The sequence below is a fragment of the Martes martes genome, assembly GCF_963455335.1.
Source record: "Martes martes genome assembly, chromosome: 14".
Classification (NCBI taxonomy): Eukaryota; Metazoa; Chordata; class Mammalia; order Carnivora; family Mustelidae; genus Martes; species Martes martes.
In genome coordinates this window covers 25,386,390-25,507,522 of record NC_137902.1, presented here as the reverse complement: position 1 = coordinate 25,507,522, position 121,133 = coordinate 25,386,390, and the positions used below count along the sequence as shown (strand labels likewise).

Sequence of the window (121,133 nt, the reverse complement as noted above, 5' to 3'; positions counted from 1 at the left end):
TAGAAACAGATCCATCCAAGTTAAAAGGTCTCAGCTTCTAAGACGCATCTAGCTGAGCACAGCCCCCGTGCGGCGTGGGAACTGGGACTATCCCCAGGGCATGTAGAAACGAGCGTTCCCACTAAGGAAGTAAACCCTGGGTCTCGCAAGAGGAGTGATCCCCAACAACCACACTCCTACTCTGGGCGTGGATGGCACTGGCCTTCCTGGTGGTTTGGTGGAGCCTGACCTGCCACACCGTGGTTCCTCTGACTTGCAGGATCTCCGCACCCCCCGCCCCCAGCCTCTCCCCGCTAATCTGCTTTTCCATACATGGCCATCTCACGGTGCCTTGCTCCTGGAAGGAGCTTCTGGAATCAGAGTTAATGTGTTGGGTCTTTTTCAGAGCCCCTCCCCCTTTCCTTTGTGAATCCTAAAGCTCTGTGAGAGGCCAGGGATTCCAGCTGCTGGCTCCTTGACTTGAGCGCGAAGCCGAGAACTTGTCCCCATGCTCGTACCCACTCAGTGTGGCGGCTTTTTGAGACGACTGCTGAGAAGTGCTGGCAGGGGGACTCCTAGAGGACGAAATTTTAGCCTCCCAAGATGGTATTTATTTTCTCCATACCACTCTTTACCTTGGATTATTCATATTTTATAACAACAGGGAACTGAAAACAATTCCTGGCTGTAATTCCATCCGCTTTGGGGGAAGCTCAAGACCCTTCAGATCAAACTCACTGTCTTGAATGAACAGATTGATTAGATCCTTCTCCCAGGCCCTACTTTCCCTCTGAACTACCTTCAGGCTGTCGAAGGAGAAATGCTGGCTCGTGGCTTCACCGGGCAGCACGATGACTTTGGCTTAGAAGTTCTGTGCAGCCCTATGTCTATGAAGGGGGCGGGGTCCGGCAGAGAAAGACCATCAGATATTGAGATCTCCATGTGCAGTGGCCAGTTCTTAGAATTGCACCATGACTCCATCATCCTGTCCTGGAGCTGCTGGCTCTGTAAGTGTGGAGAGGGCTGGGCTGTGGAGCAGAGGCAGGTGCTGGGGTCTTGAATTCTGCTGGAGCCCCCCGTTGTCACAGCCAGCGCCTGTCTGCAGTGGCTTCCGTGGCCCCTGCTTTGAGCCCTGGCTCTGTGGGACCAGACAGGGCCTCCTCCTGCTTCCAGCCACTGTAGCATCCCAAAGGTTCCACCGGAAACTGGATCCCTAGTATCCAGACGTTCTGAGGACAGTGGGCTCTGTCTTTGTAAGTGAGGGGATTTTTTTCCCCCCTACTCCCTACAGGTTCTCTCTATTCCATATTCATCAGGCAAATCAAAAATCATATATTTAAACTTTTAGGAAAACAACATTAAGATTTGTATGTACATGGATATTGGGGTGCTAGTCAACTAGTTTAAGTCTTTGTTCTCACATGATTTGCATTTCAAAGGGCATACCACTTTACTCTGTTCTTCCCTCCCTCCCTCACCTCACCTCACCTAATGGAAGAGAGCTTGGTGCCCATGCTGATGTGATTGGGTTCCCCACGTGGGAGGAAGTAGGGCACCATGCCATTTTCTAATGTTATTTTAAGAAACTTCTGTGCAAAGGCTAAATGCAGAACTCCACATGAATATGGAACATGAACTGTGAATAGACTACTTACCTGTGCTATCCCCAGTACCATCTGACTGAAGGACCAGCTTTTCCAAGTCTAGGAAGATACTGGTAGAAACAAGTAGAACTACATTTTCACTAGGAATGGAAGTAATAGGAATTTGGCCTAAGCAGGGACCACAGACTTCTGCTCTCAAACTCTCTCAGGTTGAGGAGCAGACTGAAGGAGGCCCTGGCCGCTGGAGCCTTTGTCCTAGGTGGTCAGAAATCAGAACAAATCCCAATGCCCGCATCTTCTGAAAACCAGCCAGCGATCTGTGGCCCTCTTTGCCTGTCCTGGGCCAGGCTCCCAAGATTCCTCCAGGGTTTGCCAGGGGGGAGCCCCAGCAAAAGACTTAACCTGGGCTGGGACAAGAAGGGGGCTTAACAAAGCAGTAGCTGCCAGGGTTGGCTGGCTTAGCACACATTGCATGACCCAGGTTCTCTGATGGCAGGAGCAACAGGAACAACTCCCCTGTCGGTTTTGACCCCCGAGACGGGTTTTTCTTGCAGGGGGTTGATGGAGCTGGCAAGTCAGGGTGCGGAGGCTTCTGGGGCGCCGATGCGGTTTCTGAGGACACAGTTTCTGGGTTGGGTTTGGTTCCACTGTAGGCTCTGGGCTAGTGGCACTTCTGCCCAGCGAGGAAGGACCACAGTGTGAGTTGTAGATTAATCCAGAATTAGGAGGGATTTAGAGAATTAAGTATGAAAGTGGTTTGGGGTGAGTCAGAAACTTTCCGATGTAAATTTATCAATGAGCAACCTACTCAGTGGATTTTTATATCTCAGGGCCATTTACAGATGTTTATCTTTTCGTATTTCTTTTGTATTCAAGTGGGCTGAAGAGAGATGAGTTCAGAGAACTCTAAGATGAGGTTCATTTGCCTCCATCTGAGGGTGAGTGGTGTACTCTTGCCAAGTTTGCTGATGTCACTGTCCCTCAAGGATTTTTCCTGCAGTGAATGCTTACTTGCTGGTTGTCCTGCCCTGTCTGAAGGTTCCAGAGTCCCTGGTCAGCCCAAGGGATAGAAGGAGGTGATGGCAGTTCTTAGCAACTGCAGGGCTTGGAACAGCTTTCCTCCCGCCATCTTGGACTGGGGACTTTCTTGGCTTCTTAGACCTTTGCGGTTGGCTCAGCACAAGTAAGCTTTCTGTCTCTGTGTGCTAGAGCCACTGATCTCCTTTCATTAGAATTGTTGTAAATATCTTTTGATGGGAAATACCAGACTGTACTTGAAGCAACAGAGACACAAAGGTTCTAGTAGCAAGAGAGTAAAGTTCTAGGACTTTGTATACCAAGATTTTTATGTACACAGCTCCAACATGTACTATAAGGAAGACTTGAGTTAGTACATGTCTTTGAGTTTGAATACCCACTTAGGTAGAGTTTAAACATGAACTGGAAGAACGGCTTGCCTTGCCTGGCAGGGTATCTTCTGGCGTTTGCCCACATCTGACCAACATGGATTCCCTTGGGAAGTGATGCTTTTGGGGCCAGATTCTTCTTCAGGGTCACCTTGGAGAGAATTCTTATATAGACCTAGTGGGGTTTGGATGCCTTCCCTTTTTGTCGAAGGTCCAGGCCCCTTGGTATCCAGAGCTGGTCTCAGGCTCCCAGAGCAGAAGGGAGTGAGAAGGAATAAGGTCTCAGGACTCTCATTCCCCCGAGAGCCCCAGCCTAGCTTCTGATTCGTTATTCTGCGTGTCCATGTCTGAAGTCTACTGTGAAGGTGGAGTGTATCAGTCCATTGACTTCTCTTATTTCTGGAGTCTTTTAAATCTACAAATGTATATGCTTTATTTTATATTATTATTTATTATGTACATATGCCTCTACTGTTAGTACATTGTGACGAAGGTATTTTCTAGAGCCCCTCATCCATGGAGCCTAGAGTTCTCTTGTCCCTTAAAGTGTGGGGGAGAAGGCAGTGGTTTTCTTTCTGTTTTTGTCATAAAGAGGTTGCTGCTCTTACATCAATCCTAGCATCCCTGGCCCCTTTTTATTGGGCGCGCCACTCTTCCCGACAGACTAGTGTTTGGGATGAGGATGGAGGCAGGTCTCCTACATTATGGCAGGGCTCTCAAGTACCTCCGTGAAATACTTTAGAGGTTGCTTCCTGGTGACAGGGTCTATTCTCTGTAACGGTACAGCATGGCTGTGAGACCAGAACCTTCTTCCTCACTCCCAGCCTCCCAAGCCAGGTTGGCAAACTGGCCCCACAACAATGATGGCCTCTAAATTCCCACCTTGGATTACAGAATCCATCTCTCGGGACCATGGAAGCTGCCTCCCCATCAGGGCTTCTAAGAGGCCTTTTCATGGTTTTGAGGCCCAGTGCCAGCATTGCGGCCCCCAGATAAGACCCTGCTCTGTGTCTGATTTTCTTCCTCCTCGGCCTTTACTGTGTCATAGCGTACATTTCATGCCTTTCAGCAGTGAAGTTTTCCGAACACAGTATTCAGAGCTGTGTGCGTAAACCTAAAGAAGCACAAATGACATGTATAGGTTTCATGAGCTGATTGTCATAATGAATGCGTTTTATAATTCAAATGATGTTGTAGATTTACAATCTCTCCTATTTATTTTGTACCAATTTATTTGTAAATTTTGTGATTGTTTTAAAAGGTTTTTTGTTCATTTCTATTATTCTATTTAGATAAAGGATGATTTTCTGTTCACCCTGCCAGCGGATGTGTGTTCCCTTCCCCCTTCCATCTATACACCACCCCACCGACCTCAGTCCCCTGCCCAATAGCATGGCTGTCCTGGTGAGAAGGCTGGGATTGGTTGTTGGCATGGCAACACAGCAGGGTGTCTCTTCGGACACACACCACAGATTCTTCTGTTGCAAGAGAGGGAAGCTAGCACTGTGCCTCCACCTCTGCCTTGGAGTCTGGTACCACCAGTTCCCCGGGGGGTGTTCTCCTTTGCAAGGATGAGAGTCCTGCCAAAGCATTTTAGTTAAGGACCCTGAGGGCATCCCCTCAAATTGTCCCACATTTGCCGCTCAGTCACTAACAGCACACAGATCAGCTGGGCAAACGGCCAAGCTGGTTTTTTCCTAGGCAAGACCAGAGACCTCCTTCCAGGCTCTCCACTGGCTCCTGAAGAGTTCGGCTCTGTAGGTCCCCTGCTCTGCGAAGCCTAGGAGATGGGTGTGGTAGCCAGCACAGCGGGTTCACTCGCAAGTTAAACACGTCAGCCCAAGTGTGGTGAGTCGTGTTGAGATGCTCTTGAGGACGCGGTGGGCATCCACCTTCCCCGATGACCCAGTGTCGGGGTCCCCTTCCTCTTCCATCAGCACTGCTTTTCAAGTCTTCTCGGTTCCTTCTTACCTGCATCACTCAGGTGCTACCAGACCCTGCAAATCTTCTGGTGTAGCTTCCCAGCCCCTTTGTGATGTAGCCCTAGATCGTGTCTTTCTGGAATCCTTTTTCCCCTCCACTCTTTGTCTCTATTTTACATTCTGCAGAGGATTGCGCTCTTGGTGACTGGTCCCTTATTTCCCCTGCTGTGTGGATTAACCACGATGTCTGCAGTCTGGTTGACTTACACTTGTCCTGTGGATGGAGACAGTTCAGTGAAGAACTGTGGGCAGGACTGGCTTTGAGACATGCCTGACCTAATCACCACGCCCCCCTCTCCCATCATTACCCCCCGTTTCTTGAAAGTAGAATGAGGTAGATCTGTATTCCAGTCAAGTGTTACCTTCTTAGGAGCCTTTTTGCTTTCCTCAGAAGCAGAGAAGAAAGCAACAAGTAGGGCCAGGGAAGGAATTCTCTGTCCAACACATCAAGTCCTAGCTGTGCCTTTTTTTGTTGTTTTTCCTGCTTTATTCACTTTGTCCAGATGAGTCCTGAGTTCAAATCAGGAAATTCCCCAAGACAAGTAGAGGTGATTTTTCCTGCTGTTTAAGATGAGATTTTCCTAAGTTTTCCATCTGTATCGTGGGGTGCCCATGTGTCTGTTCTTCACTAACCTTTATCAGGAAAAAAGCTCTGGGGTTCCTATTTCACACAACCAGTTGTGTTCCCGGCACTTCTTGTCAACTCCGCACTTCTGAGGATGCAGAGCATGACTGACCAGAGTCTTGTAGAGAAAATGACTGGTACCTGGAGTTGAATTCTGAAAACTTTTTATATTTTTTTAAAGTAATGCAATTTACTTAATAGGGACAGTTCTTTAGTAGAAACAAAAAAACTCAATTAGATTAGATGGCTAATGAACTCGTTTTGTTTTTGTTTTTTTTTTGGTAAGGCTGTTTCACCATTTTCCCTTCAAGATCCTCACATCTGTGCTCCTATATCCCAAAACAAAGGAATGGTTTATGGGGCCCTTCCTCTGACATTCTGGTGGCATGGCGCCCCCCGGTGGATGGCTCTAAGGCCTAAGGATACAAGGGGGACGTTGCAGGACTTGTTTGTCAAAATGCTTTTCCTGCGAGGAGATTTGGGATTATGAAGTGCTCAAACAGTAGGCCAACACAGGATGGGAATGTTTAGACTAGGTGAGCTTCCTTACTACAGTTCTGCTGCATCATGGACTTGAGGGCAGTGAGTCCAAAAATGAAGTCACTTGCTTCAAAATACCATACCCACAAGTCCGATTACCTCTGGTGAGAACCCTCCCTCAAAGAAAGACTAGATATTTGATAAACTTTTTTTTCTTTTTTGGTGTTGGAAAGGTTTGCTGGGCAAATACTTCCAAGTATCTCAGGAACTTGTGAGACTCAGAAAGACTATTGCTGTTTTTCAGGGGAAGAACGTGCACTCAGCCACTTGGGCTCCAGTGCCTGTGGTGAAATTTATCTTGGCCCAGACTCTTCAGGCCTGTTTATAGCCCCCGCCAGGCATGGATTTGGGAAGAGCTTAACGGGAGAGCAGACCATTTGGGGACCTATTTGTGCTAATATGATTCATGAAACAATGGCTTTTTTTTTTTTTTAGTAACAAAATGAGGCAAAGGGACCTTGCTTTGTAGGAAGAAACATAGACCAGACCAAAAACTGGTGTAAATTAGAAAATATAAAGTACTTAGACTTACAGTGACAGAGTCAGCAAGCTTGAGATAAAATGCTGTGTTCCACTGGGAGGACTTTTTTGTGCAAGAGGTCTTCAGAGGAACTTTAAAAGACTGCATATATTTTATTTTTGAAATGGCATATCTTTGTTGGAACAAGTCAGACTGCTGTGGCTTTGGAATGAAGCTACTGTGTCTGATGACAAGAAAAAATGGGTGAGACTGCCAGGTTACAGAAAAAAGATGCGTTGTTCACTCTGTAAACGAATGCTTTCTTTTTTTTTAGAGGACTTGTTCTTTTCCTACATACTCAGCAGTGAGAGGACAGTGTGAAATGCTGGGTGATGTTAGTGGAGGTGGAGGATGGGATGCTGTGGGTTTTACTGGAAGTCACCTGGCTCTGCTTCCTGGCTGCTGTGCGTGTCCCCCCTGCTGTTTGGTGGTAGTGTTGTCATTTTTCTTCTGTTTTTAAGGCTGCTTGGTAGCTCCATGGTAGAGATTTCTTTCTAAGGGCCTCCCAAAGTTATGTATCATTCGAAGTTGTTCCATTTGAGAAAAAACGCTGAGAAGTGCCCTCATCTCCAGTCACCAAGATAAAAACGTCATGAGAAACCTAAGTACTGAGACAGAAACTTCTAAACCAAGTGAGGAATTGGGCCATTGATGGTAAGGCAATAGCTGGACCATAGTTAACATTTTTCCCACCATCAAAGAAAGGTTAAATATTTTCCATAACACGGAATGTGTACAAGGCTCCCACCCTTTGTGCAGACTTAGATATGCCCTTACTTGTCTCAGGCTATTTGTGGTGAATACGAGTATTTTTAAATGCTCTGGCAGCCTTGGAAAAACTTCAGGGCTTTAAAGTTGTTGACAAAATATTTCTTGAATAAATAAATCTGATTTAGAAATATCTAAACATGAACAAAGTACTTTTAAGTCTGACATGTCACTGCAAGTGGCTTTTTAAAGTAACTGCTTGGAACCAGTAACAGGACTAAGGGATTTATAGCTCTAAGTTATTCTAGTTCTATTAAGAAGCACTTCTAAAAGCACCTTAGAAAGGGTAGCTCAAAGGGCTTGCTTTCTTATTTTAGGTCTCAGCAGAGCTATGCTTATAGTCGGTGAAAATTTAAGGTCTAACAGAATACTAAACTTTCTTGGCTTTAATTTTTCTAAATATACTTACATCTTTGTAGAGATGACTGGCATTAAGTCCTCTTACAAGGGGAACCCAACAGGGCTGTGGCCACCTGCTGGGTATGGCAGGGTCCCTGTCAACCCTATACCTGCCTAAGATTGAGAGTTGAGTCTAGCACCCCAGAAGGGGTGTCTGGTGCTTTTCAAATACCCAGGGAAGAGATTATGAAGAGTTGGGAAATCCATGTTCTCATGGTCTAACATGCCTCAGTTTGAAACAAACATTTAGTTCAGCTTCCATAACTGTTGGCAACAGAGAAACTCCCTTTCATATTTTAGCAAACCTGACTACCACTGCCCTGAGTGCCTGCCCTTGGACCACCTAATTCCCTAGCACGCTCTTCTAACAGGAATAATATGCAGAGAAGCAACACCCTGCTCTGATTCTTAGATGCTTATGGAATCCTAGCTCTTGAAAATAGATTTAGGTGGTCCTGAAGAAAGCTCTGACCAGCAGTAGAATTCTTCCAATTTTGTGCTTTTTACTCGATCTTTGGACCCACTGTCAGACATGTGGCTAAAAAGAAACTCTTAAAAGATCTTGTGCGGATAACACAATACGAAAAGTGGTAAATTAAAAGCGAAGTGCTCATGATGGTCCTTGCTCTAAAAGGGAAAATATGTAAATGTACTATGAGAAGTTAGGCCCTGAGCAACATCTCCATCTTGAGTAATAGCTGGGGCAACCACAAACATAATCTCTAAAATGGGGACAGTATTTAAGTGCTAGTTGTAATAGCATTTGTAACCTGATTATTTTTATTTTTAGGATTTATTTGAGGGCACACAATGCAAGTGGTGGGGAGGGGCAGGAGAGAATCTCAAGCAGATTCCCCACTGAGTGTGCAGCCCAGTATCAGGATCTGAGCTGAAATCAAGAGGCAGCCACTCAACCGACTGAGCCGCCCAGGTGCCCCAGTAACCGAATTTACTTTTAAAGTAGTATATATTCCTAAGGGCTAGTAGTTAGAATGCTTCTTGACATAACTTAATGTAAAGCCCATATGCTGAAAGTGGTAAGGTAATACGGTCATGGCTATGTTACTGAACTGTGTTCCCTTCCTATAAAATCATTTTTAATAAGCCTTACCTCACAGTCCTATACCAAAAAACTTCCCACAGAAAAGCTGAGACCTCTTTAGGTACTGTAACCATTACGAGGCATGCCAGACTATTTCCTTTACGAGAATGTCAAACCTGATGTCACTAGCCAAACCTAAACCCGCCTGAAGACCAACAGTTACGATAGTTCTGCTACAGGAAGGGGTCAAAGTCAGTATTAGAAATATTATACTTTATTGAATTCTAGAGCAGCTAATCTACCCTCTGTGTTCACCAGTAAGAACGGAAGGAAGATCTGAAGGGTCAAGGACAAGTCTACACTACTGCTGGAACGGCTGTAGGCCACTCTGCACCTGTGGGGCTAACACCCTAACGTACACAGTAATGATCCATTCTGGTTCAAAACAAGAAGTGATTTCTCCTGGGATTCGGAATTTACTCACACTGATTGTGCCCTGTGCTCTAGTAAGGTTCTGACCTTATAGAGCCCTCTTCCCATCCTCTCAAGCTAGACTTTTAGCTCAGCAGTCCACCCTCGAGGATAGAGAAGGCTGGAGCTCTGGGGAGCAGGAGCCACCCTGGCCCAAACTATGGAATTCACTCATAATGGAAGGAGGTTCCTCCTTTTCTTTTCACAGGGCTTGTTCCTTTGCCCTCTTGCAGCTAAATTCTTTCTATAGATTGATCCCAGATGAGAAAAAGACAGTTTCTGATAATAAGCATTTCTGCTATCAAAAAAAATGTTAAGAGATGAAGACTTGTACCTCAATAGAGAATCACTCACTGCAGTGACTTCCAGAACAGCCCTACAGCAAACCAAATACTTACACAAGGCCGCTAAAGCCCCCAGTCTGCCCAGAGGCACAGAGGACACTTCAAAGCTTATGAAAGGAACCTTGGCCTTAACAGAAGACTACATTTGATAATGGAAACAATATATTTCTCCACTGATATACAATACTATGTGATGCACTGAAAATTTCAGGATGGATTTTGGAGTAAGAACACAATTTATAACACAATATCATTTATCACCTCTTCCCATCACCCTTGCTCCACTCTGAGACTCTCCACCACCCCAGGTGTATCCAATGCACACTGAGGAAACAAGACAAGGAAACGGTGTCACAAGCCACGATGGAGCCGTCCGCATGCAGTTCTGCCCGGCTTTACCCTTGCTTTCTTTCAATACAGACTCCATTACAATTTGAACCATCTGCAAAGAGTGCAAACAAAACTAAAAAGTATCTCTCTATGATTAGAATGTTTTAAAGTCTTCAGAAACTTTCCAGATGTACCTTTGACAGAGCTCCCCCACCCACCGCTAGAACCCATCCTTTGCTCCTGTGAGTCCTGCCAGGCTTGTTTACTGGGTGCTCAGTTTGGGTTCTTATTCCTCCTTATTCTTCTTCCTCTTCCTCCTCCTCATCATCATCTTCATCATGGCAGTGTGTAATTTCCTGGGGGGCCAGTGGGAAGAGGTTGGGGGGTTTAATCTCACTAATCGACCGCGTCAACTGGTGCCGCTTGTAGTCAGTATCTTTGAAATCAACCGATGTGCGGTTCCGAGTGGCAAGAGGGGACTCCATCTCATTGATGTCTACATGTGTGTGTTCCACCGTTGACTCATGAGGCATCTAGAACAAAGTCAGAGGTTCAGAAAGCCGGTGGAGTAAGTTTCCTAAATCCTCACCCCACCTTCTCCTTCTCCTCACCCCTCCTCCTGCACAGGTGGCTGTGCAGAGGCGTGTCTGCTGATCAGAGGCCCAGCCCATTCAGATACTGAAGCGTCTTCCTAGAACTACCTCAAGCTGCTTTTTTCTTCTCCTCTTCCACCCTTAAAACTGTCCAGATCATTACAGCCGGAAACAAGAAAAGATGGGGTAGAAGATTCATAATTCACAGCAAACAAAAGTCCTAAACTACAGATCAGTGTATATATATATATATATATATATAGCCACTTAATAAGAGAAACACGGTTTTTATATAAATGCTAACGAAAGAGGAACATCTTCATTACTCAAACTTTTAATGCAGTACGTGCAGAGTAAAGTTATATCCTGTAACATTCGATCTTGATCCTACTTTCTCAGAGATGCCTTTTGTGCAACGATGTAACCTATTCATGGGCTTTTGTGCAGTAGAAAGGACGGACCCAGGAACACCTGGGTGGCTCAGTCGGTTAAGCATCTGCCTTCAGCTCAGGTCATGATCCCAAGGTCCTGCTTCTCCCTCTGCCTGCCACTCCCCCTGCTTGTGCTCTGACAAATAAAACCTGAAGACATTTAAAAAAAAAAAGACCCAAACTCTCCTGTGCCACCCCACAAACCTGGTTGCAGATCTCAGTCTTAAGAGTGTATCTTAATTATAACTGGCCCAAGACTGTATTAACTCACCAAGACGTGGGCAGCTCTGAAGAGGTAGCTGAATGGATAATACAGCAGGTTGATGAAAGATGCTGCATAGAGATCAGCATATCGCATCACCTGACTGGCAAAGAGGGTCTGCCGGGAGCCACTGCGAAACAGGCTTCCCATCATCCCATAGCACATGTCCATGTCATGAGTTACTTTCTAAAACAGAGAAAGGATTGAATTCAAATATTTACTGAGTGCCAGCTATGTGCCAACCCCTATATAACAGAAGAACTATAAGAAGAAAAACTTGATCTTCCAAGTTTTCTCCCAAATCCCATTTGGATACCTTAATACGTCTCTGGATGGAACTAATGTCTGGGCGCTCGTTGCTGCTGCTGTCAAGATGCCTGGAGATGAAAAGAAAACTCCACTAAAAATCTCTAGAAAAGAGGTCTCTTACACCTAGGTAACTCCCAAAGAGGTAGAGGGGTTTTAGGGAAGAAATATTTGTCTTAAAAATGCAGAACTTACTTGTAGAGTTCAGCCAAGAAAATATCCAAGCTCTGAAGCTCTTCAAAAAGTGCTAAAGTTTGGAAGGAAAAGAAAAATGTTTTAAGTAAAAAAGCATTCAGTTTATAACTGCTGCTAGAACTAAATTAAAAGGCTGCAGATAGGATGGAAGAGTAAAGCTACAGGTGAATGTACAAAATGACTTCCTTCTCCTGCTTCAGGAAAACCCACTCCTGCCCTGTTATGGGATCTGGCAGCAGATGAAAGCCATGATTTCTTCTTTAACTGCCTTTCCTCCTATTTCAACACTGCTGGCTACAACTCTCCAAGTGAACACAGACTCTGAGCTTACAAAGTGCTAATTCACATGCCATCCCTGGTGTGTAGCAAACATCTGTTAGCCGTTCCATTTTCAGATCAAAGAATGAGGAGTAAATGAAGTGTCCGGAGTCACAAGTCTAGGAAATAGAACCAAATCAACTAGATCTACAGAATTTCCTAGGTGGAAAGTTGAAAATGGGGATGAAAAGCTAGCCAGAGAATGCCACTAAGGACAAGCAACAGCCAGTATCTGTTGCATGCTTTCGAGGTGTTCCAGTCTTTCTCAACCTGGCTTCTCCAAAGAGAATTAAGCCCTAATGGATTTACTGTATAAATTTTATCATTTTTGGGAGAAATGAAAATCATGCAAATCAATTTCTCAGTTCTGTGGCTCAGATGAGGAACCATGGCTGTTACTTGTATTTTCTTTATACACACATTATACCCCAGTTAAGTCTCAACAAAGTAGGTATTATCCTCATTTTCACATCTGAGGAAACTAAAGCACAGGGTGTTCCAGAAACTTCTAAGGGCGTGAAGATATTAAGTAGTAAAGCTGGGGTCAGTACCTGAGGCAGTACCTTTCCACATGCTGTGGGTGATGCTAGCAAGGACTAGCTGGAGAGCTTACATGTCAAACACCTTTACATAACTAGACCTATACCTCAATTCAGCATACAGTTCAGAGAATACAATTTGGCCTCATTCTCAGAAGAGCAGGAAAAAAAAAAAAAAAAAAAAAGACATATTACCACTCAGAGCCATCAATGCCCCCAAATCACTGATACAGGCTTGTGACAGAGACTGGAACTAGAAGGTGTGGTTGGAAAATATGGGACCACAGAGGAAAGTGGAATTCACAGTTTAGTTGCTACAGTAATATAACTCAGGATAGCAACATTCTGTGCTTAACTAGGAAGGAATTCAAGAAGGCGGAACAAGAAAACCTCCCCTATTTCCTCAAATTCTGGAGTTCTATACCACACCTGGCTAGAGGGAAGTATTCAAATATCTTGGGACTACCTCTGCCCCTTTCTCCCCACATAAAAAGTAATGAGTTCTTTAAAGAGGCCTGATACACAGCTGGTCCTTAGGATATAAAAGTAAGAGTAATGGCTCCTTACCACTCTTATCAGTCCAGACATGGAGCTCCTGTGCAAGTTCAGGAATCACCAAGAAAGTTCGCCACCCTTGCCGTTTCTTTGATTTTAAAATGTCTCCAAAAATGTGATCTCCAATATATAAAATGTCTTTGCCCTTGGCTCCCAACAGATCACAGACTGTATCCGATGAACCTGAAACGATGGAACGAACAATGGGAAAACAAAAATGTCTCCACGTTAAAAACCAGCATTTTAGGTACCATAACCATTAAATACTGTACAAATTTTATTCTTATGCAAGGAACAGACTAGAAAAAGGGCTCACTTTTCTTAAAGACCCATCACTATTTTTCTTTCATCATTCCTTTTATTGCCTCTAAGGCAAGGCCTTCAGTTCCACTATGTGAACCAGGGCTCTCAGTTACCAAATCCAAAAGCAACAAAACTACGTCTCATTTTTAGTGACTATAACCTTCCAAAAGTACCACCGCCATTTTCTCATCACAGATCTGACAATGTGGCTTTGTTCAACTATTTCTCACTGCAACAAAATCTGCATATCTGTGTCCATAGGGCTCCCTGAGGATCCCTTTGAGAAGCCTCAAATAGGGAAAAGGCTGAAGAAAAATTGATCTTTTTAGGAAAAATCAAAGACTCATTAAGTTGGGGCGCCTGGGTGGCTCAGTTGGTTAAGTGTATGCCTTTGGCTCAGGTCATGATCTCAGGGCTCTGGGATCAAGCCCTGCTCAGCTGGGAGTCTGCTGCTCCCTCAGCCCCTGCTCATGCGCACACACACTCTTCTTTCTCAAAGAAATCTTAAAACCAAACAAAAAACCCCACAAAACTCATTAGGTCATACTAACAGCTTCTCAAACCCATTCTCCCTGACTCCTTTTGCGTGAGTAGGTGACCGAAGCATTTACCTCCAGCAGACAATATCTTAAGGATGCTAAAGAGTAAGGGTCACACTATGCCAGGAGGACACCAAAGCTTCCACAAAGGAGTCTGAACAAGGACTTAAACTAAATAAAGGGAAATCTGTGACTCACCTCCTGAGTAGACGATGCCATGCTGTAAGGGGCCTGTGTAGGTACCAATTTTCAGCTTGCCAGTCTTCTGTGAGGAGAGAAGATGGGACTTTGTAATAATTCATTGTTCAGTCACAACTGCCACCCAAAATGTGATTTGGATAGGCAGCTAAATGAACAGCACTTTTGAATTATATTCTTTGGGGTTTATTTGGCTCTCTCAATTAAGATGTTTAAAACTTATTTTTAATTAAAAATAAAGATATGGCTAATCAGTTAAACATACCTGTTTCCTTAGGAAGAATAAGAGTAGGGAAAGGAGAAATACGAAGGACAGGGGCTAGCAGACAGATCACCCTCTCGACTTACAGTATCCACCTGGCGTAGTACTGTGCCTTCTCCAAAAAAGAGTGGCTTCCGTGCATCTACCAAGATCAGGTCAAAGTAGGACTGCCATGGTCGATGGGAACTCCCAGGCTGATGAAGATGAGAAAGAGCAGAAGCCAAAATATCACTCCTAACCTTGAGGCACTAGTATTTAATCTCACTCAGATGTAAGGAATGTAGACATATTAAGTATACCCAGAAAATCCCACTCTTCTGTTAAAAACATTGTGTTCTATTATAAGCCACATTCTTTTGGAAGCAAGCAAGGTAAAAACATAAATTAACACATTTTAAATCATTTTATCTACTGATTTTTTCACAGCAACTTAACATATGAAGGAAAGTGCTCACACTCTGAAATGGGCTAACAGAGGCACAAAGGGGCCAAGGACAGATGCAAATTAATACTCAAGAGAGATTAAGAAAGAGGCAGATCAGCATTAGAACTGAAGTATACAAACTAACATGGAACTACTACTAGCAAATTTTACTGGTTATGTTCTCAAAATAATGGCTCATATTGCAGGCTTATCACATCACTAACCTAGGAGTTATGCCCATTAACATTATTTCCATCCTGAAACAGAACCATGCTATTAAACTTTTAAGGTCAAACTGAAGAGCAAGGCATACTGTGCTTTTGGGCGATCTCAAAACAGATTTACTGATATTTACTCAGGCCTAGTAGTAAAATCCCTCAAGTATGTGACTCAGTTGCAATGAGTTTTCCTTAAATCTAAGTGTAGTCCTACTGCAGGAATAAAGACTTCTCTGCTAAATATCAAAGCTAACTGTTCTCTTGGCACAGAACTCAGCAATAACTATGACCAGTATCCAGAAGTTGTCAAGAATATATATATTTTGTTTCTTTTAATCAGATATCTTCCTCAACCTGAAAATTCCTATCTTTGCCACACAAACTTAACAATGCTACATAATGTTAGTCTGATCCCATCCCACTAAATAACACAAATATCTCTCCCTTTTATTTCTGTCTACCTGGTTTTCAAAACTCTAGCAATGTTATACTATACTAGCTCCTGCATTATTTCTAACATTAATGAAGATTTCTAGATGAGTTCTGACAATTCCCTTACTCTCAATATTCCAAGATGACTAAATGTATTATTACTATAAGCAATGGTCTATTAAGTTATATATAGTACCTTGGGGCCATGTGGGAAATCAAACAGGTAAGTCATAATTTTCTGGAAAAAAAGAAATCCAACATAAGGTCCATATACTACTTTTGCAAAAGATAAAAAGCACCTTAAAAAAAAAAAACCCCAAGTTTTTCATGAGACATGTCTTTTTCAATAAAGGACTCATCACATTCTTGTTTTCCTCTAAGTTTATGAAACCGTAACAGCTGAAGCCAGAAATTAATGCTTCATCAAAAAACAAAAACGGACATTGTCGGTAAGACGTAGGCTTCTTCTGGGATGTATTTTTGTATACTTCGTCCACATACCCTTACCCAATTCTCCTGGAAGGCTGGAACATACATTTGGAATGGTATCTGAGGTAAGGGCACTGAGAAAACTACTGACTCATATGGTTATAATATACCTTGGCCTCCTAACTATTGTTCCTAGATTAACCAAGCCAATGAGCCATTGGATTTGTTGGCTTTCTAAGACTGCTTACTCCAGATCACGTTTCTAAATCAAGATTTTATATAAAGTGAATCGGGCAGCACGGAGCTGTCTGCTAGCACTATAAACTTGTAACTGTCTTAGCAAAAATAAGATGAAGGCAAGGAGTTAAATCAGCTTTTCTACATGCTTTAATCATGGTTAAAAAAAAAATTAAGTTATACGGTAGTAAATTTTGATGACTAAGAGTCAAAACATCTTTGCACCATCTACTGCTGTCTGGCTCCCAACAGCAGGGAGGGCATTTACACAGGTACAATAAATAAATGTGTGACTTCTCAAATTTATATAAATGCTGCACCACGGAGACACAGAAGCCATTTTAATCAGCACAAATGTTTTAAATAACCTCCAAATTAAAACCTTCAAGTTAGCCAACTGTAATCAGGGAAAATAGTCAAATGAAATACTGAGAAAAATCTGAGAACCACTGTGATGTAGCCCTTATACTGTAGAAATTTTTTCACTCTGCTCTCAAAATGAAATGGCAAAAAACTACCCTCACTTAACAAACTACTGTCCTCAGTATCTTCACAGTTCTTTAGGCCAAAATAATTCTTCTGTATAGACAAATAGGAATATTAAGCACTTACATCTGTATACTTATAGTCACTGTTGGTGGCAAGAAACACTTTCCCTACTTCCTTCATTCGGCTCAGAAGCAAAGGCAGTTTTCCCTGCAATGTAATATGATTATGAGTGAAACACTACAACACAAATACATACTCATTTACACTTGGACTTTTGTCCACTGGAATAAGAACAGAAGATGCCCTTCAAGGGTTGGTTGGTTTCAGAATTTTATATTTAAAAGACCACATTAGGGGCGGCTGGGTGGCTCAGTGGGTTAAGCCTCTGCCTTCGGCTCAGGTCATGATCTCAGGGTCCTGGGATCGAGTCCTGAATCAGGCTCTCTGCCCAGCAGGGAGCCTGCTTCTCCCCCCTCTCTCTGCCTGCCTCTCTGCCTACCTGTGATCTCTCTCTCTCTCTGTCAAATAAATAAATAAAATCTTAAAAGACCACATTATCACTATGCATGAATTAAGTATTAATATATACAGTATACATGGTATATATAATGTGTAGGTTTATTTATAAAATTATACAGATGATATGCTTATTAAAAACACCTTGGAGCACCTGGCTGGCTCAGTCAGTGGAGCACACAACTCGAGCTCAGGGATGTGAGTCTGAGTCCCCCACTGGGTGTAGAGATTACCAAAAAACAAAAAAAATTTTTTTAATTTCTTTAAAAATAAAAACAAAAACATCTCTACCTTCCTTGTGTCTGCCTCAGGAAAGAGTTTAAATTACCTTGTAATCTCAAACTACATGAATGAAGTATGTAAAGGGTCAGGAAAAGCTGATTTTAAATATTCATGTTAGAGAATGCATGCACAATCGCATGTACGAGCAGCAGAGGGAGAGGGACAAGCAGACTCCTCCAAGCTCCATCCCACGACCCTGAGATCATGACCTAAGCCAAAATCAAGAGTAAGCCGCTTAACCAACTGAGCCACCCAGGTGCCCCAGGAGGAGCTGATTTTAAACATCACCAGCAAAATATATGGAGAGTGTAAGATATAGCTTCACCAAGTATACTTTTCTTTTCTAAGACACCTTGCAGAATGAAATGCCATATGCAGGATGCAACCTAGAAATGCCCAGACCCATCTGCAGATACATGAGGAAATTCTAACTCCTGGCCTGACCAGAAAGAAAAGCATCTTTTCTATCTCTCACAGTAAATAGGTTCCTTCACTCAGATTCTCCTGGACCTCTCCTGAACCCCTCAATGTTCCCTCTTGAAACAACAGAGTGGAAGTGGGAGTAGAGGGTAAATAGGAAGTACAGACTGAAAACAATAAGAAATTGTTTACCAAAGTACCTCAAAGAAATATTGCATTCTGTTACTCTTACTCTGTGAGAAAAGGAAGAAGTATCTCATCTTGGAGCTATGTATGTTTCCTTTTTATTTTAAAATAATTTCCTGAGCCTCGTTGGCTCAGTTGGTTGGTTAAGCATCTGCCTTCAGCCCAGGTCACGATCCCAGGGTGCTGGGATCGAGTCCCACACATCAGGCTCCTTGCTCAGCAGGGAGCCTGCTTCTCCACCTGCCTGCCACTCCCCCTGCTTATGCTCTCTCTCTGACAAATATTTTTAAAACTATAAAATAAAAATAAGATAAAATAATTTCAGACATAGAGTGCCCGGGTGGCTGAGTTGGGTTATGTGGCTGACTTTTGGTTTTGGCTCAGGTCATGATCTCAGGGTTGTGGGATAGAGCCCCAGAGAGGGCTCCATGATCAGAACAGAGTCTGCTTGGGACCCTCTCTCCCTCTCCCACCACCTCTGCTCCTCCCCCCAGCTTGTGGGCACAAACTCTCACTCACTACCACAAACAAACAAAATCTTCAAAAATAATTCCAGACTTAAAGAAAAGTCAGGAAAATAATATATTCAGTATATTCTTCATCTAGCTTCCCTTAATATTCAGATCTTACATAAACAAAGCACAATGATCAAAACTAAGAAATTAACATTGGTACAATTCGATTAACTAAATTACAGATTTTAAAAGTCTTTCAAGAAATCTTAAAGCTTTCCTCATTATTCCCTATTGATTTAATTTAAATAATGGTCACATATATGTACATTTTTTAGGTTATCTAATGCTCTGATTTTGATTTGGATCACATTCAGGTGTGACCTGTGGCCTTACCCCTTACTAACTGTATAAACTTGGGCAAGTTATACAACCTCTGTTCCTCAGTTTCTTTAACTATACAGCAGAGGTAACAATACCTAATCTCAGGGTTTTATGGAAGATTAAATGGCATATAATCACTTAGTACAGTGATGCGCACACAGTAACTCCTCTAGCTGCTATTATCATTAGAGCTAAAAGGACAAAAGAAATATTAGGTCTTCTTGCCTATGAACAAATAAGAAAAACTGTATTAGGACCTATGTTCTGGCTGAAAATTCCTGGTGATTATACTTGACACATATTATATCCAGACAAAGAAGTATCTTCCCTTGTCCATTTCATTATAAATAGGCTTGTTATTCATTTCCATGATTTGCATATCTATTTTCCCCTTTATTACTTACATCTTTGACTACATACTTCTCAAGATTTTCAACTGTCTTTTCCTTAAGGGAGCCCTAGGGGAAGGAAAGAAAAAAAAACCTCAGTTATTAACAGTTTATAAGAAAGATTATGTCTACTATCAACCCAAATGCATTTCATAAGTATTTACCAAAATGGAAAAGTAGATAAACTGGACAGTGCCATGATAAAGCAGCAGATGTGATTTGCTGGACTCTGCCTCCAAAACGTATTTAAAATCTAAAACTATTTTTATTTTGAACTAGAAATCTAAAGGAATTTCATTTTTTATTCAGTACAATTTATAGTAAATGTAATATTAGTGTTACTAGTCAAGCAGGAGGTATCTGGAAAAAAAGCCCTTAATCATCCTCAAAGAGTAGGGTTAAGTATAATCTTAACACTAAAATCTCTTCTAAGTTGGGGCGCCTGAGTGGCTCAGTGGGTTAAAGCCTCTGTCTTTGGCTCAGGTCATGATCCCAGGGTCCTTGGATCAAGCCCCACATCGGGCTCTCTGCTCGGCGGTTAGCCTGCTTCCCCCTCTCTCTCTGCCTACTTGTGATCTCTGTCAAATAAATAAATAAAATCTTTTAAAAATTTTTAAAAAAATAAAAATAAAAAAATTAAATCTCCTCTAAGTTTGGGAAATGGAAATGGAAATAAAAACTAGAAGGCAAGCACCATCACTAAGGAAAGATCAGCATTACTTCTGAAAGCAGGACAGCCAAAGACAAGAACAAAAATATTCTAGAGAGCTGTCACTAGGGGGCAAATCCAATTTTTTTTTAATGGAGGAAAAATTCTGCTGTATTTGCACTTGAAAATGTAACATCACACCATAAAACCCACACCATTGAGTGAACAGGTGAAACAGTAGCTCCTAGGTACCTTGTAATGAACCCAGTCGACAGCATCTCTTACATCCTGGAACATACTTCGGTAAGACATGAAGAGGTCCCCATCTTTAAATCCTGTTTCACAGCTATACAAAGATGAAAAGAACATGACAGGGAATCCAAAAGAGAGTAAATAAGATGAACATCAAACAATGCCCCGGGGACCCAAAGGTTCCATTATCACATGGATAAAGGCTGTGGCTAATTAGGAAAATAATTACTCCCTAATGAAAATCCATTTTGACCACCAGAGAGGAGGACAGTATTCAATGGAATACAATAATTGTGAACAAATATAATGTGATAGAATAATATACTTAAGTGGAAGCTAAAAGGTCAGTTCCAAAAATATCATGTTCTTTCATTCATCACTTTCAAGAAACAGGTTCCCATCAAAGAAACATTTGAAACTTAAAATCGGTAATTTAGGTTCTCTTCATCCTGACTTGTCTGACGTTGTCTCTAGGTAAAGGTATGGCCCATTTTCTATTTAACTTTGTGACTTAGTGCTCCACCAGATTTAGTGCCTTGAAGTAGGTAAGGCCTGGACAGGATAAGAAGTTAGCAAACTCTGACACACATGGCTGAACTTTTAGCAGTAGTTATACAATTCCCCCTAAAAAAGGAGAGGAAAACTTGTTCCAGACTTAAATACAATTTTACTTCAGGGAGGATAAACCATATTCACTCCTCAATCAAATCTCACTGGGCCTGGAAATAAAACTAAATTACCACCCCTGAATGGCTCCTGGGCTGCTGCTGTGAAATGAGTTGGGGGTTTCAGTGTAATTCTGCTTGGACAGATAATCATCACACAAACCTCCCACTCAGTTGTCACAATTAGCACCTCTGCTGGCCGTCTTCATTCCCAGGAGAAGCCAATCAGAAGTGGTCCCTTCCAAACATGGCTGCAGCACACTGGCAAGGAGAGGGGCCGTGTGGGAGCTGAGAGCCTGCATGGAGCTGCTGCCGCTGTCCCATCTCTCGGGCTGGCAATGTGGCATCTCTCACTAGCACTAAATTCACTTCAGAAAAGCAGAAAAGACCTACAATGGCCAGTTCTCTAAAACCCTGTACATTAATTTCAAAAAATCAATCGGAAAAATAAAGTTACACCATATACATACCTGGTATATCTAGGACAATTAGTAAAAAAATCTACAAGGCAGGCCAACAGGTAGGTCTCTGAAAAATGAAGAATAGATATTCATAAGCTATAAGTGAGATAATTTGAAGTGATCTCATTGTCTCCCTTGGACAAAAATAAATGATCACGAAAAGAAGGGAAAGCATCTGTAATACATAGGCACGGGGAATGAGTCTACCTGGTAGATTGAAAAGTGTGTTCAGAATGTAAAATCTTTCAGTGTCATCTCGTTGGATAAATTTGTTTGGATACTGCTCTCTAGTTTCTGGTCTGAAAGAAAAAAACTTTAAATTAATTGACATTCAAGAAATGAACATTGTTAATAACTATGAGAAATATGCAACATTCAAAACTTCATTCAAATATGTTGGTAGCTATATTCAAGGAAGGGTTCTAAATACTATATATGAGTAGCTCGGGTTCCAGCCCTTTAAATTCTCAGTCTGGTAAGGGAGGTGAGTCACATACACAGTTATCACCAGGTAAAAAAATCACAACTCCCACAAGAAAGGTGCAGAGAGCCATGAGAAAATGGAGGAAGAGGTGACCATTTCAACTAATGGGGTAGGAAAGAAGTGAATGCGGGAATGAGGAGAGGAAAGTCTAGGAAGGATTCATGAAAAGGTGGCAACAGGAGCTGGTCCTTAAAGGCTCGGTAGACCAATTCAAAAACTAGTCCAACTGGAGAAGAAAGAGGGGAGCAGAGGAAAATAAAACTAGAAAGATAAATTGAGGCAGATCATGCTATTGTTATTTTTCATTCAGGGGCCAACAGAGTGCCACTGATAGGCTTTGGGGTTTTTTTGGGTTTTTTGGTCTGTTTGGTTGGTTTTTGCCATGGACGGTTTTTAAGCAGAGGGATAAAACTATTAGAGCAGAATTATAAAAATATTCAACTATTAATGGTTTTAGGATAAAAAGTAGAAAGAAATGTGATTACACTGCAAAAGTGGCTACAACTTCTTCCTATGCATTGTAATGTCTCACTTTGCAGTTACTCTGATTAAGGGGCTCAGTCTGTTTCTCCATCCTCAAATACAGGCTTGAGTAGTAGCAACAGGGATCCAAGCAGAGGCTTGGAAAACACCTGCATATTCGGGTTTGCCTCCTCTTGCTGCCCTTGCACCTCTGAGACTACTGAGTGAATGAGTAGTGAATGAGGTTTAACCTGCTGGAAGATAAAACACTACACATAGAAATGAGGCACTCCAGCCCCAGGCTGCCAAATCCAGACATGTGAGTGAGGCTGTGTCAGACCAGCAGAGCAGCTCCAGAACTGCTGACTCTCAGAATTTTGAGCTAAATAAAATGGGCACTGTTTTAAGCCACTAAGTTTTGAAGTAATTTACTATGCACCAAAAGCTAACTGACACAAACGACTGGGAAATCAGTTAAGTGGTTATTGCAATTGTCCAGATGAGAGCAGTGGGTTCTGTCCTAGAGTGGTAGCACACTAATGCTTAAAGGGAAGCATTAATCATGAGAGACTGCCAAGGTAAATCAATGAGACCAGGCAACTGGCCGTGGCAGATGAGCGACACGGAGTCAAAGATGATGATGCTCATAGGAAGGTGCCTCTGAGAGGGTGGTGGTACCCTTAAGAGAAATATGAAAACTGGGTAAAAAGTAGATGTAAGAGGAATTCTACTTTGGATACATTAAGTTCAAAGTAAACAGATTTTTGTAGGCAATTAGTAATAAAGGTCAAGAACTTAAAACAGAGATTCAGACTTCAGAGAGAACTGGGGTCACCTACACACAGGTAACAGATGAAGTCATGAAAACTGTTACAGTAGATGAGGCCACTTGCAGTGCAGAGGGGGGAAAAAAAAAGACAAAACAGACCCATGGAGAACATTAAGGAGCAAAACAGAAAAAAGTTGTTAGAGATGCCCAAGAACCTTGGAGAGTAAAATGAAACACTCTAAGAAGAGGAAGGGGATAGAATTAATAAACAAAAACAGTACAAAGAAACCTAAAAACAGAAAAACTAAAATTTAAAAAGGCACAATTCTCAGGGCGCCTGGCTGGTTCAGTGTGTGTACGACTCTGGATCTTGGGGTTTTGAGTTCGAGTCCCATGTTGGGTGTAGAGTATGCTTAAAAATAAAATATTTTAAAAATGCACATTTCTCACAATGAATATATAGAGATAACTAATCTAAATAAAGGTCATCAACTTTAAAGTTCCTATCAATTTGGGTAAATTCCTACTTGGGTCTGTTAACTACCAGTGGCATAAACTCTAGTTACGAAAATAAAATCATATTAGCTCCCTGGCTTAGTCACCCTTCTGAAATAAGAGTTCCCAATAAGGAATAACTTAGTAGAGTATCTCATTTTCTAGCCTTCTAAGATTTTCTATAATGAAAATTAAGTTGGAAGGGAATAGTAATGATATGCTTTCTTCAGTCAGGTTTAGTAAGATGACACTGTCTCCTTGGATATACATACTTTACTATTCCCTCCACTGTTACAGCAATTCCTTTACATAAGGATAGTTAACAGTTATTTATTAGGCAATTAGAACCCAAACTGACTTATAAATATAGCTAGCAATTACATTTTGTTTCAATTAAGTGTCAAATCAGGGTAGCATATATTTAAAATAAAAAAGGAAGGAATGCTAGATTTGGAAGATGGAAGGAAAATAGTGACAATATAGAGTACTGCTAACTTTCTATGATTTGCAGAATAAAGATTTGATCTCAGTATTATCCTACTCTAAAACTTGAAAGGCCTTTGCCTTGTCCAAAAAAGAGGCCCCAACTCATTGGCAAAGCAGGTAAGATTATGCCTCACGCAGCCCTAACCTTCCTTCCAGCCTCGTCTACCAGTACGCCTCATAGCTCACTTTCCTTCTCCGTCCCTCCTCAACCTCTCCTTTTCCACAGGCTTTTCCTTTTGACTCTGAAGACAGTACAGTGCGTGTTGTTTGAATGATTCTACATTACCCATAAATGACTTATTTTTGAAACACTACTAAATGTACTTCCAAAGGAACTATTTGGAAACTTTATCGGTTTATTTGAGGAAAGAAAGAAAGGTCTGTGGATCCTGAGTTAGTAAATCTAACTGCAATACAAATTGATAGAAATTCCCTTCCTTTTCTTCTCAAACTACCCCTCCCCACAACACAAAAACCCCTTTTCAGACATTAATAAATACAACCTCGGTTTATCTTCATTGGGATTTTGAATTATGGTACAATATCCACATATAAAATAGCTTAGCTTGCTAGCATTATTTGCAATAGCTTCACATTCTAAATCCTGTCTCCTGATATTCGTGAATCTTGAACAAACTCCTCATAAGAGGAACAGTGAAAAAAAGGCAGAGGGGTGCCTGGGTGGCTCAGTGGGTTAAGGCTCTGCCTTCAGCTAGGTCATGGTCTCAGAGTCCTGGGATCGAGCCCCACATTGGGCTCTGCTCAGCAGGGAGCCTGCTTCCCCCACTCTCTCTGCCTCTCTGCCTACTTGTGATCTCTCTCTCTGTCAAATAAATAAATAAAATCTTTAAAAAAAAAAAAAGAAAAAACAAAGGCAGATATAATCACTGGCGTGCCAATGTGTCAAGGTGGGGGGTTTACTTCACACTGTTCTTATTACGTATACTTGGAAATCTTCAAGCTGGAAAGTCTTATATCAGATGCTTCACTTCCAAATAGGGCATTGCTGTGACCTCAGATTTAAAGGATACTCTGATAGAGTCACAAAAAGTATTTACCAAAAAGATATTGTCTCTTTAAAAATTTCAATGCAGACCCTGTGGTTTTTACTACTTTACCTTTGAGAATAACATATAGAAGAATTATGAGAGACTGACACATAATCTGTTACGGTTTGTTTTTTTTAAGATTTTATTTACTTATTTGTCAGAGAGATAGAGTACAGGCAGGCAGAGGCAGAGGGAGAAGCAGGCCCCCTGCGGAACAAGAAGCCCCATGTGGGACTCGATCCCAGGATGCTGGGATCATGACCTGAGCCGAAGGCAGCCGCCCAACCGACTGAGCCACCCAGGCGCCCAATCTGTTACGGTTTTAAGAGTTGCTCTGTCCCTATTACAGTGTCAGTAGTAAATTAGGTAGGATAATAGTAGAGAAAATGTACAATTGTCAAGCCACAGTGACAAAGAGTGAGAAACTGTGGTATTGTGATTTTTAAAGAAAACATTGGGATGTTTCACCAGAATAGTAGACACTAAATTTTATCTGTTTACTAGGGTGGGAAGTCCAAATTAGTGAGAATAGTGGAAATATACTGGTTATTAAAATAAAGCTTACTCTTACTTGTTTAAATTTTATCACCCTTATTCATTTTTAACCCATGCTTTCAAAAATTTTAATCATATGACCAAATATCTGAAGCTACTCATTAGATTAAAAAATAATACATTAGCTATTAAAAATCTTAGTCATTTATGCTGTTGTAGTTTTAAATTTTTCAAAGCACTTTTATATACATACCTCTTCTGAGCAGCTACCTGAGAACTGTATTAAAAAGGAGAAAATAAAAATCTTAGAATTTCAAATAAGTCAAAGCCACTACAGTTCTTTTTGGGCAAGTTTCAAGATTAGCTTTGTTGGATGCTGTATATTTAGAAACCACTTAATTTACATAAAATGCAACACTAACTATATTTATAAGTCAGTTTGGGTCCTAACTGCCTGACAAATAATTGTTAAGTATCCTTATGCAAAGAATTGTTCTTTAATGATGAGGGAACAGGAAAGTATATTACATATAGGGAGACAAGGTGATCTTCATATTGTTTCACTATAAAAACACTAGAAAGAGGCTAAAGGTTCTCTATACTCACCCTCTTATGAAGTTAAATCCATGTGCACAGACCAAAAGGTTTCCATAGGCATCAACTTTCAAAAGATTTCCATATAGTGTGTCAAAAACAAGTCCCCTATGTGAAAATGAAGATGTCATCAGTAATCCAAAAATAATACAGGCAACAATCTTATGTAGTGTTATTACTCAATCATTATAAACCAATGTCATCTTATTCAAGCTTTATGACAACTCAACCATGTCCCCAAAACAATACATTCCCGGAGGCTGAAGTGAATAAATAAATTCTTATAAACTAAACCAAGAGCAACTAAAAAATATTTACTCTGTCCAAATAATCACAAGTGTCTTCTGTAAGGAATAAGAGCTTAAACAAGGTTGAACTGTTCCTCTTAATACAGTGGTTCCATTCTAAAAGAGTCTTTTAATTTGCTTGGACAAATGAGCTGGCTTATATTTCCCTCTCATAGCTGCTATATGTGGGACATACATGATGGGATCTCAAACACCATCTTTCTTAATCTTAAATCTTCCCTATCAAATCCAAAAACACAAACTGCCAAGAAGGCTCCTGATGACCAAGTGAAGTGTATTATAGTAAAGCATATAACTGCTCTCCAAGAGCAAAAGGCAGGAGTATCTGTGATGAATGCCTATAAGTTTTAATCATCTTTCTCCTTTCCCATAAATAGATCTTCAGTAACAATAAACTAAGCTCAATTCAAGAACACAAAAGATACAATGCACAAGAAAAGTCCATGGTAATTTTAGAATCAACATCAACCAAAAAAAAAACACACTAGAAACAAACCAAAGAATCTTTTTTGGTTCTTTTCTTTGAAGGTGGGCATGGTCAGAGATGCATTTGGAATTATTAATCTGGGGGATAGAAGGAAGGATTTTAATCCAAAAAAACCTTGAAAAATTACCTGGTAGGGAATGTAGAATCATAAGCAAAGCTGAGCAGTTCCTGAGGGTAGCCAATAGAAACTAATCGCTCCACAGTAAGCTCAAAGCCAAGGGACTCATACTCCGGGGACTTGTACACTGTACAAAGAAGAGGTTCTCATTATAATAATAGTCAATGAAAACAAAGGGCAAATGAGTGAATTTCTACTCTTTCCCAGCTCCTCCCTCTTCCTAAATATGCCATTTTCTTCTCCCTCAAACTCCATGTTTTGTACTGCCCCAAAAAGCCACAGAACTCAACTGCTGGTCTGTGAAAACAGATTATTATTTTCGTAGGAGTAAGAGCAACAAGACGAATTACCAGACATTTCAGAATAATTCTTTCATTTCTTAGGAAACTTAACGTTTTTCCCTTTATCTGTTCTTTCATGCCCACAATCTAAAGAAGAAAAAGGAACTAATATGCACAGCTGTGATATTAACCAGGTAGAGAGGTCTATATACGTTGAAGGTTTCACTGATGTGTACAATTGGTGTAGGAATTCTTCAAAAAAGCTTAAAAAAAAAACAGTCTATTTTTGCAATCCCTATTTGGCTTGGTAGTTGCTTTAAACTCCTTCTCTAATCAGCATATAATTCTATTTATTAGAATTAACTTCTTTTCTTATCAGCGCTAATAATAACATAAAGCCATCAAAATTGAATTTTAAGTTATTGTTGCAATACCAACCATAAAACGACACGTCTGGGACAATTAGGAAAATCTGGATGTGGACTGGGAATTAGATATTAAAAAATTATGACTGGGCATAGAGGGAGGGAGAACTGGAGGAAGGTGATCAAAAGGTACAAACTTCCAGTTATAAGAAGTAAGTACTAGGGATGAAATGGACATGAGGACTTCAGCTAACACCACTCACTGTATGATATACAGGAATGTGGTTAAGAGAGTAAATCCTAAGAGTTCTCATCACAAGGAGAAAAAAAAATTTTCCCTTTATTCTTTCTTTTCATTTTATCTATATCATAAGATGGATGTTAGCTAAAGCTAGTACGGTAATTATTTCCCAATATAGGTAAATCAAACCATCATGTTGTATGCCTTATTTTTTTTTGTATGACTTATACAGTGATACATATAAATTATTTCTCAATAAAACTGGAAATACACATTAAAAAAGAATTAGGACTCATTTTATGAGATGTGATTATGGGAGGATGGGTATATGCAAGTGTATGTGTGTGTGTATGTGTGTGTGTGTGTGTGTGTGTGTGTGTGTGTGTATAGTTATCTGCCAAAGAAGCCTACTGAGTTTGTTACAGGTGAAATAAAATGGATTTTTGAATATGGGGGTTTCTCTCTACTATATTTTAATCTCTGAAATCTCCTACAATGAGAAAACTTTTTAGAAATCATTGCAGTTCAGCATAAAGGAAATGTTGCTCCTTTAAATAGGTCTCCTCCAAATGCAATATTTAGGTATCTTCCCATCAGTCTCTAGGAGTGAGTAAGCTGTATTAAAAAGAAAAATAAAAAGACCTTCAATCTCGCTAAATGCCAAATGAGGAAAAAAAAAATCCATTCATTTTTATCTCACAATAATGCACTTGTTGTTGTTATATTATTATTGTTCTTCCATCCACAATTAATAAACACGCTATGGCTCAAACTGATTTTTCACTGCAATTAGTCTGTTGACCCAAATTAGTGCTAATATCTTAATGAGTACTATTCAACTTTTCCTTGCCAAAAGCAATCTTTTAGAATATTTCCAGAATACATAAATAGAAATACATAAAAGAAACCAGTAATACTGGTCACCTCCACAGAAGGGACCTGAGTAGCTAAGAGATAGGGAAGGAAGTACACTTCCGTTTACCTTCTGTACTTCTGTAACTTGTAACATATTACTGTATATATCTGTTATTATTAAATAAAGTTGAAATGTTAAAAAAAATAAAAAGCAGGATGGGCTTTCAAAATCTTTTAATAAACATGTGTCATATTTAAAAAGCCTAAAGTTTTTAAGGCCCTTTAGGAGAAGGAGGGCCCCTGAGTCTCATTTCCTCAGAACAATGTCAGAAACAACTGTCATTTCTTTTATCATCTCAGGGGTAAAAATAATTTAATGCTAATGCTAATACTAATATTCTCAAAACTGGCTATTTATTTTCTCTGTTCAATTCCATCCCCATTATTACCCTCTCCCACAAAAAAACAAAACAAAACAACAACCAAAAAAAAAAACAAAAACAAAAACAAACCCCTTTTGGAATCAATGAGTGTGGAATTCCTAAATCTAAATGATATATGCTGTGGTAAAGGAAGTGCTTGTATATTCATACATACTAAAAGAGTAAGAGCTGGTGTATTATAATAAAACCAGGAAAGCAGTACTGACTGATGTCAATCTGAGTTATCCTGAGAATATGAAATAATCTCTCTCACCCAACACTGTGCTTTCTCTCCAACTGAGAGTAAATCTCTTTTAACAAATTCCCATTAAACAAAAACTTTCTCAATCCTAACTAACAAAGCCCCACTTACTTCAAACAATATTTAATGAAACAAAATCCCAGTACTGTTAAGCAATTTGCTAATCCACTGACATTCATTCTTATAGGATTTGGCCCATATAAAATGTTTTCAATTATTAATTTTTTCAGAATAATAATTTGCTGTTTACACCTTAAAAATGGGAGTCAAAAATAAACAAACAAACCTTAATCACCCTCCCCACCCAAGCTCACCCCGAAAAGAGCCATTTTCCCTGGTTAGAGATCAGGTCATTATAATGATGGAGTAATGGTGATTAAAAACCTGTGTTTAGGAGACACTCTGGATTGAAACCCAAATCTATTTTTTCAGAATTTTTAGTGAAGAAAAAAAAAAAAAATAGGAGGGGGGTAGATATCTCAAATCCCATTTTGCCAGCACAAACCCTAAAACAGCAGAAAATGAAGCACTACACACTTGCCACATTTATCTTTATTCCAGGACAGAACTTCCCAAGCATTCAACTGAGGTGACTTTCTGGTCATTCTACTACAGAAATAAATACTTTAAACTTCCTTTTACCCAATGAATTCAGGGTACTTTCCAGAAATACAATGTATTTTCCCCATTTGCTGACCTGAAGTTACATAGCAAGTACAAATATAAACTTAAACCAGAATTTAGGTCTCCCTGAGTCTCACCCAAAACTCTGCGGAGGGATATACTCCCACTGTTAAAAATCAATTTCTAGATTACATCGGCCATCAGAACTTATGCCTAGGTGTTGAAATACACTACCCTCCCTCCAATTTCTTTCACCTAGTCCAAAATAAACTGCTCTAGTCACAGGTGGGAATGGATTTAGCAAAGAGAGTTCAAGTTCCACTTTGACAACACTATCTATTTCACTAAACTCTCTATTAATCAGTAAGACCTACAAGCTATTGACATTTTCTCATAGCTTCCCGGATAATCATTTCAGTAACACGAATTCCCAGGTCATTACATCATCCGCTAGTACAGTACAACCAGGCTGGAGAAGCGCAACTGTAGCTGCTCAGATCACAAGTTTAGATGTTTTGTTCGAGTGCCCCTTGGGAATGAACTGAATAATCACACTTCGTTCTGACCTGGTAGCAAAAATGACTAGTCCCAAAGCCTAAAAAGTATCGCCATTCCTTGGAAAATAAATAAATAAAAGTAAAATTCCTTTTTTTAAATTACCAAGCCCTTCAAAGTCAGCCTTGATACCTCTGGGGAACCATATGCATCACCTCTAACTGTAGAGCTCTACACCTCTCCACAGCTGCAAAGGCTCTAATTCCAATTTCTCTTGCAAAACTGGTGAGTAAATGATGCGTAACTTAAAGCTCAATTCTTACAACTGACTTCCCAAAACGCAACCAAAAAATTCAGAGTAAACATAACCTCACACATTCTGCTTATTTCTTCTTCAAGAAAGTCCTCAGGCCTAACCTAATTTACCCAATGTTCAAAGACAAAGGAAGAAGTTATTTCAAGGGCCAGAGTCCAAAAAAGAGGCGTACTTCAGCCATCAGAGCAGCACACGGTGTTCTCAGGTTACATAACTAGACTATAAAGAGAACAACCAAAGCTTTGAAAGCTGAAGCTACTGAGAGCATTTAAAGATACTCTTTACTCCATAATCTGTAAGGAAAAAACAGTTCTCCAAAAAATATCAACTATGTGTTGTGGGGATGACAGTTACAGGCTCTGTTTTGAGAAATGCTGTTCACACAAGATAGAAGCTAAGTTAGAGGAGACCGTCTCTTTGAAATGAGCCAAAATCATTCTGCAGGGAAGTCTAAAATTCTCATGCACTTGTTACCTTTGCCACCAAGACACACTGTGTAGAGTAGTTTATAGATTTTAGAAAAAGGAAGGGCAAACCTCTACAGAGGTTCCAGCCTAGCAGAGTGCTGCTGCCAAAATGAGAACTCACATGAGGCAGATGCAGATGTAGAGTGTCACTCCAGTCTTGAAGGAGTTACACTGGCTCTCCTGTTAAAAAAACAAAACAAAGCAACAAAACAAAACAAAAACAAAAACAAAAACTGGTTTTAAAACTGTTGCGATGGGCTGGAACAGAGAGACACCATTTGGATATTGGTATTTACAGGAGTTACTGCCCTCCTATTTAGAAGCCTCTGACCATCACTAAAATTAGTCTAAACGGCCGTAACAAAACAAGGGTATTGAAGATTAGCCTAAGTACTGTGCATTATTTAAATTTTCTGACACTCAGCCTGGAATACAAGCCAAGTCTAATCCTGAACTCTTAAGTTAAAAGATAAACAGAAAAATAAATCCATCTTTTTTTAGTGTATTTTCTCTAGCACATTTCAGGTTTATATGACAGAAACTGAATGCAGCTGGTAAACAATATTTAAAATTGAACTACAGTAAGGGAACAGGCTACAGATACGAGAATAAACCAGAGCAGTCTAAATCTTGCTGTTAAGCACCCATTTAAAGTAAGTCTACTTATACCTAACTACCTACTTTTCTACCCTTCCAACACCTAAATTTGTCATCTTGATACAGACAAGAACCAACTTCACACTGCTAAAAATCTAACCAGATGTCTAAATGTGGAATAGAAGGAAAACTTATTTTGATTCTATCAGTGGTATTTGCCCTCAGTAAGCAGGGTCTTACTATTCTACTTTCATAAAGCTAGAGAAACTATCTAGTCTAGTAAAATAACAGACTTGAAGATACACAGAAGATATTGACACTTTTAAGATATGCATTATGTTTAATTTTATAGGGAGTCACTTTCCCTAGACACATTTAGGTTTTTAAAAACACATGGTTTGACTCCTCCAACTTTTTTGTGAAAGGAAGGTGGTACTAAATAAAAGAGCAAGAATGACCAAATATAATGTCTAAAAGTCCTAAAACATTACAACTAGGAAAAACCACCACCACCAATCACTATGAAAAACAAATATCCAAACCAACCACTCAAGAATAGTTACTTGCTTTTATGCTGTGCATGTGATTAACATCAATGTTCTCTATTTAAGGTTATGCAATGTTGGTTCTCTGAGACTGTAACCAGAAAAGGCAAACTGATTCACATTTTCATTAAGATTTTAAAATAAAACCTTTTCAATTCTCATATTAACAGAGGGCTTTTCTCACTTTTCAAAACTATTTGAAAACCCTAACACAATAATACAGACATAGTGAAAACTTCTATCTCTAATCCAAGAGATCACTAATGATCCTAAAAAGATTCTGAAAATTTCTAAAAATGATCTTAATTTTAATTTACTTAAAATACAAAAGCTAGATGCCATGCAACACTTTGAGTAATATAAAATAAAACCAATTCCCAAATGGTTAAAGAATGTAAATAAATAAGTGGAATTTGGAAGACTGCTAACTTCAATTCACTGCAAAAGTAAAATTAAATGGTAAGCAAGGGATTTGTTCAAAAATTACTATTTTAAAATAAAACGAAAAAACATACAATGTTATATTAGTGTCAGGTGCACAACAGATACATTACGCAGTGCTCACCACAATAAATGTAGTTTTCATTCAGAAAGTATGGTTTTCAATTTAAAATAGAAAAACTGAAAAATTGAGACAGTAACTTTAAAAATCCTCTTTAACCAAAGGAGGTGCTTGTAATTTTAAAATTGAAAGAGTTATTATGTAATTTCTTTCACCAAAATAAGAGCAGATCATCACACTCAAATGCTTTTACTAAAACAAAACAAAAACGCCTCCTTCAGTAACATACTGAAGTTACAGTAATGGAACAAACATTTGGATGCCTACCGTGTACCAGGTACTAGATGCTAAGAACAAAAAACACGCATGGTCAGTGGCTTGACAGAGCTAAAAGGTTACTACAGGGATATACGATTGGGTATTTATAATAAATTTTAGAAGATCAACTCCATAATGTGACTAGGGAGATACAGAGGGACCAAAAAAGGGCCAATTAACCCAGCCCAGGAAGTTTTCTTACTATGTATGATTGGGCGCCTGGGTGACTCAGTGGGTTAAGCCTCTGCCTTCGGCTCAGGTCATGATCTCAGGGTCCTGGGATTGAGTCCCACATCGGGCTCTCTGCATGGCAAGGGAGCCTGCTTCCTCCTCTCTGCCTGCCTCTGCCTACTTGTGATCTCTGTCAAATAAATAAATAAAATCTTAAAAAAAAACTATGTATGATTTATTCAACCTTAAACAGATTGTTCCTTTTTATAGCCAATATCTCAAGGTACTTTAAAGTTCACCTGACAGACTCTCTGAGACTCAGATTCAGTAATATGTTCCAAACATCTCCATCAGTGTTCAATTATCATGCAAAATGGGCTAATCATTGGCACGTCTTACCTAAAGGGGAAAGTAGCTATTTTGCTACTCATACTCAGCTACCCTATGGGAACTAGAGCCAAATGTTGGCAATTGTGTGATAACGGGCAGCCTAAATTTTTACTTCTAGCTCTCAATTTTTAACTACTGACTCAATTTAAAAAACCAACAAACTCTATTTGAGCCAACTATAGTCTGTGGTCTGAAATGGGTCCATGAGCCACCAATGGGCAAAGTCTAGCATAGACCTTACTTAGGTCATATACTTCCATATAGGTTTTCCCACCTAACTGAAATGTTTTGACTAGCCTCCTCAGCATTTTGAAGTAAACAGAATTTAGGTACTTACTGAATTATAAATCCAGATGGAAGTAAATTCATTCTTCAATAACCACAGAGTATCCTAGATAATCCTGTTATTCTATTCATCTCAAAGAAAAATTGAGAGGGCAGATAAAAAAAACTTGGGAAAATAAAAGAATCTTTATGTAGTCACTTAATGTGGTCCCCTACCACAGTGCCATAACAATTAGAACAGAACAACTGTAATTACCTGAATTTGATTCCTTTGTATGACTGTCAAACCAAACAAATGTTCCCAAAGATTGAAAGAATCAGAATCACCTCATGATCTGCCTAGATAACACTCACCGTTATCTCAGTGTTAACTCACTGTTAAGAGTTCCCTGACCCAGAAGGTTTTTATCCACAAGATTTAACCTTAAATCTTCATTACACAGCTTGACTCCATTATCATTTTGTCCTTTTCTCAGTGACCATTAACCCCAGGACAAAGCAAACAGTCGGAGAACGTATACACAGAAAAGAGATGATGGATCAAAAATAACTATTATGCATTTGACTGCAAAAATAACTATTATGTTAAGACTCTTTTTAAATTTAAAAAAAATTTTTTTTTAGGATTTATTATTTGAGAGAGAGAGAACGCACAGGGGGAGGGGCAGAGGGAGAGAATCTCCAGGAGACTCCACGCTGAGCCCACCAAGGGACTCAATCTCATGACTCTGAGATCATGACCTGAGCCATAATCAAGAGTTGGATGCTCAACCAACTGAGCCACCCAGGGACCCTTTAAATTTTTTAATTTAAAAAAATTTTTAATTCCATTGTAGTTGACATTAAGACTCTTTTTTTAAAAAAAGATTTTATTTATTTATTTGACAGAGATCACAAGTAGGCAGAGAGGCAGGCAGAGAGAGAGAGAAAGAGGAGGAAGCAGGCTCCCTGCTGAGCAGAGAGCCCAATGTGGGGCTCAATCCCAGGACCCTGAGATCATGACCTGAGCCGAAGGCAGAGGCTTTAACCCACTGAGCCACCCAGGCGCCCCCAACGTTAAGACTCTTAAAACAACTTCATCCTTGTTGAAAATAGCAGGCAATATTTTTTTTAAAAATAAGATTTCAGTAATTTTCCTGATATAACTAATATATGACAATTACTCCAAAAAACAATCTGGTTTACATTTGAATGCTCTTATGACTGGTAATGAAAAGATCAGAAACACTGACAAATGATTATTTCTATCACCTTATAATGGAGAAGATGGAAATGGAATCTATTAAGCAACCTTTTAAATTTTCTAATGATCGAAGAAACAACTATGTATTATTGCAATTCAGAGAGATGAATTTAAAATCAGTGAAAACCCTAAATGGGAGACTGAAATGACATAAATGGAATCAGAGTTTGGAAATTAAGTGTAGATCCATATATGTATAATAGGGATGCCTAAAAGTAATATATATCTTAATATAAATAATATATATAAAATATAAATATATATCTAAAAACGATAGTCTTGAGTATATTTATCTCAGCTAATATAAAAAGCTTTTATCCACAAGTAATATAATGCAGTGGAGTACTATTTCTTTTAAAATTCTTTCCTAACACAGACCACTTCAAAAGCATACTTGGTTTGTAGAAACAGTCCTTCATTTTCTGAGCTTGTTAGTGTATGAAATCCTTAAGTTTAAGAAAAAGCAGTTAAGAATACATAAAAATAAAGATTATAAGTCGAATAAAAAATCTTTAGATTTAAATGCCTTTTTAAAAAAAAAAAAATCACTTCAGAGGCGCCTGGGTGGCTCAGTCGTTAAGCCTCTGCCTTCGGCTCAGGTCATGATCCCAGGGTCCTGGGATGGAGCCCCGCATCCGGCTCTCTGCTCAGCGGGAAGCCTGCTTCTCCCTCTTCCACTCCCCTTGCTTGCGTTCCCTCTCTCACTGTCTCTCTCTCTGTCAAATAAATAAAATCTTTAAAAAATAAAAATAAATAAAAATAAATCACTTCATTGGCGTTTTGTCAGTTTCCTCTATGGAACTGTGTTGTTTTCAAAGGAGGCTCCACTTCCAACATGGGGCTCGAACTCACAACCCTAAGATCAAAACTTGCAGACTCTACCAGCTGAGCCAGTCAGGAAACCCCTCTATCTAGTTTTTAATTTAACTTTAAGAATATTTTTTAATCATATACAAAAATACAGAGAATATTAAATCAGTTGCTTTAAAACTATCACCCAAGCTTTAACAATTATCAGTATTCTGGACTTTTTTTTAAAGATTTTATTTATCTGATAGAGACGGAAAGAGAGCACAAGCAGGGGGAGCGACAGGCAGGGGGAGCAGCAAGCTGAGGGAGAAGGAGAAGCAGGATCTCTGCTGAGCAAGGAGCCCCATGCAGGGCTTGATCTCAGACCTCCTAGGATCATGATCTGAGCTGAAGGCACACACTTAACTGAGCCACCAGTATGACTGAGCCACCAACTGACAGGTGCGTCAGTATTCTTGTTTCATTTAACACTCCTAATCGTTTCTCTTCCAATTTAATAATTTTTATCAGATAATTTTTAAATTGATCTTTCATAGAATACTGAAATAGTACAATTATACACAAGTTATCATATACATGCACATGCAAAGTTATTAACTAGTTTGATTGATCTTTTAATTACTGCTTAAATATCCTTCCCACTTAGAGGTCAGTGCCATACTAAAACAGTCTTTTATCGCCAGTAGTTATAAGAACCTTTCAAATTAAGGAGTGATCAGAAATCTTTTAACTACGCTAAGTCTGTCAATTTTACAGTCCTTTTTTTTTTTTTTAAAGATTTTATTTATTTGAGAGAGAGAGAGAGAGAGACAGCAATAGAGAACACAAGCAGGGGGTTGTGGAGAGGGAGAAGCAGGCTCCTCAATGAGCAGGGAGCTAGATGTGGGGCTCAAACCCAGGACCCCGGGATCATGACCTGAGCTGAAGGCAGGAGCCACCCAGGCACCCCAATCTTAGAATCTTGATGAGAAAACCAGTTCTACCAAAAGCACTGCTCTTTTGGTATGAAAGTACTGATTAGTATCATCATATATTAATACTCTGAGGAAATCAAAGTTAATATATAAGGTGATATGTTGGGCCAAAGAAAATAGAAGTGTAAACATAGAAGAAAAATTTTTAAATGGGGATGCCATCAACAATAGCTTAAAAAAAAAAAAGCTTAGTTTAAGTTAAAGTTCAAAAGTTAAAGTTAAAAAGTTCAGTTAAAGAAAACAAAGAAGGCAAGCATTTTTACCTAAGGATCAGTAGATTTATTCCAAAATAAGTTCTAAGTTCTCTCTTTCTCTAAAAGACGACTATATCAAAACAGAACAGCCCAAGGCCAGATGGCTTCCCAGGGGAATTCTACCAAACATTTAAAGAATTATTAATTTCTATTCTCCTGAAACTGTTCCAAAAAATAGAAATGGAATGAAAGCTTCCAAACTCATTTTATGAGGCCAGCATTACCTTGATCCCAAAACCAAAGATCCCATCAAAAAAGAGAATTACAGACCAATATCCTTGATGAACACAGATGCAAAAATTCTCACCAAAATACCAGCCAATAGGATCCAACAGTACATTAAAAGGATTATTCAACATGACCAAGTGGGATTTATTCCAGGGCTGCAAGGTTGGTTCAATATCCGCAAATCAATCAATGTGATACAATACATTAATAAAAGAAAGGACAAAAACCACATGATACTCTCAATAGATGCTGAAAAAGCATTTGACAAAGTACAGCATCATTTCTTGACCAAAACTCTTCAAAGTGTAGGGACAGAGGGTTCATATCTCAATATAATCAAAGTCATCTATGAAAAACCCACTGCGAGTATCATTCTCAATGGGGAAAAACTGAGAGCTTTTCTGCTAATATCAGGAACACTGCAAGGATGTCCACTATCACCACTGCTATTCAACATAGTACTAGAAGTCCTAGCCTCGGCAATCAGTCAACAAAAAGAAATTCAAGGTATCCAAATCGGCAAAGAAGAAGTTAAACTATCACTCTTTGCAGATGATACGATACTTTATGTGGAAACCCAAAAGACTCCACACTCCAAATCTGCTAGAACTTGTACAGGAATTCAGTAAAGTGTCAGGATACAAAATCAACACAAAGAAATCAGTTGCATTTCTATACACCAACAGCAAGACAGAAGAAAGAGAAATTAAGGAGTCGATCCCATTTACAACTGCACCCAAAACCATAAGATACCTAGGAATAAACCTAACCAAAGAGGCAAAGAATCTGTACTCAGAAAACTATAAAGTACTCATGAAAGAAATTGAGGAAGACACAAAGTAAGGGAAAAACGTTCCATGCTCATGGATTGGAAGAACAAATATTATGAAAACGTCTATGCTACCTAAAGCAATCTACATGTTTAAAACAATCCCTATCAAAATACCATCCATTTTTTCCAAAGAAATGGAACAAATAATCCTAAAATTTATATGGAACCAGAAAAGACCCTGAATAGCCAAAGGAATGTTGAAAAAGAAAGCCAAAGTTGGCGGCATCACAATTCCAGACTTCAAGCTCTATTACAAAGCTGTCATCATCAAGACAGTATGGTACTGGCACAAAAACAGACACAAAGACCAATGGAACAGAACAGAGAACCCAGAAATAGACCCTCAACTCTATGGTCAACCAATCTTCAACAAAGCAGGAAAGAATGTCCAATGGAAAAAAGACAAGTCTCTTCAACAAATGGTGTTGGGAAAACTGGACAGCCACATGCAGAAAAATGAAACTGGACCATTTCCTTACACCACACACAAAAATAGACTCAAAATGGATGAAAGACCTCAATTTGAGAATCCATCAAAATCCCTGAGGAGAGTACAGGCAGCAACCTCTTCGACCTCAGGTGCAACAACTTCTTCCTAGAAACATCACCAAAGGCAAGGGAAGACAGGCAAAAATGAACTACTGGGACTTCATCAAGATCAAAAGCTTTTGCACAGCAAAGGAAACAGTCAACAAAACCAAAAGACAACTGACAGAATGGGAGAAGATATTTGCAAATGGCATATCAGATAAAGGGCTAGTATCCAAAATCTATAAAGAACTTATCAAACTCAACACCCAAAGAACAAATAATCCAATCAAGAAATGGGCAGAGGACATGAACAGGCATTTCTGCAAAGAAGACATCCAGATGCCAACAGACACATGAAAAAGTGCTCCACATCACTCAGCATCAGGGAAATACAAATCAAAACCACAATGAGATACCACCTCATACCAGTTAGAATGGCTAAAATTAATATGTCAGGAAATGACAGATGTTGGAGAAGATGAAGAGAAAGGGGAACCCTCCTACACTGTTGGTGGAATGCAAGCAGGTGCAACCACTCTGGAAAACAGCATGGAGGTTCCTCAAAAAGTTGAAAATAGAGCTACCCTATGACCCAGCAATCGCACTACTGGGTATTTACCCTAAAGATACAAATGTAGTGATCCTAAGGGACATGTGCACCCAAATGTTTATAGCAGCAATGTCCACAATAGCCAAACTATGGAAAGAACCTAGATGTCCATCAACAGATAAATGGATAAAGATGATGTGGTATATATATATATGCAATGGAATACTATGCAGCCATCAAAAGAAATGAAATCTTGCCATTTGCAACGACGTGGATGGAACTAGAGGGTATTATGCTGAGCAAAATAAGTCAATCAGAGAAAGACAATTATCGTATGATCTCTCTGATATGAGGAATTTGAGAGGCAGAGTAGAGGTTCTGAGGGGGTAGGGAAGGAAAAAATGAAACAAGATGGGATCAGGAGGGAGACAAACCATAAGAGACTCTTAATCTCACAAAACAAACTGAGGGTTGCGGGGGGGTGGGGTATGGAGAGGGTGGTTTGGTTATGGACATTGGGGAGGGTAAGTGAAATGGTGAGTGCTGTGAAGTGTGTAAGCCTGACAATTCACAGACCTGTATCCCTGGGGCAAATAATACATTATATGTTAATAAAAATAATTTTAAAAAGGGGAGAGGAAAAGGTGCTCTATCTGGTGTGACAGATCTTCCGTGACAGCATAACAATAATATATAATATATAATATATAATACTTACTTTAGATTGTGTTTTCTCCTTTAAATGCTGTTAATGCCGATAAATTCTGCGAGCATGTACAATGGCTGAGAAACACCATCTGAGTGCCTTGGACTTTTGTTCAAGTAAATACACCATGCAAAAAAGTGTTCATTTAAATATCAAGTAGACTCAATTCCAAAAACAATAAAACAAGATCATCCAATGCATTTACTATGCATGACAGGATCCTGCAAGGAGGAGTATAATCCTCTAATTTAGCAAGAACTAGTTTCTCTTAATTTCTTCCCTGGTACTATTTTAATAGCTTTATTCTAGCTTCTCGTGCCACTTTAGGCTTATTAATGCAAAATGCTTAGGTTTGAGATAATTGGATTTCATCCCTGGTGGCTAGTGGTATGGCTTGGAAAGGAGAGGAGGGCAGAAAAATTCAAAAGGGGAGTCTAACATATATTTTCAATTCCTCCCAAGATTTAAAAAAAAAAGTACAATTTTAGAATTTTAACAACATCTGGAATAGAGTATTGAATCTTGAGGCTTCATTCCCTTACGATTACATCTAAAAATTAAACAAAAGAAAAACTGTGCAAAACTTTCTATATTCTAAGGATAAGGATCATATTCAAACTCAAGACAAAGATGCATCTGGCCTACAGAGGATTTCAGTATTTTTGAAACAAAAAAACAACAAAGGATGATTTTCTTTACGTCTTTCTCTGATTTCTCATTGAGAGGTTAATAAATAATTTCTGATCCTGTAACAGCTAGAAGCAGCATAAGAAATGGAACTGATCTGGGTTTACATTCCAGCTATGAATCTTAAGTCAACTGCTAGCTATGTACAGATTTTTTTACCTCTTGATTTCATGAACTGTTTGTAAAGTGAAGGTAGTAATCTCCACCTCAGAGGGCTGTTGCGAGGATTAAAAGGTGGTACACTGTACATAAAATACATTTCTAGCACATGCTTAATAAATGTTCTTTTCCTCTCAACAATTTCTCAGAAAAACGGGAAAGACTGGACACTGACCATGACACCCACCAGTATTAAGTGGTAACAGAAATAAGGAATTTATTGTTGGACTTACCAAAATGGCTCAGAACCTTAAACGTGTTAGAGCCAGAAAAAAATCAGAATGTGTCTTTCTAGATCTTTGAGCTTAAGAGGGGCAACAAAAAGAAAGAAAAAGGCAGACTTCTTGATTGAAAAAAAAAAAAAAGTCAAGGTGATTTATTTATTTATTTATTTATTTATTAAAGATTTTATTTATTTGACAGACAGAGATCACAAGTAGGCAGAGAGACAGGCAGAGAGTGAGGAAGGAGCAGGCTCCCCGCTGAGCAGCGATCCCAGGACCCTGAGATCACCACCTGAGCCGAAGGCAGAGGCTTTAACCCACTGAGCCACCCAGTCGCCCCAGTCAAGGTGATTTAAACGAACCAATTCATAAGGGCACCTGGCTGGCTCAGTCAGTAAAACATGTGATCTCAGGATTATGAGGTTCAAGCCCCACACTGGGTGTGGAGCTTACAAAACAAAACAATAAATGAACCAATTTAGAAATAATACATTTTCATAATCCTAAACCAAGAGTCACCCTATATCTGTGAAGGGCATTAAGTAATATTAACAAACCCTCTTTCCACCCTACTGTCCCCCTTGGGATAAAGACTTCTGAAAATTTAACAATCATATGTATAAAATTTTGATGTTAATTCCATGGAACTTACTGCATGTTTATGTCTTTCATGCAACCACAAAGGTCAACTACTTCTTTTCATGTAAAAGAGTTCTTTATTGTTTCAAAAATTGTTCCCCTTGCAGTTATTAGAAGCCTATCAGTGATACCTTCGTCATAAAGAAAAAAATTTAAATTTAAATAAGGACCCTTTCTCAGAAATCCATTCCTTCACCATGATCCTGCTAATAAATAACTCTTCACTAAAAACAGTAATTTCTGTGGAAACATAATCTGAAGCCAAATTACTTGACATTAAAAATCTATTCAGAAAAGAAGTTCAACTTTCTATTAAGTTCATGATCATCTGCAGGGCTTAAAAAGAAAATTCAAAAATAAAACAGTGATGAAAGAGTCTACTGTCTAGCATTCCAGGTTTTTCTACAGCATATAGGAATGTAAATGAGTTTAAGGTAGATATTTTTTTCCTTATTCCTTAGATTTTTCCCTTACGACTCTAGTTCAGTGTATCAATACTTCTTCTACCACCAGTTAGAGCAAGAGAACTACTTTCATTGCATTCATCATTTTATATACATTATTTCATTTAAACCTTACACCAATAGTTTATTGCCTACCCTACCCTCCCACCCCCAACATACACACCTTTTTTTTTTTTTAAATTAAGTGAAGAAACTGAAAGTAAGATGCTGGTAGCCAAGAGCTAGTACAAGATAGAGCTGGGATCCAAACCAGGGTCAATCACACGCAGAGGGTTCTGCTTTTTCTACAACCTCAGAGCCTCTAAGGTAAAGATAAAAATAAGACTGGGCCTAAACTCAGAGTGTATGGGACTTAAACTTCAAAACAGAAATAGATTATTCTGGGTTTTTCCTCTTAAGTCACTTTTTACATCCGGATTACTCTCAGTAGCTGTTGACTAACATTTGCTTGTTAAAGAAACCACATTTTGCAGATCACCAGTCTGTCAGATTGTGAACTACAATAATGAGGAGGTGATTTAAGTACTTTATGCCACTCACTGAATCAGAAAAGAATTTCTCGTTTGAAACCTCAGCAATAAATTTCTGGATATAATATTATAAAACTAAGTAACATAATAAGAAGAGTGATGGAAACAACAGGTCTCTTTACACCTATTTGCCACTTAAAAAATGAACTAGCACTAAACAATGGAAAAAACATCAATTCTCTGTTTTCCATTTTCACTCTACTGTCCACTGTAACAATAAATTCAGCAATGTAACATTTTTAACAGTCCTCTAATACAAACAAAAGGCAAGAAATTAACAAATGGTACAGATTATTCTCTTCAGTCTGAGGAGAGGAAGTAGCTGGGTTAAAAACAACTTTCTTGCTCTTTCACAAGTCCAAAGACCTAATCTTAGGTGGACTGTCAAGATTTTTTGGCTTGATTTGTCCTGGGAAATGCACTTACCAGTCTGATCCATCTGCCTGTCCCATGTAAGCAGAAAAAGGCTAAAGAGTGCTCTCAAATAGAGACTCACAAACTCAAAATTCATTGTTTAGAAAGCACCTACATTAGAGCAACTTAATAAAATAGAAAACCAGAGCACCTAACAGGTCTAATAAAGGAAAAAGGGGTCTCAGGAGAAGGGAAAAGAAAAACACCTATCTGCAGAGGAAGATAAAAGTGCAAAGGATCTCTTTCTGATATGTATCATGTGCATGTTTTTTCATGTGTATTTTTTATAATAAAACAGTCCACTGCTGGTCAGTGGCTCAGTATTACCCAGAATCTAAACACTGACTTTCATGTATATAACTAATCTATACTTGGTAGACAAACTGGTTAAGGAATAATTAATGTACATACTTTCATTAGAGAAATAAAATGTTAATCTATAGTATTACAAAAAAAACCGACATTAGTTTTATGGGCAGATTTGAGGATTAAAATTGATTTAGGTCAAGACAATCAGGAAAAATTAGTTTATGTCAACAGGCAAGTTCTTTATTTTGAAATTTTTTAAATTTTATATAAAAATGTCAATCTTACATAGAAACCCAGCAAATAAACTAATAAAAACAAAAAATACATAGCTTGCTTTAATTATAGTGATAGCTGATGTTAAAGAAGATATTTTCTGAAAAACTATTAGAGGTGTGAGGCTGGCATTCAGAGGAGATGAAGATAATGAGGTTCCCAAGAGAATGGATTATGTTACTGAACACTGTGGCACACTTCAGAGGAATGAATGTACCAAACTGTAAGCAAAATCATAAAATTCTTTATACAAGTAATACAAGTCATGCCAGTAATTTCTCTTTTAACAAGCAAACAAACCAAAAAACCCAACAATCCCTCAACTTAATTTCATTCTACCAAAGATCTATATAGTTCAGTTTTGGAAAATTACAAGTTTAGAACTGTTATAAATATAGCTTAACATTGTTGGAATCCATGTATGTATCCTTGCCTTAATTGTCCTCTTCCTTATTTATCAGTGACAAATCAAAGTTTTAAATTATTTACCACTAAATCAACCACTAAATCAATCTCAACATCTGACATGATGAACAGCATTTTTAAAACATCAGATTTCAAACAAATGTTCTTATCAAAATGAACTTTTAAAAAACGTGAATAATCAAAACCAAACAAAACCATGACACCCTTCCCACCAAAGAAGGTCTGCTACAGCCGTTTTCTAGTAAACCAAAGACAGAATTAAATCCCATCCCCCACAATTTCCATAAAAAAGTCATATACATTTCCCACATTTGAAAACGGGAGGGGGGGGCAACTTTACCTAAATAGCTGTTTTCTCAGAACGAATTTAGGCGAAGTTTACAGTGTGAAAAGGTAGGCCCTAAACCAATAGCCACCTTCTCTCAACGAATGTACCACTCCAAAACATGACTGCCATTTGAAATGTGATGTCCTATCCAAACACTTCAGAAGGAAGCATCAATCCTAGCTTCACTACCAATTTCACTATAGTCTATGAAAACAAGTAATCCATCTATGCTGTAAATGGTAACTTCATATCACCCAAAATATTGTTTGCCAGAATAATCAATTCACAGATTATGCCAGATATGCAGATTTATAGGACATCTAATAATTTCATTTCAGATAAAATTAACATTTGTTGGGTTATTCCTTCCCTCAATAAAAAAATCAAATGCTTATTAAATATCTTCTCTACACTCAAAATAGTAGTATACTAAGAAGACAGCTATTTAAACAGCTAATACTTATTAAGCACCTAATACAAAACAAGCTAATTTTCAAAAAAATTAAGAAACCAATTCTCTTTGTATCCTCCAAATTCTGAAGTCATATATACAGGGAGGAAAAAAATTTAAGAAAGTACACAGTGCCACATTTCATTCTGCACAGAAATTTGGCATTTTCCATAAGCACTTGAAGCAAGAAAGTAGGTCAACAACATAACGTTAATGATACTAAGTTAGAACACAGAAGGAAAACAAACTTAAAAATTATAATCAGAAGTAAAAGTGGTTACTGCCACTACCTATATTAAAAAATATAAAGCAAATAAAGATAAGGGTGCTTGGAGTATTTGGGTAGTATTTATTATATTAATTTTATAAGAAATTACTTTTTTTATAGTCAGCAATTATCATAAAAGCCAATTGTAACTTCCTACTTATATATAATTACTTTAAAATCACCTTTAAATTTAAATCCCCCTTATTCTCATTCACTGAAACCAAAAGCTGGCTCTTACCAGGGGAAAACAAAAAAATCAAGAAAACTGATTAACCTCTTGCTAGACTGATGAAGGGAAAAAAAGACACAAATTACTAATTTCAGGAATGAAAAAGAGAACAGTACTACAGATCCTAGAGACATCAAGAGAAGAATTAAAATATTATAAAAATTATGCCAATAAATTTAAAACTCAGTGAAATGGACACAAATGATCAAAACTGATACAAGAAGAAAGAGAAAGTCTGACTAGCTCTATATTTAACAGCTGAATGCATAATTTAAAACCTTTCCACAAAAACAACTCCTGGCCCAGATAGCTTCACTTGTTAATTCTGTCACATACTTAAGGAAAAAATAATATCAATTCTACCCACACTTCCAGAAAATAGAAAAGGGGAATAGTTCCCAACTCATTATATGAGATCAGCATTACTCGAAAACCAAAATTCAACAGACATTGTAATACAAATACAAATCTGATGAACATGATGCAAAAATCCTCAACAAAACACTGGCAAATCAAATTTGCCAATATATAAAAAGAATACTATATAACCAAGTGGGATTTACTCTAGGAATGTAAAGTTGGTTTAACATTCAGCAATCAATGAATGTAATTTCATCCTTTTAACAAACTGAAAAAGAAAAACCATATGGATCATCTCAACAGAGGCAGGAAAACATTTAATGAAAATTTAGCGCTCATTCATGTTAAAAGGAAAACTCCCACAAAACTAAGAATAAAAGGGAACTTTCCAACCTGATAAAAAAAATTTATAAAAAACCTACAAATAACATGATACTCAATAGTGAAAAACTGAACATTCTCTCCCTAAGATCAAGAACACAGCAAAGAGGTCCATTCTCAACACTGCTATTCAACCAAGTACTAAGGTTTTACTGCAATAAGGCAAAAAGAAAAAAAATGTTTTTTTCTAACAAGATATAAAGATATACAAATTGGGGAAAAAAAGGATCTATAGATTGGAAAGAAAAAAGTGATTTGCAGATGATCTGATCTCATACATACAAAATTCTAGTAAGTCTATGAAAGAGCTACTAGAATGAATAAGCGAATTTTAGAAATTCACAGGATTCAAGAATATACAAAAATGAGCTGTTATTTCTAAATGCTAGCAATAAAATAGAAAATGCAATTTCAAACAGCATTTACAACTACATAAAAATTAGGAAATAATTAAAAGATAAATGTAAACAAAATATATATAAGACCTTTATACCAAAAATAACAAAACACTGCTAAGAAATTCTAAAGAAGATTAGGTAAATGGCCCAATGTATTATGTTCCTGGATTGGAAGACTCAATATAGCAAAAACATCAATTCGTTACAAATTGATCTAGAAATCAAGGCAATCCTAATCAAAATCCCAGGAGGCGTTTTTGAAAATGTAATAAGCTGACTTTAAAATTTATATAGAAATGTAAAGGACACAGAATATTAAGACAATTATAAAAAAGAACAAAGGACTTATACTACCTGACTTAAAGATTAACAGAAACCTAAAATAATCAATCAACCATGTGATATTCACTTTGATCAATGAAAGAGAATGTCAACATACAGACCAACACATATTGATCAACAGATTCACAAGACATATATCTGACAAAGGACCAGTACTCAGAATACATAAAGAACTTCTACAACTCAACAATAAAAAGACAAGCCAGTAAACAAGGGCATTTGAACAAGCATTTCGCAAAAGAAATATAAATAGCCAATAACCACATGAAGATTTTCAACATCATTAGTTATGATTTTAGTCATTTACTAAAATGACTAAAATTCAAAGGATTGATGCTATCAAGCATAGGTGAGGATTGGATCAAGTAGAATTCTTATGTTTGATGGGTGGGACTTTAAAATGGTATCAGTACTTTGAAAAACCATTTGTCTATCTCCTGTAAGGTAAACATAAAATCTTGCAATTGTACTCCTAAGTATTTACTCAAGAGAAATAAAAATATACAACCACAAAAAGACTTGTAGTATGTAGAACCAATGTTCATAGCAGTTTTATTCATAATAGCCCCAAAGAGAAACAACTCAAACATCCATCAACAGATAAATGCATAAACAAATTGTGATATACAGGTATCTCCCGTTTTTTGAAAGTTCAAGTTATGCCACTTAACTCTGATGAAAGACCTACATGAGTACTTGTTTTTGCTAACTGAAATAAATCTGGAGGATTTTTGCTTTTATGAAAAAAGATGAAAAGCAAAAATGGCATTCAGCATTTGTTTTGTAAGCAGCCCTTATAAAAGCAGTGCGCACCACAAGCACCAAGAGTGGCTCTGCCACACTCCTTCCCCAGAACTTACACTCAACATCTCAGCATCAAGCCATCAGGGCTCTAAATTATGTCTGTAACCAACTGTGCTTTACCTCAACTTATTTTGTGTATCCATTAGCAAGATGGGTTTTAAGGCATCAGAAAACCCTAAGAAAGGGGGGAGGGGCAGTCTAGAAATCCTTGGAAGTTTTTCCATATAAATTAATGGTAATTATTTCTTTGCTTTATGACATTTCAGCTCACAGTTTCAAAGGAAGGCTCTACTTTCAGATAGCGGGGAAGAAAAACCTGTACCCATACAATGGACTACTACTTGACTCCCCCCTCCAAAAAAAGTATAGTTTAAAGAAAAATGTGTAATTGTATAATGCTGACCAGTTAACATCACTAGTAATAAGACTTACCAACATTATGTACTTCTGGTATTATGCTCTGAGAAGAGTACACCATCTCCGTAGTGTTCTTCACAAATATGCATAAAACTTCAATCATGTGAAAAAATATCAGACAAATCCAAATTGTGGAAGAGCTTACAAAAATATCTAACTAGTACTCTTCAAAAGTGTCAAAGCAATGAAAAGACAGGACTGTTACGGAAGACACTAAGGAAATATGACAACTAAATGCAATGTGGGATCCCAGATTGGAATTAAGAACTTTAGTGGGAAAATTTGTAAAAACTAAAGAACGTCTGTAGTTAAGTTAGTAGTACTACACTAATGTTAATTTCTTAGTTCTTATAGTTGTACTGTGGTCAACTACAGTCAGGTACAAGGTCACCATTAGAAGGGAATAAAGGCCAAATATTATTTTTGCAGCTCTTTCATAGGTCTAAAATTATTTCATCACTTTTTAGAGTTTAAAAATGATAGGGGTAAAAAAAAATGAATGAACTATTTATTGACAGACACAACAACATCAACGAATCACAAAAACATTACGCTGAGCAAAAGAGGCCAAACACAAGAGTACATACTGGATGATTCCATTTATATGAAATTCTGAAAAGGGCATACTATACTAATCCACAGTGACAAAAAGCCCTGAGGCAAAGATGGAGTAAAAGGGAGAACCGACTTCAAAGAAGCAATGAGGGAACTTTTTGGAGTGATGTAAATATTCCTTAACTTTTTTTTTTTTTAAGATTTTATTTATTTATTTGACAGAGACAGAGAGAGATCACAAGTAAAGGTGGGGGGGGGGGGGAGACAGACGCACGGGGGCCCAGCAGAGAGCCTGATGCAGAGCTTGATCCCAGGACTCTGAGATCATGACCTGAGCTGAAGGCAGAGGCTTAACCCACTGAGCCACCCAGGTGCCCCAGATATTCCTTATCTTAATTGTGGTGGTAGTTACACATGTGTATACATTTTGTCTAACTAACTATATACTTAAAATGCATGTTTTATTGTATGTAACTTACTCCTCAATAAAGTTTATTAAAATTTAAAAAATAAGTTCATATTTTGAAGTATTTCACTTGAACAGTACATATTTTATACCAGCCAAAGTCAAATACAGCAATTCTTTTTTTAAATAGTTTTTAATTAATTTTTAAGTTTTTAATGACCTGATGCTCATCACAATAAGTGTAATCCTGAATCCCCACCCCCTATTTTACATTCCTTCACCCACCTCCCCTCTGGTAACCAGCAGTTTGTTCTCTATAGTTAAGAGTCTGTTTTTTGGTTTCTCTCTCTCCCTTTCTCCTTTTTTTCCCCTTTGCTCATTTGTTTCTTAAATTCCACATGAGTGAAATCATATGGTATTTGTCTTTTTCTGACTTATTTCACTTAGCATGGTACTCTCAAGCTCCACCCTTTCACTACAAATGGCAAGATTTCATTCTTTTTTATGACTGGATAATATTCCATTGTGTGTATGTATGTGTATGTGTATCACATGTTCTTTATCCAGTCATCAATCAATGGACAGTCAGGCTGCTTCTCTAATTTGGCTATCATAAACAATGCTGCTATAAACACAGGGGCGCAAGTATCCCTTTGAATTAGTGTTTTTGTAGTCTTTGGGTAAATACCCAGTAATGCAATTCCTATCATAGGGTAGTTCCATTTTTAATTTTTTGAGAAAGCTCCATACTGTTTTCTACACTGCCTACACCAGTCTGCATTGACCCCATTGATCCTTTCTCTCCACATCCTCGCCAACACCTGTTGTGTCTGTGTTTTTGATTTTAGCCATTCTGACAGGCATGAAGCGATACCTCATAGTAATTTTATTTGCATTTCCTTGATGATGAGTGATGTTGAGTATCTTTTCAAGTGTCTGTTGGCCATCTTTTGTCTACTTTGGAGAAATGGCTGTTCTCCCCATTTTTAATAAGATTATTGAGTTTTAGAAATTCTTTATGTATTTTAGATACTAACCCTTTCTTGGATGTCATTTGCAAATACCTTCTCCCACTTAGTAGATTGTCTTTTAGTTTTGTTGACTGTTTTCTCCACTGTGCGTTAAGTTTATTTTAATGTAGTTTCTGTAGTCTATTTGCTTTTGTTTCCCTTGCCTCAGGGGACCTATCTAGAAAAAAGGTGTTATGACTGATGTCAAAGAAACTACTGCCTCTGCTCTCTTCTAAGATTTTTATGGTTTCAGGTCTCACATTAAAGTCTTTATTCTTCTTACAGTTTTTAACTAATTCATCTAAGTTTTTATTTTAATAAAGTATAGTGATTAATTCTTACACTGATTTATTAAAACTTGGGTACCCAAACTGTTCATTCAATATATATTTACTGAGCACCTACTACATGCCAGGCTTCAGGCAACACATAGGATATAAAAGTGAAAAAGAAAGTCCTTGCTCTTGAAGAACTCACAGGCCAATGTGGAGACAGGCAAGCAAAAAAAAGCTGCAAATGATACATAAATTGCTATCAGGAAATGATGTACCAAGGTGTCATGACTGCAGAGAAGACAATGTCTCACATGAGGCTTCAGAACAAATACAGACTCTTTCCAAGAGCTTATCCTGTGACGCTATTACATTTATTCCAGGGATGTTTATTCCAAATACTCAAGCTTTCAAAAAACACTTTTTAATCTTGTCTCTGTACTTCATGGCACATTTTCTGATGAAAAGTCCTTAGCACTTCATGGGTGTGGTTTGTTTTTTAAATAACAAAAGTTATTCTCAGATAAATTTAATGAATACTATTCTGGGAAACAGGAGAGAGTATAAGCCAATAAACTTGTATCCCTATGCTTTACGAAGCGAAGGTAGTACCATAAGAAGACTAACAATGTTTATCAACCAACACTATTTATGGAAATAATGTATAGTCTCTAAAGGGGGACTCCTTTAAAGGGCATTACCCTTTTGAGTGCTTAAGTCCTGGTTAGTTGTTTAAGGAAGGGAGCTCAGTACTTTGAAATTATACCACACTATAAACTGTCATTGTTCAAAATGGTAATTTAAACTTACCATAATATAATATATATCATAATATATTATGGTAAGCTTACCATAATATAATATGATATATATTATGATAATTTAAACTTACCATAATATAATATATATTATAATATAATATATAAACTTACCATAGTATAATATAAACTTAACTTAAACTTACCATAATATAATATGATATAATATATCATATATATAATATATAGATATAATATATAATATATATTATATATGATATATTATATTATATGCATATTATATAATATATATGATATATTATATTATAGTAAGTTTAAGTTAAGTTTATATTATATTATATTATGGTAAGTTTATATATTATAATATATATTATATTATGGTAAGTTTAAATTATCATTTTGAACAATGACAGTTTATGGTGTGATATAATTTCTATATATATATATATAAAATATATACAGGTGTGCATACACTCACATACACATATAAATGCATACTTAGATTTGAATCTCAGTTCAGCTATATCAAAGCTAAACACCCTTGGACAAAGTTCTTAGTGTCCTAGCATTATCTGTAAAATGAAGACCACAATAATATCTGCCTCACAGAGTTTTTGTAAATATTAAATAAGTGGCATGAATGAGATAATCCATGTTTTAAATGAGATAATCTGTTATTAGAACAGGACTTCCTTTGCACATAATAAGCACTTAATAAATGTTAATAATTATTTATATATAAGCAAAGTATATTAGTATCTTCACTAAGAGTAATAAGCATTAAAATATGAAGTGGGATTTAAAAAACAAAAAAGTGAAAAGAAGCAATCATAAGGTATCTTTAAAGTTTAGAGACTTTTTTCAGTGACTTTCTCATTAAACAAGAGAATTCATTTTTTCATTGTTCTGTAGGAACATGTGGTTATCTCAATGCTCAGTAACAAAATGTGCCTGAACACCACAGGTTTTCAGTAAATACTAACAACTACCTCAATACAATGAGATTGTCTTAACAACCAAGGGGAAAAAAACCTGTCACTTTTTCTTTCCATTAACTTCTGTTTCTGCTTTAGGTAGTATCTCTTTCAGCTGAATTATCTTACCATTCCTTTCACTGGAGAGGTAAAATTCTACAAATGAGAGAGACTGTAGGATTTTCTCCCAATCTGGAAAGATCTACCCTGAGAAAGTACAGTACTTCCAACTTCCTTTCTGAGAAGTGGTCCTAAAAGTGTCTGTGTCCAATTAGAAAAATATATAAGAATAAAAATGCAACAAAAACAACTTTAAGGCAATAGAAAAATGAAATAAACAACAAAGAGTATGGAGGAAAGAAAGGGAAATGCAAACCAAGTCAGTTATATTTTTAATATATAACTTGTTTGGTACATAACATGGCCACAACTATGTGACAATGACCTATAAACTGCATGTGTTCATTTTTGCATTATTCTATTACAATACATATTTACATACATTTATAATACATTTATATGTTATGATGCATATTATTATATTAGCCTAAATTGAACATCAAATTGAGATCTAATTTGAGACGGGTCTCAGTTTTCTAATACTGTTATAAGAGGTTTCTGAACATAAGTGAATTTATACATTTTAACATTTTTGTGTAAAGACAGTATTTTTTTAGAGAAAATTTCTGAAAGATTTTTTCAAGTGTCATGACAATACACACATGCATGCACATACATATATACACATGTACTCAACTCAGTCCTTCATCTCTACTACTTAAGTGACATTTTCACATCAAAATCAAGGAATTTTTAATAAAAACTTCATAAGTTCTGAAAAGATCTTGCAACTATTAGCTAATCCATTGATGATTTCAAATGTATCTCAGAGACAGGAAGGGAAAAACAGTATGCGCTGTGCTTAAAGTCTATCTGATAATGAACAAAGCAAATAGCTCTAATTTTTAAAAAGTCTTTACATAGTGTATTTGCAATCATTTCAATGGAAATAAACACATATTCCATTTGTCTTAAGAATAACATTAAAATTTTTAACTGATAAAAAAGTTTTCCTTTGGGAAAAAAAAAAACGTTTTCCTTGGGTAGAACAAAAGATACAAAACTCCATCGTTGAAGAATAGTTTTATAGAGTAAAGCCAAAAGTGCCCTGATATACACATTAATGTATAATTTCATCATACTATTTCTTACTAGGGACTCTAAAATAATTTAGCACTTGTTCTACATATCTATCTTACGTAAATCTCAAGGATATCTGGTAATTTCAATATTCATAAATATCAATGGAAGGAGCTTTGATAACAAGAGCTTCTAGTAGCTAAATATAGGATTAAATAAATGTTTACTGAATTGCCTCCTGTAGACCCACTGTGTTATACTTAAAGCAGTTTTTAAGCAGTCAAAAAGTGCTACTCACCAGCAAGTGTATAATCCATATCAAAACCAAAACACTTTATTTTTTCCATCGCTAAACTTCGGTTCACAAACACCCTAAAAAAAGAAGCAAAAAATGATCTCTCAATTAACACTGAAGCAAATTCCCCCCAAAATTCTTAAGTTTAATGTAATTATTTGGTTATCTTTCTAGATTTTTTTCATTTAAATACCAATATTAAGATTCATAACAAGAGCACCTGGGTGGCTCAGTTGGTTATGCATCTGCCTTAGGCTCAGGTCATGATCTCAGGATCCTGGGATGGAGCCCCCACTCCCGCATCAGGGCTCTGGCTCCCTGCTCAGCAGTGAGTCTGCTTCTCCCTCTCCCTTTGCCCCTCTTCTTATTTGTGTGTTCTCTCATAAATAAATAAAATTTTTAAGAAAGGAATGGCTGGGTGGCTCAGTCATTAAGCTCAGGTCATGATCCCAGGGTCCTGGGATAGAGTTCTGCATCAAGCTCCTTGCTCAGCGAGGAGCCTGCTTCTCTCTCTGCCTGTTCCGGCTGCTGTTCCCTCTGCTTGTGTCTGACAAATAAACTATTTTTTTAATCTTAAAAGAAATTCATAACTAAAATTCTTCAAGTCCTTCTTATAAATGAAATCAGATATTATATGGAAATATATGTATTTTCTTACTGTGCCATGTGCTAAAGACTTCAGAGAATTAGCTCTCTTTTTCTAAGTCTGACCCCCAAGACAAGCTTATTTTTGAGGTTTTATAATACATTCATTCATTCATTCATTTATAATTTATTTAAACAGTGTTCATTTAAAGCCTACAACATGCCAGATACTAAACCCATAAACATAAACGGATTTGTTCAAACACTGAATGCTTACTATATACCAAACGAGGTATATGATACAGCAGTCAATGAACAAGAGCACCTGCCCTTATGGAACTTCTAATTTACAATCTCTGTCCTTGAGGAATTCAGCCTAGTAGGAGAGACACTTACACACGAATAATTTTAACAACTCAATAAATGCTACAAAATAAGACAGAGGCAAGAATACCACTTCCTTAGAGACTAGAAGAGATGTATGAGCTGAATCTTAAGCAATCAGTAGAAAGTGTTCCAATTGGACAAAGCGACAAAGGCAATCCAGGCAGAATAACCAAGCAAGGACAAGGTTTACAGTGAACTATAAAACATTTACTACAGCTAAAGCTGAGGAGTTTTCTTTGGTTTTGCTTTTCTGATTGTTTCTGCAAAAGGAGGTTTTCCAGAAGGGTAGGGGTAAGGAGAAGGGGCAATAAAAGCTATGGAGCTAAAAAAGGTTAGTAGGGGGACGCCTGGGTGGCTCAGTTGGTGAAGCGGCTGCCTTCGGCTCAGGTCATGATCCCAGGGTGCTGGGATCGAGTCCCACATCAGGCTCCTTGCTCAGCAGGGAGCCTGCTTCTCCCTCTGCCTCTGCCTGCCACTCTGTCTGCCTGTGCTCACTCTCTCTGACAAATAAATAAATAAAATCTTTAAAAAAAAAAAAAAGGTTAGTAGGAGTTAAAATCATGAAGACTCTGTATGCCACATTAGAGTTTGGGCTTTATTGTGCAAGCAAGGACAAATTATCAGATTTTGAAGAAATGAAATAATCAGATTCAAATTTTAGAAAGATCACTTTTGAAGACACATTATACATTTAGGGAAAACTAAATGTATAATGGTAAATCATCAAATGATGATGTTTTGGGGTAAGTTTTAATCATCTCTGAAAACAAAAGTATCCTTTTGGGGTACCTGGTTGTCTTAGTCAGTTAAGTGACCAACTCTTTTGATTTCGTCTCAGGTCATGATCTCAGGGTTGTGAGATCAAGTACCACATTAGGGTCCGTGCTGGACATGGGGCATGCTTGGGATTCTCTCTCTCCCTCCTAACCTCTCCCTCTGCGCCCCCCCACCCCTCTTCTTAAAAAAATAAGATGCCTGAGCTGGGCTCCTATTCATGATGTAGGTCACTCATCTCCAAAGAGGAGTGACTGGGTACAAAAAGAAGACATCAGAACTTTTACTGATACTTACTTCATCATTTAAATACGCCTAATTTGTATATGTTTTCTACTATATATAAATCAGGACAACAGTACACGAAGGGATGAATGTTGTACGTTTTAACTGAAGGAATACTGAGGAGTTTGGGAACCACTAATCTGGGTAATGACTCTTCAGCAACTCATTTACTATTTCAAAATTTTTTTTATTATTTCAAATTTTAACAGAAAACTTTTCCTCTCATCTCAGAATATATGCACCAATTTTAAATGCAGACCAAAAATCAAGTATTTGCTTAGAAATATTTTAATCAAGGGCTTAAAATCAATAGACCCTTAAATTAAGAATGATTAATCTTCTGAAAAATATGAAAATCACTACTTATCTTAGTGTGTTATGCACACTAGATTAGCTCTATAAAACCCTTAGTTCCTGAGAACTAAATCCTGAGAATTAATACCAGTATTGGTATTTAGCTCCTTATCTCTATAATACTGTAGATTAACACTTTTATTTTTCTAATGGGATTATGTACATCAATTATGCTTTAACCAGTTTATCTACTAAGTACAGATGAGCTATATATGAAAGTCAATATTTAGAACCGAGGTAACACTGAGTCTTGTATATTAGCTTTGCCACCGACTAACGGTGAACTATGTTTTATATTATATATATTTATATTTATAATTCTTCTTACCCTCAAATTACTGTAGCAACAGTCCTTTGGATTTTGGCTTCCTATGCAGATAGGTGTTTTTCTTTTCCCTTTTCTTGGGACTCCTTTTTCCCTTAATTAGACCTGTTGGTCTCCTATTTTAAGTTGTCCTGATATAGGTCCTTTTTAATGGATGGGAGGGAGAGAGAAGCCTAATGCATAGCTCAAAGATACAAGGAACTGTAAGGTAAGTGACACCCACCCAAATCTTTTTAAACACCCACAAACCCAAATATATCACCATGATCTTTCTACCACTTCATCAAATTTCACCCTCCTTTTACTGATAAAAGCATCTACTTTACTATCAAACCTTTTCTCAGTTACGGAAATCCTTTTGAAGGCCAAGAGGGGTAAGACACAAAGCAATGGTTCTAACTCTGGAAACCAAATGTTGCCACTGAAGATTATGTTTTTCAAACACACTCTCAATTCAGGCTAGAGGCCAACTGGATCAAATCCTTGATCAGAGCCCAAACAGCTGACATGCCTAAAATATTCTATGGGAATTCAGGCAGGAATGACTGGGAAGATTCTTGTGATACAACCCAGGAGGGATATATGCTGGGATCATATGATAAAAGAAGTAGCTTTGTTTCTGATAGAATGATATGAGCTGGTTTCAGGCACAGCTCAAATCACAGGGTAAAAAATAGACTTTGCTAATATCAATCAATCAGTGCTAAAGGTTGAAAGAAACTATCAACAGACCCAGCAAGATAGCTTGCCAGTTTCTCTCTTGGTCAGAAGAAAGATTAAGCCTGTACTTAAGGAAATAAAGATGTTGTCTTATGAAGACCTTCAACTAAATATTATCTTTTCATTTTCATTCAAAATAAGTAACCTCATCCACAGAAGCAATTTCTGAATTTAAGAAAGAAGCAACCACTCCTGTCTCCTCTTCTCATTCCTATTACGAAACAAGAAAAATCTCACATATGTTTTCATCTCTTCTTTCCCTAATTTTTGCTATAAAACATGGGAGGGAAGGGCAATAGGCAACTAAATCTAATTTGTTTGCGAATATCTAAAGTGTATTAAGTAAACCTATAATGACAAAAGGGAACGGCTGGATCAGAGAGAACTGCAATAATACATACTCGAAGATTTACAAAGATAATAAACATCCAAAGGCTGAAAGCGTGCACTGACTTCAGGAGAGAGGCAGCCTGGGGCCAGAAATATCATGTCTCCAGGATACAGTCTTCAAGAGAAACAATCTCTTGGCCTCAAACTAATTACTATTCTTTACTGTTATAACAAAAGAGAGTATTAGACACTCTATCAGTTAAAAGACTGACTCACTGTCCCACCATACATTTAAAACAAAAGATTGTATCTGCTTGGAGAATTCAAAATTTTCTGTTGGTTCCAGGGCCTTGACTCTGTCTTTGCCAATGCCAATTTACTTGTGTCACTTTTCTAAATTATTAACCAGTGGAACACACTCCACTATAGAGCTCCACTTCAAGAATGTGAATACATTTGTGAAATTAACTTTCCAAAACTTACTTTTAATAAAGCACGAAGTCTCCAAAAGCATGAGTGACCTAAGCATCCAACCTTAAAATGCAATTATCAGCCAGAAATTCCTACATATTAAGGCATCTGATACAGATTTGAGCACTAACAAGAGAAACAATCTTTAGGAAACAACACATAAAACCTGGCACTATAAAACCAGGCACAGATTTAGACAAAGAAAAATATAACAGCTTTTACTATCATATCCTACCACAGTAAGGCTTGAAATTTAAAGAAATTCTATCCAAGTAAATATACATATTAACCATAAGAAGTAAGACTATGTGCTTTAAGAATAGGGATTTAATATCTTCATATTTAAGGCACATGAACATGCAATTTACTAAATTTGGAATTTTGTAAGTAGCAAACTTAGTGGTTTTGAGATTTAAATCGTAATTCAAAGCAGCATTACCTCATCTGTCACTGGTTGCCGTTCTGCAGTGTGTGAAACTATCTGAGTCAATGAGTTCTTGAAGTCACATAACAAAATTCTTCTTTAAGCTCCTAGTATAATTTACTTCTGTGTAACTTTAACCTCACTTCAAAAAGACTGCTTTAGTCTGAACCAAGCCCCTCAACAGCATGTATCTCTGAGACTGTTGGAGAAAACACCTCTGTGTCTAATTTAACTTGTCATTGGATATCACTGTTGCTCCACACAAATCCATTTGGAATAGAGTTTCTTTGGCGATGGTGAACTTTATCCCTAGCTCCTCCCCCTGCCTAGAGTCACAATTTCCTGGCCAAGAGCCCAGCAACAGTTACTGCAACAACAAATGAGACTAAAGATGCAAGTATAAAATCTTCTTAGGCATGTTTTGGTTATGGGTTTGTGTAATAATATACTCAAAGCTTGTTGCAATCAAAGAAAAGTTACAAGTGCTTTTTCGAGATCATATTGAGAGTACAAATTTAGATTATGAACCAAACAATGTCTCTTTGTATGTATGTGTGTTTACTTAATAAAATATGCCATAATGTGGATCTCTGTTGAATATCTAATTTAGTATCTTTCTCTCCAAACTAGTTTCTATTTCTACTTTTGGCACTCTCATTTTACCACTCAACCCTAAAATTGAGTATTGTTTCCTCTCCCTCAAATCTACATCATCTCATTTGCCTTCATTTAAATTTCCAAATGTCAAGGGTGCCTGGGTGGCTCAGGCAGTCAAGCGTCTGCCTTCGGCTCAAGTCATGCATGATCCAAGGGTCCTGGGGAGCAAGGAGCCTGCTTCTTCCTCTATCCCTCCCTCTGCTCATGCTTTCTCTCACTCTCTCTCAAATAAATAAATAAAATCTGAAAAAAAAAAAAATTTCCAAATGTCTATCGAAACCAAATCTTCCGTTTAATTCTTACTGCTACCAACTTGTCCAGGTCCTTGTTAACTCATTAACTCTTCAGCAATCACCTTCCAATTGTTCTGCCTGCGCACTAACAGCCAAACTGATTGTTTTGAAGTACTGCTACTCAAAGTGTGGTGTGTGGTCCACAGACCAATACTGTTCTGTGAATGGTTGTTACAAATCCATAACATGATACATACAGAAATTGCAAGTATTTAGAAACTCTCATAGCAATTGTGAAACTTTACATTTGTTGACTGTAATAAAAAAAAAAAAATGCAGGGGTGCCTGGCTGGCTCAGTCCAAGGAGCAAGCAACTCTTGATCTCAGCGTCCTAAGTTTGAGCCCCACGTTGGGTGTAGAGATTAAATAAACTTAAAAAAAATATAGAGACGTACAGGTCTCTTCATTTTCCTAGTAATTCATTTTTACTATATTTTGTAAATGATTAATTTGAAAAGACTGGGATGAAAACAAAACAAATGATCCCCCATCACTGATAGTTTGAGAAGAACCGTCCCAAAGTCCAGCTCCAACCATGTCACTCTCCTACTTAATAACCTTTAGACATTCCTCACTACCTACCCAAATTATACAAGTTTTTGTATCTTCAAGGAGTTCAAAGCTTTTCACCATCTTTCCAAAATCAGTTTTATCTCATACTGCTCCATATCATGCACCTTTTGCTCCAATAATCAAAATGAACTACTCACTACTTCCTAAAGGTACACTGAGGATTTGTTTGCACTGTTCCCTATACCTGACATGTTCTCCTCAGTTACCTCTAATTTTTCAGGACACAGCAATCTCAACTGACTTCTTCAAGAAACCACTCTGGCTGTGCCACATAACTACAGGCAGAGATGCCTCTGGGTCTCAGATTACTTTTCTACTTAATGAAAGAGTATTATAGAGTTGTGATCCATCTGAGAGGTTTGAATATTCAAAATCCTTTATTTTGGCTTGTGGCATATTTTGTCACATACATAAAATACACAGGTAGTTCTTTTATTCTTTACTGGATTATAAACTTTGAGGCCAGGATTTACTGCCTTCCCAAAACTTACCATAAGGCCTTGTATAGAGCAGACACAACATTTAGTTGAGTACTGGGTTTCTTTTGGGGGTAGTGAAAATGTTCTAAAATTAAACAGTGGTATTGGCTGCACAACTCTGTGAATATACTAAAACCACTGAATTGGACACTTTAAAAAGTGAATTGGATGGTATGGGAACTATATTTCTATAAAGTTGTTATTTAAAGAGCATAATTGCAAGACCTCATTCTGCCTTTATGTCCCTATCCTTCAGGAAAAAGTATGCTTGGTGACATAAAAATATATAGGTAAAAACTTTCTAATTTATGAAATGGATTCCTAAAAATTGAAATTCAAATACCATGGATTTACAGACAAAATAAAACATTCTGGACTAGATTTTATAAACGAAAAAAATGATTTAAGTAGCATTAGTTTTTGTTTTCATAAACTTTAGCCAATAATTTACTAATAAGTCTGAATATTTTCTCTGAAGAACACCCTCAGGAGGGATACATTTTATCACATTGTGCCAAGAGAACAGCAGCCTGTGCTTTTAGAGCCTGAACACCAGGGGCACCTGGGTGGCTCAGTGGGTTAAGCATCGGCCTTCGGCTCAGGTCATGATCTCACGATCCTAAGATCCACCCCTGCATGGAGTCTGGAGTCAGGCTCCATGCTCAGTGAGGAGTTTGCTACTCCCTCTTCATCTGGCCCTCCCCCAGCTCGTGATTTCTTTCTCTCTCAAAAAAAAAAAAAAAAATTAAATATTTTTTAATGAATAAATAAATAAAAGTCTGAACAATAAGCATGTTATCATTTCTAAAATAAAACATGAATTAATTATAATATTCACTTTTCTCAAATATTCAATATAAAAATCTTCTAGTGAAAAGATGTGACTATGATGACATACACAGAAAATAAAAGACAATTAAAATTTGAGATACCATCACTTGTCAAACTCACCCATATTATATGCCACTAAAAGGGGGCGATGCCCAAGAATATTTAGGACCTCATAAAGCTAGAATCTCACAGGGCTACCCATAACATGAAGAAAAAGAATAAATAAATCTGCAACATAGAAGAAACACACAGAATTTATACATCTCAGCCCTGACATGGTCGAGGACAGGGGGAAAAACCTACCCTTGAGGATCTGAGGAGTCATGTAGTTGGCTTGTGATGTGAATTTACATTACTAGGATGGTTAATATCGCCACTAGATGACTAAAAGAAATACAATTATTTGGAAGAACTCGTCTTAATTCTAGGTGGTATACTGCTAGATGCAGCCCAATTTCAGAAATGTTTAAGTGTTTAAAAATGTATATAAAATACTAAAAGTACTGATCACACTATCTTTCCACTCAAGCTTTTAAAGCATACTTTAAGGAAGAGACATTAAAATTCCTTTCACCTTCTTTCCCAAATGAAGGAACTGCAGTAATGAGAACAGGATGGCAGGGAATAAAAGAAAAGACCAGCAAATGAAAAATACACAAATTAAGAGAGAAATTAAAGACAGTATCAGTACTCTGAATATAAATTTACTGTTCTAGAATCCTGGTCTAATTAAATACAGGTTTTTCCAATCTCTTTTTTCCTATTTTCCAATAAGTTCTTTTTCATTTTTTCTCCACAATTTTTTTAAAAGATTTTATTTATTTATTCAAGGGGGAGGTAGAACTGGACTGGAACGGACAAGAAGACTCCCTGCTGAGCACCAAGCCCTATGCAATGCGGGTCTATATTTCAGGATCCTGAGACCATAACCTGAGCCAAAACCAAGAGTTGGAGCCTAACCAACTGAGCCACCCAGGCACCCCTCTCCTCAAATTTTTAAAGTAAAGACCAATGGTACCAGTGTATAGAGGATAATTTATAAAATGCAGCAAAACACAAAAGCTGAATTTTGCAGAATAAAAGTGAAAAGAAAGTATGATTATCCAATGTCATCATTAGGCCAACTTAACAACTGTACTGACTATGCCTATAATGGAAAAGACAGGTCAAAATCTAGAATTTAGGGGACCCTGGGTGGCTCAGTTGGTTAAGCCTCCGCCCCTCAGTTTCAGCTCAGGTCATGATCCCAGGGATCCTGGGATCCAGCGCTGAGACAGACAAGCTCTGCACTCAGCAGGGAGTCAGTTTCTATGCCTCTCTCCTTCTCCCCAGGGTTCATGTACTCTCTCTCTAACATACAAAATAAAGGAATATTTTTAAGATTTTATTTATTTGAGAGAGAGACTGTGCACAAGCAGGGGGAGCAGCAGAGGAAGAGGGAGAAGCCGGCTCCCCACTGAGCAGGAAGCCTGACATGGAGCTCCATCCCAGAACCCTGGGATCATGACCTGAGCTGAAGGCAGATGCTTAACCAACTGAGCCACCTAGGCACCCCTAAAATAAAGAATTTTTTTTAATCTAGAATTTAAAGTAAAAGCAAATGATAAAACTCATAACCTAAAGCATCTGTATTTCCCCAAGTACCTTCCCTTGAATAAGAATAAACAATAACATGGGCACCTTGGTCACACAGTTGGTTAAGCCTTAGGTACTTGATTTCAGCTCAAGTCAGGATCTCAGGGTCCTGAGACTGAGCCCTGTCTGGAGCTCCACACTGGGTGTGGAACCTGCTTAAGATTCTCTCCTTCCCCTTGCTCCTCCTCCCCTGACCCCACTCTGCCCCCGGGGTTCACACTCTCTCTCAAATAAATAAAATCTTAAAAAAAAAAAAAAGTACTACCCAAACTCCTTTCTCTTTTGCATTCTCATCAGCAACAGAAGTACAAGGAGCTCAATATTGTCTGTGTTTTTAATTTTAGTCATTCTAGTGGGTCTGCAATGGTATCTTGTTGTGGTTTTGTTTATTTTTTTTTTAAGACTTATTTATTTATTTATTTATTTGACAGATAGAGACCACAAGTAGTCAGAGAGGCAGGCAGAGAGAGAGGAGGAAGCAGGCTCCCTGCTGAGCAGAGAGCCTGATGCGGGGCTTGATTCAGGACCCTGGGATCACGACCTGAGCCAAAGGCAGAGGCTTTAACCCACTGAGCCACCCAGGCACCCCTCTTGTTGTGGTTTTAATTCCTATTTCCCTAATGACTAATGAGAATGAGGCAGAGCATCTTTCCAAGAGCTTACTGGCCATCTTTTTCTGTGTGAAATATCCATTTAAATCTTTTGTCCATTTTTTTCTTAAAGATTTTATTTATTTATTTGTGAGAGAGAGAGAAAAAGCACAAGCAGAGGGATTGGTAGGCAGAGGAAGAAACAGGCTCCCAGCCGAACAAGGAACCCAATGCAGGACCTGATCCCAGGACCCTGGGATCATGACCTGAGCTGAAGGCAGATGCTTAGACTACTGAGCCACCCAGGCATCCCTTTTTGCCCATTTTTTTTAAAAGATTTTACTTATTTATTTGACAGACAGAGATCACAAGTAGGCAGAGAGGCAGGCAGAGGAAGAGGGAGAAGCAGGCTCCCCGCTGATCGGAGAGCCCGATGTGGTGCTTGATCCCAGGACCCTGGCATCATGACCTGAACTGAAGGCAGAAGCTCTAACCCACTGAGCCACCCAGGTGTCCCTCTTTTTGCCCATTTTTAATCTAGGTTTGTTTGTCTTATTACTATGCTGTGCAAATTCTTTATATATTTTGGATTTAAGTCCTTTACTAGATATATATATACTGAGAATACATTCTCCAGTCTGTGGCTTGCCTTTTCATTTTCTTAATGGTGTCTTTCAAATAGAGTTGTTTTGCTTTTGTTGTTACTGCTGCTGTTGTTTTGATGAAACACAATTGATCAATTCTGACTTTCATGTTATGTATTTTACCTAAGAAATTTTTAGCTAATTCAAGGTCACAAAGATTTTCACCTACACTTTACTTTTTACTTTTATATTTAGCTCTAGGATCCATTTGTGTTATTTTTTATATAGAGTTTGAGGTAAGGGTCGAGGTGCATTTTTTTCCTATATGAATGTTCAGTTGTTCCAGCCATTGAAATACCTTGGCCTCACTGCTGAAAATCAACTGACTCTATATATATATGCGTGGGTCTGTGAATTCACTACAAGGTTTCACGATCCACATATGTCTCTCCTTACACTAATACCACACTGTCACCATTACCATTGGTTTACATTAGATTCAAGTATAGTTTTTGGTGGTTTAACTGTAATAACAAACTTTTCCTATTATATTAGGAAAGTATTTCATAGATATCAAATGAAAGACTATCTACATGTCTAAATACCACACATATAAGAATTGTGAATATTAGAATTCTTTTCATACAAAGTACAAAATGAATCCATTTATTTCTAAAGATAGCAAAGGAAAATGAAATCTAACTGACTTCATGTATATGACCCATGCATCTCAAATGAACTTGCTCAGGGGTACCTGACTGGTCAGTGAAGCATGGAACTCTTGATCAGGGTTATGAGTTCAAGCCCCACAGTAGGGGTAGAGCTTACTTTCAAAAAATAAATGCATGGGCAATTATAAATGCAAATCTTAAAAAAAAAATTAACTTGCTCACTTATCTATTCAGACAGTATGGGAACTGTCCCAGTTGCTCCTAAAAATAAAGCTAAAAGAGTATCTTAGCCCTTACAGTAGCCTTTGGTTTATACATATCTCTTTCTAACTAACCAATTCTAACACATACTTTACCACAGGGGAAAAATTAATACCTTCTAAAATTAATTACTTTCTAAGAATTTTGACTGCACCTAGAAATATAGTTCCTAAATCTACAAACCAGCTTTATAAACAATCATGTGGGGGCACCTGGGTGGCTCAGTCAGTTAGGCAGTTGCCTTCGGCTCAGGTCATGGTCCCAGGGTCCTGGGATCAAGCCCCACATTGGGCTCCCTGCTCAGCGGCTGCTTTTCTCTCTCCCTCTGCCACTTCCCCTGCTTGTGCTCACTGGCTCTCTGTCAAATGAATAAGTAAAAATAAAAATAAATTTAAAAAATAAAAAAATTAAATTAAAAAATAAACAATCATGTGTACAAGAATGACAAATATTACTAGCATGTGTGATAACCTTTATGAAAAAAACTGTTCAACAACTACAGGTTTATAGCCAGTGCCAGAAGAAAAGAAAACATACAAACCCTAAAGAGACAGCCCTTTCATGACATTTACATTTAAAGAAAGCTCAAGATTCTAGTGCTATCATGAGAGGTTTAAAAATAATACAGAATTATTATGTCCAAGGTTGTTCTCTTCATTCAATAATGAGATTTAAAATAGCAGGAAAATGGCCAATTTTGTTTTCCTCACAATCAATAATTAGATTAAAATAAATTCTAAAAATGTGGCTCTGAGACACTCAATCTTACAAAACAAACTGAGGGTTGCTGGGGGGCGAGGGGTGGGTAGGGATAGGGTGGCTGGGTTATGGACACACGGGAGGGGGGTATGTGCTATGGTAAGCGCTGTGAAATGTGTAAGTCTGAAGAGTCACAGACCTGTACCCTTGGGGCATATAAAACCTTGTATGTCAATTTATAAATAAATAAATGGACTCTGAAACTATTTCAAAATTTCTAATAGAACCAAGGACTAGAAAAAGAAGTTAGAGCTTCCAGAAAATAAAAATTAAAATTTTACTGACTTCTGAAAAAATTTTGAGATCTCTGTACTACTTAATCAAAGGGAATGGCTCTCTGAAACTAACCAGGTCTAGTTATGCTTGAAGGTTAGGAATGAAATAGTTACTATACAATCATTAACTTACATGTCACCTATTAGTGGTAAAAAAAAGAATTTCTGTAACAATTCAAACTTGGGCATAAGAGACAATAATAATTTTTTTTAAAAGACAGTAATATAGAAACAATAAAAACCTTAATAAAAAACTATTCTATACTGCAAAGTAAAAAGAATACAGGATTCTACTCAAAATTACTTTTTGCTTACACTTCCCCGAAAGAAACAAAATCACAAGTTGTGTTTCACTCAGTCTTTCACACCATTTTCCAAAGGTACAAATTATTTGAAAATGCCTTTGAGTTTTAATTTCACTCATTTCTATGTAAAATTCTTTGGTAAGACATCACTATTTGTTTCCAATCTTCATAAACACGTTCTACAGAAAAACAAAATGAATTTACCACAAACGGGATGCTTAAAGCTCACTAAATTCCTGCAAAGAGTATCCATCCCCAAAGCTGTCTTTCAAAAAACAGCAAATAGTAACTTTACAGTAGATTACACGTAAAACATTAACAATCAAAGCTTTTGGCTAAATTTCTCTTAATCTCTCCCTCTACCTTCCCTGGTGGACTGGTAACACTGCTTATTAATCTTCCAATTCACAGACGACTAGAACATCTCTTTGCTGGAAAAAATGAAGGAAAAAGAATAATAAACTCACTTACCCTTCCTTAGACATTCTCAAAGATCTACTTCCTCTGGATGAGAATACAGGATCAACAAACAAGCTTCACTGATCTCTTGAGAACTGTAGCTCATTTGTTAAAGCACAGAGAACTCGGGCCCTGAGAGGCCCAACAGATTCGGGCACAATGCCGAACCCTAACCAGGCAATATCTCAGTGACCAATAACCTCAGCTTTAAATACTTGAAAACCTAAGAATAATAGAAAAAAAACTGGAGGGCAGAAAAAATAACTAATGGTTTGAAATGTTTAAGACTGGCCAGTTTAGAAAGGCGACAATCCAAATGGCAAGTTCCCCTAAGAGACAGGAATCATTACTGGCAAACACACAGAAAAAGCAAATTTACCCCCTAATGAGGCCTGCCAATAGTACGCAAACAATGTGAGTTTCACAGAATGGAGCAGCCCTAGTCAGTCCAAATCATTTTTAGTTTACTCTGGGAGGGGAAAAAAAAAATTAACAGGATAAATACTATATTTTAATTCTCAATTTAGTTATTTCCTCCCTTAGAAAATGAACAATGTGAACTACAAAAAAAGGGAGTATTTATATACCGATCATATTACAGGATGAACATAAAGTATTTCCACAATGAGGTCTTTTTTTCTGATCATTAACTGCTTTTAAGGAAAACATCTGTGTTCACAAATATTTTACTCAACTGCCTGAAAATTTCAGCTCATGTGGAAAGAAATTTACAGATCTCTGGCATATCCAGGATAAATCCAGAACATTCTAAAGGTTAATTCCAAATATCAGAGCAAGTTAGAACGTTTAAAGAAAAACATGTGCAACATTCCTACCTCCTGACTAATATAATGTATAGGGATTATGCAACAAGGGGAGAAATAAACAAGTGTGCTAACCTCCAAGAACACTGAAATGACAAGTATATCCTCCTACTGGTGATTCAAATTAAAAATATACATACCTTAAAGAAATACTACATGAATTAAAACTTTTAATTTAAAAAAATTCTCTCTTTAAGTACTACCTAAATATCTTACTAATAAGGTTTCTATTAGTTATTAACTTGTGTAGTCATCAATAACTGAAAGTATATTTCAGTATATCTGAAATTAAAATAACACTGTATGTTAAGTATACCTGAACAAAAAAATTTTTAAATAAAGCCCTATTAAATGCTATAAATTTCTTTTTTTTTTTTTAAGATTTTTTTTTAATGCTATAAATTTCAACCAAGAATTATTTTCAGTTTATTTAGAAAAGCAGTTGGGCATAATGGAAGGAGAATGAGCCTTGGATCAACTAGGTTTAAATTCTAGCTTCTCCACTTTCTGACTCTGGATCCTTGAATAACTTACTTATTCTAAACCTCAGATTTTTTATCTACAGAAGACAGGTTACATCTGGTAGTGTTGTTGTCTGTCATTTTTGAGCACTCAAAGAACTATTATAACTTCAGGTGTGGGGGTACAGGAAAGCAACTGGGTTGCTTGTCAAACATTATCTCACCAAGCATTATCTCACCTCTTGGGAAATATTTTTTTAAAAACCCCGTTCTCAAATTCTACGTGAAAATGAAGGACTTTCACAGACTCTCCTCAACCCAAATTCCATAAATATAAGAATACAAACAATATGGAAGAATAATCTAATCCTGAAAACTGCCAATTTCCCATGGCTTCCTGGGATTTTCAGCATGTGGCTCAGTGTTGTGGAAATAAATGTAATTATCAGTTTAAGGCTAGTTTAAGGCTTTACTACTTGCAAAAACAAAGGAAAACAACAATTTTCACTTGAACAAAAGGGTATACGCATTTACACAAGCTTCCTCTGCAAATGATAACGCACTGAGATGATTAGATCTTTCAAACTCCATTCACATAGTCAAGAAATATTCACTGAATCTCTATGTGCCTGGTACCTATAATACAAAGATGAACATGGTAGTCCTTGATTTTAAGGAGTTTGAAGCCTAATGGAGTAGACCCACTCACAAAGCTTAAAAGTAGTGTGGAATTATAGTATTAGAGATATGCACAACAGAGAGATGTATCTATATTCTCTTGGCTGAGTCTTACAGAAGGGCAAAATACCCAAGTTGTTTTTTTAAACTGACAAAAAACTGGGTTTTTTTAAACCCAGGGTGCCCGGGTGGCTCAGTCAGTTACGCATTTGCCTTCACCTTGGGTCATGATCCCAGAGTCCTGGGATGGAGCCTCATGACCATATCCCTGTTCAGCAGGTAGTCTGCTTCTCTCTCTCCCTATGCCCCTCCCCCTGCTCACTCTCTCCCACTGTCTCTCTGATAAATAAATAAATCTTAAAAAAAAAAAAAAAAAAGACGACGACGAAGAAGAAGAAAAAGAAATTAAATGGAATAATGCTAACCTAAGGCCCAGGCTCTTAACCACCACAGTAAAGGATTAGCAAGTGTTAATCAGGCTAAAGGGAAAAGAGTGAGGGGGAGAATATTTCAACAAAGAGTAACTATGAATGAAAAGCAGCACAGCAGACATTATGATGTATGAAAAAACCTAGACTCAGCTCTGAGTTAATGAAATACAGAGTTGAGGAAGGGAACTGGTCAAAATGAAATGGAAAGAAAAGAATCAAGTCTTAACAGGGCACATGGTCTCAGTGTCTTCTCAAATAAAGAAATAAAATCTTTAAAAATAAATGAATAGGGGCACCTGGGTGGCTCAGTGGGTTAAGCCTCTGCCTTGGGCTCCGGTCATAATCTCAGGGTCTTGGGATGGAGCTCCACATCAGGCTCTCTGCTCAGCAGGGAGCCTGCTTCCCCCTCTCTCTCTGCCTGCCTCTCTACTTGTGATCTGTCAAATAAGTAAATAAAATCTTTAAAAAAAGAAATAAAAATAAATGAGCAAATAAATAAATAAAAAAGTATTGAGTAGGGACTACAAAGATGATTGCCAAACTACTAATGGTGCTCATCTATGAGAGAGGAGTGAGGGTGAAACGGTAAGTGAAGGGGAATTTTCACATTTCAGTCTGTATTTCTATACTCTTCAGTATTATACAATAAGAATTTATTTGGATGTCATCTAAAATTTTTTTTAAAGAATTTATTTATTTATTTGACAGACAGATCACAAGTAGGCAAAGAGGCAGGCAGAGAGAGAGAGAGGAGGAAGCAGGCTCCCCGCTGAGCAGAGAGCCCGATGCGGGGCTCGATCCCAGGACCCTGAGATCATGACCTGCGCTGAAGGCAGAGGCTTAACCCACTGAGCCACCCAGGTGCCCCAATCTAAATATTTTTTAAATACCGTTAAAAAATAATTAAGAGAGGGGCGCTTGGGTGGCTCAGTCATTAAGCGTCTGCCTTTGGCTCAGGTCATGATCTCAGGGTCCTGGGATCAAGCCCTGATCAGGTTCCCTGCTTGGTGGGAAGCCTGCTTCTCCCTCTCCCACTCCCCCTGCTTGAATCCCCTCTCTTGCTGTCTCTCTCTCTCTCTCTGTCAAATAAATAAAATCTTTAAAAATAATAATAATAATTAAGAGATTAAAAGTTGGGATTATCGTATTGAACTGAAATGGTTTAACTTCTGAATGATACATTAACAATTAAAATTCTCTTTTAAAAAGTACTGAAAGGAGGGGGTTGGAAACAGAGTCAGGATATACTTCAGATCTTTTGACTCTTAAACCAAAGTTCTTTCAGATTTAAATGTTTACTATATAACTGGAAACTATAAAAAGTAACACAGCATATTTGATAAAAGATTCCAAAGTGAAACTCTGAAACAAAAAAATTATAAAAACCAAAATTTAAAATGTGATAGATTCAGGTCAGACCCGACTAAAAAGAGAATTAGTGAACTGAAAGGTAGGTCTGAAATACCTTACAGAATGTAACATGGAGAGAAAAAAGGATGGAAAATACAAGAGAAGAATGAGAGAAGAGAGGACAGTGCTAAAGTCTAACATATGTTTTATGAGAGTTCAGAGGGAGAGGATAAGACAATAGAGTAAGGACAATATATGAAAAGATAATGACTGAGAATTTAGAAAACCAATTAAAGACAAGTACAGAATCAAGAACTCAAATGAATCCCAAGCAAGATAAATAAAACAAATCTGAAGTTTATTAGTCTCCAACTTGAGAAGGAATGTGTATGAGTGATACTTTCGATATGTCTTTTGCTTCATTTTAACTTTGAAAGCTCACTAATAGTTTATTTAATAACATATATAATGTGATGAAACAGGATATATTATTATGTAATAATATTATATATACTAAATTATAATACAACTAAATCAGTAAGAATGGAAAGAAAAAAAAATTATAAAGCAAACAAATGAACCTAATTATACTGCATACAACAACTCTAACCACACTGTATAGAAAAACAGCAAGAAATAACTAATCCAAATAACTAAAAACAAACAAACAGACAAACTAGCATTTGATTATATACCGTTAGTCATGGGCAAGGTAAGTAAGAAAGGAGAAGTACTGCAAAAAAATCCTGAACTATTTCAAATTTTGTTATGGTATGAGCAAAGCAATTATGAAACTACTGTAGATGTATTATTAGATTGAGCAAATGAGTAAATATGTTGATGTCGTGAAGAGCCAGGGTTCTTGCTGAAGAACAACAGGTAGTTTCATGGAATAAAAGTAAACAAGAAAGAATCTTGGGATAAACTGGAATTAGAAGCAATAGCGTGAACTCATGATTCCAAAAATATGTGTAAGAACGTGTACTCAGTAAAAATAACTGCCAAAGGTAAAGATATCTCTATGGGGATGCCTGGGTGGCTCAGTCAGTTAAGAGTCTGCTTCAGCTCAGGTCATGATCTCAGTGTCCTGGGAAAAAGTCCATCCTGCGGCTCCTTGCTCAGCAGGGAGCCTACTCCTCCCTCTGCCTGCCACTTCCCCCTGCTTGTGCTCTCCTTCTCTCTGGAAGTAAATAAAATCTTGTGTGTGGGGTGGGGACATCTCTATGATACTCCACCCAAAATAAGCAGAACATACTTTCTTGTCAAGTACATATAGAAGATTTTACAAGATAGACCACATGTTAGCCCATAAACCAACCTCAATAAATTTAAGAGGACTGAATCATAAAAATATGTTCTCCAAACTATAATAGAATTAGGTACAAATCAATAGCAAAAAGCATCTGAGACATTCACAAATAGGTGGAATTCAACAACACATTTCTAAATAACCAATGGATCAAAAAGAAATCACAACAGGAAATACAAAATACGTAGAGACCACTCAAAACAAAAACAAAGCCTATCAAAATCTAGGGGATACAGCAAAAGCTTACTGATAGCTAAATTTATAGCTGTAAAATGCATTTATTAAAAAAGAAGAGAGGCACCTGGGTGGCACAGTCAGTTAAGCAGCCAGCTCTTGATTTTAGTTCAGGTCCTGATCTCAAAGTCCTGGGATTGAGCCCCACCAGGCTCTGAGCTTAACGAGGAGTCTACTTGAAGATTCTCTCCCTCCCTCTGCCCTCTCCCCTGCTCAAAAATGCTCTCTAAAATAAATAATAAATCTTAAAAAAAAAGAAAGAAAGAAAAAGAAGAAGAAACATCTCAAAGCAATGACCTAACCTTAAACCTTCAGAAATTAGGAAAGAGCAAATTAAATTCAAAACAAGCAGAAGGAAGTAAACAATAAAGATCAGAGCAAAGAAATAAAACAGAAAAACACTGGAAAAAAAACATCAGTGAAACAAAGGTTGCTTTCAACAATTTAATAATATTTAGCTACTATAATGAAGAAAAAAAGACTCAAATTACTAAAATCAGAAATGAAAACAGAGACATTACTACTGACCTTAAAGAAATAAAAACAAATATAAGGGTATGCCAACAAAATAGGTAACAGAAATAAAATGACAACTACCTAGAAACACACAAACTAGCAATACTGACTTGAAAAGAAATAGAAAATCTGAATAGACCAATAATTAAGTAAAAAGATTAAGCCAGTAATAAAAAAATCTTCCAACAAATGTGAAAACTGATAGCTTCACTGGTGAACTCTATCAAATGTTTAAAGTAACACCAACCCTTATCAAACTCTTCCCAAAAATGGAAGAAGAGGGAGCACTTCCCACATCATTCTATGAAGCCAGTATTATGTCTTTTATTTTTTTTAAAGTAGGCTCCATGCCCAGCGTGGAACCCAACATGGGGCTCAAACTCACAACCCTGAGATCAAGACCTGAGCTGAGACAGTGAGTCTGATGCTCAACCGACTGAGCCACCGAGGCACCCCAAGACAGAATTACATCTTGATACCAAAGCCAGATAGAACATTACAAGAAAATACAGAACAATATCCTTTTTCCAGATACAAAAAATCCTCAAAAAAACACTAGCAAACCAAATCCAACAAAGTACAAAACTAAACGATCATTTCAAAACACACAAAAGGACATGTGACAAAATCCAATACTCTTTCATGAAAAGGACAGTCAACAGACTAGAATAGAAAGAAATCTCAAACTAACAATAAAAAGGAATTTCCACAACCTGATAAAGGACAGCTATGAAAAACCTGCAGCTAACATCATACTTAATGATGAAAGACTATAAGATTTCTTCCTGAGATGAGGCAAAAGAGAAAGGTATCTATGACCCAACACTTGCACTATGGGGTATTTACCCCAAAGATACAAATGTAGTGATCTAAAGGGGCACATGTACCCCAATGTGTATAGCAGCAAGGTCCACAATAGCCAAACTATGGAAAGAGCCTAAATGTCCACAGACAGATGAATGGATATAGAAGATGTGGTATATATGTACAATGGAATATTATTAAACGGCCATCAAAAAACTGAAATCTTGCCATTTGCAACAACATGGATGGAACTAGAGGGTATTATGCCAAGCAAAATAAGTCAATGAGAGAAAGACAACTATCATATTTTCTCACTCATATGTGGAATATAAGAAACAAGCAGAGGATTATAGGAAAAAATGAAACCAGAGAGGGAGACAAACCATAAGAGACTCTTAATCTTAGGAAACAAACAGAAGGCTGCTGGAAGGGGGGGAATGGGGAGATGGGATAACTGGGTGATGGACACTAGGGAGAGTATGTGTTGTAATGAGCACTGGGTATTCTATAAGACTGATGAATCACACACCTGTACCCCTGAAACAAATAATACATTATGTTAACTGAACTTAAATTTTTATAAAATAAAATAAAAATCCTAAAAAAAAAAAGGAAAGAAAGAAAAGAAAAGGATGTCTACTCTTACTAGTTTTATTCAGCACTGTACTAGACAGTCTATCCAAAATTAGGCAAGAAAAAAGGCCTCCAAACTGGTAAAGAAGTAAAACTATCCTTATCTGCAGGTGACATGATCTTATATGTAGAATCACTAAAGAATCCAAAAAAACTCTTAGAGGCAATAAACCAAGTTGAAGAATACAAAATCCGTATACAAAAACCAGTCATACTCCCATAAAGTAGCAAAGAATAACCCAAAAATGACATTAAAAAAAACAATTCCATTTACTATAGCACCTCAAATCATAAAATACTTAGTAATAAATGTAACAAGAAATATAAGACTTACGCACTGAAAACTACAAAATATTGTTTGAAGTGATTAAAGAAGATCTAAATAAATGGAAAGATAGCCCATATTCATCAATCAGAAGACTTAATATTGTTGAGATGGCAATACTCCCCAAACTGATATATAGATTCAATATAATCCCTATCAAAATCCCAGCTAGCTTTTTTATAGAAATTGACAAGATAATCCTAAAATTCTTATGTACACAGGTGGGCCACAGAATAGCCAAAACAATCTTGAAAAAGAAGAACAAAACTGAAGGACTCACATGATCATTTCAAAACTTAACACAAAGCCACAACAATAAAGACTATAGTATTGAGCTGAGGATAGACAAAGAGATCAATGGAATACAAGTGGGAATCCAGAAATAAACATACACATCTATGACCAACTGATTTTTGACAAGGGTATCGAGATCATTTAATGTGGAAAGAATAGTCTTTTCAATAAATAGTGCCAGAATAGCTGGATATTAACATGCAAAAGAATGATTTTGGACCCCCATCTTGTACCATAAAAAAACTGGATCAAAAACCTAAATATAAAACATAAAACTATAAAACTCTCGGGGCATCTGGGTGGCCTTTGGCTCGGGTCATGATCTCGGGGTCCGGGGATCAAGCCCTGCATCGGGCTCCTTGCTCAGCGGGGAGCCTGCTTCTCCCCTGCCTGCCACTCCTCCTGTGTGTGCTTGTTCTCTCTCTGTGCCAAAAAAATAAATTAAATCTTTCAAAAAAAACTATAAAACTCTCAAATGAAAACAAAGTATAAATCTTTGTGACCTAAGCAATGGTTTCTTAAATATAACATTAAAAGCACAAGCAACAAAAGAAAATATAAACTGGACTTCATCAATATTAAAAAAAATTTGTGCTTCAAATGACTCCACCAGGGAAGTGAAAAGACAATCCACAGAAGGAGAAAATATTTGAAAATCATGTAGCAGACATAGGTTTGGTATCTAGAATATATAAAGAACATATAAAACTCAAAAATTTTAAAAAAAAATCTAAGAAATGGATAAAAGATCTGAATAGACATTTCTCAAAAGAAGATATGCAAATGACAAAAACACTAAAACATGCTCAATGACATTAATCATAAAGAAAATGGAAATCAAAATCACAATGAGGGGGCGCCTGGATGGCTCAGTCAGTTAAGTGGCTGCCTTCGGCTCAGGTCGTGATCCCAGGCTCCTGGGATCAAGCCGGGCATCGGGCTCCCTGTTCAGTGGAGAGCCTGCTTCTCCCTCTCCCTCTGCCTGTCGCTCTGTCTACTGTGCTCTTTCTCTGTCAAATAATAAATAAAATCTTAAAAAAAAAAAATCACAATGAGATACCACTTCTCGCACATGCTAGGACAGCTCTAAAAAATAGCAAATAACAAGTGTCACTGTGAGGATGTGGAGAAATTAGAACCCTCATCAACTGCTGGCTGATACTATTACGACCACCCCTTTTCTATTTTACTTTAAGGCAGGTTTTTGGAAGAAGCATATAGGGAATGGTGGCAGAGAAACAAACTAAGAATGTTTTAGGATCCGGTATCTTCTTCTGAACAATAAGGTTTAGAGAATTTGTATTCCATAAAGTATTATCACCATGAATTATAAAAAGCACTTATATCTAGAAGATGCAAGGAATACCTATGATGTAAAAAAAAAAAAAGTGTGTGACTGCATTTATCTTTTTATGTTGAAATAATTACAGATTCATATGCAGTAACAAGAAATAATACAGAAAGATTCCCCCTTACTGTTTATCTAGTTTCCCCCAATGAAAATATCCTGCATAAATATAGTACAGTATCAGAACCAGGAAGTGACATTGACCTAGTTCACCAACTTTTATTCAGATTTCACCAGTTTTACATGCAGTCATGTGTGTATAGCCTTCATGTAATCATCACTAGAGTCAAGACAAAACAGTTTCAATCACAAGGATTCCTTGTGCCATTGTTTTACAGCTATGCCCACCATTCTCCACCCACCCCAACCCCTAAACCCTTGCCACCATTACTCTGCTCTCAATCTCCAGAATGTTCTCATTTCAAGAATGTTACAGAGACGGAATCATATACTAGGTAACCTTTTGAGATTGGCCTTATTAACTAAGCATAATTTTCTTGGTATAGCAAAGTTGTATGTATTGATATTTCAATTCTTTTTATTGTTGAATAGTATTCTATAGATCTAATGTTTTAAGCAAAATAAGTAGGCTAAAAAAAAAAAAAAAAAACTTACTAGCCCCTGAATCTTTATTTGTCATTCCTTAGGAACATGAAATACTAATCAAAACATTAGAATGAAATAATAGCAAAAGAAGTTTAACACAGTTCCGATAACGCTACCTCACTCTTATTTTGACAAGATATATGCCATCTATACATTATTTAAGGAACACAGCTCCTTGACATTCCCAAGGACCTGTATCTTCCATGTGATTTTGAATTTGTAAGATGGCTACTAAAATCTTAACTTAGCCATTTGAATGTGAGAATCCAAACTAAAATGACAAGTTAATTCAGCTTAATCAATGATACAACTAAAAAGCTGAATGACATTCATGTGATATCCATAGTGGTTAAGTGACAAAGAAATTAAAATTTATCAACCTGGCAGTCTCTCTCTGTATAAAACCTCATACCTGTTTTTTTATTTGAAGTTAAAAAAAAAAATCATAACCACTTCTAATTCTACCAGTGTGCCAAGCTACAGGTACTACAAAATAATTTTATATATGTACAAATTCCTTTTTATTCTTTAAACATATATAATAATTTAAAGCTTTGATTGAAGAATAAACTATTTTTCAACAAGTTTAAATAATTACTGGTATGGCTTTGGAAGTGTAAAGTTCAATTAAAATTTTGGGGGGCATAAATATATATAAAGAAATTCAAAGAGAAAGTGATTGTAATGTCTTTTAAAATAAGGCAAAAGACTGATTAACCAAAAATTCATATGCTCAAATGCTTACCAAATTACAGTTCAATGTGATAAAACCACTGCTGAATTCATAAGCTGTCTTCATAATTCACTTACAGAATTTCTTCTATAATTACAGAAATTCTTCTGTAATATAATCATCAAAAAAAATTTTTTTAAGGTTTTATTTATTTATTCGACAGAGATCACAAGGAGACAGAGAGGCAGGCATAGAGAGAGGGGGAAGCAGGCTCCCCCCTGAAAGCCCGATGCGGGGCTCAATCCCAGGACCCTGGGATCACGACCTGAGCCAAAGGCAGAGGCTTTAACCCACTGAGCCACCCAGGCACCCCTAATCATCAAAATTTTAAAGAAAAAAACAAATACCTGATTTCAGCATCCTGGGCACAAACGTGGAAAGCAGATGAAAAATCTAATTGCTCCATTGTTGGATATGGTAGATACAAATTCTTATCTATTTTGATCCCTCTCAGATTCTAGGTGTTAAACAAGAGACTATTTAAGAGGTAATTGTCTAACTTGCCTCCTTCAAGCCACTGTAACATCTGAGCAGCTCAGCCTATCTTCTGACCACACAGTAAAACTATTCCAAAGGGTTTGGCCTGATGATTACCCTCAGTCTAGAAGACTCAACAACCAGTATAAGGAAATGGAAGAAGATCAACAGGCATACCTTCTGGAGACCAGTTTCTTAATAATGACTCATGACCATCATTTTTAAAAGACTAACATTAGCAAGGAAAAAGCCGGAAGTTAGATGTTTATTTACTTAACTAAAAACATTTAGCTTCTTCTAAAAAGGGAATTCTAAAGTATCACATACAAGGTAGTTTATGATAAACTGTCTGCCTAATTTACCCAATGATAAATTACCAACTCCAGTAAATGCCTTTAGTAAAAAGCCCCAGAAACAGAATATTCTACAAACTGACTTAACTGAAAAACTAAGATAAATGCCTTTTAAATGGCTTCTATTAAAAATTTTTTAATTAACAAAAGCAAATACTTGCAAGAATTCAAGAACCCAAATTTTACATTAAAAGGAAATTCTGCAGTACGCTATGACATGAATGAACCTTGAGAACATTATGCTAACTGATACAAGTTTGTCACAAAAAGAAAAATACTGTATAATTCCACTTATATGAAGTACTTAGAGTAGCCAAAATTATAAAGTCAGACAGTATAATGGTGGTTGGTTGTCAGGAGCTGGGGAAGAGAGAACAGGGACTTACTGTTTTGTTTTGTTTTTTAATTTTCTATAAACATATAATGTATTATTAGCCCCAGGGGCACAGGTCTGTGAATTGCCAGGTTTACACACTTCACAGCACTCACCATAGCACATACCCTCCCCAATGTCCATAACCCCACCACCCTCTCCCGATCCCCCCTCCCCCCAGCAGCCCTCAGTTTGTTTTGTGAGATTAAGAGTCTCCTATGATTTGTCTCCCTCCCAATCCCATCTTGTTTCATTTATTCTTTTCCTGCCCCCTAAACCCCCCACGTTGCATCTCCACTTCCTCATATCAGGGAGATCATATGATAGTTGTCTTTCTCTGATTGGCTTATTTCGCTAAGCATAATACCCTCTAGTTCCATCCACGTGGCAGGGACTTACTGTTTAACAGATATAGTATCAATTGTACAAAATGAAGTTATAGGGATGGATACTAGTGATGGCTGCACAACAGTGTGAATATACTTAATACCATGAAGTGTACACTTAAAAACAGTTAAGATAGCAATTCTATGTTATGTATACTTTACCACAATAAGAAAAAAGATAAAAAGTTTCAAATGATTTAAAAATTTAAACCCTTGGAGGTGTTTTTCCCACCGTTTCTATTATTTCAGAGTGCACTCTACTATATAAAGAATGTAGGGTGCAGAGCCATCTAAAATCTTCCAGGAAATATCATTCTAAATGAGTCAGAAGGACTCAGGCTATGACATATTAAATGCAACTAGGATACCTGATGTGTACTAGATGACCTCTCTTCATTGCATAATTCTAGCCCTTGTTTCCATTGATAAATATGTTACATCATAGCCAAATGTATGTAGCATAAAGACAAATACTGAATGAGTATAAAATACCAAATATTTTCTCCTTCCTCTAGCTTAGAAACAAATGAGTAACTGTGAGTTGCTGTAGATTCCTGGAGTTCCCATGCCAACTTTTTAGCACTATCAGTACACCAGCATTTCTACTTATCCCTTGCTTTCCCAACATGGGAAGCAGAGGTATTTAATAGGGCCCAGCTCTTTCTATCCTATTAATTTATGGGAAGTGTAAACCTCTAATTTCTGTCCAAAAACAAGTGATTTCTAAATGCAGTACCTACTTCCACGAATCTTAGCTACTCAAGATTAGGCAGAAATAGCCATGTAATTCAAACTATTAGAAGTGACAAATAAGGGGCGCCTGGGTGGCTCAGTGGGTTAAAGCCTCTGCCTTCGGCTCAGGTCATGATCCCAGGGTTCTCGGATTGAGCCCCACGTTGGGCTCTCTGCTCAGCGGGGAGCCTGCTTCCTCCTCTCTCTCTCTGCCTGTCTCTCTGCCTACTTGTGATCTCTATCTGTCAAATAAATAAATAAAATCTTTAAAAAAAAAAAAAAGAAGTGACAAATAAGGGGCACCTGGGTGGCTCAGTCAGTTAAGCATCTGCCTTAGATGCTCATCCCCTGATGAGTCTGCTTCCTCGTCTGTCCCTGCTCCTCCCCTGTCCCTGCTCCACCCCCATAGCTCATACACACTCTCTCTCTCTCTAAAAAGTAAATAAACTTTTTTTTTTTTAATTTAAATTGTGTCTACTGGCTACTTAGATTGAATGTGGGTAATACTGGGTATTAGCAATATTTTCTTGAATTAAGACTTTACCATTTTCTCTGAATCATTTTTAAAATTTAAAATATGGGCATTTTAACATTAATATTTTTTAAAATGACAAACAGGGGTGCCTGGTGGCTTAGCTGGTTAAGCAACCGCCTTTTAATAGGGTCATGATCCTACAGTCCCGCATACAGCTCCCTGCTCATCAGGGAGTCTGTTTCTCCTTCTGATCCTCCCCACTCTTGTGTTCTCTAAATAAATAAAATCTTTAAAAAAAAGTGACAAATAAATTTAAAATATTTACATTTTAAACTTTTTAAAGATTTATTTATTTGAGAGACTGAGTGTGAGCAGGGGAAGGGGCAGGAGAGAATCCTCAAGCAGACCTGAGCATGGAGCCTGAAGTGGTGCTTGATCTCACTATCAATGAGATCATGACCTGAGCCAAAACCAAGAGTCAGGCGTTTAACTGAGCCACATTTTTTTTTAAGATTTTATTTATTTATTTGATAGAGAGAATGAAAGCAAGAGCAGGAACACAAGCAGGGGAAATGGGAGAGGGAAAGCAGGCTTTCCACGGAGCAGGAAGCCCGATGTGGGGCTCGATCCCAGGATGCTGGGATCATGACCTGAACTGAAGGCAGATGCCTGACCATCTGAGCCACCCAGGCGCCCATGACTGAGCCACATTTTAAACTTTTTTTTTTTTTGGTGGGTTTTGAGCAATAGTAAAATTACAGAATAATGGCCACAAAGCTCCCAAAGAGGGAGGGGACCCAAGAGGGTTGCCCACATTTTAAACTTCAAAAATGATTCAGAGAAAATGTTGAAGTCTTAATATAAGAAAATATTGCTAATACCCAGTACTACCCACAATCAATCTACTTAAGTAGCCAGTAGACACAATTTAGAAAAATCTACTTAAGAACAATAATCGAGGGGCTCCTGGGTCACTCAGTTGGTTAACCGTCAGCCTTTGGCTCAGGACATGATCCCAGGGTGCTGGGATCAAGCCCCATGTCAGGCTCCCTCCTCAGTGGGGAGTCTGCTTCTCCCTCTCCCTCTGCAGCTCCCCCTGCTTATGCTCTCTCTCTCCGTCAAATAAATAAAATCTTTAAAAAACAAACAAAAAAACACTATTATCCATTTGTAGAAAATGTCAAATAAGAAGCTTATTCTTAAAAAAAAAAAATTCATTCTTACTAATTAAGGTACAATTTTTCAGCATCTGAAGACTTTCTTCAGTTAAGGACTTTTTTTTTTTTTTAAAGATTTTATTTATTTATTTGACACAGAGAGAGATCACAAGTAGGCAGAGAGACAGGCAGAGAGAGAGGAAGGGAACCAGACTCCCCGACCAGCAGAGAGCACCCGATGCGGGGCTCGATCCCAGGACTCTGGGATCATGACCTGAGCCGAAGGCAGAGGCTTTAACCCACTGAGCCACCCAGGTGGCTCAAGGACTTTTATTAGTAGATGTAAGAAACAAGAAATCTCCTCTTAAAATGCAGCAGTATGATGTACTAGTGGTTAAAAGTCTAGACTCTTAGTGGCACCTAACTGGCTCAGTCGGAAGAGCAGAGCGTGCAACTCTTTATCTCAGCGTTGTGAGTTCAAGGCCACAGTGAGTGTAGAGATTATTTAAATAAATAAATTAATTAATTAATTAAAAAAAAAAAAGGTCCAGACTCTGGACTGGGTCTGAACCATGAACTAGCTATATGATCTATAAACTGCCTAACTTCTCTACACATTAAAACTTCATCATCTGTAAAATGAAGATAGTATGTACCCACTTTATAGAGATGTTTTGAGGATTAAATAGACAAAATACTTACCGATGATAGGCTTCTCGCCGATACTTTTTCAGGGCATGCTTATCCATGTTAGCAGGCATATCCGCTGCATTCTGTAACCGATCACTCCAGGAGGTTGTCATTTTATTTCAATTGTATGCTGAATTCTAGAAAAGAAAATCAGTAACTTAGTGGCTTAATGTTAGTATCTATTTACTGTTATGATGTTTTAATTAGAAAAATTCTAGGGGCACCAGGTGGCCCAGTTGGTTAAACATCTGACTCTTGATTTCAGCTCAGGTCATGATCTCAGGGTAATGAGGTCGAGCCCCGCACCAGGCTGTGCTGAGCAAGAAGCCTGCTTAAGATTCTCTTTGTTCTCCCTCAGCACCCACTCCCTCACACTCGCGCGCTCTCTCTCTCTCTGTAAAATACATATATATATATATATATATATGCAAAAGATCTGAACTGATGTTTCATCAATAAAGATATACAGATGGCAAATAAGTACATGAAATGATGCTCAACACCATTTATCATCAGGGAAATGCAAATTACCACCATAATAAGATTCTACTACATGGGGGTATAGTAGTACTGGTGTACGGTAGTGTGGTATAGTGTAGTACTGACTGAGTGGCCCAGTCAGTTAAGCGTCTGCCTTCAGCTCAGATCATGATCCCATGGTCCTGGGATCAAGCCCTACATAGGGTTCCCTGCTCAGCGGGGAGTCTGTTTCTTGCTCTGCTTGCTGCTCCCCTTACTTGTGCTCTGTCAAATAAATAAATAAAATCTTAAAAAAAAAAATTCCACTACATGTCTGTTATAATATTTAAAATTTTAAAAAGACTGACCATGACAAACTTGGGTGAGAAAATAGAGCAACTAGTACTTTAATACACCACCAGTAAGACTATAAAAATGGTACAAGCACTTTGGAAAAGTTTCCTATCTCTTTAAAAGTTAAACACAGATCTACTTTATGTCCCAACCCTTCTACTTCTAAGTAATTATCCAAGATAAATGAAAGCATATATCATGTGAAGACTTATACACAAATATTCACAGCAGCTTTGTTTGTAATATCCATAAACTAAAAACAACCCAAATGTCTATACAGGTCAAAGAATAAACTGTAGTATGCTCATACAATGGAATACTACTTTGCAATAAAAAGAAATGAATTACTGAAAACATGAATAAATTTCAAAATTATGCTGAGTGAAAGCAGACAAGACATATGATATGATCCTATTTACATTAAATTCTAGAGAGTGCAAACTAATCTATAGTGACAGAAATAAGATCAGTGGTTCCCTAGGGGGAAGCAATAAGGCAAAGAGGGACCCAGGGAAACTTTTGGGAGGGATATGTTTATTATCTTTATGGTGACTGTTTCATGAGTGTATACATGTCAAAACTTACTGTACACTCTAAATTTGTGAAGTTTACTGTATGTATTTTTAATATATTTTTTAAAGGATTCTATTTATTTGAGACAGATACAGAGAGAAAGAGCATGAGCAGAGGGAGGAGCAGAGGAAGAGGGAGAAGCAGACTCCCCACTAAGCCAGGAGCCTGAAGTAGGGCTAGATTCCACGAGGACAAGGACGTTAGGATCATGACCTGGGCCAATGGCAGACACCCAGCCATCTGAGCCACCCAGGCGCCCCTACTGTATGTATTTATACCTCAGTGAAACTTTTTTAAAAGCCGGGGTTTTTTTTTCTTTTCTTAAAAATTAAAGGTTGTAATTACACTAAGAAAGATTTCTCCCAGGTATTTTAACTTTTTTACTACTTTCTTCAAATTATTTGTAGCAAAAATTCAAAGCACTCTCTTGGGTCATTCATGGACTAAACAAAATATATTTTATTTTAAGAATTCAAGTTATACACTCTCAGCAAAGATAACATCCAACTTCAGGGGTGCCTAGGTGGCTCGGTCTGTTAAGCCTCTGCCTTCAGCCTGGGTCATGATCTCAGGGTCCTGGAATTGAGCCCCATGTTGGCCTTCTCTGCTCAGTGGAGAGTCTGATCCTCTTCCTCTGCCCCTGCTGTGAGCGCACTCTCTCTCAAATAAATAAAATCTTCAAAAAAAAACCACATAAAACTAAAGTGTAAACATAAATGATTATCATTAATATGGGATAAAATCTGCCATGAAGTCTATACAGTTATGTGAAGGTAAGGGGGTAAGATTGTCTTAAATCATCTTCAAACGATTCCTCACATATGACAATTTTACTATGATCTTATCATCCATCTTAACATTACATGACAGACTTCTGAACTCCATCCACAGAATCAATCTATCTAATGCTTAACTATTTTTCATAGTAATATTAAAAGTAAAGATGAAGGGGCACCTGGGTGGCTCAGTGGGTTAAAGCCTCTGCCTTCGGCTCAGGTCATGATCCCAGGGTCCTGGGATCGAGCCCCACATCGGGCTCTCTGCTCAGCAGGGAATCTGTTTCCTCCTCTCTCTCTGCCTGCCTCTCTGCCTCCTGTGATCTCTGTCTGTCAAATAAATAAATAAAATCTTAAAAGTAAAGATGAAGATGCTTTATCAACTGGCCAAAAAAAAGAGATTTCTACTAAGTAGGTAAATATACATTTGTCACCTGTTTACAGTGTCAAGCTCGAGTAGTTTCTTTCACTAAGGTACAGCAATGACTAATACCGAATAAAAAGCTCAAATTTTAATTCCTTTCAAAAAATATGGTAGTTAGAAAATTCTTTGTTTCAACATAAAATAAACAGTCTGAATAGCAACAAGTGAAATGAACTTTCAAGCATTTGAAATACCATAGTTTCACGCTTTAAAAATATTTCAGGCAAAACATACTCCTTTCACCACTAACACCACTCTCCCCCCTAAAAGGGAAACCAGCTGCCCCAACAGCTCCAGGCAACTGTGAAAAACAGGAAGCAAAGAGTAACTGAAACTGCAGGATAAACCTGGGTAGCAAAACCATTTTAAATGTTTCAGATCACATCAGTAATTCACTCGGAAAGGAGCAGCACTTGAGGGGCACCTGGGTGGTTCAGTCAGTTAAGCATCTGCCTTTGGCTTGGGTCATGATCCTCGAGTCCTGGGATTAAGCCCTGCTTTGGGCTCCCTGCTAAGGGATGAGTCTGGTTCTCCCTTGCCCACTGCCCCTCCCCACCCCTCATGCTCTCTCACAAATAAATAAAACCTTAAAAAAAAAAAAAAAAGGAATAGCACTTAAACACATTACATAGTACAAGTCTATTCGGCAAAGTGTTTTACACTGCATATTGAACCAAATATTTTTCAACAGATAACAGGGTAATGATAACAGTACATAAATATGAACTCTCAGAGTTTTACTAAACTTGACTGGAATTTATTCTGTTTGAAATATAAAACTTGACATTGCTAAGTTTTATAATCATTCTAAGAACACTGCTCTGAAACTTGAATAAATAGGATCACTTTGAATGGTTTATTAAAATTTTCTCACCAGCTTGAAATTTATTTTAAGCTTCATAAATACAAATTTAGTTGCATATTAAACTAGCTTATAGAAAAAGAAGAGTTAAAGTTACATCCTCCATGTATGCCTGGTACTGAACTAAGTAGGCACATCCTCCATTGTATGCCTGGTACTAAACTAAGTAGGCACATTGTGTTTGTGTATGTGTGTGCACACGTGTATAAAGTAATAAAATCACTTTATTATACTTGACTTTTTAAAAACATTTCCAGGCACCTGAGCGGCTCAGCTGGTTAAGCATTTCCCTTCGGCTCAGGTCATGATCCCAGGGGCCTGAGATGGAGTCCCATGTCAGGCTCCCTGCTCCACAAGAAGTCTGCTTCTCGTTCAGTATCTCATTCTCTGTTTCTCTGTCAAACAAATTTAAAAAAAAAAAATCTAAAAAAATTTTGTTTCAATAAATAAATAAAAACATTTCCTTCGTGGGGTACCTGGATAGCTACATCAGTTAAGTGTCTGCCTTCGGCTCAGGTCCTGATCGCAAGATCCTGGAATGGACCCCCACATGGAGCTTCCTGCTCATGGAAGTCTGCTTTTCCCTCCCCCACTACCTCTATGCACCCCCAGCCCCACTTGAGAGCACTCTCTCGCTCTCTCTCAAATAATCTTAAAAAAAAAAAAAATGAAAACATTTCCTTTGTTATGATACAAAGGATACTTAACAAAATAACTGATATGACCTTATTTCTGCTCTTATGTTCCAGCAACTTGGTAACAGCTTTAAATGTACAATCTATATAATTAACACAGGTTATATATGAACTATAAGGTATGTTGAACCGAAGGATACTGATAATACTGACTATACAGTAAGCCTTACCAATTAGTGCTATGGACCATTTCTACCAAGAGGAAAATGCACATATGTACAGTCAGCTTTCCAAGCTGCTGCTGACAGTAAGGGAGAGACTTCTTCCCTACTACAATCCTTGATAAGTCTCTACTGTGGACATCTGTTTGGTAAGTAGGCACATTTTACACATAGCCCTTGAAAACCCTACTCCTTGACCAATGAGCAAGTAAAACCAAGGAAGTATAGTGGTCAGTTATTTTTTTTTTAAGATTTTATTTATTTATTTGACAGATCACAAGTAGGCAGAGAGGCAGGCAGAGAGAGGAAGGGAAGCAGGCTCCCCGCTGAGCAGAGAGCCCGACGCGGGGCTCGATCCCAGGACCCCAGGATCATGACCTGAGCCGAAGGCAGAGGCTTAACCCACTGAGCCACCCAGGAGCCCCAGTGGTCAGTTATGTTTAACAATGTGTGGCTTAGCATCCCCTCTGTAACATGACCGCAAATAAATTAACTTACAAATACATTCTCTAGAAAACAAGGGAAGTCAGATCCAGGTTTAGATTAATTCATCTAAAAATACTGCTAAAAATCTAAATCATAGTATCTATAATTAATAGCACAGGGGCCAAGGGCTGGCTGCCCCAAGATGGGCCTCTTTGACATGAACATTATTTTGAGTTAAAAGCAGTCAAGGGGCACCTGGGTGGCTCAGTGGGTTATACCTCTGCCTTTGGCTCAGGTCATGATCTCAGGGTTCTGGGATGGAGTCCCACATCAGGCTCTCTGCTCAGCAGGGAGCCTGCTTCCTTCTCCTCTTGCCTGCCTCTCCACCTACTTGTAATCTCTGTCTGTCAAATAAATAAATTTTTAAAAAATTGAAAGAAAAAAAAAAAAGCAGTCAAAACCCAGCAGGTTCAGGAAAGCTCTTTACCTCCCCTTCAACTGCCTGCTTGTACCAAGAGAAGAGCTATTAACAGAGATTCCCCTAAGACACTTAGATTCATAAGGCAATCTTTGTTTCCCAACCATTTTCTCTCACGTTCTTGCTAATGGTCTTTCTGCCCTTTGTATCCTCAGGCCCTTACCCTTCTCCTCAGTTCACACAAGCATCACGTTGCCTGTCTCTGGGATCTCTATGTCTGTGCGGATTGTCCCTATGTATGCTATTAAATTTGATTTTCTCCTGTTAATTTGTCTCATGTCGATCTGATTCTTCATCCAGCTAGGACTCTGAAGGGCAAAGAAAATTCATCCTTCCTGACAATGGTGTCATCTCTAATCCAAAGAACTGTGCTCTGAAAGAAACTATAACTCTAAAAGTATTTTTGTAACTTTTGCTCCTTCTAATAATACTAAAAGTAATACACGGAAGAAAATAATCACATAAAGTATTTTAAGATGTAGTAGTCAATTTTTCCCCCAAAGGAAGACTTCTAAAACTGCTGTATATAGGGGTGCCTGGGTGGCTCAGTGGGCAGCTCAGTGGGCTAAAGCCTCTGCCTTCGGCTCATGTCACGATCTCAGGGTTCTGGGATCGAGCCCCACATCGGGCTCTCTGCTCAGCGGGGAGCCTGCTTCCCTTCCTCTCCCTCTGCCTGCCTCTCTGCCTACTTGTGATCTCTGTCTTTCAAATAAATAAATAAAATCTTAAAAAAAAAAAAAAAACTGCTGTATATAAACCATGTTAAATGTTTCGTTAACTTCTTGCCTTTAGAATAGTTCCTGGCAGTTTTTTGTTCATTTTTCATTCCATTAGTTTCATTCGGTTCTATCATTTGCCCTGAACTGGACTATACATTTCAGGAAAAGGCAACCATTCATAGTTTGCATGCCAAGTGATATAAACAGCTAACAAATTCCAACTAATAAACTCACACTTACCTACCCATGCGTATTATTTGCTATCCTCTTACCCTGCTTTCTTTTTTTTTTTTGCACATTAACACTTCCAGACATGATATATTTTGACCCTTTCTCTAAAATGTAAGCTCTCTGAGTGTGAGACTTGTTTCGTTTATTGCTGTAACCCCAGTTCCTTTAACAGTAGACTTGATACAGACAGGCAGAAACAAATGGAACTCCTAAACCTCTACACGTGGAGGTCTTTGCTTTTTAGAAGCTAATTCTTGTGTAAGCCTGAAAATGCAAGAATATTGCACAAGTTCCTTTTAATGCTCTAAATGAGTCTTTGTGAAATCTTACTTTTGGTTCAGAAACACAAGATTCTTGGCTTGATTAACGTAATATTTTGCTAACATTTCGACATCAGGCCTTGGAACAAAAGGTTCCTTGTTCTCTGATGGAAAATAACAAAACTGAGAAGAGATCTTGTCAAGTGAGAAATGCAGTACCTGTTGCCTTGACAATTGGTTTTTCTTCAAGCAATAACATGCTCCAATCTCTAGTCTGAAACTAACTGGAAAATATAAATTTATTTCATCTATTCCTAAAGTTCCTAAATATATACAAACAAGACCTGAATTTTGTTAATGTTCTTCTCTTTAACATTCTACTGCTGCTACTCCTAGAATTCTGTTACCTCAGCCCTATCACACAGAAGGCTATATATCTGTTCTACATCAGCATATGAAGGCTGCTTCTTTTTTTTTTTTTAATCTTTATTTATTTATTTGACAGAGAAAGATCACAAGTAGGCAGAGAGGCAGGCAGAGAGAGGAGGAAGCAGGCTCCCTGCTGAGCAAAGAGCCCCATGTGGGGCTTGATCCCAGGACCCTGAGACCATGACCCGAGCCGAGGGCAGAGGCTTAACCCACTGAGCCACCCAGGCGCCCCTGAAGGCTGCTTCTAACTAACTGTTTTGAGTAATATAAGACCTTCTACAATAACATGGTCATTGACACAAAGAACAAGTATGTAAAGAAAACATTTTAAATGAATGGGCGGGATGATATGTAGTATGCCATCTATTTCTTCAAAATATTGCAATAATTAACTATGGTCTTTCAAAAACATAAAGGTAATGAAGCCTAACAGTTTTTACAATCAGCCAATATAAAATATTTTTCACCTTCAGTAATGATTCTTGAATATTCTTTTAAAAAGGAGGCAAAAAAAAAAAGTCTGATTTCAAAATGAACGAATTCTTTTACTGATGAATTCCTGGCTCACCATTACACTGTTGTACCTATTACCTTTCCTCTCACAAAATAAAAAAATAATAATAAAAATCAGAAAGTCAGAAATAATCACAGTATTTCTACTTCTTGGTTTATAAATTCACATTTATGGATTAGTCTGCTTATTTGGTAAAAATTCAGAGATGTGTTAAGTTCAATGCCTTAATAACCCTAACTTAACAGCTAACATTTAACATTTACTAAGTGTTCACCTTTTTCACATATTATTTTAAGCACTATACATATTTTTCTGACTTCTCAAAACCATGTGAGTTAGGTGCTATTCTCTCTGTCATACAAAGAAGAAAAAAGCATACTGAAGTTAAATAATTTGACCTATGTCATAGAATTACACTTGTGATGAAGAGCATAGATTCTAAAGCCACACTGCCTGGGTTCAAAACCTGACTCCAACACTAATTAGCTCTATGACTGAGCAAATTACACAATCTCTTCAGCTTCTTCCACTCCAAAATGGTCAGAGTTGGAACAAGAATTCAATCCATTAATAAGTGCAAAGTACTAAGGACAATGGCTGATACATAGTGCTTAATCATTTATTATTTATAATGCTAGAGGCTGCAATGTTTAATACTTGCAGCTTCTGCACAGTGTAGAACAGTAGTCCCGGCCCCTTATCCATGGTTTCCCTTTCCACGGTTTCAGTTACCCGTGGTCAGTTGCAGTCCCCAGAAGCAGATGATCCTCCTTCTGCCATATAGTCAGAAGGTCAATAGTAGCTTAAGGTTACGTCACAATGCCTACGTCATTCACTTCATCTCATTATGTAGATATTTTATCATCTCATGTCATCACAAGAAGGGTGAGGGCAGTACAAGAAGATAATTTAGAAGATATTACATTCACAGAACTTTTATTATAGTTTTGTTCCACAAAACAACTGGCCTGGGCTCTTCAAATATATTAATATTATGAAAACAAACAAAAAGCTGGACCTGCTGTGGATTAAAAGTAATTACAGGGACATGACAACTAAATGCAATTCAAGATCTTTGACTAGATCCAGGACCAAGGGTTAGAGTGGAGAACAACTATAAAGTTCATTTGGGGCGGGAGGCGGGGAGGCTTGGAGAACTTAGTCGGTTAAGCGTCTGACTCTTGATCTCAGAATGGTGAGTTCAAGCCCTGCACTGAGGTCCACACCAGACCTACTTAAAAAAAAAAAAAGTCATTATTGGGGGCAAATGCGAAACTTTTAATATGCACCAGATAATAGATAACAATGTTACCTCCATGTTAAACATGTAATTTTATAGGACATCTTTGTTTTTAGGATATTCAAGTAGATCTTTTGAGGAATGAAGTGTCATGATGTTTGCAACTTACTTTTAAATGGTTCAGGGAAAAAAATGTATAAATGAAAGATAAATGCAGCAATGTTAACTGGTGAATCCAGATGAAAGGTAAATTTATTGAACTATTACTGCCCTTTCTTGTATTGAAATTTTGCAAATAGCTGAAAAAAATGTAAAACCTCTGCACAATGAGAGACTAAACACTGAGAAGGTATTTGCTACACTATAAATAAGAGAATTAGTAAATAAAGAGTTATGAACTAATGATGGAAAAGCAAACAAGCCAACAGAAGTCTATAAATAGCAATTTACAGAAAGGAAATCTTATAATAAATGATGTGAAGAAGCTCAACCTCACTTATAATCAGGGAAAAGCCAATTAAAATAAAATTTGATTTCATTTTAAAATTTAAAAGTCTACACAATATTAGTGTTTATAAGGATATTGCAAAATAGGAACCCTCACAAACTGCTGTTGATTATTTAGTATTTCGGAAATAATGTGGCATTATCTAATAAAGTTAAAAGATCTTCATACTCTACAATCTAAGATTTTCTTAAGTTAAGAACTATCTCACACATGTAAACAACATGAAAATCCAAGAATGTTTATGCTTCGTTAACAGCAAAAAAAAAAAAAAAAAAAAATCAGACTAAAAATGAAATCTTTAAAAAAGTGGGGGGGGGGCCTGGGTGGCTCAGTGGGTTGAGCCTCTGCCTTCAGCTCAGGTCATAATCCTAGGGTTCTGGGATCGAGCCCCACACTGGGCTCTCTGCTCAGTGGGGAGCCTGCTTCCCCCTCTCTCTCTGCCTGCCTCTCTACCTACTTGCAATCTCTCTTTCTCTATCAAATAAATAAATAACATCTTTAAAAAAAAATCAGAAACACCTAAAACTCCATAAACAAACTGGTTTATTCATATAATGCAACACTAAAGAGCGATTAAAATGAATGAACTAAAGTCTTATCAACATGGACACATATTATAAACAATGCTGGGGTGCCCAGGTGGCTCAGTCAGTTAACTTGATTCTTGATTTCGGCTCAGGTCATGATCTCAGGGTCCTTGGATTGAGCCCTGAGTTGGGCTCCCCAGGAGTCTGCCTCTCCCTCTATCACTCCCACTCCATGCTCTCTCTTGCTCACTCACTCTCCAATAAAATCTTTTTTAAAATGTTTAACCAAAAAAAAAAAAAAAGTTGCAAAATCATATGTATAATGTATTAAATAAGAGGAGTATATGTACTAGTGGTGGCTGGGTGGCTCAGTCAGTGAAGCATCCAACTCGATCTCAGCTCAAATCCTGATCTCAGGTTTGTGAGTTCAAGTCCCACGTTGGGCTCCAAGCTGGGTACCGAGCCTACTTAAAACACACACACACACACACACACACACACACACACACACACACGGTAGGAACTAATAGTTCAACACTCTCCAAGTCAATTTAATCCTTCTGATTCTGTATTCCACCTAAAAAGAGGGCAGTTTTGCTGCTCTTCTGACAATTGTGCTATTTTTATTGTTTTTTATTGGTTTATTGCTAAAGTTGTTTTCCATTTAAGAAAGAATGAGAGACACATGGGTGGCTCAGTCAGTTAAGTGTCTGCCTTCGCCTCAGGTCATGATCCCAGAGTTCCACCTTGAACTCCCTATTCAGTGGGGAGTCTGCTTCCCCCTCTGCCCTTCCCCCTTGCTTGTGCATGCACACACACACTCCCTCTCTCTCTCTGTCAAATAAATAACTAAAATCTTTTTAGAAAAAAATGAACAAAAAGCCACTGCAAACTCTGGTAACCAATCACAGAACAACCAAATTTCAAATAATAAAAAGTCATAAAAGATTTACTGTGTCAAGTGACAAGAAATTTAGTAATCTATAACAATTTGCAATCAACATCCTTAAAATGAAGAACTTTTAGGGGCATCTGGGTTACTATGCCCATTGACCATCTGACTCTTGGCTTCAGGTCATGATCTCAGCATTGTGAGACTGAGCCCTGAATTGGGCTACCCGCTCTGCAGGGAGTCTACTCAAGATTCTCTCACCTTCTCCCTCTGCCCCTCCCCTCACTCACATATTTTTTTTTCCCTCTCTCTCTAGAATAAATAAATCTTTAAAGGAAAGAACTTTTTTAGGTCTGAACCTAAAAAACAAAACAAACACCTACCACTCATTACAAATGGTTATCTTGGGGCACCTGGATGGCTCAGTGGGTTAAGCATCTGCCTTCAACTCCGGTCATGATCCTGGGATCCTGGGATAGAGCCCCAAAGTCGGGCTCCCTGCTCATTAGGGAGCCTGCTTTTCCCTCTCCCCGCCTCTGCTCCTGCTCTCTCTCTCTCTCTCAGATAAATAAATAAAACTTTTATTAAAAAAAAAAAAAAAGATTATCTTACTTCATTGTGCTGTATCTTCCAAAAATCTACATAGCCTATCTTGTAAGCAGCTTACCAGAAATTCTATCTCTGGCTTTATCTCATACTATTACTCTACCACATACTTTTAGTGAGAGCAACCTATTCATTAAACCCTCAACATATCCACCTTCGCATCTTCTTACTCTCCTGTCACCATCACTCATGCTTTTCTGATCCCACCAACATGCAGTAACATCCCCACTCTGAACAAAAAACAGTTGAGAGTTAACATTTATAATTTAATGTATGCCAGTATTGCTTCAATGGAATTATCCCACTTAATCCATACAACCCTGTGAAATTTGTTCTATTTCCCCCTTTTTCGTGGTGAGAGAAACTAAGTGAGGTCTTCCACCTTCTCCAAGGTTGCATGGCTGGTTAAGTTGCAAGCCAGATCTCAAACCCAGACTCCAAAAACCACACCCTCAAACATATGTGATGCTATCTCCTGGCTCAAAGTATTGAAGGGCTTTATTGCTCAAATGTCACTGAGCATATGCCCTGTGATATTTAACATTTTGTGTTCCCAAATGTTGTCTAAGTGGCTCAAAATACATTCCTTCAACAAAAATTTACTGAGAGCCTGTATGCCAGGCACTGTTGACTACTGGGTAAAAAGTATGTTACAGAGCCTTTACAAATGAAAAGTAGATGAATTCTTCAGATACATGGACACCCCAGAAAGTGGGTAAATGAAAATTAAAAATATGTACATAGCAACTGAAACTACATAAAAACTATGTTTAAATAGGAATTGGAAAATAACTTAGTTATACATCATATGATAAAGTTGGGGTCTGTTTGTTGTTCTGCTATTTCATTGAATTAAGCTTTTTGTTAAGAAAGCTAAGCAATGAAAAGATGTATTTAAAGAAAAAAAAAAAAGGCTTAAGTGCTTTCTTCCATAAAACAGCAAAAACAGGGGCGCCTGCGTGGCTCAGTGGGTTAAGCCTCTGCCTTCGGCTCAGAGGTCGTGATCTCAGGGTCCTAGAATCGAGTCCCACATTGGGCTCTCTGCTCAACGGGGAGCCTGCTTCCCCCTCTCTCTCTGCCTGCCTCTCTGCCAACTTGTGATCCGTCTCTGTGTCAAATAAATAAATAAAATCTTAAATAAAAAAAAAAAAAAGCAAAAACAGCCTAGAGACAGATGAATGAACATCCCTAACATTTCGCGATAATCTGGCTTTCTTTAGGACGATATACCTATTGTCAGTACTAAGGTTTGCAGATACCATCAGTAAATATCTCTCTATATAAATCTTCCTACAATTATAAACTTTTGGAAACCTGTAGCTAATTGTAAATTTTCATACCATGGAATCAAATCTTAGTACTGAAAGAAACCAGGGTGCCTGGGTGGCTCAGTCCCTTAACCGTCTGCCTTCTGTTCAAATTCTGATCCCAGGGTCCTGGGAGCAAGCCCTCCATCTAGGTCTTTGCTCAGCGGGGAGCCTACTTCTCTGTCTGCCTCTTTCCCAGCTTGTGTGCTGACAAATAAATAAAATCATCAAAAACAAACCAAAAAACTGGAAGAGGGGCGCCTGGGTGGCTCAGTGGGTTAAAGCCTCTACCTTCGGCTCAGGTCATGATCTCAGGGTCCTGGGATCGAGCCCCACATCGGGCTCTCTGCTCTGCAGGGAGCCTGCTTCCTCCTCTCTCTCTGCCTGCCTCTCTGCCTAGTTGTGATTTCTCTCTGTCAAATAAATAAAATATTTAAAAAAAAAAAAAAAAAACTGGAAGAAACCTTGCAGAACTCTCCTTCAGCCCTCTCATTTTACAGACTGATTACTAAATTCTTAAATCTAAATGCAGCAACAACCTATAAGAGCTGAAATTGTAGCAGCTTATATTGCAAAAGAAATGCATTTCAGAAGTAGTCTGTGTGTGCTAGCATCAACCCATCATGCAGAGGCCTGGATGTCTTCATCTGGATAAATTCTAACCGTGGTTGAGAAGTGTCCCAGTAGGGATTCCTAGATGGCTCAGTGGTAGAGCAGGCGACTCTTGATCTCAGGGTTGTGAGTTGGAGCCCCACATTTGGGTGTGAAGCCTACTAAAATAAAATTTAATTAAGAAAAAAAAAAAAAGACTGTCGTGGTAACTATCTAAAACTACCTCAATCACATTAAGTCTCCATGGTAAACGGTACTGTTTCAACATTCTTCCTTGCGGGTTACACTTAGAATTTGCATCCGCTGTCTTAAGAGGCAAAATGAACAGTGTGCAGACATTACAAAACAAGCACAGTTCAATCAAGAACCTGTCTGCACCCGGACACGCATGGGCGCACGCACGCACACAACCGTATAAAGGTGACCAGTCACTGCGGATCACTGTACTTTACATCCCTCAAACATAACGGCCCCAACGCCCACAGCTCTACCTACTGCTTTTAAAAGCTGAGGCCTACTGGCGTCAAAAGCTCCAAACGTTTTGCTTACAACGAATGGTTCAGGCCTCAGATCTGCATCTCCCCTTGGCTTTCACCAGCTTCAGGGGACCCCAAGGAAAAAAAAAAAGGAACGGGCGGCCCCCAGACAGCTGACGCCTGACTTAGGAGCCGTTTGGAAATAACGAGCATGGTTTTTGTGGCGGCTCGCGATTCAACGTGAGCTTTCCAGGAAGTGCTGCAAACGACAAAACTGGAATGTGGGCTATCAGGCCGGCAATTTCCTGCGGCTCTGGCGAAAACGTTGTCAACCTCGCCTCCTACCACGGCGGTCCGCTAGTTCCTTGGGGGCCACCCGGAACGCGCAGGGGGTGAAGCCCTGGAAGGGGGGGGCGGAAAGGCTGGCCTCGGTTGCCTACGGGAGGAAGGCGGCGTCCTTCGGAAAAAAATAACCAAAACTCAGTGAAGAGGGGTCCGCCTGAGGCGGGATGGGGGCTGCCACGGGCGTGAGAAAAGCGGGGGAACCGGACACGGCGAGGCTGGCTCTGAGGAGACCAAGGGCCGCGCTCCGAGGGTAAGGCGGGTCCCCGCAAGCCGACGGCAGAGAAACAATGGCGCGAGCGTGACGTGGGGCTGGGGGCGTCGCCGCGGAGGCTGGGGCCGCTCTGAGGCGGGGGCCAGCTGGGGATAAATGTGGGGGTGGGGGGGCGCCGTGCGGGGACGAGGGTGTCGAGTCCGCGGGCGCTGCGATAGAGGAGAGGGGCCGGAGGGGCGCAGCAGCCCTGGTGGGGCCTGGGCAGGGGCGGGCGGCGTTTCCCGGTCCCAAGTCGCGCGCTCTGCCGCGCACTCTCCCTCCCTCCCTCGCTCGCTCTCTCGTTCGCCCGCTCCCTCCCCGCCCTCCCGCGAGTCCCGCCGCACTCACCGGTCCGCCGCTCGGCAGCAATCCCAACGCGCAACTGCCGCAGCCGCCCGGGCGCTCTCCTTCCCCGCCCCCGCCGCCCCGGCGCCGCCCCCAGCTCGCGCCCGGCCAGGGACCGGCGTGCTGTTCTTTCCGCAGCTCCGCCGAAGAACCGGGCCGCCGCGACGCTCCCTAGCAGCGCAGACGGAGAGGAGCCCTGAGGCGGGCGTGCGCCTGGGGCCCTAGCGCGGGTTTTCGAGATCCACAAAAAACAGAACAGCAGTTGTTGACGAGCTGTGGGATAAGGCACACTGACAACCCTTACATGTCTTTTAGGTCTCCATCCCTTGGCTTTGTGCCTGGCCCCTCAGCAAGGCCCTGGACCACCTTGCCTTGGTCTATACACCAACACTTCCCCTTAAGGGAAAGTGTCAAAGAGACCCTAGACCTCTTCTGGTCCAGAAGGGACACACTGAGCCACCCAGGTGCCCCTGTAATTGAATATTTTAGTAGTGGGGGTTTTTTTCCTCAGTGATAAGATTCCGGGTAGTTTCTTTTCTTCTTTATACTTTTCCATAAATTTCCCAGATTTTCTACATCATTTATACTACTTGTATAATCAAGAACTTTGTCTCCAGAAGTCAGAAAAAATAATTTTAAAAATCAGGGACATGTGGGGTGCCTGGGTGGCTCAGTGGGTTGAGGCCTCTACCTTCGGCTCAGGTCATGATCCCAGGGGTCCTGGGATCGAGCCCCACATCAGGCTCTCTGCTCTGCAGAGAGCCTGCTTCCTCCCTCTCTCTGCTCTGCAGAGAGCCTGCTTCCTCCCTCTCTCTGCCTACTTGTGATCTGTCTGTCAAATAAATAAAATGTTTAAAAAAATAAAAATCAGGGACATGTAATAACTTAAAAAATTGGGGAACAAGGGCCTCATTCAGCTGGGGTCATAATCTCAGGGTCCTGGAATTGAGCTTGGCATTGGGATCCCTGCTCATCCAGAAGAATGCTTCTCCCTCTCCCTCTGACCCTCCTCCCTGCTTATGCCCTCTCTCTCTCTCTCCCCGCCTTTCTCTGTCGCAAATAAATAAATAAAACCTTTTTTAAAAATTGGGAAACAAACTTAAGAAATAACAAATGAAGAGAAAATATCTGTAATACATAAAATAAAGATCTGTATCTAGAACATACAAAGGACTCTTAACGAATCAGTAAGAAAAAAATCTACTGGAAAAATGGGCAAATAATATAGATTGGCAGTTCACAGAAGGAAATTGCTAATCACAAATTGCTAATAAGCACACAAAAAATGCAATCTCAGTAGTAACCAGGGAAATGGAAATTGAAACTGAGAGTGGCAACAATTTTCAATATTCATAATATCAAAAGAATATAAATTGGCACAACCACTTTAGAGGGCAATAGGACAACATCTATCAAATCCATGTTTCAGCAATGCCATTTCTAGTTATCTACCGCACTTCATGTGCATATGGAGATGTGTATAAGGATAATCCCTATGATGTTGTTAATAAATTCTGGAATCAGCCTAAGTGCCCACCAATGGGGGAATAGCTAAATAAAATGCACAATACTCGGGGCACCTGGGTGGCTCAGTGGGTTGAAGCCTCTGCCTTCGGCTCGGGTCATGGTCCCGGGGTCCTGGGATCGAGCCCCGCGTTGGGCTCTCTGCTTGGCGGGGATCCTGCCTCCCCCTCTCTCTCTGCCTGCCTCTCTCTGCCTCCTTGTGATCTCTGTCAAATAAAGTAATTAATTAAAAAATAAAATAAAATAAAAATAAAATGCACAATACTCATAATGCAATTCTGTAGAGAATTTAAGAGAAGTGACCTTGATCTATAGTCATATAGTTGAGGGGCACCAAGGTGGCTCAGTTGGTTAGGTGCCTTGGCTCAGGTTCTGATCTCAGGGTCCTAAGATTGAGCCCTGCCTCAGGCTCCATGCTGGGTGTGGCGCCTGCTTAAGATTCTCTCTCTCCCCCTCCTCCCTTTGCCCCCCCTCACTTGCTCCCTCTCGCTTAAAAAAATACACAATATAGTTGAATATAAAACTCAAGTTGCAGTATAATATATAACATGCAAATTATATATATATAATTGATTTTTTTTTTTAAATCTTCTTCAAAATGCTTAACCTCAGACAAACCCAAATTAAGGGCTATTCTATAAAATACCTGACCTGGACTCTTCAAAAGTGTTACAGTCAGGGCACCTGGCTGGCTCAGTCGGGAGAGCATGTGACTCTTGATTTTGGGGTCATGAGTTTGAGTTTCATGCTGGGTACAGAGATTACTTAAAAATAAATAAATAAGTAGACTATTTTAAAAAAAGAACTGGAGCCTTCAAAAAAAAAAAAAGTGTTAAGGTCATGAAAGCCAAGGAAAACATAGATTGGAGGAGACTAAAGGGACAAGACAACTAAATGCAACAGAGGATCCTGGATGGCATCCTGGAACAGTTAAAGCATATTAGTGGAAAAACTGGTGAAGTTCCAATAAAGTTTATAGTTTAATTAACAGTACATTGCACCAGTGTTAATTTCTTAGTTTTGATCATTGAACCAGAGTTATGGAACCCATTAACATTAGGAGAGGCGGAGTGAGGGTATACTGGAACTTTCTGTGACTTTTTTTTTTTAAGATTTTATTTATCTATTTGACAGAGAGACAGTGAGAGAGGGAACACAAGCAGGGGAGTGGAAGAGGGAGAAGCAGGCTCCCCGCTGAGCAGAGAGCTTGATCCCAGGACCCTGGGATCATGTCCTGAGCCTAAGGCAGATGCTTAATGCTTAATGACTGAGCCACCCAGGTGCCCTGTTACTATTTTTGCAATTCTTCTATATATCTACAATTATTTCAAAATAAAATGGTAAAACACTTTGCAACTCTTCTGTAAATCTAAAATTATTTTCAAAATAAAATGTTAAAACACAGACATAAACACCATTTTTTTCTTATCAACACTGCTATAGACAAATTCTAAATTCGTGTGTTGAAACCTAATGCCCAACGTGATGGTATTTGGAGGTAGGGCCTTTGAGAGAGAATTCGGTCATGAGGGCAGAGCCCTCATAAATGGAATGAGTGCCCTTATAAAAGAGAACCCCGAAATCTTCCTACCCCTTCCACCTTGTAAGTACACAGCTAGAAGATCGCTTTCTCTGAACCAAGAAACAGGCCTTCACCAAATCTGTTGGTGTGTTGCCCTTGGACTTCCCAGCCTCTGGAACTGTGAAAATTTTCTTATACCAAGTCTCTGGTATACCACTATAGCTGCCCAAACTAAGACAACCACACATTGTTTGTAAAAGATTTTTAAAACAGATCATAAGGCTACATCCCAAATGTTTATCAGAAGTTATTTAAAAAAAAAAAAAAAAAAAGCTATCTCTGAAGATGAGGTAAAGGGCCAAGTGTGGGGGTAAAAGGGAGTTTAGCTTCATTTTACTGCGGGTTTTTGTTCCTTTTTTTTTTTTTTTTTTCTTTAGAGAAAGAGAGAGCATGTATGTGGAGGTGGGGTGGGGAGGCAAAGGAAGAGGGAGGGAGAGACTCTTAAGCAGGCTCCATACCCAGTACCCAACCCAAGGCGGAGCTCTGGGGCTTATCTCATGACCTCCTAAGATCATGACCTGAGCTGAAATCAGAGTCAGACACTTAAACGCTTAACTGACACCCACCCACATGCCCCTATTTTATTGTTTCTGAAGATACATGTATTTGTGTTTTATTTTTGTAACCAGAAATTAATGTTTTAATTACAATAGGAAGGAAAAGGGCAGGACATTTGGCTTTATGAGTTTCTGGAGAAAGAGAAGCCATATCAACTATGAAAGAAACTTCTTTTCTTTTTTTTTTAATTTTTTTTTAAATTTATTTATTTGTTAGAGAGAGGGAGAGAGCGAGCACAGGCAGACAGAGTGGCAGGCAGAGGCAGAGGGAGAAGCAGGCTCCCTGCCGAGCAAGGAGCCCGACGTGGGACTCGATCCCAGGACGCTGGGATCATGACCCGAGCTGAAGGCAGCCGCTTAACCAACTGAGCCACCCAGGCGTCCCAACTATGAAAGAAACTTCTAACAGAAGACTGGGGAGCCCGAGGAAGCAATGGGCCTTATGTGGCTTGCCTGGGGTCTCTGACTTGGCATTGGCTGAAAGGCCTGGGCAGTGAGTGCTTTGCAAGAGGGGCCATCTTACCGAGGCACTGGATGGCCTCTCACTAAACTTTCTGCCCAGTACCCACATGGCTGTCCTACCCCTCTGATCAACATGATTTTTCCCCCAGAATACCATGAACTGTGAGTCACCCAGAATGTAAGCAGCATTCACAGGTCACTCATCAGTTTTCTTCTCGTTGGCAGAAGCTCTCAGAGAAATGAAAACATTGCTCAACACCCTGGCCTGGGGCCTAGATACAGCCTCCAGCTGCCCAAAACTCTTTCTCCCAGGAAGTGTTCAGTGTTAGATCCAATCAGCCATCTCAGGTGTGTCTCCTCTGTTTTTCGTCCTTCTTTCTCTGATAGCATGGGGTCAGCACTTGGGTGATTAGTGCCAGCACAGGCACTATGAAAGGAGACAATGAGAAAATGTTTAGTCTAGCTAGAAATGTCCACTCCAACTTGAGAGACAGGATATCCATGTAAGACTCAGGAGCACGGACATTTCTTCAAAATTATGCAGTGTGCTCCTACCTTGTGCCCAACACTCATCAACAGAGACATGGGTTTCTGCCCTTTTGGAGGTTTCCAACTGCTTGGGAAGATGAGCTTTAGATAAATAAACAATTACTTTACTACAATTTTAGGAAAGAGAAATGCAGGAAAAGTGAAAGATGCTATGAGGGAAAACAAAATAGGGGCTAGGTTTTGGGGTAGGGAGAGGCTCAGGGAACATTTCCCTAAGGAAATAACATCTCAGCTGAGCCTTGAAGGATGAGTAGGACTTAAGCTAAAGAGATGGGCTTGCTTGGATGGTTGGAAGAGTCCTGAAAGAGGGACCAGTAGGTACAAAGGCCAGAAATGAGTCACTATCTGATAGCGACTCAATACTGCATAAAGGCTAAGAATAAGGTCAGCCGGATCCCCACTTCTGCTTCAACACAACTCTACTTTTATCTGTTTTAAAAAGAGATTAAAAAAAAGGGGGGGGCGCCTGGGTGACTCAGTTGGTTAAACATCTGACTCTTCATTTTGGTTCAGGTCATGTCTTGGCGTCATGAGATTGAGCCCCACATGAGCTCAGCCAGGAGTCTGCTTCTCTCCCTATCCCTCTGCCCCTCCCTAAGCTGGTGTGTGCTCTCTCTCTCTCTCTCTCTCTCTCTTTCTCTCACAAATAAATCTTTTTTTTTTTTTTTAAGTGTGCTTTAAAGCTAGCATTCTAGGCTCTGGAAGACCTCTCAGAAGACCTTTGCGTGGACTCAAGGTTCCATGCTACAAGGGCTTGCCCATCTTAACCAAAGTTCATTGATTTTGCCACTGTTGTCTTGCCAGGCTCTGCAAAAGGGCCACCTTCCCACTCTTACTCTCCCCGTGGTGGTGTGGAAAGGCCTCAAAAGAGATCATTGACAGCAGCTCAGTACAGATCAGGCAGCTTAGTCCACAGGCAGCTTCTGTCTATGGAATCAGAGGCTGAAAATAGATCATTACATGCCACAAAAGTCCTAAATTGCTTTTAACCAGGCAGCATGCTGTAGGGATTAAGAAAATGGATTCCAGAGCCAGACTCTCTGGCTTCAACTTCTGGCTCTGCAGCTAACTAGATGTGAACCCAGACAGGTGTCTCAATGCCCTCATGTCTTAGTTTCCCCATCTTTAAAATGGAGATGAGGATAATAATAGTATCTACCTCATATACTTGATAAGGATCAAATGAGATCACATTTGTACAGCATTTGAGATAGGGCTGGGCATCCAGTAAGCACTATATAAATAAGCTGGTTAAATCAAACCAAAGTGGCAACAGTACATTTCTTTTTTTATGAATTTATGGGTGGCAAAGCCCAAATCCAGGCATTTTAAGTCTTCTACTATTTGATATTTGTTTTTTTTCCTTGTAGTATCCTACAAGTCGATTTACTTAACACTTAATGTGGTTTTTTCTTTTTCTTCTTTTTTTTTTTTTTAGATTTTTTTTATTTATTTGACAGAGACAGCGAAACAGTGAGAGAGGGAACACAAGCAGGGGGAATGGGAGAGGGAGAAGCAGGCTTCCTGCTGAGCAGGGACCCCAATGTGGGACTCGAACCCAGGACCCTGGGATCATGACCCGAGCCGAAGGCAGGTGCTTAACAACTGAGCCACCCAGGTGCCCCTACTATTTTATGTTTTACCACTGCTGTCTGTCAAGGGAGGCTCTCTCTGTGGCCTCCCCCACCTCTGAGGAATTCGGGTCACAAGGCCCTCTGAAATGGTAAGTGGTTACCAGGTTCAGGATTCCTTCACTCAGTGACATTTCAAAAGCATGTCTGGGTATTCATGTAGGGTGGCCATCTTTGGACTATACCATTCAGGACATTAAAATAAACTGCCATCGGGATGCCTGGGTGGTTCTGTGGGTCAAGCGTCTGCCTTTGGCTCAGGTCATGATCCCGGGGTCCTGGGATCTGGCCCCACATTGGACTTCCTGTTCAGTGGCGGTCTGCTTGTCCCTCTCCTCTGCCCCTCCCTCCACTTGTGTGCACACCCTGCAAATAAATAAAATCTTTTAAAAAATAAAAATAATAAAATAAACTGCCATCTATTGCCATTACTATTTCTTGAAAAGCAATTTTAACACCAAAAAAGGTAGGGAAAACATAATCTCAGAATAAAAGGCAGGGCCTTAAATTAAATTGAGCTTGGTAAAAAACTGATGCCCTTTTCTGCTTTTTTCCACTTCATCTTGAGCCAGGATCTAAGAGCTGACCCCTGTCTAAGACCCAGCATTTGGCTACCACTGCTCTACCTGGCCCTTCTGAGTGTTCCTGGGCACACTGGACATTATAACAAAAACACCTCTCCACCTCTCAAAGGCAGTCCTGAACACCCCACACTTAACAAAACTGAAGGCATTTGCTAATAATCCCAGAGAGTACTGCTGTGCTCAGAGGTAGAGGGGCCGCAACTGGGAGGAGCTTTTTCAGTTGTTCCTGGAGCACTTAATGGCAAGGAGTCAAGGACTCTGCGCTGCCCGGGTGTTTCAGAAAAACCTCCCTGTCCTTCTGTGCCTTCTTTACTCTCATACCACTCCCACACTCAACAACACTCTCAAATGCATGAGAGTTTTTCCACACTGAGCAATTCTCTGGGACAACTGAGTGCTAACAATTGAGCTTAATTCTGACACTGTCTGCCTGGAGACAGTGTCAGATCCCCAAGGGTACGGGCTCAGTCCCACGAGACTGCCCCCCACTACAGACAGCGGTCAGAAGTAACAGGTCCCCAGGTTACCCACAACTTCTGTCTGACTGGGCTACAAATTAGAGGTCCCCATGACCTCCCCCTTGGATTTGATTGTTAACGGCCGCTCACAAAACTCAGGGAAACACCTACTTGCATTCACCAGCTCAGTAAAGGACATGATAAAAGTCAACAGCCAGATGGAGAGATACAGAGGGTGAGGTCTGGGAGGGTCCCAAGCACAGGAGTTTTTGTTCCTGTGGAGCTGGAGGGCCACCCTCCCAGGATGTGGATGTGTTCACCAACCTGGAAGCTCTCTGAACCCCACACACTTTCATGAAGGCTTCATCACACGATTTTGGCTTCAACACATGATTTGTTCTGCCATCACACATGATTGATCATTAACTCCATTTTCAGCCCCTTGCCCTTCTTAAGAGAGTGGGCGGGAGGGGGGGTACTAAAAATGCTGAGCTTCTAATCATGGCTTGCTCTTTCCAGTGACCAGCCCTCATCTATGACTTGACAAGAGTCACCTCATTAGAACAAAAGACATGCCTATCACCCAGGGAGTGCCAAGGATTTCAGGAGCTCTGTACCAGGAAGCAGGGAAAGAGACCAAGGTCTATTTTCTACTATCTCACACTGAGTGTGCAGTTTTTCTTCCCAGACACAATGAGAGTGTCCAGGAAGGAGAGTCAGGGGGCAGGGGCTGGCATGCTGACGCTGCTGCGAATCTACTGTGTAATTTTGGTGCGGCCCTCAACCGTTCAGAGACCTAATTTACTCTTCTACAAAATGGAGGCAGCAATACCTGTTTTGCATTCCTCAAGCTTGTCTTGGGAATGAAATAAATAATGGCTACGGATATGGTGTTAAAGCATTGTAAAGGAATGGGTGTTTGCTAACTCTCGGGCCCCACCCCTTCTGGTCAGGGCCCCAAGATTCCCTACTGAGTTTATACCAAGGATAAACACCCTCTCCTTTGGCTTGACTATGACTCCACTGCACAACACTCCAGGGGAGACTCTGAGGTTAGAGCAGTGTGGTAGGGAAGAGCTGATTTGTTTTTTCTCAGAGCCCTGGTCTACCAGGTCCCTCCAGGAGGGAATGAGCTCCTAAGTATTAAATACTCCAGGAGTCCACAAATATTCTTGGAGTTCCAGCTTAGTGAGCCTGTCCAAGAATGCTTCCTGCTAAACTAACAAAGGGTGATAGCAGGAGAATGCCGGGAGACATTCCATTCCCCTGCCTCCAAGGAATCCTGGCAGCTGGACTTCCTCGTGTGTTATATCTGGAAGAAACTTTAGATCGGTGGTTCTCTATTCTGGCTGAACATTAGAATCACCAGGGGAGCTTTTAAAAAATACCCATGCCAGGCTGTAAACTCATACCAACTAGATCAGAATCTTTTGGGGAGGGACCTAGACATCGGTATTTTTAAAGCTCCCCAGATGACTGAAATATGCAGCCTCATTTGAGAACCACTGCTATTGATAATCCAGGTCAAACAGCTCATTTTACTGGGCATTTAAGAATTTTGTCCAGGGGCGCCTGGGTGGCTCAGTGGGTTAAAGCCTCTGCCTTTGGCTCAGGTCCTGATCCCAGGGTCCTGGGATTGAGCCCCAAATCAGGTTCTCTGCTCAGCAGGGAGCCTGCTTCCCTTCCTCTGTCTCTGCCTGCCTCTCTGCCTACCTGTGATCTCTGTCTGTCAAATAAATAAATAAAATCTTAAAAAAAAAAAAAGAATTTTGTCCAAATTCATACAACAGATTGGAGCTTGAAATATCAATTCAATAGGTTGATGATAATAACAGCTAATTTTTGTGGAGCATTTACTGGCAAGCAACTTCCACTTTACAAACATAATCTCAGTTTGCCAGCACAATCATCTTATGAGAAAACTGAAGCCCAAAAGGTTTAGTTTGCTCAGAGTTAAAGCAACTAAAGCAGCAGAGATCCCTATTCAACTGCTGAACCAAATTTGAGAGCAGATGACAAGACAGGGGTAGGGCCTCTGCCTTTAAGGAACTTATAGTCTATCCGGAGGAAGAGGAAAAAGGTGAGTCAACACTTAAAACAGTTTAATAAGCATGACAGTAGAAGTAAACAATGGAAGGCCAGGGAAGTCATCTAACTCTGGGAAAAGTCAAGGAAGTCTTCTCGGAGGAGGAGTTACCTGCAGAAGTCTTAAAAGGTGAATGAAAAGTAGTTTATGAAAAGAAAGAAAGGAGAGAAGTGGGAGTAGCAAGTGCAAAGATAGGACACGCGAGAGAGCATGGTGCTCAGCGGATGCTCAGAACTCTGTAGTAATTCAGAATGACCCGGTAAGTCCATTTGGGTAGAGATATTAGTAAGTGGTGAGATTGAAGAAGTACAGAGACCAGATCATTCAGAAGTCTGAAAAATGGAACCATCAAATGATTATAAACTACTCAATGAAAGGATATAAATGTTTTTTTTAAGATTTTATTTATTTATTTGACAGAGAGATCACAAGTAGGCAGAGAGGCAGGCAGAGAGAGAGGAGGAAGCAGACTCCCCGATGAGCAGAGAGCCCAATGCGGGGCTTGATCCCAGGACCCTGGGATCATGACCTGAGCCAAAGGCAGAGGCTTTAACCCACTGAGCCACCCAAGCACCCCAAGGATATAAATGTGTTTAAACGATTACTGAAGGATAAGACATCAAAAGCCCAGGCAACAGAAGAAAAAAAGTGGCCTATATCAAAACCAAAAACTTCTGAGGGAAAATGGCAAGTAGGAAGCCCCTAAATTCACCTCATCCCTTGGATACAACTAGATCACACTCACATAAGGGCAAATAGCCCAGAAAACTATCTGAAGACTGAGAGAACAAACTCCACAACTAATGTAGAGACAAGGGGCGCCTGACTGGCTCAGTCAGTAGACCATGGGACTCTTGGTCATGGGGTTGTGAGTTTGAGCCCCACACTGGGTATAGAGATTACTAAAAAAAAAATTAATAAATAAATGTAAAAAAAATGTAGAGATGAGGCCACACTGAAGAGGGTAGGAAGGGCAGAGACACAGTGGAGAGCTAAACCCAGCAGGCCTGGCTGCCAGGGGAGGGAGCCATTGGGTGCTGAGAAGAATAAGAAACAGACTGCCGCACCCAGTAGTCTGCGTGGGGAAGACGAGTTCCCACAGCATCTGGCTTTGAAAATCAGAGGTGCTGAATTTTGTGAGTTTTCACAATCAGTGGGACTTAAAGCCTAGAACTTTATTATCATTATTATTTTTTTTAATTTTTATCATTGTTATTGGGGTGCCTGGGTGGCTTAGTTGGTTTTAAGTATCCAACTCTTGATTTCAGCTCAGGTCTTGATCTCAACTCAGTCTTGGGTTCAAGCCCTGCACTGGGCTCCATGCTGGGTGTGGAGCTTACTTAAAAAAAAAAAAAAAGGTAAAAATATTATTATTTTTTTTAAATATTATTATTATTTAAATATTAGTTGTTCAGTAATACCCCATTGTGTCAGCCAGAAACATGAAAATGGAGGAAGAATAAAAGGTTACTTGATCTCTCAAGCGGTAACATAGTTCAGGGGCACCTGGTGGCTCAGTGGGTTAAGTGTCTGCCTTCAGCTTAGGTCATGATCCCAGGGTCCTGGGATTGAGTCCGTATCAGGCTCCCTGCTCAGCAGAGAGCCTGCTTCTCCTTCTGCCCTGTCCCACCAGCTTATGCTTTCTCTCTCACTCACTCTCTCTCAAATAAATAAAATCTTAAAAACAAAACCAAAAAACAGAAGCAATGTAGTTCATCTTTTTGCCATACAAAATTTAACATATTGTGACATCACAGGTAAGTTTTATTTTCCTTATTACACCTCACCATATTTTACAAGCTCTCTAGAATGAACATGTCTCATTTTTAACATTAGAAATTTTAGGGAAAAAATAAACTAAAAATTAAAAGAAAAAAATTTTTAAAGATTTTATTTGACAGAGAGAAACACAGCGAGAGGGAACACAAGCAGGGGGAGTGGCAGAGGGAGAAGCAGGCTTCCCGCCAAGCAAGGAGCCCAATGCAGGGCTTGATCCCAGGACTCTGGGATCATGACCGGAGCCAAAGGCAGCTGCATAATGACTGAACCACCCAGGGCCCCTAAAAAAAATGTTTTTTAGTTAAAAAGAAGTTCTAGGAAAAAAGTGAACGTGGTTTTATTTTATTATTATTATTATTATTTTTGTGTGTGACCATGATTTTAAAAAATCATTTCTTCAGGGGTGCCTGGGTAGCTCAGTCATTTAAGTGTCTGACTCTTGATTTCATCTCAGGTGAGGAGTGGACCCTGCTTAAGGTTCTCTCTCTCTCCCTTGGGGCACCCGGGCGGCTCAGTCAGTTAAGTGTCCGCCTTCAGTTTGGGTAATGGTCCCAGGGTCCAGCTTAGCATGGAGCCTGTTTCTCCCTCACCCTCTACTCCTACCCCCTGCTCGTGCTCTCTCTCAAATAAATAAGGAAAATCTTTAAAAAAAAAAAAATTATCTTTCTCCCTCTCCCTCTACCTCTCTCCCACCCACCCCTACTCAAGCTCTTTCTCAAATAATAAATAAATAAATAAACAAAATCTTAAAAAAAAATAGTAACTTCTTGAAATAGATTCACATCTCCCTACTCTTCTGTGAAGAGGGATATCATCTTCCTCCCCGCTGTACAAAGTGGGGAATCTTGGCACAGACTGCAGAGCAAGTGCATGGAGACTCAGTGTCTGAGCTCCAGGACCTGTTCTCCAGTGCTGCACCTACACAGGTTTATGTGCAAGAATTTGTCTCCCAAAGCCCACAACCTCAGGATTGGAGATGTTAAAGCCTACGTTAGAAGCTGAATCCCTGTCCTTAAAAAGACAGCACAACAATCTAGAGATACAGTTTAGAAATAAGTTTGAAAAATGCCTACAGCATGTGGGAGGGAGAGTTAGTTACTAATCTCAGAGTTCCCTGAGGGACTCCTCCAGGAATGAAGGACCTAGCAGGTGCCATTTCCCTCCTCCTCCCTCTGCCCCCAGCATAATCACACGGCCACCTGCTGGAACCAGTGCAGCACCTGGCACTGACTTCCTAACTTGGTTACACCCCACCCCACCCCCTTCAGCTAGGCCTATCTCAGTCCCAGCACTGTGGGTGCCTCCCCCAGAAGAATGATGTAAACATTGTCAACACTACATTTCCCAACCTCCTGTGGAGGAGACATGCACCTTCTTAAAACTGTTCACCGAGCCAGCATGTGCTTTACAGAGCAGGCCTAGCTGGCCCAGTCTCCACAGTGGCTGCTACATGTCTGTGGAAAAGAACCAGTGCCACCTTGTTAAAAGTGTGCACCTCACCCAATACTTCTAAGAGCAAGAGAGCAGCTAACTTTCCTAACACAGAGAAACTGATACAGATACAGAGAATCAGGCAAAACGTAGAGACAGACGAATATGTCCCAAATGAAAGCCAGGTACCTAACCACAGCAAGATACCTACACAAAACAGAGAAAAGTAATATGCCTGATAGAAAATTTAAAGTAGGGCACCTGGATGGCTCAGTGGGTTAAGCCTCTGCCTTGGGCTCGGGTCATGATCTCAGGGTCCTGGGATCGAGTCCCGAGTCGGGCTCTTTGCTCAGCAGGGAGCCTGCTTCCCTCTCTCTCTCTCTGCCTGCCTCTCTGGCTACTTGGGATCTCTCTCTGTCAAATAAATAAATAAAATCTTAAAAAAAAAAAAAAAAAGCATGTGTCAAAACATCTTTAAAAAAAAAAAAAAGAAAATTTAAAGTAATGATCATAAAGATATTCACTGGACCGGAGAGGAGGACATCAGTGAGACCCTTAACACAGAGAGGGCTGATCAGAGATGAAGAACACAATAACTGAAATTGAAAATACACTTGATGGCGTAAATAGCAGGCTAGAAGTAGCAGCAGAATGAATTAATGACCTGGAAGACAGAGTTAAGGAAAGTAATCAAGCCAAACAAAAGAGAGGAAAAAATTATGCAAAATGAGAACAGACTTATGGAACTCAGTGACTCCATCAAATATAATAACAGAGATCCTAGAAGAAGAAGAGAGAAAGGGAACACATAATTTATTTGAAGAAATAATGGCTCAAAACATCCTAATCTGGGGAAGAAAACAGATATCCAAACCTAGGAGGCACAAAGATCCCCCAAAAAAATCAGCCCAAGGAGGTCCATACAAAGACACAAAGTAATTAAAATGGCAAAAAGCAGTGATAAAGAAAAAAAATTTCTAAAGCAACAAGAGAGGGGCACCTGGCTAGCCAGTTGATGTTGCATGTGACTCTTGATCTTGGGGTCATGAGTCTAAGCCATCATGGGTATAGAGATTACTTTAAAAAAAAATAGAGAGGAGGGGCGCCTGGGTGGCTCAGTGGGTTAGAGCCTCTGCCTTCGGCTCGGGTCGTGGTCCCAGGTTCCTGGGATCGAGCCCCACGTTGGGCTCTCTGCTCGGCGGGGAGCCTGCTTCCCCCTCTCTTTCTGCCTGCCTCTCCACCTACTTGTGATCTCTGTCAAATAAATAAATAAAATCTTTAAAAATATATATATGGAGAGAGAGAGGAGTGCCTGGATGGCTTAACTGGTAGAGTATCTGACTCTTGATTTCAGGCTTATGAGTTTAAGCGCCATGTTTGGTGTAGAGATTACTTTTTCTTTTTTAAAGATTTATTTATTTACTTTATAGAGAGAGAGGGAGGCGGAAGGAGAGAGAGAAAGGGAAAGAGGGCAGGGGAAGGGCAAAGGGAAATGGAGAGAATCCCTAAGCAGACTCCCCACTGAGTGTGGAGCCTGACACAGAGCTCTATTCCAGGACTCTGAGATTATGACCTTAGCCAAAATCAAGAGTCAGACACTCAACTGACTGAGCCACCCAAGCACCCTGTATAGAGATTACTTTAAAAAGAAAGAAAGAAAGAAAGAAAGAGAGAGTTTAAAAGCAGCAAGAGAAAAAGAAGACATTTACACACAGGGGAAGCCCCATAAGTCTATCAGCAGATTTTTCAGCAGAAACTTTACAGTCCAGAAGAGAGTGGAATGATACATTCAAAGTGCTGAACGGGAAAACTCTGCAGCCAAGAATACACTATCCAGCAAAGCTATCATTTAGAATAGAAGGAGAGATAAAGAGTTTCTCAAACAAACAAAAACTAAAGGAGCTCACTAAACCAGCCCTACAAGAAATATTAAGAGGGACTCTTTGAGAGGGAAAAAGAAAAAGACCACAAGTGAGAGTAGGAAAACTAGTAAACACACATATACACATAACAAGTAGAAACACAAAAGCAGTAAAAATAAATATATCTCTAAAAATTAGTCAAGGGAGTCACAAAATAAAAGAATGTAAACTTTGATACCATATACCTAAAACTTGGGGAGAAGTAAAGAATAACTTCAAACCATATAGCATAGACTGCTCTATGCAGAAGATATTATATACAAACCCAATGGTAACCACAAATCAAAAACCAATGACAGGCAAAGAATAAAGAAAAAGGAATCCAAGTATATCACTAAAGAAAGCCAGCAAACCATGAAAGGATCAGAGAAAAACTACAAAACAACCACAAAATAAGTAACAAAATGGCAATAAATACATATCTCTCAATAATTATTTTAAATGTAAACAGACTACACACTCCAAAAACCCAAAACCATTTATATATTTCTACAACAGACTCATTTCAGACCTAAAGATACCTGCAGGGGTGCCTGGGTGGCTCAGTGGGTTAAGCCCCTGCCTTCGGCTCAGGTCATGATCTCCAGGTCCTGGGATGGAGCCCCACATCAGGCTCTCTGCTCTGCAGAGAGCCTGCTCCCCGCACCCCCCCCACCTGCCTCTCTGCCTTCTTGTGATCTCTATCTTTCAAATAAATAAATAAAATCTTTTTTTTTTTTTTAACAGACAGAGATCACAAGTAGGCAGAGAGGCAGGCAGAGAGAGAGGAGGAAGCAGGCTCCCTGCTGAGCAGAGAGCCCGATGCGGGGCTTGATCCCAGGACCCTGGGATCATGACCCGAGCCGAAGGCAGAGGCTTAACCCGCTGAGCCACCCAGGCGCCCCAATAAATAAAATCTTTAGGAAAAAAAAAAAGATACCTGCAGTGAGGGGATGGAGAAACATTTATCATTCAAACAGATGTCAAAAGAAAGCCCTGAAAAAGCAAGCAAGCAAGCAAACCCTGGTAACAATATTCACATCAGAGGCGCCTAGTGGCTCAGTCAATTAAGCATCTGCCTTCAGCTCAGGTCGTGATCTTCAGGTCCTGGAACCGAGCCCTGTGTAGGGGTCTCTGCTGAGTGGGGAGTCTGCATCTCCCTCTCCCTCTGCTCCTCCCCTGCTCATGCTTGCTTGTTCTCTCTCTCTCTCTCTCTCTCTCTCTAATAAATAAATAAAATCTTTAAAAAAAAATTTACATAGGCAAAAGAAACTTTAAAATAAAGACTATAACAAGAGACAAAGAAGGACACTATATAATAATAAAGGGGACAAGGGGCACCTGGGTGGCTCGGTCGTTAAGCGGCTGCCTTCAAATCAGGTCATGATCCCTGGGGTCCTCGGATCAAGCCCTGGATCCGGCTCTCTGCTCAGCGGGAAGCTGCTTCTTCCTCCCCCACTCCCCCTGCTTCTGTACCCTCTCTCACTGTCTCTCTCTCTCTCTCTCTGTCAAATAAATAAAATCTTTAAAAAAATATTTAAAAAAATAAAAAAATATATAAAGGGACAAGATGCCTGGGTGGCTTAGTCAGTTAAGTGTCCAACTCTTGATTTTGGCTCAGGTTGTGATCTCGGGTCATGAGATCAAACCCCACTCTGGACTCTATGATGGACAGGGAATCTCCTTGGGATTCTTCCCATCTCCCTCGCATTCCACCACACTTGCTCTTGTGCACTCTAAATACATACATACATACATACATACAATCTTAACAAAAATAATAATGGGGACACTTGGATGGCTCAGCTGGTTAAGCATCTGCCTTTGGCTCAGGTCATGATCCCAGGGTACTGGAATTGAGTCCCCCACTGGGATCCTTGCTCAGCGGGGAGCCTGCTTCTCCCTGCCTGCTGCTCCCCCTGCTTGTGCTCTCTCTGTCTATCTCTCTGACAAATAAATAAATAAATAAATAAAATCTTTAAAAGTAATAATAATAAATGGAGCAATCTAAGAAGATATAGTAATTATAAATATTTATGCACCCAACATGGGTGTACCTAAATACATAAAACAGTTAATATCAAAAATAAAAGAACTAACTGGTAGTAATACAATAACAGTAAGGAACTTTAACACCCCACTTTCATCAATGGACAGGTTATCCAAACAGAAACTCAATAAGGGAGCAGTGTCTTTTCTTTTTTTTAAAGGTTTTATATATTTGACAGATCACAAGTAGGCAGAGAGGCAGGCAGAGAGAGAGGGGGAAGCAGGCTCCCTGCTGAGCAGAGAGCCTGATGCGGGGCTCGATCCCAGGACCCTGAGATCATGACCTGAGCTGAAGGCAGGGGCTTAACCCACTGAGCCACCCAGGCATGCCAGAGCAGTATCTCTGAATGACACACTGGACAGAAGGGTTTAACAGATATATTCAGAACATTCCTTCCTAAAACAGCAGAATACACATTCTTTTCAAGTGTACATGGAATATTCTCCAGAATAGATCACCTACTAGGCCCCAAAACAAACCTCAACAAATTCAAAAAGATCGAAGTCATAGCATGGATCTTTTCTGATCACAATGCTATGAAACTAGAAATCAGCCACATGAAAAAATCTGGAAAGAGCACAGATACATGGAGGTTAAATAATATGCTATTAAACAATGAATGGGTCAACCAAGAAATCAAAGAAGAAATAAAGAATTGCATGGAAACAAATAAAAATGGTTCAAAATCTTTGGGATGCAGCAAAAATGGTTTTAAGAGGGAAGTTTATAGCAATACACGCCTAACTCAAGAAGCAGGGAAAATCTCAAATAAACCATCTAACCTTATACCTAAAGAAGCTAGAAAAAGAAAAACAAACAAAACCCTGAACCAGGAGAAGGAAGGAAATAATAAAGATTAGAGTAGAAATTAATGATAAAGAAACTAAAAAAACTAATAGAACAGATCAATGAAACCAGGAAGTGATTCTTTGAAAAGCTCAACAAACTTGATATACCGCTAGCCAGACTGATCAAAAACAAATAAATAAATAAAGAGAGAGAGAGAGAGAGAACTCAAAATCCAAAATCACAAATGAAAGTGGAGCAATAACAACCAACATCACAGAAATACAAACAATTGTAAGAGAATATTATGAAAAATTATATGCCAGAAAATCTGACAACCTGGAAGAAATGGATAAATTCCTAGAAACATATAACCTATGAAAACCAAATCAGGGAGAAATAGAAAATTTGAGCAGACTAATTACCAGCAATGAAACTAAATCAGTACTTAAAAAGCTCCCAACAAACAAAAGTCCGGGACCTGTGGGCTTCACAGGTGAATTCTACCAAACATTTGAAGAAGAGCTAATAACCATTCTTCTCAAACTATTCCAAAAAATAGAAGAGGAAGGAAAACTTCCAAATTAATTCTATGAGGCCAACATTACCACGACACCAAAACCAGACAAAGACACAACAACAAAAAAAAGAGAAATATCTCTCATGAACATAGACACAAAAATCCTCAACAAAATACTATCAAACAGAATCTAACAATACATTAAAAAAATCATTCACTACGATCAAGTGGGATTTATTCTCAGTATTCAAGGATGGTTCGATATTCACAAATCAATCAACATGATACATCACATCAATAAGAGAAAGGATAAAAACCATATGATCATTTCAATAGATGCAGAAAAAGCATGTGACAAAGTACAACATAGATTCATGACAAAAACCCCCAACAAAGTAGGTTTAGAGGGAATATACCTCAACATAATTGAGGCCTTTCAAGAAGAACCCACAGCAAACATCATCCTGAATGGGGAGGAACTGAAAGCTTTTACCCTAAGGTCAGGAAAAAGACAAGGATGTCCACTGTCACCACTTTCATTCAACATTGTACTAGAAGTCCTACCCACAGCAGTTAGACAACAACCACCAAAAAAAAAAAAAAAAAAAAAAAAAGCACCCAGCTGGTAAAGAAGTTGAACTTCTACTATTTGCAAATGACATGATACTACTATATATAGAAAACCAGAACCAAAAAACTACTAGAACTGATAAATGACCTTCAGTAAGGCCACTGGAGGGGCGCCTGGGTAGCTCAGTCATTAAGTGTCTGCCTTCGGCTCAGGTCATGATCCCAGGGTCCTGGGATCAAGCCCCGCCTCAGGCTCCCTGCTCAGCGTGAAGCCTGCTTCTTCTTCTCCCTCTCCCCCTCCCCCTGCTTGTGTTCCCTCTCTTGCTGTGTCTCTCCCTATCAAATAAATAAATAAATAAAATCTTTTAAAAAAAAAAAGTAAGGTCATTGGATACAAAATCAATGTACAGAGATCTGTTGCATTTCTTTTTTTAAAGATTTTATTTTTTTAAGTAATCTCTACATCCAGCATGGGGCTCAAACTCACAATCCCAAGATCAAGAATTGGATGCTCCGCCAACTGAGCCAGCCAGAATACAAAAACACTAATTCTGTTGCATTTCTATACCATAATAATGAAGCAGCAGAGAGAGAAATTAAGAAAACAAGCCCATTTACACTTGCACCCAAAATAATAAAATACCTAGGAATAAACTTAACCAAAGAGATGAAAGACCTGTACTCTGAAAACTATAAAACATTGATGAAAGAAATTGGAAGATGACACAAAGAAATGGTAAGACATTCCCTGCTCCTGAATTTGAAGAATAAATATTGTTGAAATGTTCATACTACAGATTTAATGCAATCTACGGATTTAGTGCAATCCCTATCAAATACCAACAGCATTCTTCACAGAATTAGAACAATCCTAAAATTTGTAGAGAACCACAGAAGACCCCGAACAGCCAAAGCAATTTTGAAAAAAGGAAAACAAAACTGCAGGTATCACAATTCCATACTTTAAGCTATATTACAAATATGTACTAATCAAAACAGTATGGTACTGGCACAAAAATAAACATATAGATCAATGGAATAGAATAGAAAACTTAGAAATAAACCCACAATTATATGGTCAATTAATCTTTGACAAAGGAGAAAAGAATATGCAATGGGAAAAAGACAGTCTTTAGCAAATGGTGCTGGGAAAACTGAACAGCTACATTCAAAAGAATGGAACTGTACTACTTTCTTAATTCAACGTGGATTAAACACCTAAACATCTGCCTGGCTGACTCAGTGGATAAGATATGTGACTTTTGATCTCAGGGCTGTGAGTTCAAGCCCCACATTAGGCATAGAGCTTACTTAAAACAAACAACAAAGAAACAAACAAAAAACCTAAATATGAGACCTAAAACCATAAAAAATCCTGGAAGAGAAGACAGGCAGTAATGTTTCTGACATTGGCTGTAGCAACATTTTTCTAGATAGGTCTTCTGAGGCAAGGGAAATGAAAGCAAAAAGAAACTTTAGAACTATATAAAAATAAAAAGTTTCTGCACAATGAAGGAAATAATCAACAAGACTGAAAGGCAATCCCCTGAATGGGAGAAGATATTTGCAAATGACGTCTGATAAAGGATTAGTATCCAAAATATATAAAGAGCGGATACAACTCAACACCCCCAAAACAAATAATCCAATTTAAAAAAGAGCAAAAGAGATGAGCAGACTTTTCTCCAAAGAAGACAAACAGATGGCCAATAGACACATAAAGATCTCAACATCACTCATCATCAGGGAAATGCAAATCAAAACTATGAGATACCACCTCACATGTGTCAGAATGGCTAAAATAAAAAACACAAGAAGCAACAGGTGTTGGAGAGGATGTAGAGAGAAAGGATCTGTCATGCACTGTTGGTGGCAATGCAAACTAGTGCAATCAGTGTGGAAAACTGTAGGGAGCTTCCTCAAAGAGTTAGAAATAGAACTATCCTACAATCCAGCATTTGCACTACTGGGTATTTACCCAAAGAATACAAAAATACTAATTCAAAAGGATACATGCACCCTTACATTTATAGCATTATTTACAATAGTCAAATCAGGGAAGCAGCCCAAGCGTCCATTGATTGATGAATGGATAAAGAACATGTGGTGTATATATACACAATGGAACATTATTCAACCAAATAAAGAATGAAATCTTGCCATTTGTAATGACATGGACAGAGCTAGAGTATTATGCTAAGCGAAATAAGCCAATCAGAGAAAGACAAATACCATATGATTTCACTCATATGTGGAATTGAAGAAACAAAACAAATGAGCAAAGGGGGAAAAAAAAGATAGAGAGAGGGACACCTGGGTGGCTCAGTTGGTAAAGCGGCTGGCTCTTGATTTGGGCTCAGGTTATGATCTCCGGGTCCTAGGACTGAATTGCATAGTGGGCTCCTCACTCAGCAGTAAGTCTGCTTCAGGATTCCCTCTCTACCTCTGCCCCTTCTCTCACCTCTCTCTAAAATAAATAAGTAAATCTTTTTTTAAGATTTTATTTATTTGAGAGAGAGTGAGAGAGAGAAAGCACGAAAGGGGAGAGAAGGTCAGAGGGAGAAGCAGACTCCCTGCTGAGAAGGAAGCCCCATATGGGACTCGATCCTCAGACTCCAGGATCATGACCTGAGCCGAAAGCAGTTGCTTAATCAACTGAGCCACCCAGGCACCCTAAAATAAAAAAAAACTAAAAACAAAACAAAACAAAAAAATGACAGAAAGACAAATTGAGAAACAGACCTTTAACTACAGAGAACAAACTGATGGGTACCAGAGAGGAGCTAGGTGGGGGGATGGGGATTAAGAGTCCATTTATCATGATGAGTGCTGAGTAATGTACAGAATTGTTGATTCAAGGCACCTGGTGGCTCAGTGGATTAAGCGTCTGACTCTTGGTTTTGGCCCAAGTCATTATCAGGGTCATGAAATCGAGCCCGATGTGGGGCTCCACACTCAGCATGGAGTCTGCTTGAGATTCTTTCCCTCTCCCTCTGCTCCTCTGTCTCCTCACAAGCTGTCACTCTTTCTCTCTCTCAAAAATAAATAAATAAATAGAATTGTTAAGTCACTATATTGTACACCTGAAACTAATATAACTGGAATTAAAATTTAAAAAAAAATTTAAAAAAAGTTTATCGTTTATCCCTTTCTGGCACTGAGGTCTTAAAACCCTTGGAATTTCCTAGGTGCCCTTTGCTATGTTAATGTGGTGACTTTTGGACCACACTTAACTGGAGGTTGGATGCGGGGAACCAACCTTGTGAGGAGTCCCACCCACTGGTCTCTGGGGTGGAGAAGCCGGCTGCAGATTCAATCAATCAGCAACAGCTCGGGACTGAATCTATGGTGCCTACATACTTAAGCTTTCATAAAAACCCAAAAGGACAGGGTTTCAGAGAGCTTCCTTCCAGGTTAGCAAACGTGGACACTTGGGAGACCCTCCCAAAGGAAATATGGGGACACCCTCAAAGAGGGTGCAGAAGCTCCTCACTCCCTTTCTCCATGTCTTGCTCTATGCCTCTTCCATCTGGCTGTTCCTGAGTTTTATCCTTTTATAGTAAACTGGTAATCTAGCAAGTAAAACATTTCTCTGAGTTGTGCACCACTTTAGCAAATTAATCAAACCTGAGGAAGGACAGGATTGTGGGAAGCTCTGATCTATAGCCAGCCGGTCAGAAGCACAGGTAGGGACCTGGACTGGTGAGTTGCATCTGAAGCTGGGGGATGGGGGCACAGGGACCTGTGGCATTTGATGCTGTCTCTGTGTAGACACCATCAGAATTGAGTTGAAATGTAGGACCCCAGCTGGTGTCCAAGAATTGCTTGATAGGGTGAGGAGACCCCCTCCCCTTGGATTGGTCCTAGAACCCAAACATACTAATAGCTAGAGGAAGGCAGCCATAAAGATGAAAGACGCCTGACTGTGTTTGTGTTGAGAGGGGAAAGCCAGAAGAGAGACTGAGGGTGGAGGAAAGGGAGGAGATCCTGACGGTGCAGGTGGTGCTGAGGGCATTGTCTGGAGGACCGGAGGAGGAGGGGCACGTTTAGTCGAAGGGGAAGAAGTAGGGAGGCCGCTCCTGGGCTGGGCCTGAGAACAGAGATCCAGGGAACCATGATGTCAGTCAGAGAGCAAGTGCACCGGGAGTGGGGCAAGTGAGTAAACAGAGGGCAATGGAGTCTGGCCAGAGAACTGTAGGTGAGTATTTCTGAGCTGGAACATTCGTGACAATGTCCAGGGTGTGGCTGGCTGAGGAGGCAGTTGTGTCCTGGAGTTAAAAGGTCAAGAATTATGAGTTGGATTATCCTCAGGAACAGATCTGAGATGGAAAAAAAAAAAAAAGAGAGAGAGAAAAGAAAAGAAAAGAAAAAGCCTGGTGGGTTCTATTCTCAAAGAGATCAAGAGAAAGCAATTCCTCAGCCTGACGGAATCACATGTGGGGATTTAAAAACATAATTCCAAGACCTAAGTTATGGCTGATCTAACTACCTCTTGCTAAAATGTAAATGGATAGCTTCATCAAGGGTAGACCAAACATTCAGGCTGAGTAACAGACGGAAACTGCGAAGCAGGAATCTACGTGACAAATCCCGGCTCCGTCAGCTACAAAATGAGTTAAATCTACCTTTCTGAGTTAGACTAAGGACCGGTCTCTACTCATTCACTCACTCCTTCACGCGTGCATCCAACAACCATGCCTTCTTTCTGCCAGGTACTTTTGCTAAGCCCTGGGGATGCAAAAATGAGTCATCGGTAATCTTTACGGAGCTTACAAACAAGTACGGGCGCCAGCCCTAAGCCAACATGAAAATTCTAGAGCAGAGGTAGGTAGAAAGTGCAGGGGGATTGTGTAAACACAAAGAAAGGGACCTAGATTTGGGGGAAGCAGCACAGAAGAGCTGATATATGAGATGAACCTTGACGAAGGAGCGGAGTGTCCCAGGCTAGGAAGTATAAGAAGGGCATTCTAGGAAGAGGAACAGCATGAGAAAGGGCACTGAGGGCCTAAAGAGTCAGGAAGCTAATCTGGTCTGGCAGACCAGTAGTTCTTAAAGGGCAGTCTGCACAAGAATCAGCCTCAAGATAATTAAAATGCCGCTTCCCAGGCACCAAGAGCAACTGATCTGGTGGTCTTAGGAATCTGAATTTTATTTTTATTTTATTTTTTTTTTGGAATGTGAGTTTTATAACAAGTATCCTCAGTGATTCTGAAGAAGGCGGTCCACAGATCGCACTGAGAAACCCTGGTCTAGAGTATAGAGTGAATGGTGGGAGGAAGGAGAAGGGCTTGGGACGAAGCAGAAATTTTGGTCAGGATCACATTGTGCTAGAGGAGTTTGGGCCTCAATTTTACAGGCAGTGAGATCCCTTTGGGACTGCCCTGGTGCCATCTGTTTTAGAAAGCCCAACCTGGAGGCAGTGTTGACAAGAACCTGGAGGGAAGGAGGGTCGCTACACCCAGGCAAGACATGAGGGGTTTCTTCAGGGGAACATGCATTATTCAGAGATCAAACCGCAACCAGGATCCTGATACCAGTCATTAGCAGGGGGCTGCGGGACATCCTCAGGCTCCTAGGGGACAAAAATCTCCCCTGAGCAGAGAGCAGTAAGAGCAACCGTGGCCCACATAACTGCACAGGGGCCCACTCCAAATCCAGGCTGAGGGACGCTCCCTGTGGTGCTGGGGCTTGTGCTGAGTCATCCCTCACAGGAACGAGTTTCTCGGGGCCCCTGGGATCTTGCTTCACAAGCTGCTGCTTGGCTTCTCTGTGGTTTCCAGGCCACGCAAGGAGAAAAAATAAATATTAACCAAAGGTACTTCTAGAGCTGGGTGCCCAGGACCCCTCCCCATGCCTCCCTCCTCTTATTCTTTGCTCCGGGAGCTAGGATTAGCTGCTGATTGCCCAGTTTCACAATCCTCTTGGCCACTCTGCCGCAAAAGGGCAAAGGTGAGCAGCTCTCGGGAGGGATTTGGGGCTGGAAGGGATGAGAGGGCAGACAACCTGTTTCCCTGGGAGGGCCCCTGGCTGACTCGAA

General features: G+C 39.0%; 1 protein-coding gene across 10 annotated transcripts; it reads right to left on the bottom strand.

Annotated features, from left to right (window-relative positions):
• Window positions 1-9,123: 9,123 nt before the first annotated feature.
• Window positions 9,124-96,709, bottom strand: NT5C2 (5'-nucleotidase, cytosolic II). 10 transcript variants are annotated; one of them, XM_080823437.1, is made up of 19 exons: window positions 96,630-96,670; window positions 82,170-82,294; window positions 53,945-54,018; window positions 27,153-27,270; window positions 26,243-26,338; window positions 25,890-25,913; window positions 21,604-21,695; window positions 21,406-21,463; window positions 20,271-20,364; window positions 19,385-19,438; window positions 16,864-16,947; window positions 15,782-15,823; window positions 14,598-14,705; window positions 14,250-14,316; window positions 13,222-13,392; window positions 11,798-11,849; window positions 11,613-11,673; window positions 11,306-11,482; window positions 9,124-10,543 (listed from the first exon to the last, which is right to left on the bottom strand). In XM_080823437.1, the coding sequence occupies exons 2-19, from the start codon at window positions 82,268-82,270 to the stop codon at window positions 10,307-10,309; spliced, it is 1,710 nt and encodes a 569-aa protein (XP_080679563.1). In that variant the 5' UTR covers window positions 82,271-82,294; window positions 96,630-96,670; the 3' UTR covers window positions 9,124-10,306. The 10 variants fall into 10 exon arrangements, with proteins under 10 accessions (XP_080679563.1, XP_080679561.1, XP_080679559.1 ...); XM_080823435.1 differs by lacking the exon at window positions 96,630-96,670 and adding an exon at window positions 85,867-85,999; XM_080823433.1 differs by lacking the exon at window positions 96,630-96,670 and adding an exon at window positions 84,499-84,624.
• Between the last annotated feature and the right edge of the window lie 24,424 nt (window positions 96,710-121,133).

Coding starts and splice junctions, on each gene's coding strand:
- NT5C2 (XM_080823437.1), bottom strand. CDS start 82,270: ATGACAACCTCCTGGAGTGATCGGTTACAGAATGCAGCGGATATGCCT. Junction 15,824..16,863: donor GTGACTATAAGTATACAGAT/GTAAGTGCTTAA, acceptor CTTTTTTTCCAG/AAAATTATGACTTACCTGTT. Junction 14,706..15,781: donor ATTTCCCACATGGCCCCAAG/GTACTATATATA, acceptor CATCTTCATCAG/CCTGGGAGTTCCCATCGACC.